General features: G+C 46.4%; 2 protein-coding genes across 2 annotated transcripts; one reads left to right on the top strand and one right to left on the bottom strand.

Moving 5' to 3' along the window:
- The first annotated feature begins 2618 nt into the window (after positions 1-2618).
- KLHL35 (kelch like family member 35) lies at positions 2619-10213 on the top strand. The gene is made up of 6 exons (XM_065657235.1): positions 2619-3508; positions 5885-6069; positions 6621-6739; positions 7228-7416; positions 8615-8803; positions 10025-10213. Exons 1-6 carry the CDS (start codon positions 2619-2621, stop codon positions 10211-10213), a joined length of 1761 nt encoding a protein of 586 aa, XP_065513307.1.
- A 46282-nt stretch (positions 10214-56495) lies between these two features.
- MAP6 (microtubule associated protein 6) lies at positions 56496-101034 on the bottom strand. The gene is made up of 4 exons (XM_065658483.1): positions 100310-101034; positions 72180-72393; positions 69638-69834; positions 56496-56565 (listed from the first exon to the last, which is right to left on the bottom strand). The coding sequence occupies exons 1-4, from the start codon at positions 101032-101034 to the stop codon at positions 56496-56498; spliced, it is 1206 nt and encodes a 401-aa protein (XP_065514555.1).
- Positions 101035-104647: the final 3613 nt, after the last annotated feature.

Here is a 104647-nt window from a genome sequence, read left to right as displayed (position 1 = left end):
CAGAGATTAGTTATTATTAATATTTCTCTTCTGTGTATAGTGAAATAATACAAGTTGTTCGAAGTGATGCTGGGCAAGGGAGGGAAGGCTGGCTGCAGTGCATGAGAGGGTTTGGCAGTTTTCAGCACAAGGGTTTCTTCGTGGAGCTGCTTTGATCTCTGAGTATTTAAAAATTCAGCCAACAACTGGGATCAAGTTAGAGGGGAGGCTGCAGAAAGCCACACAGGGCAAACCTCCCCTTCTGTCCCTATCATCCTCGAGGACCTAATTACCTAATTATCACACGTTAATGAGGGGGACTGCAGCTCCTCCCTGACCCAATCCGTTCCTGCTCCAGGCATCTTTTTTGCTCACAAAGCCGTATTTTATTTATCGGCTTTAGTGTGGTTTCCAGCGAGACGGAGTCTCTATCAAATGAATCGTTCCACCTGGACCTCAATTTGCTCTCCAGATGGCTCGTCCCCCTTAAGCTGCCCTGGTGTGATATATTTTCCCTGAGCTACAATGGCTTTTTCCCTGGGTCCTGGCTCCTCCCTGGCTGGCTGTTATTGACAGCTGTGTGGCTAATGCCCTGTAGCTTTCTGGCATGTCATTCACGAGAAACAAAAGCAAATTTCTCCCCCCACCTCTCCGGCAGTGAGGATAAAGGGGATGCTTTTGTGCTTCCCCAAGCATTGCAGCAGAAGGGCTGAGCGTGTCTGTGGAGGGGACCTGCCTCCGTGCCGAGTTCAGACGTGGATGGGAGCTTTCCGAGAGGGAAGTTGAGTCTTCGTTAAGTCCCACCCAGAGAAGACAACCTGTGGGCCAGGTAACCTTGGACTTCTTGCAGTAACAGCTGGGGAGGCTTGGGAAAAATAAAATAAAAATAAAAATAAAAATGCAGCATTTGCTGCTGTGTGGTACTTGGATGGAGAGGGTGATCAGGAGGAATGTGCATGGGTGAGGGCAATGGGGAAAACCTCTTTTTTTTTTTGTGGTGGCATCATTTGTCTCATGGGTAGACAGGAGGGATGTGAGCTGGCATTTGGATTAATTGGGGAGAGAGGAAGGGGTGTCTCTTTGTAAGAAGATCAGCCTGAGCCACTTCTTCCCAGCACAGAGCTGTACGTGACCCTGATGGCTAAGAAATATGTGCGGATCAGGGGGATATAGGTGTGTTTTTCTTTCTTGGCATGTCGGTGAAACGTGGAGCCAGCCATGCTCTTTGCAAAGACATCTCTAGAGAGCTGCCTTTGCTCTAACTTCTTTAAATCACTTTGAACTGAGTAACAGCAGTTGCCTTCAGTGGTGTGTGTTGCATTTAGAACCTTCACCCACTCCAACATGATTTTCTAGGTGTTTAGTTAGGGGTTGTCACACTGCTTCACAGCTCTTGAGGTCTCTGCAGCTCCCCTATGGGTGGTCAAAGGTATTTTCCCCATTGCTGGGGTATTCTGGAGGCACAAAAGGTACAGTGACACTTTCTCAGGGTAGTAGGGTGAGGACCCTCAGGACTATATTTAGTTGTCCTACACATGGTTATCCTGGTGCAGGTGCAGCCAGGAGGTGTCCTCTGGAATATGGGAGAATCTGAGTACCTTTGAGGGTCTGTGGTCAGACACAGAATCACAGAATGGTTTGGGCTGGAAGGGACCTCTGGAGATCATCTAGTCCAACACACCTGCTAAAGCAGGTTCACCAGAGCAGATCACACAGGAATGTGTCCAGGCGGGTTTGAATGTCTCCAGAGAAGGAGACTCCACACCCACTCTGGGCAGCCTGGTCCAGGCTCTGGCACCTCAAAGTAAAGAAGTTTCTCCTCATATTCAGATGGAACCTCCTGTGTTTCAGTCTGTGCCCGTTGCCCCTCATCCTATCACTGGGTACCACAGAAAGGGGTCTGGTCCATTCTCTTGATGCCCACCCCTGAGATATTTTTCAGCCTTGATAAGATCCCTCTCAGCTTCTCTTCTCCAGGCTGAACAGACCCAGCTCAGTGCTTCCTCATAAGAAAATTGCTCTAGGCCCCTGAGCACCTTCGTGGCCCGTCGCTGGACTCCCTCCAGTAGTTCCCCTGTCCTTCTTAAACTGGGGAGCCTGGAATGAGATGCAGAACTCCAGATGTGGCCTCACCAGGGCAGAGCAGAGGGGGAGGAACAACCTCCCTTGACCTGCTGGTCACACTCTTCCTCACACACCCCAGGGACCATTGACCTTCTTGGCCACAAGGGCACATTGCTGACTGAGCTGGCTCATGATGGCAGGATGGGGAAAATAGTTAATAAGAGCTATAAGATGTTAGAAAGAAAAGAAAGAGTGTTGAGGTACAGCATAGACTGGGCAAGGCAACTGTCGTAGAAGAAACATCTGAAAGCAGGAGAAGTTGGTCTACTGAGATGGAGTTGGATGGGGAATATTCTAGTGGGCATCACTGCACTGTGGTTTGGAGGAAATGTTGGTTACTGAGTATGAGCCATGTGTGAGGATGAAGGGGCAGAGTCTGACTACATTTTTTTCTAGAATCTATACTTCTCCATGGCACCAAGAAAGATGCAGTAATCATGGTAGTGTTGGACATTGCAGTCAGATATTTTAATAGCATGCTGTTCTCTTGTCTCCTTCACTGCTTCTCAACCAGGATGCATCGAATGATGAAAGAAGAATCAAGTTTCAGGACAAGCAGCCTGGAAAATGTGACGCGGGACCCGGGCAAAGAAAAGCTGCACATGAAGCTCTGCAGTGGGTCCTGCCATGCTGAGCAGATCCTCCAGACACTAAACTCCTACCGGCAGAGCGGCATCTTCACAGACGTGGTGCTGTTAATTGATGGACAAGAATTTCCCTGTCACCGTGCCACTTTGTCAGCCAACAGCACATATTTCAGGGCCATGTTTGGTGGTGATCTCAAGGAAGGCCACCAGGATATCATTAATATCCAGAAGATTTCTGCTTCCAGCATGTCTCTCCTTCTTGACTACATGTATGGGGGGAACATCATCATTCAGGAGGACAATGTAGAAGGCATCTTGGAACTGTCTGACTTGCTGCAGATCTCCAAGCTCAGAGATGCTTGTGTCACCTTCCTTGAAGGCCAGCTTCACCCGTGCAATTGTTTGGGTATTATGAAGTTTGCCGATTCATTTTCCATCACATCCCTGACAGAAAAGAGCAAGAGGTTCATGCTGGAGTGTTTTGTGGAGGTGTCGTGTCACGAAGAGTTCTTGGAGATGGGTGTGAAGGAGCTGGTTGAATATCTGTCTGATGAGCAGCTGGTGGTCCCCAAGGAGGAGGTCGTCTTTGAAGCCGTCATGCGCTGGGTACGGCATGATATACCTGCCAGGAAGGGAGCCTTGAAGGACCTTCTTGAGCATGTGCGTCTGCCCCTGCTGGACCCCACCTACTTCCTGGAGAAGGTGGAAATGGATGAACTCATCCAGGACTCAAAGGAGTGCATTCCTCTACTGCACGAGGCCCGCAAGTATTACATCCTTGGCAACGAGGTCAGCTCTTTGCGATCAAGGCCCAGAAGGTAAAACACAGTGTCTTCTTCCCTAGACCTTCATGGCCTAAGTTGATGGAAGTTTGAGGGACAATCTTGGGTTGTTTTTTCTTTTCTTTTTCTTTTTTTTCCCCCCTCCTATTGCTTCTCTTTTGGCCTTCCTTTTTCCAAAATGGAGAGCTTGGAGAGGTTTGCCTGGCTTAAAGTATTTCTGTGAAATTTATACTAATGCACATGACACTTTTTTTGTTTCAGTTGGCAAGAAGTAGTCTGGATGTGCCATGATGCTATCCAGATATATGTCCGGACTATGGGCAAAAAGGGATGTTTGTAGCTCTTTATTTTTGTTTTTACCAATGAGTAGACCACTGGGTTGAGATCTGTTTTCCATTCCCACCTCTGCCACTGGATTGCTCTCATTTCATCTCTTTTGGTCTCTCTCTCACCTTCTCCAAGCTCTCTGTTAGCAGGAAGGCTTGGACCACTCTCAGTCCTCCTGGCCATCAGCATGGTACCTAGCTCAAAGGCATTGCAGTGGGGTCAGAAGTTAATGTCCAGGGGATAAAAAAAAAAAAAAAAAAAGCAGTTGTGGACAAGGTGGCTACCTGGGCATCCTCCTTTTTTATTTTTGTTTTCTTTCCATTGATTTACTGATGAACAGCAAGAAGATAAAGAGATGCTCTTCCAGTCAACTGGTAGTGTAAAGAGGACACCGAGAAAAAGCAATTTCTGGGAATGGGTGTGGGTGGAATCCTGCACCTTTTTTATGACTGAAGTTTGGATTTGACCTGCCACATTTTAAACCTCTGCTGTTTCTTCATGGTCCCGTATAAGGGTGTGCTGGGTAAGAATGCTGATGGACATGTCTGGTCTGGGGTGGTTGCCATATCAGAGTTGGTTTGCAAGGCTCGCCATCCCTTTCCAGACGAGATCCATGATTGTGGGACTGCAGGGACAGATTCTTCTCTCCTGCCCTTTGTCCCAAGGAGAACAGGTTTTCTGGATGCCTGGTGCAGCATCCTGGGCAGAAAGATGCAGGTTGCCCAGTACATCTCAGACGGATATTAGGAACAATTTCTTCCCAGAAGGGGTTGTGGGGCATTGGAACAGGCTGCTGAGGGCAGTGGTGGGGTCACCATCCCTGGAGGAGTTTAAAAGGCATTTAGACAAGGTTCTTAGGGACATGGTTTAGTGCTAGCGTTAGGTTATGGTTGGTGTCCATGATCCTGAGGGTTTCTTCTAACTGAGATGATTCTATGATTCTATGATAAATACCTAAAATTCACTGGGCATAAACCCCACCCCTCAGCATCCACATTTTACCTCTCTCCTTATATAGCTTTGGTCTTAACCAAGTTGTCTCAGGCTTCTCGAACTTTCACCCAAGTCTTTCAAATTCTTTTTTGCTTGCTCCTTCCTCTCCCCTCTTGCAGACCCGTTCCTCTCTTGCCTACTGGCTGGCAGGACTTTCCTTTCCCTGCTGTCTGTCTCATCTGCTCGCTGCTATTAGGGCTGGAGAGAGAGAGAGATTTCCTGGAAACACTTCTCTCTCCAGGCAGAGAGCTTGTTGCAGGCGGGATGCCAGGAATGGCTTTCCACACTCGTGGCTGTGCCTGAGGATTAGTTTTGATTGTGCTGGAAGCGGGAGGGTGAGTGGCAGGAGGCAATCTCATGAAGGACTTTTAAAGGTCATTCCCACTACAAGGTCCTCATGCCAAGAAAGGCCTTGAGGTGCTGGAGCGAGTTCAGAGAAGGGAACGGAGCTGGTGAGGGGCTGGAGCACAAGTGTGATGGGAGCGGCTGAGGGAGCTGGGGGTTCAGCTGGAGAACAGGAGCTGAGGGGAGACCTTCTGATCTCTGACCTGCCTGAAAGGAGCTTGGAGCCAGGGGGGGTCGGGCTCTGCTCCCCAGGAACAAGCGCCAGGACCAGAGGAAACGGCCTCAAGTTGCGCCAGGGGAGGTTGAGGTTGGATGTGGGGAACAATTTCTTCCCCAAAGGGCTGTGGGGCATTGGAACAGGCTGCCCAGGGCAGTGCTGGAGTCACCATCCCTGGAGGGGTTGGACAAACATGGAGATGAGGTTCTTAGCGACAAGCATTAGTACCAGTGTTGAGTTAACATTTGGGCTCGATCTTGAAGGTCTTTTCCAACCAAAATGATTCTACGATTTTCTTTCCCTATGCAGTTTGGACCCCTTCCCACCCAAGCTGCGAGGTGCCTTTGATTTGATAGTGCAGACAAAAGGGAAGATACAGGGGTGAAATCATTTGCCCAGAAAATGATACAGAGAGGACCTTGATCTATCTACTGGACTGTGCCGGCAATGGCCTCTTATAGATACAATGGGAGGGGTAATGGAAAGTAGAAGCCTGGTCTGGGGACTTAACCATGCCTTTTGTGGTCTAGGTTCATGGAGCTGGCAGAAGTTATCATCATCATTGGGGGCTGTGATAAGAAAGGCCTTCTGAAACTGCCCTTCACAGACCTCTACCACCCAAAGAGCAGGCAGTGGACAGCCCTTTCCAGTGTGCCTGGATACACCAAGTCAGAGTTTGCTGCCTGCACACTGAAGAACGATGTATACATATCAGGTGAGATACCCTAGACCAGATGGTCCCTTCCTGGTTGCAAAGAACAACAGAACCTCTGCTTGGGCAGCTGCTCCTTAGGTCTATCACTAGGACTCATGCATCACAGCTTTGGAGCAAGGTCACTTCTTGGTGAAGTTTATCCTTAAGTGATTTGGATTTTGCTGTGCTGAGGAAAAATTTCACCTTTGGGGGAGGATGGTAGTAGTATAAAACCTTTCCCTCCTGCTTATCTGAGTGTCTGTCAAAAGGGTTCTGCTGTGGAATGAGCTGATTTTGGTGTGTGCTGTCAGATAGGGTTTCCTAAAACCTGTCCCTTACTTAAAATACAAGGCCCATCAGATGAGTTCTATATAAGGGATGGAGCAGTGTAATAAGTGCCTTGAAGTCCAGAGGATAACTCCCTTGGGAAGCTGAGTTTATGTGGCCATAAGCCAACAACCATATTCTGGCCTAAGTTGTTTCATTGCATGGAGGAACTATGCGAGATTGTGTAACGAGGTGATGGTTCTGTCATTGGGACCATACCAGCTCTCCATGCCTCTGCTTTTCAGGAGGACACATCAGCAGCAATGATGTTTGGATGCTGAGCTCCCAGCTGAATGTCTGGATCAAGGTTGCTTGTCTACAGAAGGGCCGATGGAGGCACAAAATGGCAACACTTCAGGGCAAGGTAGGCAATGGCTTGAGTTTTGGAAGAAGCCATGTAGAGCACTGTCTCCCACTTCTGCTGCCCAGTACAATAAGAAACTGTCAGTGTGTGTTTGTCCTCTGGGTAATTTAGAGATGGTTTTGACGAGAGAACAACTAGGACATAATCGAGATGGCATTGCTTTAATTTGGGTGTGGGTTGTCACCTGAAGGAGCCACAAATGAAGTTGTAGCAGTAAGGTCTACCATTGGGTGGTGCAAGACTTCTGCAGATGGCTGCATTAAGTCCTTGGATGAAACATCTACAGGGCGGGGTGTTTCATAGAATCATGGAACAGTTTGGGTTGGAAGGGACATTTAAAGGTCATCTAGTCCAACGCCAAGGATCTACCGTGGCTTGATGTCTGTCCTGGCCAAGCCCTGTCCACCCCTCCTGTTTGTGGTAGTAACATAACCCATTAGGTGAGTCTAGGAGTTTCTAATCATCTTACTTTGCTCCTTTTGTGGCAGATCTATGCTGTGGGAGGCTTTGATGGTTTTTACCGCCTCTCCAGTGTGGAGTGCTATGACACCTTCTCCAACAGCTGGTCAACCTTGGCCCCCCTGCCTCAAGCTGTGAGCTCGGCGGCTGTGGTCTCCTGCCTCAACAAGCTCTATGTGCTTGGCGGTGCCGTGGATGACACCGCTAATACTGACAAGGTATTGCTGAGACATCAAATATGGTTGGAGACCTAAAAAACAATTTTTGCTAGGGAACATGGAGGGAAATCATAGAATCATAGAACAGTTTAGGTTGGAAGGGACCTTCAAAGTTCATCCAGTCCAACCTCTGCCATGAGCAGGGACATCTGCACCAGCTCAGGTTGCTCAGAGCCCCGTCCAGCCTGGCCTGGGATGTCTCCAGGGATGGTTCATCCACCACCTCTCTGGCCAACCTGGGCCAAGGTCTCACCACCCTCAGGGCCAACAATTTCTTCCTCATGTCCGGCCTGAATCTCTCTCCTTTAGTTTCAAACCATCATCCCTTGTCCTATCACAAAGGGCCCTGCTCAAAAGTCTGTCCCCGTCTTTCTTCTCGGCCCTTTTTAAGTACTGAAAGCCCTGAAATGGAGTTGTCCTTAAGCTACAAGGGAGCCTTTTATTTTTTTGTTTTTTAAGACTAATGAAGGCTCCCTTATAATTAGATGAGAATTCATACATTTAATTGGAAGTCTTGGGGACCAGACAGGGAAGGTGTCACGATTTGACAGCACATTAGGCGTGATTAGAGTAGAGCTGGTTCTGCTCTGAAGCACCTGTGATGTGCTGAGCCTGACAGATCCCTGTTCTTAGTCAGCCCTGAGGCACCACAAGAACAAACCTCAAATCATGTGGACCTTCATTTCAGCTAAGTAGTAAGTAATAGCAGTAGCTGCCTGAAGGAGACCCCTGCAAGCCAGACATGATACTTATGGTCTCTTGAGCTGCAGGAAGAGCCATCAGTGCTTCTCAGCTCAATCTCTGAACACTTAACCGTGTTCTGTCTGTGTTCAGCCATCCTGGGGGCTTGTCGTTTGTCTGGGAGACTTGAATGCAAGAGGGAATCATAGAATCATAGAAGAGTTTGGATTGGAAGGGACCATCAAAGCTCATCTAGTCCAATCGCCTGCCATAAGCAGGTTCATCTTCACCCAGATCAGGTTGTCCAGCCTGGCCTTGAATGTTTCCAGGAGTGGGTCATCTACAACCTAGAATGCTAGAACCCCTCATCCCTTTGCTCACTGCACTGGTCTCTGGGTGTTGAAGATCCCATCCATGTTTCTGTCCCCATGCTCTTTTATTTTTAGTCAGTGGTAGCTTCATACGAGCAAGGAGGTGAGGTAAATCCATGTTCCCATAGCTGCATTCCTCCTCACAGGTGCAGTGCTATGATCCAGAGGACAACAAGTGGACGCTGTTGTCTCCCACCCCTTTTTACCAGAGGTGCATCAGTGCCGTCTGCTTGGACAACATCATTTATGTTGTCGGTGGACTCCTCAGTAAAATCTTCAGCTATGATCCAAGGAAAGACAGCTGGCGAGAAGTGGCCACCCTGCCTGGGCCTCTGGTAAGGAAGAGCTTTGAGAAAGAAGCTTTGAGCTTGCTTTCTCTAGAATAGATGCAGCCATTTGTGTTTTGCTGAGATTGAAGGCACAGAAAATACACTGTGGGTTTGGCTCTGAGCATGTGAACATGACCTCTGCAGAGCAACTCAAACATATACATACTCACCGTCAGTGTTCGTCCTGTTTGGAGGACATATCACCCACAGCAAACCTGAGATTTCTTGCTGAGACTGGGTCTGCACTAGCTATGGATGCCAGAGGAGTGAATTCGTAGGGTGAGAATATCAGGGTTGAGGACCTGTTCTCCACATTATGTGTTTCATAGTGAGTGTTATTCTGTCTCTAGTTGGGTTGGAACTGGTGATGGTTTTGTATCTTCATTTAGTGTAACCACAGTTTTTCACTCCAAAGCCATGCTGCAATATGAACTGTGGCATAGTGAAGAGGAATGATGGGACACAGAGAATAGCTTGAGTTGCAAAGGACCTTCAAAACTTCAAAACCTTCAAAAATCTGATCCAACCCCCTGCCATGAGCAGGGACATCTGCACCAGCTCAGGTTGCTCAGAGCCCCGTCCAGCCTGGCCTGGGATGTCTCCAGGGATGGTTCAGCCACCACCTCTCTGGCCAACCTGGGCCAGGCTCTCACCAACCTCAGGGGCAAAAATTCCTTCCTCATTTCTGGCCTGAATCTCTGCTATTTAAGTTTAAAACCATCACCCCTTGTCCTATCAGAACAGGCCCTGCTAGAAGTCTGTCTCCATCTTTCTTATCCACCCATTTTAATTATGGAAAGGCCGCAATAAGGTCTCCCTGGAGTCTTCTCTTCTCCAGGCTGAACAACCACAACTCTCTCAGCCTGTACCTCAGCTAGATCCAAATGAAAATACCCATGTCAGTGCACACGTATATGTGGCTTTCACAGGCAGGCGCTGGCTGGGTTCCCGGGCAGTTGGGGTGCTTGTGAGTCCATGCTGTGCCTGGGGGTCTGCCAGAAACAGCAATGGTCCCGTCACCACTCACTTGAGCCATTTCAAAAGCCTAAACTCCTACTGAAATAGTAAGATTTCAGCACACTAGGAGCCAAACATCACTTATCTACTTTAACTCCCTTCTGCTGGGCAGGTGAGAATTGATCCCATTGCATGACCCCACTGCTCAACCCCAATGACTAAAGCTGGAGGCTTGCTCCTCAGCTCTAGGGCTTTCCTTCTGCTTTCCAGGAGAGCTGTGGCCTGACGGTGTGCGGAGGGAAGATCTACATCCTGGGTGGCCGAGATGAAAATGGGGAAGGCACGGACAAAGCGTTCACTTTCGACCCGGTGACGGGGAACGTGGAGCAGCAGCCGCCGCTGCAACGCTGCACCAGTTATCACGGCTGCGTGACCATCCTGCAGCGCATGAACAGATGACCACGGGGCTCCAACTGCATCCACCTCCCACCCAGAGCCCTCCCTTGGGACAGTGGCCACCCAATGCATGGACAGACATCTCACCTTTGTGTGGGGAAGGGCGATACAAGCCACTGAAGAAGATCTTCTCCAGCCAGCCCCTGAGCAACTTCTATTTTGTTTTTCCTGGCCTCCTGATGCAAATGGATTTGATTTTGATCTAGGACAGAGGATGGAAAGGTGCTGAGCTGTGTGAAGCTGCATCACAGACCTTGCCATAGTAGGATACAAGCGTCCTTGCAGCCCCTGGAACTACTAAATTTGACTTTTACTTAGGTTTATCTGGCTGCATATTACAGTTTCCTTTTATGTTGGCAACAGAGGCTTGCTGTCCTGCAAGGACATGTACTTGGTGCTTTCTGATGCCCAAGACTGCTGCAGTAACACTTACAATTACAGGATCCAATTCTTTAGCTAAAGCTATCAGAAATTTGGCTATTTAGCTGTGTAGAACTCTGCCAAACCATGGTGGTGACCTAAACGTCCATTAATGTCCATAAACAGTCCCACTGCAGTGGAGAGCTGAGATTGAGACTTCAAAGCTGATATCCCGAGAAAATTTCTCTACTAAATCCCCAAAATCCTGGTTAAATAGTCCATTCTACACATGCTGTATGAGGGTCTATTCCCCTAAAGTGCTGCCTCTTTTCATACAGGTTTTGTGGTTGGACTGCTGTCTCACTCTGTGAACACCACGATAAGTGATTTATGTAGCCAAGAGTTCTTTCTTCAGAGAAGCAGAGGTAGGGGAATATTAACATGTAGGAATTAAGCATGAAGATCTGAGGCATGGTAGCCATAAAATCGCATCTGGCTCATTTTGGCTCTGGAGTATGCTAGCAAGTATTAGAATAAATTCAATATTTAACAGATTTGATACAGGGTCCCTAAGAATGTGAATGTACAGCTCATTTGGAGGACGTTTGGTTACACAGACCATGTTGCTCCAAGTCAGTTGGTCTCAGGTAAAGAAATGATCCTGAGCACTTTGGATTTGGGCAGAATAGCCATAGCTTTTGGTGTGGGGGTCTTCAGTCCATGATTGGAACTGGTGATTTCTGGTGGGTCCTTGTAACTGTTTGTGTTGTTCAATTAGGGACTTAGTTGTTGCCAAATGTAGAGTGGGGTCTCTTAAAAACTCCCATTACATGTACATTTTAGGGTGCACTCCTCTACTGCAGGCTGCTGGCTGGCTGCTGTTTTCTCTGCACCTTCCTTTCCTCACCCCAATGATGACTTCTTCTTGAAGTAGAGGAAATGACTATGTCCACTGTCCCAGATACTCCCATTTTCAGGGCATTTTAATTGTCTTAAACCTCCTGGTTTTGCTTGCTTTCCCCATACAGCTGTTTTTTATCTGGTCCTCTTTAGTACCTCTGTTTTCTGTCATCTCTGAGAAATTCACCTCTTCTTTGTGATATCAAGCTACCCGTAAAACGTGGCAAAAAGAAGTCCCTGCTGAAGAACCAAAACTGGCTGTAACCAGAGTATGCTGATATCCTTTCTCCTTAGGAAATGTATGCTCTTTCTTTGCCCAAGTGATGAGCAAAGGTGTTTCATAACATGAATCGTACCCTATGCTCCTTATAGTCACATGTGGAAAGTCTCAGGACTATGGTGGCTATTTTGGACATCAAGGTGCACTACTTGGACATTCTTAGCCTCATTCTCCTTCAGGTCTCTGAATGTGAGTTAGACCTTTTATCAGATCATGAGCAGCACAATGTGTCATTTAAGCAATAAAAAGGAGATTCAATGCAGATATAGGTTATTCCCATGAGGAGAGAGAAGGAAATTCATGCTGGTAAAAGGCAATTTTATTTGCAATTGAATTGCATGCACAGTTGGGTCTTTAATGGGAATGGTGATTACAGGAGAAACTGGCACCTCTCCTTCAGTTAGTTCATAGAATCGTAGAATAGTTTGGGTTGGAAGGGACCTTCAAAGCTCCCCCAGTGCCCCCCCTGCCATGAGCAGGGACATCTGCACCAGCTCAGGTTGCTCAGAGCCCCGTCCAGCCTGGCCTGGGATGTCTCCAGGGATGGTTCATCCACCACCTCTCTGGCCAACCTGGGACAGGCTCTCACCACCCTCTGTGTAAAATATTTCTTCTTTATATCTAGTCTGAATCTCTGCTGCTTTAGTTTAAAACCATCACCCCTTGTCCTGTTGCAACTGGCCCTGCTCAAAAGTCTGTCCCCATCTTTCTTCTCAGCCCCTTTTAAGTCTGGAAAGGCCGCACTAAGGTCTCCCTGGAGCTTCTCTTCTCCAGCTGAACACCCCAGCTCTCTCAGCCTGTCCTCCCAGCAGAGCTGTTCCAGCCTCGCATCATTTCTGGGGCTCCTCTGGCCCCTCTCCAGCAGCTCCATGTGTGTCCTGTGCTGAGGACCCAGAGCTGGCCCAGCACTGCAGGGGGGTCTCCCCAGAGCGGAGCAGAGGGGCAGAATCCCCTCCCTCCACCTGCTGCTCACGCTGCTGGGGATGCAGCCCAGGGCACGGGTGCATTTCTGGGCTGCAAGCGCACGTTGCCGGCTCATGGCCAATCTTCCACCCCCAGCACCCCCAAGTCCTTCTCCTGGGGGCTGCTCCCCATCCCTCCATCCCCAGCCTGGACTGATACTGGGATTAAATTGGTTCAAATGAAAGCATCTGTCACAAGCACAAGCGCATCAATCTATGCTGTGATAACCTTCAGGGCCATAGAGACCTTTCTCCTCCTGTGGCATGATTTCCTGAGGACCACAAGTCCTATTCCATCTCTCCTCCCCAATTTTGCCTCTCTCATTGCTCTCCTGTGCCGCAAGCAATTCACCATTTTTGTACGGGCACCCCTTCGAAGTGCATGGCTCGGGACCCAGTGTCTCCACCTCACCTCGTAATTTATTTGGCCAAGGAGGTTCTTAATTCTCCATAGACTTTCCCATTAGTATGTCCCTCCTCTTGGTCTGTGCTTCAGAAAATTGTGCTAGTTTTTCAAGAGAATGAGCACAGTCAGAGCTTGCATTGAGTAAAGTCTGCTCTGCCAAAGATGGTGAGCATCACGAGGAATGAGGCCTTATGAAAGGGGTGGTCCTCATGCCAAATTTCTGACTTGAATAGGGCCCTAAACACAGACATAGCTTCCTTGGCTGCTGGCAGATCTTTGTGCTCTTGTTCTTGAGAAGAGCATAGTAATATATTTGGACATAGATTAAAAAAAAAGGAAGTTTTCCACTTGCACCGACAACTTCTCTTCCCACAGTCTTTCCTGATTTTCCTAAGGCCTCCTGGGAATCTCTTACTGTACTTCATGCTTTATTCCTGTAGAAATAAGCACACTCAAAAGGGTAGAAGGTGTTCTCATCAGCTTTCCCACCTGTTTTTGGTGTGTGTGGTTTGTTGAAATAGGTGTAACGTGGTGGAAGTTGTGGCATAGATACTGAAAGGTTCGCCCCGTTCTCGGTCCTGATATTCATGTGTTTGTGTTTTGTAAGGGCTGTGGCCATGCAGGGAAGGGTTAGGGAAGGAATTTAACCTGGGCTTTTTTTTTTTAGAAATAAATATTCACCTTGACTCTGAAGTATCTTTGCTGCAGGAATTTCATTTGAGCATATTGCTTCATGACAGTCCAAAAATACATTGTTCATGGAGCATCAGGGGAACTTTGAGAGCACCATCCTTGAGGTGTCCCAGCCTCTGTCTAGGATACCTGAATCCTCATTCTAAGCAAGTAGGAAGTTTGAGGTATGACTTTCTGTCTGCCTGGAATGATATTTTTAACTATTACACGGGGTCATGGCCAAGCCAGTGTAGAGAAGGTGCCTGGGTTATTCAAACTCAGCTGAAGGAGGGGGAAACTTGTACTCGTATTTTGGAATGAGGGAAAGAGTATTTCCAGAGAAAATGAAAAAATTATTTGTCTTGGCTGATTCTTGCTCTTCTTTAATGTGGTAGAAGAACACAAAACACGAAACTGGCTGCCACTGCGGCCCTCTTCAGTTTCTCAGAAGGCTTTTCTCAGTCCACACGTACAGTACCTCCTTGCTATGTTTACAGTAATACACAGGCTTGTTGTGGGAGCTTCGTATGGCAAAAGATGTAGAATAAAGTAGAGACCATCTGAAAAGCATGTGCGGTAGTTTCAGCTTTATGTATTTAATCTTTTAAAAACAAAATAAATTACTTTTTTTTTTTTTTTTACATTCCAAACCAGCAACTGTCAATCACTTCTGAGTAGTACTTAAACCATCCCTTCCTCCCCCACATACCTTTGGTTTTCCTGCTGCCTGACTCAGCTGTTGGGTTATTTTGGGTATATTTTTATTTTGGATGGAAGCCGAGGGAAGAAAAAGCTTTTCGTGAACAGATCACATGGATGGTGTAGACAGCAAGACCTTCAGGGACTGATAACATTTGTCCATGACACACAAAATAGAAGAATTATAAATAACCAGGAAGACAGGACTACTGTGGAGAGCATCTTGGACTGTTTGGTAGCTTTAGTGAAAAAAGAAAAAAGCCTTTTTCATGAAGGCAAATCAGATGTGCTGCAACTGGGCACAAGACAAATGCCACCCAGAGCTAGAAAAGGATCCTGTGGAGCAACGTCCAGAGAGGGATTTGGTGGCTGGAGTGGCCAAGCATCTGAAGTAGGTTCCAGTGTGACGCTGTTAGCAGAGAGGTGATACTGGGATGTGGGAGCAGAGGGATGACATGGAGGGCTGCACTGGGTCATTGCAATGATGCAATGGAGAAGAGGCCATGGGAGCAGATCCAGAGTTCACACGTAGGGTAGTATGTGAAAATCCTGAGGAACAGAAGAGCCATCAAAATTATTTAGGAGTGGGATAAGGATTACAGGGTGCTCAGTTTGTGATATTTAGCAGAAAGACGGTACAAACACGTTTGGTACCAAGTCTTAGAATAGTAGAATCATTTAGGTTGGAAAAGACCCTCAAGATCATTGAGTCCGATGGTTAACCCAGCCCTGGCACTGCCCCATGTCCCTGAGAACCTCATGTCCGTCTGTCCAACCCCTCCAGGGATGGTGACTCCAGCACTGCCCTGGGCAGCCTGTTCCAATGCCCCACAGCCCTTTGGGGAAGAAATTGTTCCCAACATCCAACCTCAACCTCCCCTGGTGCAACTTGAGGCCGTTTCCTCTGCTCCTGGCGCTTGTTCCTGGGGAGCAGAGCCCGACCCCCCCTGGCTCCAAGCTCCTTTCAGGCAGGTCAGAGATCAGAAGGTCTCCCCTCAGCTCCTGTTCTCCAGCTGAACCCCCAGCTCCCTCAGCTGCTCCCATCACACTTGTGCTCCAGAATGCATCCACTGACTTGCCATTTACCTGTGACACTACCAGTGGTTTCAGAGCCATTTCATCCTCTCACTCATGCTGCTCTTTCACCTCTTTCAAGCCCAAACCTTCCTTCCCAAGTTTAGACTTGTCACATAAAGGCTTGGCCTGCAGAGATATTTCACCTGCCCCGTGACATCCCCCTGGGCTGGGCTGTTTTAGTCTGCTCCTGTTCCTTCTTGCTTGACCGTTTCACGTGTGATGCATGTGCCATCTCTAATGAATACAGCTTATTTACTCACATGGTAATTGTTATTTTTTTAATGCACAGATCTGAAAAAAACACCTCCCAATAATGAATGTGGCAGGTCATCGCTCCGCTCCAGCCTCTGGAGATGCTGAAGCTGCTTTTTCATTTATCTGCCCAGCTGGCAGGAGATTATAGCGTTGCGAGGCACAACAGCAGTGCGCAGGGGTGCAAGTCCCAGCTGAAATGATGAGCTAGTGCTGATTGACTCAGATTAAGGGTCACGATAGCCAGCTGGGAACTGGTGGGCAGAGATAATAGCATTTTCAGTGGCTGTCTTTCTAGCTTTAAATATTCACAGAAGAATAAAAAGGAGGAGGGAACTGTGTCAGATTTATTGCAAGGTTGATGTGGCCAAATTTATTTCCTATTAAATGCAAATAATGGCAGGACGAGCAGGATCATTCAGACCTAGAACCTGGCTTGAAATTCCCAGTTCATGTGAAATAAGATGTTTACCAGTTTGTAGTGATAAGGATTGAATCCTGCTTCTAGGGCTCATACACACACTGCAACCCTTTGTGGGTGCAAGAGTTGGGTTGTGTGTAGAAACACAACAGGGGTTGTCCAGCTGTTGGGCTTCATATGTTTCTTCTCAACTGCTTCATCTCACATGTGGTGCAATGGCACCTGAGAGAACTTGTGCCTGAATGCAAGGAGAGGATTCCCTACTCCTGGGATTCAGAATCGAGCTCATTTATGGTCTATGTACTGTTTTTTCACCTGTGGCCATACAACATCACAATCATAGAATTACAGAATTATTTTGGTTGGAAAGAACCTTTAGGATCATCAAGTCCAACTGTTAATCTAACACTATCACTAAACCAGGTCCCTAAGAACCTCATCTACATTTACTGAGAAGCGTTGCAAAGTAGAAAAGAAAATATTCCTAGGCATGCAAACAGCAGACAAAACTGGGTGACCTAAAAGTCCTAAACATTTCAAGTTGAACTAAACACTTATTTACTCGAAAGGCAGAGTTACACTGAGAGGTACACAGAGAGGTGGTAGAAGCCCCATCCCTGGAGACATCCCAGGCCAGGCTGGACGGGGCTCTGAGCAACCTGAGCTGGTGAAGATGTCCCTGCTCATGGCAGGAGTTGGACCAGATGAGCTTGGAAGGTCCCTTCCAACGCGAACTATTCTATGATTCTATGACCTCACTGCACAGGTGGGCATGGGTTACCATATGTAGCATCTCTGAGGAAGGTACTCCTTGTCCCACAGAGCCCACCAAGGGTACCCTTGTGCTCTGCACGGGAGGGTTGGCTGTGTCCCCATCCAGCCTGGGCTTGGCAAAACACTGGTCGTTGACAGTCTGTGCAGGGTCTCCCTTTTTGGTTCCCATTAATGTCTGCAGAAAGGGGACTCAGAGACATGCCTGGGATGTGGCCAGCAGCCTTTGTGCTCACCGCTTTGGTGACAGAGCCTGTTTTCAACCAGCTGCCGAGACACTAAAAGGAGACTGAAAGCCTCTGTGTGCAAGAAGCCCCACGGAAGCCGAAAACGGGGGCTGTACTGCATGGAGGAGACGCAGCCACTCAAGGAGGCTATTCCATCCACGTAAGATGCTTGGGCAGCTCTGTCCTTCATGTGGGGCAGGGATGCTCAAAGGAGCGACAAAAGCTGGATGCAAAGTCTGAAGAGGAGGGGAATCTGAAGAGGTCTGGGATGTCCAAAAAAATATCTTTATTAAAAATGAAATAGCTGGGGTTTTGTCCACTTAGCACAGCTCGTTTCCCCCTCCTTGCTTTGAGGAAGGCTGGGAAGGTCCCACTGGAACCTCTTAGAATAAATTGTACCTTGGTCATGCTTGGGCCACTCGCCACAGATGTATGTACTCTTGGCAGCTTTAATAGGATATTGCATGTATCACCCATCTTCACATGCAGAATTATTAAGCCTTGGAGAAAGATATTGGCTTATTTTATTCCATATCTGTCTTCCTTTTGGAGAGCAGAGCGACTCTGCTTGAAGTCTCTAGTTTGACCCAGTATTTGTCTTTGCCAGCTCCTCCCCATCTGACCTTCAGCCAAGTCATTTAACCTACCAAATATCTCTGTTCCCTCATCAGTGGGTCCAACATATCTTCTTTATTTACTCTATAGCACTGGTCCCTGAAGAAAAATCTGCAGTTGGATCAAACTGAGTTATTCACTGTGCTGTAAGAAATCCGAAGAAGCACAGCGCAACAGCTTTCATTTTGGGAATGGGTGAAGTGCAAAAAAGTAAAGTAAAATAAGACTTTAAATGAAACAGTCATCTCTCTGATGCCTACAAAAATCTTTGAACAGTCCAGTGAACAAGTAACTGAAAGGAAAACTTGACAATCAATTTGGATTGCTTTATCTAAATTATACACATTTTAAGTAAGTATCTATATAACAAATGTATGACACAGAACTAAGCTGAACTCTTAAACTACGAATGAAAGTCCCCAAACAGGGGACTACAGCAAATCTAACTTGGCAAGGGCTATTACCTTTTAAGATAAAGAATCAGACACTGAGATAGGAGCTTGACAACAATGTAGATGTCGTGGTCACTAAGTAAGAGCAAAAAAATGCCAGCAGTGAAATAATTCTTGACAAAATGGTGCACAACACACAAGTGCAACACATGCTATGATTAAAATCTTCCTGAGGTCCTTGAGCCAGTGCAGTTTTCTCATCACAGCTGGCTCTGGGGAGTTTTCATCATCTTGATCCCATGTTCATCCTACCGCAATGAGCCCATGGATATCCGGCACTCATAGTCACATCTCTGGAGAGCTGCTTGTTTCTCAGATGCTTCCAGCTCTCCTTTCAGCCACATTACATTGTTCCTCTGACCTGTGTGTATCTGGGCGACCTCTCTCAATAACTCCCATAACTGGGAGGTCTGTTGCTTTTCTTTCCCATATTGCTGCTGGTCACCTTCAAATTTGTCCTTTAAGGTGCTGAGCAAAATTTTGGATTTTTTGAGCTTCACTTCTCTTTCTTAGCATGTCTGTTATAGTTTGATAGGATTCACATGCAGCCAACTGGTCAGCCATACCACTGATTTACAATGATGAGCTGTTTATTGTCACTCTTTGGGGTTTTCGTTTTGTATTCTGTTAGTCAGAACTCTTTGTTGCACCATCTTTGATGTTCTTCCTTTCCTTCTGCAACTCTTCCACCAAAGTCTTGTAAGAGCCCATCTTGGCTCGCAAGCCATGGTTCAGAATTTGCACGTCTTTGATTTCTTCTTTCAGCTCATAGTTTCTCATGCCGAGGTTGGTGAACGGATCTCTGAGGTCCCATATTTGATTTCAGAATCTTTCTTTGAAAGAGGTCAGATCCTGAAATGACATTTGCTGGGGATGTTCATGCCAGCAGTGGAAGAAAGAAGTGAGGTCTGGAGAAGTGAAGCTTTGGAAAACTGGAGGAAGAGGAGAAGGGAAAAAGAAAAGAAAAAAGAAAATTTTGGTCATTTTGATTATTCTGAATCTGATGTTTAGTGCTATTGCATTTGATCACCATCCTGCTCCTGGTGACCATTTCTCTTTATCAGCAGGACCATTGTTAGCACAGCATTACTCACGTGGATTAAGGTTGCTATGAAAACTACATGCTGTGCACCTTAGGTCCATTCCTTTGGCCCTGGAAGAACAGAAATCTTCAATATATGAGCTGCATATATTGTAAAACGTGTGGCTTGAGTCCAAGCAAGCCAGGCTGCAATCATCTTCAGATCTAGTTAAAAAAAATAAATCTAGAGAAACTTCTGCTATCAAATCCACATCTTCTCTAGACTATTTCACCCCCTTTTTTGCTATTTAGAAAGACTAGGACTTTTTAACTAAGCAGCCTGTATTGAACCAAGAACCTGTTAAGAAAACATGAAAATAAGCACAACAAAGCTTATTTTCTCAGAATCCAGAAGATTTTTTCCCTCTTCACTCCTAGCAGTGCACTCCCAGAGCCCCAGTCTCAAGAAGAGATTACAAATAATAGAGGAGATTTATGGTTTTGGGAGACATCATGCTCTCTCCTTCTCTTTTCCTGTAATTAAGGCACTCCAGGAGTTATTACAGGAGGTGGTATCAAAGCTCTCCATGGTATCAAAGATCTCCGTGGTGACTAACTCAACCCTCTCCACTTTTTAACTCTTAAGACCTGATGAAGAACATAGGAGGGTTAATAAGAAGCCTTTTACTGACTACAGCAGCCTCAAGGCCAAGCCCTCTTTTAGCCCCTCATGTGAAAGGCGTGCACAAGGTGCCATCAAAAACCTGCATCTAAAACTGCAGAATGGCTCTGAATCAACTCCTATTTTCATCATGGCACAAGGAAAAAATAAAAAAGAAAAAAAGGTTGTCTTTATGCACATGAATCGATGAAACCATGTGAAAGAAGATGATGGGGATGGTGTGGTGAACCCTTGGCATTGCCTTCACCCCTCTGCACCAGACCCATCAATCATTTAACATGCTAAAATAGGCACCCACTGCCCTGCATGTGTAGAGCCTTTAACTTCTCAATGCCCCTCTTTTAGAGGTGTTTGCTCAGCTTCCATGCAGCAAGGGCTTTATGATACCTCCAAAGTAGAAAATATTTCTCTCTCACTGAACCTGATAGGCTATGGAAGCCAGATGCCTCATGAGGCTGTTGTTCTGCTTTGTTTTCCCAGGGTTGCCCAGCAAGTCAGTGGCAGAACATGGATTTCAATGTACATCTCCCACAGCCTGTGCCAAGCCTTTTGCAGTCTCAATTCTTTCAGCTTTTGTCATCTGCTGCTTGCATGCAAACGCGAGCTTGCCGGGTTACAATCCCTTGCATTGTCTGCAAGGTCTTGGCCAAAGAGAATTGAAACGGGCTTTGCATGACTCTAATGCAAAAGCACAGGCTGGATGGGGGAGAAGGGAAAAACGTCACTAGACATGCAAAAATATTTTAGCCTTAAAAAGAGAAAGATGCCAGAAGTGGTTTAAAGAGAATAAATAAGGAATATTGTTCATTCTCATAGTGCACAAACCAGAGAGCCTTTAATTATATTAGCAGGTGGGAAGCTATGAACATGCTGAAGTAGATATTTCCCTTCATGTCATTAATCTGTGAAACTGTTGCCACAAGACATTGTGGATGTCAAAAGTTATACATGGGCTTAGGAAAGTAAATGGATAAAGTTCAGGGAATAAAAATCCTGCGGGGTGTACTTACATTTCTGGCTCAAGAAAACCAAGCAGTACAAGCTGCTGGGGAGGTATACAGTGAAAGCTCTTCTGAGAACCCACTTGGGGTATTGTGTCCAGCTCTGGGTCCTCAGCACAGGACACACATGGAGCTGCTGGAGAGGGGCCAGAGGAGCCCCAGAAATGATGCGAGGCTGGAACAGCTCTGCTGGGAGGACAGGCTGAGAGAGTTGGGCTGTTCAGCTGGAGAAGAGAAGCTCCAGGGAGACCTTAGTGCGGCCTTTCCGGACTTAAAAGGGGACTATGAGAAAGATAGGGACAGACTTTAGAGTAGGGCCTGTTGCGACAGGACAAGGGGTGATGGTTTTAAACTAAAGGAGGGAGATTCAGGCCAGACATGAGGAAGAAATTGTTGGCCCTGAGGGTGGTGAGAGCCTGTCCCAGGTTGGCCAGAGAGGTGGTGGATGAACCATCCCTGGAGACATCCCAGGCCAGGCTGGACGGGGCTCTGAGCAACCTGAGCTGGTGCAGATGTCCCTGCTCATGGCAGGGGGGGCACTGGATGAGCTTGGAAGGTCCCTTCCAACCCAAACTATTCTGTGATTCTTTAACTATTTGCACCTTCTTTTGGTCTTGAAATACTAGATTAAAAAGATGTCTAACCTGAGTCCATGTAGTTGCTCCTGGAGTCTAAAAGGCTGAGTTTACCAAGGCCCACGTAACGCCGTCTCCAAACTGAAAGACCCGAGAGCAGACTCTGTTTCAGCCACTGAGCAGCATCAGTTGTCACACTACATGCAATAAGAATTACCGTAACGTTCTGTTGGGCTGAGCTGAATTTTCCTCAGAGAGATGATTTGGTCTTAAACAGCTTTTCTGCCAGAGATGGAAGTTTATGGGGGCTACAAAAAGACATAAACCAGCCGTCTCCACTGTGCCCCCAAAAAGATTAAGTGAGGAGAGTGATCCGGATTATGGACCTTTTATTTGAAGGCAGAGGAAACAACACAGATTTATTCAGGTCAGGGGAATACTGAGCAGCTGATCACATGCTAAATATTTATGTCCAGCTGGGGGAATTCCTCGGAATGATATTTTTCCACCCATCTGTAACAAAGCTGGCAGCAGACGCTCTCCAGAGCTCATTAATGTAGTGGTAACGATGTCTATAAATCAGACGTCAGGACTCGCCTGGGCAGAGGATGGGACTGGATTTGCTTTGGCTGCAGATGAGATTTTTGACAGGAGGTCAGAAGCTTTTCCAGCTCTGAACCAGTGAGACTTTGTCACTTTTTCTCTTACTATGCGTCTCTGGCTGGTGATAATTTGCTTTCTAACCGGGGTCCAGAGAGGGGAGACACTGGTTTTGATTGCAAAGTCAATGGTAGATAAAACAGATAATAAAGGCTTAGGGCATCCCTGTTCTCTTTCCCAGTCCCCTGCTCAGTCTCTGGTGGTGATGTTGTGTTTCTGTTTCCACCAAGAATGTCCCCTCCACCAACCCAGGGTGGTGGTTACCTCCTAGAGAAGCACTGATAGTGCCTTGGTCAGCATCTTGCCACCCTTCTCCAACACAGGTGGGAGTGCAATCAGCACACAGAATATTGTATGAAACACCTTTCTATAGGGTTTTCTCACAGTCTCAGTCGTTTTCTGGTTGCTGTACAGTTTTGATTACATGGGTTCGCTTAAACCTGGCTATGTTATAATCACTTGTAATAACAAGACATTACTTTAGGAACTGGTCTGTCCAGAGATGACCAGCTCTTTCAAGAGGCTTCAGACCATCTGCTGAGACACTGGCAGAGACCAGAAGATGCTTTTGTCTCAGAGCAGGTGGATTAAAATGGGTCTATAAGAAAGATGGGGACAAACACTTAGCAGGGCCTATTGTGATAGGACAAGGGGTGATGGTTTTAAACTAAAGGAGGGAGATTCAGGCCAGACATGAGGAAGAAATTGTTTCCACTGAAGATGGTGAGAGCCTGTCCCAGGTTGGCCAGAGAGGTGGTGGCTGAACCATCCCTGGAGACATCCCAGGCCAGGCTGGACGGGGCTCTGAGCAACCTGAGCTGGTGAAGATGGCAGGGGAGGCACTGGATGAGCTTTGGATGTCCCTTCCAACCCAAACTCTTCTGTGATTCTGTGGGGAAGAGAATGGATGGAAAGAGTTGCCCAGAGATGTTGTGCAAGCTCCATCCTTGAAGTTTTTCAAGACACACCTGGACAAATCCCTGAGTCCAAACACTGCTGTCAGCGGGAGGTTGCACTAGAGACCTCCTGAGGTCCTTTCCAGCCTGCATTGACTGTGACTCTCCAGGAGCAAATTTGTCAAGAGAGGTTGCTGAACATCAGAGAGACCATCTCTCCTGCCCTGGGTGGGGTAAATTTCCCAGCAGGGACCATCCACCCACTGAGGACCAGGGGGTGTCCTATAGGCACAACTTGGGGTTGAAAAACCCCCAAATACACATGGATCCACATGCTATAGTTCTCCTTTTTCAGCCTTTGTTCTAGTCTTATTAGTCACACTGGCTCAGAATGTTCCCCACTGATGCAGATGAGTTTTTAGTCCTTTGAAAGGGCTTTTTTCTATAGGAGGTTTAATCCTCTCGCCCCTCCGTGCTTGGTACCTGTATTTACCCCCATAATTGCATAGATATTAGTGAGAAATGATGCTTCTATGAAGGCCAGTGGAGTCAAAATGGAAATGCAGGAATCTCAGCATGAAATTTATTTGTCCTCCAGCTGATACACATGGAAAGTGTCAGAATAGGTGATTGATGGGCTGAGCATTGCCCAGCCATGTACAGCCTAGGGACAACTCTTTGTGTGCAGACTGCTCCCCAAGCCCACTGCTAAATAAATGCACTTATAAGTCAACAATGGTATTTCCTATGTGTGCAGATGAGAAGGAATAAGAAATATTTACTCCCTCCACTGTCAGCCTTTAACCAATTTATTCCAGGAAAAAATGGAGCGAGTGAGGAAAATGAAGTGAGTAATAAGACGGGAATGGAGCTACCCCACTGGGAATTCATCCGAACAGATGGATCTCCCACTGTATAAATATTTAATCGTGTTTCTGATCAAAGGAATATAGAGTAATTCAGTAACTTGTGTTCAAGCAGGAAAAGAGAAAAGACTTGCTTTTCATATAAATCTTGTCCCTCTGAAGCCCACACCCCTTAAAGAACAGCAATTAGGAGAGAGAAAAATCACCATTATAAAATAGAAGTGTTCAAAGAAGAACAAAGAAGTGTCAGAAAATTGTGAAATTTTTTTTGTCGGTTACCTGGTGGGGGCAGGAACAGTTTATTTGCCCAGGCTTGTCCTTTCATATCTAGCCTGATTTGCCATCAGAGCTTAGCTTTAGCTCAGATTCAGCCTCTGTTGTGCAAAAAGATACTTATGTGATTAATGACTAACTCTATGTTATGACTGTTCTTGCCCTCTTCTCCTTCCATAAGAAAAAAAAAATCACTATTTTGCACAAATCATTCTGTGGGAAACCCTGGAAGTCCTCACATCCAGCCATCAGAGAGCACTGATCTCTTTTTTCCCCTTTCTCTAAGCAATTATTATCAGTCAGATAAGTCAAGTAATGAGCTTGCTGTCCGATAAGTTCTTAGTACATTATTTCGCAGTACACTTGGGAATAAATGGAGGATGTATGTGTGCATGCATATTAATATGCATAGGTTTTGGTGTTGCTTCACATTTTTGACCTACGTGTTTTATTGGACAAGACTAATAGAAAGAACTTCAAAAGTGTAAACTCTCCATGAAAGAACATTCAGTTTTTCAGGCTGATGGAAATATTTTGCTGTATTGTTAATGTACTAGCTAAAAAAAAAAAAAAAAGGCAGTCCAAAGGTATTTTAGTTAAAATTCTGAAAACACTACTTCTAGCTGTAGATAGCTAAATGTAACATTTTTATTTCATTGGAAGTTTTCATTCTCTGTTATCTCTCCTCTCCTCTCCTCTCCTCTCCTCTTTCTCTTCTCTTCTTCCCTTCCTGCACCTTCCCTTCTTCTTCTTCTTCTCCTTCTTCTTCTTGTTCTTCTTCTCCTTCTTCTTCTTTTCTTCTTCTCCTTCTTCTTCTTTTCTTCTTCTTCTTCTTCTTCTTTTCTTCTTCTTTTCTTCTTCTTCTTCTTCTTCTTCTTTTCTTCTTCTTTTCTTCTTTTCTTCTTCTTCTTTCCTCCTCTCCTCTTTAACAAAGCTTCAACATGAGAAAAATATCTGAAGATGTGTCATTCCCTCAATGGTGTGGTGGTTTTTTGATGGTTTGTTTGTTTGGTTGCTTTTTCTCAAGCAAACAGCTGCCATAAATATGTGTAAAGACCAACCCAAACCAGGGGTTTGGTTTGCTTGTGGTGGTAGCTGCAAATATTGTGTTTTGGGAGTGAATGATGTATTTATCAACGGGAGATGAAAAAGGACGAGGAAGATCTGAAAGCAATGAAGTGAGGCCAGCAAGCCTGAATTTGAGGTATTTGTTGGGGTATTTGCCAGGTACACTTGCCCTCTCTCATGGTCAGTGCTCGGGAGCCACCACCTTGCTCCAGTCCCTGCTCATCGCACCAAGAACCACCTTCTTATCCTCATTTCCTAGGCAGAAGCGCCATCTGCTGCAAGATCAACACTTCTCCACCCAAATAACTCCAAGATTTTCCCCAAAACCATCCAGTTTGGAAAAAAAGTGGGAAAGGAGAAGGTGTTTTCCATTTCCTGGATGAAAGAGAGACTCAGTAACACACAAGGCTCCTGACCAAGACTGGTGCCTTGACCAATACACTCTGGGTAGGAGGCACCTCCGCAAAATAAGTTTTGCTTCTAGGGAACATTGTGTTCTACATCTCGGGGCGTCCTCTTGGGACAGGGGTGCTCAGACCCCCTTTTCCAGTGCACACAGAGCTGCCAGATCAACTTGTATGTCTGGCATTTAGATTCATCCTTGTTTGTCTTAAACTGAGGGAAGAAAAGGAGAGGATGGTTGAAATGAGCTCTGGAAAGGGGGAGGTGGTTCCCATTACACTCCTACAACTGCTTCAGTGGTACTGGGGAGGTCCTGGACAAGGCTCACAGGATTGTAGATTAATCTAGGTTCAATGACCCCTCTTAGCATCAACAAAGCTTGATGCACACCTGTCTGACACACACTGACCCAGCCTGTTCTCATCTTCTTGGGGTCGAGGTCCTGCAGCTTGAACCTGGCCAGGCAAATAATACCTGGCGCCACCTTGGAGAGGGCGATGTGATATGTGCTTTCTTTAGGACGCAAAACGCAATAAGTTTGTCCAAGTAGCAATGAAAAACTTTCACTTTTGTAAAATAAAATTGTATTTCTATTTTTTTTAAGTAAAACACTGTGTCATTGGCAATTGCCTGCCTGACTTGGATGGGAGCATGCAAATGGCTTCCCAGGGATGCAGGTGACATCTAAATGCATGACTCAAAGTTTTGTCCCATCTTTGACTTGGAGGAGGTCAGGAGCTTCTCTGAGAGAAAGAAAAAATAGGGAAAAAAAATTGCGATTCAACCCAAGAGGCCTGCTGCTCAGGTCATGCCATGGCTCAGAAAGGAAACTGAGGCATGAAGCAACACATGAGAAAATGTTACCTAATTCTCCAAATCCACCAAGAGCACCAACACCCACTTTTCTCAGCATCTTATCTGCCACATAGACATGTGTGCACAGGACAGGATGGCTGTAGGATCAAGCTTACCATTATGAACACCCCATGCAAAGTCCAGAGAGGCTCCAAGGTGTAACCTTACGGGTTTAACCTCTGCTTGGGTCCCTCTGAGCCTCGTTCCAGCTTGTTTCCTGATATGGAAAACCACCTTTGAATGTTGAGGTTGCCATGCATGTAAAATCTTCCCTGGGCTCACCTCTTACAGCTGTTCCTGCTGGAAATAATGTCCCTGATGGTGTTTGCGTTTTTTTTTAATGGAACATCCTTTTCCCCCCACTTTCTTTCTAAATCATGTGCAATCAGTTAGATTTTTCTCCTTGATTATGAATTTTCTGGGGCAGGAACCATCGCTTTACACAGTCTGTGGGAGGGGGTGTTACAGGACCACCTATCACAACTGGACAGTAGCAGGACCCTTGTCCATATTCAGGTCTTTAAAATGCTCTGCTGATACATAAAATAATCACCACAAAACCGCCATGGACATTTCTGAAGCTGGGAGGGACAGGCAGTCCCAGACCAGTCACAGCCTGCAGGTACAGATCCATCTACTTTTTGGGGTATTTCTTTTGGTGTGTTAGTTAAATCTGTTCTCTCTTAAGGACAGTTTGCTAAACTGAAGACCCACCCCGAGGTTGTTTCCTCAGCCTGCTTGCAGTCTTGCTCCTCACCAGTGGGTGTCATCTCAAAACCACCAGTCCCTGGAACTGGTCTCTAGCCAGGCTGTATTTCAGCTGTGGTTTCCAGTAGGATTTTCCCCAAACTGGAAAGGGCATTGTCCTCTTCTTCCTGCTGCTATGTCCATCCTTACCATTGCATCTACAGGTAAAGCTACTGCAGTCTGGCTTGCACAGCACAGGGGATGGAGACAAGTCCTGGTTGAACTGTCACTGTCTGGGGCTGTGGCTGGATCAGTAGCAGTCACTAACACCACAATATAACCCATGAACACACCAGTTTGTGACAGGAAAAGGGTTAATGGTTTTAAACTAAAGGAGAGGAGATTCAGGCTGGATACGAGGAATTGTTGGCCCTGAGGGTGGTGAGAGCCTGTCCCAGGTTGGCCAGAGAGGTGGTGGCTGAACCATCCCTGGAGACATCCCAGGCCAGGCTGGACGGGGCTCTGAGCAACCTGAGCTGGTGCAGATGTCCCTGCTCATGGCAGGGGTGGGACTAGATGAGCTTTAAATGTCCCTTCCAACCCAAACTATTCTGTGATTCTATGAAACTTGGAATAATGGCAGCAAAAACATGGGAGGGGCTGCTGTGGAAAAGAGAGTGTTTGAGGCATTTGCATCCCAGACAAAGTTTGTTTTAAATAAACCTAGGTCAGAAGTACCTTTCCTAGAGTAGGTCCTGTGGAAGGGCCAAGACACTGGAGGCTGGTTTAAGCCAGATTACTAGTGCTTCAAAGTGGTTTTTGTGTCGATATTTCCTTTGCTTACAGATCAAACATCGAACATGGGTCCAGATTCTTTCCCCAAACCAGCTCAAGTTCACTCGTGGTCACAACTATCTAAAGGTACCTGGGGAAGCAGGGTCGCTTATGTGCTTCTAGGAGAAGCATTGAGGCTCAGCATCCAGCTCCACTACAAACCATCCACCTCACCTTGGTCAAAACCCTCAGCCTCGCTATGGATGGGATCTCACCTGCAAAACGGAGCAGGTAGGCACCTCGCAAAGGAGAGGCCATCTGTTGCTCATCAATCTCAAGTTTGTTTGTGAGAGAGGTTTTGTGATGATAAATCCCCTAAGGGTTGAGGTGGGACAAGTCTCTTGTCAGGGAGAGACAGGAGGGCATCTCAGAACAGTGCATCTCCATCTCAGTTTGTTTTCATCAGCATCTCTGTTTCCATCAACATCCCACTGATTCAGGAAGCAAAAGCCTCTAATAACATCCCACCATCACTTGCCACGGAAATGGCTGAGCCAGGACTGTCAGCAGGAGGGTTAATCAGTACATGATGCTGTGATGCTCATGCACAGCTCTGGGTGACCAGGTTTGAAAATGAAAAGGAAGCCAAGCTCACTGGGCAGAAGGGCATTTGCATCTGTTGGGCAGCTGTTTCTGATAAGGACCAGGTGGTTGGAAATCTCTAAACTCATATGTAATTCCTCCCTTTCTCCTTTTCCTGGAAAAAAAAGGGCTGAGATCAGGACACAATAGAGCATCATTGCTCCTAATCACAAGGCCAGCCCTGAATCATTCTTGAAAATGGTCTCAGTGCTTTCCCATTCCTCAAGCAATCAAGCATCACATCTGTGAAAAGAGTTTTGTTTTGAACACTTCTTTGAATACCTCGCTTTCAAGGACATCTCAGAAGTGCCCGTGGAGCACTGGAAAAGGTACCCCAGAAAGGTAGTCGCAGCCCCAAGCCTGTCAGTATTCAAGAAGTGTTTGGATAATGCTCCCAGACACATGGTATGAATTTTAGGGTTGGCCTATGCAGGGACAGAAAGTTGTACTCAGTGATCCTTGTAGGTAACTTCCAACTCAGGACATTCTGTGATTCTGTGATTCTAACTCTGACAGATCTCTGGCTCGCAAAGACCCAGAGGTGCAAATCTTTTGTGCTAATTGACCTCCCCAGCCATACAAAAGCTCAGCGGCAACCAAACCCACAGGTACTGCAAGGGTAATACCCAAGTCCCCCCTCCAGTAACTAAGATGCCCTGTCAGGGTGTGGTGGAGCTGGGAAGGAAAGAAAGCAAACATTAGTCCCTTGCAGCCAAGAGGTGATTTCAGGAGCAAATAAAGGACTCAAATTTGCAGCAGGGTTTTTGACCAGTGGGGTTTTTTTTTTTGTCATAGAATCATAGATTTATAGAATCATAGAATCATTTTGGTTGGAAGAGACCCTCAAGATCTTTGAGTCCAACCATTAACCCAACGCTGGCACTAACCTATGATCCTGAGAACCTCATCTCCGCATCTGTTCAACCCCTGCAGGGATGGTGACTCCACCACTGCCCTGGGCAGCCTGTTCCAATGCCCGACAACCCTTTGGGGAAGAAATTGTTCCCAAGATCCAACCTCAACCTCCCCTGGCACAACTTGAGGCCATGAGGATGCCAAGAGGGTCACGTTATGCTGTCTCAGCCGATTCTGCTCAGTGCTGTGCCAGCCTGGCTCTTTCCAGCCCCTAGAGCTGTCACCCTCACTAGAGACAGAGAGGAGGGTTTTAGTGTCCTCAGCAGCCTCCCCAAGCCACCAGGAAGGGAGGGAGTTGCTTCAGCCACATATAATTTTACCACGATGCAGCAAAGGCACCTGCATTAGGCCTCTCCATTAGTCATTCTCTCAATTACACCTCGACTGATTGACTCCTCTCTTCTTCTTTTCAAAAGCACATCATTAATGGGCAAGAGGCCGATGGCACTTCACGTTAATTCAGTCGGCTGGGCCAGAGAGTAAAATGAACATTTTCCTGAGGTGGATTTACTACCCCAAGGGACCTGTCTCCCCCCTCCTCTCCTCCCCTTGCCATCTGCTCATGATAAAATGCTCTCGGCTCCCCTCCTATCCACCAACACCCATCCATCTCCATCAACACAGCTAGCCGTGCTGAGCGTGCTACATAATAAAATATCTACTCTCTAATTAGCCATGCACATGCTGATTTCCTAGGCACAGAAAAAGGCGGTTGCAAAAAATAGCGATTAAGGGCCGGAGGGTAGGGAGTGGAAAGATACCTTCACCTCAAATACCTATTTGTACCAAGTGAGGATGCTGCAGGGCAGGATGGAAATCAGAGGAAAAGTATTTGGGGTTTTTTTTGTTTCACGTCTCTGAGTTTGGAATTTTGCGGGGACATGTGTTTGCATTGGACCTTTGGGCTCAAAAAGTGATTCCTGGTGCAAATAGAGGACCCAAATTAGTGTTTGAACCTGCACTGGTGGAAGTGGGGGGGTAACGTGGGATTGCAGCATGAGCTGCATCCTCTGGGATGAGCAGTAAGAGAGGACTGAGTGCGTATGGGGATTTTGCATATAGGGCACGAAATGGTTGCATATCTTCTTCCCCATTTTCAAGGGATTTCTTTGGATCTGAAGAAGAAACTATCTGCGACCCTCAACCTAGCCTTTCTTCTGGGACTCAGTTACTCCAAAGAGAAGAAACTTACACACCAATAATTTTTTTCTTCCCTTCCCTTTCCTCCCATTTTTTTCTTTTTTCTTTTGAGAAAAACCATGAAGGAAATTCAATTTCTTAAGCAACAAAACCTTTCCCCCCTTTCTGAATTAGGTGGGATTTTTTTTTTTCCTTGCAGAAAATGCTTGCTATCTTCTAAACAGTCACAGTTAATTGTGTGCCCAGTACTGAGGTATCGCAGCACAATCTCACCTTTGAGCTAAAGACATAATTTCATGGATAATTCATGCCATAGTCCCCATCTGGCCAAAAATGGTGATACAGGACATCCAGCTTTTGGACTTTGGGTACAAGATCAAAACCAGGCATGCTCCTGTGATGCAAAAAGCTTTTTTTTTCTTGTTTCACTTTTGAAGACCACTAGTTGCCACTGGGTTAATGTGGTCCAGGCAGGGTTTGGGTTGGATGATGCAGCCCAACATGCCACCATCCTGCCCTGCACGTCTCAGGAGAAGGTCACTTTGAGTCTGTGCGGTGACTTCATCTCACACGTAGGCTGGTTTAGATGTCCTTACCACATTCCTTCTCTAACATGAGCCAGATTTTCTTTGTTTTCTCCTTTAATCAGCCTCTTCCTAGGGCATTGCCTCTTCAACTGTCCAGATTATCACCTGCTTCATGGTGCATATGATTTTTATGCCTTCATTTATACGGTTGTTCTCTATTTCCTTCAAGCTCCCTACCTTCACCTGTGTATGTATTTTTGTGGAGTGTTAAATATTAGATGAGGGAGAAGATTATGGTGAGGGGTGGTAGTTACGAGGTGAGCTACATGTGAAGGATCATACACCTCCTGGTTATGGCTGAACATCAACATGGCCTAGGGAAACTGGAGGCACGTTTTGGGAATGGGCAGGGCGAGACAGAGAGATTAAAAGGCTCCTTCCCTGTGGTTACCAAACCATGAGGGTCATGAGGGTCATGAAAGGAGAGGGAAGAGCCCAAAGGGGAGGCTGGGGTAGGTGGCTCCCCATGCTGAGGCAGCAGGGAATCATAGAATAGAATCATAGAATGTCCTGAGTTGGAAGGGACCCACAAGGATCATCAAGTCCAACTCCTGTCCCTGCACAGGACAACCCCACAGTTCACACCATGTGTCTGAGGACGTTGTCCAGTCTCTTCTTGAACACTGTCGGATTGGGGCTGTGACACCTCCCTGGGGAGCCTGTTCCAGTGTCCAGCACCCTCTGAGTGAAGAACCTTTTCCGAATGTCCAACCTAAACCTCCCCTGGCACTTCTTCCTGCCATTCCCTGGGGTTCTGTCATTGATCACCAGATACAAGATGTCAAGACACCCCCATCCCTCAAAGCTGTAGGCTTTCCAGTTCAGCTCCCAGACCTTCCCTGTGGCAGTGCCTTCAGAAATCAAGAGCATTGGGCAGAAACCAAGCCACCTCTCTGCTGCTTTTTTCTACCGAGGAGGGAAAAGCAGAGGCATCCAGTTGCCAGGATGTCCAAGGATGTATAGGAGAACATGTTGCCTCTTCCTTGCATGATGGGCATGCATGCAATTTTGGGACCATCTCTATACAGAGGCCAACAGAGGTTTTTTTTCAGCCACTAAATCCCTGCACTACATTTTTTAAACATAACTTGAAGTTTGCACAGGCTCCTTGGATTCTACCAGGGCACAAGCACAGGTATCTCTGCTGTGAAAATTAGTTTAGAGAGCAAGTAGGGAATGGGACATAACCTCCAACACTGATTTAGCCCCCAAGTTCATAAATGTTTAAGCCACATCCCAGGTACAAATTGCTCTCAGTCTCTGAGATGGGGCAGATAAACAGCTGGACCAGTGTAGTGGTCTCAAATAAATCCAGGAATCCTGAAGCATCTATGGGGGGAATCCCGCTGAGGAAGAGATGGTTGTGAGCAGCTGTTTGGTACCAGGGGTATGTTGAGGAATGACAGATGGGAAAGCAGATTGCTGACAGTATGTTTTCAAAGCTGCTTGCTTTTACTTTGCCTATTACACTTTTTGTTGCTATTGTATTTATTCTGGAAAAGGCGAGGACCTCTCCTTGGATATGGGTTCATCCTCTGCTAGCAAATCAGTGGCTCTGGCTTCTTATTCCATTGGTTGGTCTTGCTGCAGTAGAGGTGAAAATGCTGCTAAAAGCAACCTGGAGACTGGTTTTCTGGGAACGTTGGGCTTGGAGAGAGGTGAAGATGATGAGAGGAGACTAACTGCACAAGAGCGAGTCTGCTGCTGCCTGTCTGGTTCCTCCTGGGCAGGGAGTTACTGCGATCACCAGACCAACACCCTCATGGGATCACAGGGTAGCCCAGATTGGAAGGGACCTCAGGAGAACATCTAGTTCAACCACCTCCTCCTGGGAAGGTGAATGCTGTGGGCAGCTGTATGGTTTTGCAGTATCATTACAGTGTCTGAAACTCTTTTGTGGAGGAGATAACAGCAGCGAGTGGCTGGAGGTGAAGTTCATCTGGGCTTGCTGGCCTTTAGAAATGAATAAGATATCCCATCCTCCAAAGCACTCATGTGGACATAAGGCACGGAGGGTGTTGGTCTCTTCTCCCAAGAAACAAGTGACAAGATGAGAGGAAATGGCCTCAAGTTGCACCAGGGAAAGTTTAGATTGGATATTCAGAACAATTTCTTCCCAGAAAGCGCTGTCGGGCATTGGAACAGGCTGCCCAGGGCAGTGGTGGAGTCACCGTCCCCAGAGGTGTTTAAAAGACACGGAGATGAGGTTCTCAGGGACACAGTTTAGTGCCAGCATTGGGTTAATGGTTGGACTGAAAGATCTTGAGGGTCCCTTCCAAGCAAAATGATTCTATGATTCTATGTGCTTGGCAAGATAACGCGTGTTCCAACCTTGACTTCTATAAATTCTGCTTTTTTTCCCCATGGTACAACGGCCCTAATATGCATTAAAACGTATTGTACCAAAAGTTATGCCTTACTAACGGATATCTTTGTAGTATAAAGCAAAGGAACAACAGGGATTCATGACCCTAGGAAAGCAAACAATCATACCTGCAAGGCTGGGCAGGAAGTTTAATATAGAAGACAAGGATGTGATGTTGTGGGATGTTTTTTAAAGCAAAACTGCATTACATGAGAGTGAAGAGCTGTCACCTGGCAATGATATCCACTGGAAGAGAGCTTATAAACACTGAGGTCCAAGTGATTTCTTAAATCCTCTCAGTCCTGTGTGTGAAAGAAGAGAAAAAAAGGAATAAGTGAGGGGTGCAAATCAGCAGTTGTGTGAAACTCAGAGAAAGACATGCCCATGCAAACTCACAGAGCTCGTAAGGAACCATCAGTAGAGTTTATGAAAGCAGAGTTAGTATTCTTTCCCTTTTGTGCTCTCGGTCGCAGGAACAGACGGTGAAGATGAATTACTGATTGGAAGCTGATGACTGCCTAGGGATGAGGGATGTTAACTCAGTTACATTTAATCTGGGTAAATAGAGGGCAGTCACAGTCGGTATCAGACTCTGTCGGGGGTTCACCCCCACATGCCTATACCTGCAGTCAGTGATTCTGCAGGGCTGATTTCCAGGGGAATAATTATGATTCAAATTAACTGTATGGAAAGCTGTAGGAAAGAAGTGGCTCGTTGAGAGAAGTTGTGCAGAGAATGAAAGGATACTATTGTGCAGCCAGGAAATAGGATCATTCTTTGTTAAAAAATATATAAAATGGGAAAAAAAAATGGGATGGATAAGTGCCGACATAAATTTAACTAAGGTACTATTGAAAAGTGGTGAAGGAAGATAAAGGCTTTTGTATGAAAATTAGGAAATGGAAAGGTCAGGGAAAAGATGATGAAAGTGTTTCATTTATGAAAAAAAAGGCAACTTCTACTAGAGCTTGAGATCCTTTGTACTATGACACTAATGATCAGCTGCAGGAGAGCTGTGAAAATCAGCCCTTGCGCCAGCAGAACTGCATTGGTACCTGCTTGACTCTTAAGGCATCATTCCAAGACAATGGAAAAAAAGGTCAGAGGGCTGAAATCTCACGAAAAAAAAGAATAAAATTACTGCATCACTGTTACAGACATCATCTTAAGAATGAACCTAGTGCTACACCCGGCGTATGTACCAGCGTTAGTGTGGCCATCAGGTCCAGGGCACTGACCGTCACCTGGACTGGGCACTGGGGAGGCCAAACCTTGAATCCTGGGGTCAGTTTTGGGCCCCTCACCACAAGAAAGGCCTTGAGGTGCTGGAGCGAGTTGAGAGAAGGGAACGGAGCTGGGGAAGGGGCTGGAGCACAAGTGTGATGGGAGCGGCTGAGGGAGCTGGGGGTTCAGCTGGAGAACAGGAGCTGAGGGGAGACCTTCTGATCTCTGACCTGCCTGAAAGGAGCTTGGAGCCAGGGGGGGTCGGGCTCTGCTCCCCAGGAACAAGCGCCAGGACCAGAGGAAACGGCCTCAAGTTGCGCCAGGGGAGGTTGAGGTTGGATCTTGGGAACAATTTCTTCCCCAAAGGGCTGTGGGGCATTGGAACAGGCTGCCCAGGGCAGTGCTGGAGTCACCGTCCCTGGAGGGTTTGAACAGACGTGGAGATGAGGTTCTCAGGGACATGGGGCAGTGCCAGGGTTGGGTTAACGGTCGGACTCAATGATCTTGAGGGTCTCTTCCAACCAAAATGATTCTATAATTCCATGATTCTATATGTGACCTGGACTCAACCACTGGCCCCTTCCACTGTTTCTGGAAGGGCAATGGAGAGTTGCAGAGCTCATGTTGGAGAATGTCTGAGTTTTTCATTGGGGTGGCTAAGTCGGTTTCGTTCCCCAGAAACAAATGCACACATGTCCACCCTTGGGGAGGTGAACGTTATATGGAAGAGATGCACATGCTGATGAATTATGGAGGACACGTGCCCATTCCCTTGCACATGTACATGCTTACACACACATGCACGGTTTTCTCCCAACCTTGCAGTGCCTGGGAAGGGTATCTAGCCACACTTCAGAGCGGGGCAGCCAGTTTTACAGCTCTGCCAAGGCTATTTGTTTAAACACCAGCTCCAATTATCACAAAGCAAGTTTAGAGGTGGCTAGACTAGATACCTCACCCAAGACATCCTCTATGGCCAGCTTCACTTTTAGCAGTGTGAAGATGCTGAGCGCTATAGACATTTAGGGACCATATAATACAACAAGGCTTGAATATGAGCTACTGACTCCTGGGCCAAATTGAGCCCATTTTGCCAGCTGAGACATCCTGGCTGCCCAGCTGCAATAGCTGCAGCTTAAATTGCTAAAGCTAAATTGTCTGACGAGGGATGGCAGGATTTATTAGAGGCCAGGGCTTTCTATTTACCTCCCTATACTCCCATGCCTGATGGAGCTGGGATGTTGCTGCAATGGGAATGAATTGTGACTTAGTTTTGCAGCCAATCACGGGTTTAGGGATGAGAAAACATCTGTCCGTTCCCCATCTGACATGCATCTCCCTCCAGCCTCTGACAGATGCTCTGATTTATAAATTCACTCACTGCTGCTGACAAGACTCAATCCCATCCAGAAAAGCCATGACAAAGAAAGACAATTAGGCAGTTATGCCAGCACAAATGACCAAATACTTGAGCAGCTGAGACAATCTGAACAGATTTGTATTAGGGAATGGAGATGGAAAGGCCATATGGTCTACGATCAAAACAGAGGAGTCGTTATATGAATTTCCACTCTGAATGTGCAGGTTCACTCATGGCTGTGTCTGTAAAGAGAAAAATCTTGTAAATACAGGCTCTTTGGGGAAGTGCTCAGACAGCATAATACTATTTTTCTCTGTTTTTCTAGCTGCTGGGCATGTGTTGGCATTGCCTTTTCATTTGCTCCACAATCTGATGCTTGCAAGATGCTGGATGCACAAGCTGATCACCGTCAGCTGCCACCAACCTGGGGTTGCCCAGAGGGTCAAGCTCAATTTTGAGTATTCCTGCTCCACTGCCATGAGCAAATCCTGCAGTGTTTTGTCTTATAATAAATATGTTTCCTCCGGAAAGATCCGGCTATTAGATTCTTGGTTTTCACTAAGCCTCACTCTGCTTCTGTTGCGGTGTCAGGAATTTCTGACACTGAATTTCTTTCTTCTCCAAAGGGGAGGGGAAATCCTGGCTATAAAACCAATGACCATTTCAGTCATTAAAGCCGCAAGTGATCAGCTAGCAAAAGGCCTCGTGAAGATGTCAGCTGTGTTTAATAGCACTCGGACATGATTTATGGCTCTATTCTGAGACATCAGCAAAGCAATTACCTCCAGAAATCAGCAGTTCTGACCAGAAGTGGCTCAGGTGGTAAAGCACGGGCTCTGCTGTGCTGATCCACTGTTGACCTGCGGTTCATGGACCACTAATGAACTACAAACCCATTAGAGGTGTTCCACAGAGCAGAAACCAAGTGTATTGCGTACCAACACTGCCCCATTGCTAAAGGTCTAGAGACATCATCAAGGGCTGGTCCTGACTGCCGTCAGTACCTGGAAGCTGATGTGGAATTGTACCAATTATCTTAGTGACTGATTTTTTTTTTTTTTTTTTTAATAGTCAGCACTGTTAAGCTGTGCTTTTCTAAAGCAATAAACTTATTTCTGCAAGGAAAAATATTCTGATTATCCCTCCCTTATATAGATATGCACTCCTTCACTGATTGCCAAACAGCAGAGACAAAGTGTGGTGTATTTTGCAAATTGCTTGGATGCTCTTTAGGTTGAAAAGTGTCTGGGAAATCTCTAACGTTCTGCTCCTACATGACTTTCTGAATGAAGCACCTTCTTCCACCCCACCTGAGTGTTATGGGCAGGAGTTGAGAGAAGGATTAACAGGGGAGAGATCATAGAATCACAGAATCATTTTGGTTGGAAAAGACCCTCAAGATCATTGAGTCTAACCAGTAACCCACCCCTGGCACTGACCCATGTCCCTGAGAACCTCATCTTGGTGTCTGTTCAACCCCTCCAGGGATGGTGACTCCAGCACTGCCCTGGGCAGCCTGTTCCAATGCCCGACAGCCCTTTCTGGGAAGAATTATTTCCCAAGATCCAACTTCAACCTCCCCTGGCACAACTTGAGGCCATTTCCTCTCATCCTGTCATGAAGTGCCCAAGGACTTTGGTTGTCATGTCCGGAGGGGAAAGAGCCATACATGTGGGATCACCAGGAGAGTGGGACATGTCCTTCAAAGATGACATCTTGGATGAATTTAGCAGCCAGATTTTCCCACTGAGGAAAATGTCTAAAGCAAAACCTTGTGGTTTTGCCCCAAACTTAGCCAATCTCATGCAAATTCCAGCAGCTATTCCCTGTGAAGACCAAAGATTTTAGTTGCAAGATTTTAGCACCAAGATTTTAGCTGCACGTTGAAATCTTGACTTGCAAGGAAGGGGCTCAAAAGCCCCTCATAAGCAGCTCAAGAGACGATGGTTGAGGTTGTGAGGCAGTAAGACTCCATCTTTCTCCTTGTCTTTTCCTCAGAAATGAGTGAAACGCACAGGCTGAAACTCTCATGGCAAAAATAAAGGTAACAAAAGGCCCTGGAAATCTCAGCTAAGGATTTAAAGGCAATAAAGAAATAGTGTCTTTGGAGGGGAGCAACAAGACAGTTCTAGCAGCACTAAATCCAGGTAGGTGCATAAAACCATTGTGGGGTAAGGGAGGGCCAAATTTTGCAAGTGTCAAGGTCTGAACATCCCAGTGTTTTCATTCAAGCTTCTCTTCAAGCAAAGCAGGAAAAGAAAAATATCTCTTGTCTGCAGAGAGCCTTGCTAATGGAAATATGCAATAACCATAACAATAACTTGGTTTTCTCATAGGCTCAGGGTAGTTTCCCTATAATATCAGGAAAATATATAGCCTTTCTTGAAGTAGCAGAAGCACCCCATAAATCAAAGTCTTAATTGAGCTGAAGATATTTGCCAGCATTTGAGATTTGATTTTTCTGCTGAACTGGAGTCAGATTGAAAACAGTGATGCAGGGAAGCAAAAAGAAAACCCGAACACAAAACCAGGCATATATTAGACCACAAATATTCATTAGTGAATCATAGCAATAAAAAGGAAATGAGTCACAACCCTAATGCCCTAAGAAGCAGCTTACCCAGAACACAGCTTAATCAGAATCTTCAAGGACCAAATCTTAGACTTATGGGTGTGGGGGTTTTTTTATGTTTTGATTTGTTTGGTTTGGTTTGTTGGGGTTTTTTTGTTTTGTTTTGTTTTTTCCCAAAAGTGTCCATTTTATCAAATGGGTCAAATATGACTAACTCTGAGCTTGTTGTCATAAATGGGTTAAGAAATGCACAGAGCCAGGCATGTGGTCACACAACATCAACTCCGTCCCTTAGGGCTGCCTTTAAACACCTGGGAAAGGGTTTTTCCAAACTCTTCCAGATGTTATGCTTGCAGCTGGCTCATAGAGTCCCTGGACGTACGTGGAGGTTCTCCAGGATGGCCTCAAACTCCTCACACTGAGCACCTACTGTGAATAAAAAGACATTTCCTAGAACAAAGGACCTGCCTGCACCTCTCTGAGCATACAGGTGATCTTGTCCTAAGAGCAGAGCTTGGCTGTGGATCTTCTCACCCAGCCTCTGAAAAAGCAGAGATCTCCCCTGAGCTGGTCGTCTCAGAGCTTAGAAACCATAACTGTTAGGAATCTTACCACTCTCTCAGCTTTATAATATTGTAACTTCATTTCAATATGGTCTTCATCCCACAGGCATAATGCCTGATATCTACACCGAGTACTGGATAATATTCCTGAGAGTGAGAGCTCTGCAAATTCCTATTTCGTACACAGGGAAACTGAGGCAGACAGTAAGGTGATTTTCCCAAAATTACAAAGTGAGTCAACCCTTTCAGAGACTTAAAAAATTCCAGTTGAACCATGGTAGTTGCCTCTGCATTTGCTGAGCATCCTCACTAATAGCACCCAGAGTCGAAAATGCCCCTTTTTGCTCAATGAAAGTCATAAACTGAGTCAAAGCCAGCAAATCTGTGACAGCTTGTGCTGAGCACCCTAGATGTATTTGTATGAAAGGTCTTTCACCTTCCACCAAAGGGAAAGGAGCCTTCGTCTTCAGCGGGAGGCTCTGCCTTGGCATGGACATGCAACAGAAGGGAGGAGAGTTCAGCCCATTCCCTGCTGAACTTGAACTTGGAGCAGACTGTGAGACAAACCCCGATGCTACAACCGCGCTTCCTTGCTTGGTGATCACATCTCCCTGTGGCAGATGTAAAGAAAAGAAGCCTCATCAATTGCTTAGTCTTTAAAAAATTTCTTAGTCTTTAAAAAATTTCTTAGTCTTTAAAAAATTTCTTAGTCTTTAAATATAGGACGTTTAGACTGCTGGAGGGAATTTTGACGCAGGATGCAGGACACCTGCTGTGTAGAAAGGCTGGGGCTGGAGGTCTGCAGAGGGGTTTTCACAGAATCACAGACTGATTGGGGTTGGAAGGGACCTCTGGAGATCATCCAGTCCAACCCACCTGCTAAAGCAGGGTCACCAGAGCAGATCACACAGGAAGGTGTCCAGGCGGGTTTGAATGTCTCCAGAGAAGGAGACTCCACAACCTCCCTGGGCAGCCTGGTCCAGGCTCTGGCACCCTCAAGGTAAAGAAGTTTCTCCTCATATTCAGATGGAACCTCCTGTGTTTCAGTCTGTGCCTGTTGCCCCTCATCCTGTCGCTGGGCACCACTGAACACAGTCTGGTCCATCCTCTGACACCCACTCTGGAGATTTTTATCAGCTTTAATCAGATCCCTCTCAGCTTCTCTTCTCCAGGCTCAACAGCCCCAGGTCTCTCAGTGTCTCCTCATCAGAAAGATGCTCCAGACCCCTCAGCATCCTTGTAGCTCTCCACTGGACTCCCTCCAGCAATTCCTTGTCCTTATTGAACTGGGGAGCCCAGAACTGGACACAGCTCTGCAAATGTGGCCTCACCAGGGCAGTGCAAAGGGTGAGGAACAACCTCCCTCAACCCCCTGGCCACACTCTTCCTCATGCACCCCAGAAACCATTGGCCTCTTGGCCACAGGGCACATTGGTGGCTCATGTTCAACCTGTTGTCCACCACGTCCTTCTCCACAATGCTGTTTTCCAGTGGGTCAGCCCCTCACCTGTTCTGGTGCCTGGGTTTAAATACAAGGTGTGCTGGGCAACTCCATGGAGCTGAGACACTGTTGTAGCTGGGGTTTGGCCTCAGCACCTTCCTTCCCCAACCCATTCGCATCCCAGGGGAGGCTGCATCGATTCCCAGAGGCACCGGCTGCAGATCGAGCAACTCAGCCCAGTAAGGTCAAGATTCATGATTTCTGAATGGATGATTCTTCCCCGAGACTGATTTGATTTGATTTTTTATCTTATTTTATTTTGTCTTCCTGGACAACTCACCGTTGCCGCATTTCAATTTAAAAGGTGGGGTTTTTTTTTTTAAATCACTCTGAAGGGGCTAAATTGGCTTGCTTTGTTTTATTTTAAACAGAAGATATTAGAACTACTTTGAACTTACTCAGCTTTTTGCAATGATTACCTGCTTTCTAGAACATGACTGTGTTGCTAATGTGTGTCAGGACCATCGTTTTACCCATGGGGAAACTGAGGCATGGGCAGTGACTGTGACATTCCCCAAGGCACAGGGGAAGGTTTATTGCTGGAATCTTCACTCCCTTCAGCTGGTTCCTGTGCTGCAGCCTCAAGCCACTCGCAGGGAAATCACAATTCACAGATGCAGTTTTACTGACTGCCTTTGCACACTGTTCTGGAAATGGCTTTTATGAAGGCTAATTAGTTTAGAAAAACAACTGCAGAAACGAGGAAGAAATGTAATGATCCTTGCGGCAAACCAGCATGCACAGTGAACCTCCAGGCAGACTGATTGAGCAGAAACACGGCACATTTTGGACCTTTTTATTAAGGAACCAGGCTAAAGGCATCAACTGAAATGTATGGATGGGGAAATCAGGAAGCTCATCAGGAAAAGTCATGGAGAAATATTATACATATCCACAGGCTCAGATGTTTGAACAAGGGTGGCCAGTTTTGCCTGAAGAAGTAAGTGGGGAAAGCAGATAATCAGGTGGCCAGATGTTACTCAGAAATTAACTGCTACAGAGCCCTTTCACATCATCATGAGGCATTTTTTTAGGGATGTGAGGTAGGGCCAGTGATTCTTTTAGCATTATTAGATACAGAAGCAGCCTGAGGCAAGCCCTGCTTAAATGGAGCAGCTTAGGCATAGAAAGTTTTGGTGACCTCTGTTAGGGAACAGACTGCCTGAGCTTACTGATAGAACTTGTTTAGAAACTGCTTGTATAGAACTCGCTTATCATAAGTAAGGTCGCTTAGCATAACTTCTGCGAGCTATGAACATCTAAACTTTCTGTTTTGTAAAGTAAAAAAGACCTCTGAGTCTTCAAGCTGGAAGATAAGGGGAGTTGTGTCCCTGGAGATCATGGAATCGTAGAATAATTTTGGTTGGAAAAGACCCTCAAGATCATCGAGTCCAACCATTAACGCACCCCTGGCACTACCCCACATCCCTGAGAACCTCATCTTGGTGTCTGTTCAACCCCTCCAGGGATGGTGACTCCACCAGTGCCCTGGGCAGCCTGTTTCAACGCCCGACAACCCTTTCTGGGAAGAAATTTTTCCCAATATCCAATCTAAACCTTCCCAGAGCAACTTGAGGCCATTTCCTCTCACCCTAAATACTCTCGATAGCATCCAGCCACAGCAGGAAGATATTGTCTGGTATATTATACAATGGAGCAGGAATAAGAGCGTTGTCCTATTTCTGAGTGAGATGTAACGAGGATTTGCCTCATCAGTTTGGAGTCAAGGTGCTTATCTGTGATATAGTATCTCTGTGCTTGCCCTCTCAAAGAGCTGACCCCCATGGTTGTGAGCTCCTCATGCTTCCCACCCATCTTGCTGCCCATGGCATGGATGAAAACACCTACACTGTGCCCTGGAGGAGCTCAACCAAAAAGCCTGCACAGGTGTTGCATTTGTGAGGTGATGCTTTTGGAGAAGAAGAAGTTATTATGTTGGAAATCTCCTTTACAGAGTACTAAATTCACTAGACAAGCCCTGTTCAGAGAGCTCAGTGAGAATATGAGAGGGATGGGATGGGATGGGATGGGTGATTGGTTGTAATAAACCCAGAGCAAACCACAACACGCACGTCTGTAGCTCCTGTAGTCCTTAAGTCTCTTCCCTCCTATCCTACCTAAATCTTCCATCTTTCCCCAGTACTGAGCTCTGAAAGATGAGAGCAGCTCTGCCATAATTAAAACTGCATGGTCCAGTGAACTGGAAGGAGAAAGGCACCAGAGATGGCAGATGGCAACACTGGGGTCTGTGCACGTGAAGCATCTTCTTTAGGGAGTTCAGCTGTTCTCCAGGGTCACCTGAGTGACTGGGAATGGATTTTCAGATTTAGACATCCTTCAGCTTTTGCATGGACATGTCTACTCCAACCCTTCCCCACAAGAGCCCCCAGCTTTCAAAAGCAACTATGTACAATCAGTTGTGACCAGCCCTATGTGCAAATACCCATGTTTTGAGCACACAGGAGGTTTGCGAATGTGTCTGTACCAAAGACTTATGCAAATTAGGTCCAGAGAGATGAATGCATTCATTTAGGAAGTGAAGCTCAAGATTTGGCCTAAAGGGATGAGTGGTAGGTGGTTCTACCAGAGGTTAATAAATCTCGCAAATGAATAGACTGGGTGATCTAATAGCTCCTTTTTCATTTCATAAGTACTATGATTTTAGAGGATATTTAATGACTTTGAATAATAAACAACAGCTCTCCAAATGGAAAAAAAAAATCTTATGTGATACAAAAATGAAATCCACTGAAATTATCCATTGAGGTTAAAAGAGAGGAGAAAGAGAAGATCAATTCTTCCTATATTTTTCCTCCCTATGAATAGCCACTTTGTACCAGACAGAGAGCATAGCCAAAATGCTGGGTTCAAATCTCTACTGGATTCAGTAACTTGAACCAGGAACTGATTGCACCCATCAGTGCAGGTCTGAGAGACTACAAGACTCTGTGGCCCTGGGCACATGCTTCTGGATTCTGTAAAGGTGCTTTGGCTTTGGAGATGATTTTGGGTGCCTTTCTCTGAACCCTGTTTTGGGTAGAAAAGCTGAGAATTTAGGTGCTGGGGTGGCTTCCTTTCCTGAATTGTTGGAGTTGCTGTGATCCAACAGCCTGTCCTTTACTGAGGGTGGTAAAACACTGGCCCGGGTTGGCCAGAGAGGTGGTGGATATCCCATCCCTGGAGACATCCCAGGCCAGGCTGGACGGGGCTCTGAGCAACCTGAGCTGGTGAAGATGTCCCTGCTCATGGCAGGGGGGGCACTGGATAAGCTCTGAAGGTCCCTTCCAACCCAAACTATTCCGTGATTCTACGATTGCCACAGAAGGTGTGATGGTGTCATTATCAACCTACACAGTCCTGTCTCATCTCCCACACAACATGGAATCCGCCCTGTTGCACGTCAAGCTGCCTTTTCTCAGTGTGACATCATCATGACCTCACGGACAAAAGGAAAGTTCTCACCTTTGTGTCAGTTGCCCAACTGTGTCTGTAGCTCATGGGCACGGTACAAAAGGGACAAAGCAGACTGTAGATGGGCTAAGTTGCCCCTCAGCATCACCTCTTGGAGGACATGTCCACCCGCCACAGTCCAGCCCTGCAGCCCCTTCCCCACAATGGGAAGAGCCACCAGCTGCCTCTTGCTTCCAGATGGAAGTGGAGGGGAGGGAAGAGTTAACAACATTTTCCACAGTAAATCATCTGCCTGCTGTGAATCAGTGAAACCTTCATCTCCATTCATCATGGCCAGAAAAGCAATAGCCGAAAGGCTGAGCATCTTGTTCTGCTCCACAGACAGGCTTGGCTGCCTCTTGTGCTTCCTCCATGCTTTAATTTTGATCATTAATTACACAGGTCGTCTCTGTCTCATTCCTGTCTCTTTGCTGAGGGGCCTTTTGGAGACTTCGTTTTCTACAGAGAGACTGGATGGGAGCAGACAAACTCTATAAAGGGCTCATGAGACAAGGGACCTCTGAACATCTTCAGCCCAGCACCTGCTCAGAGTAGGATTAGCCCCAGCACTAGGCCAGAGTGGACATGTCTTTGTTTAGCTGTGTCTTTCACTGGTGGTGCCAAAAGGCAATGGGCACCAACTGAAATACTCAAAATCCTATTTAAATGTAAGAAAAAAATTTCCAGTGCACCAAACACTGGAGCAGGTTTCCCAGAGAGGTTTTGGGGTCTCCATCCTTGGAGATATTTAAAACCCAATTGGACAATGACCAAGCTGACTCCAGTTTGAGCAGGGAGTCTGGACTAGATCATCTCCAGAAGTCCCTGCCCACCTCAGCAACTTGATGATTCTGTGATTTTCCAGAAACTGACCCATTTAATACCTAATGCTAAAGACATTAGCCATATGTGCTGGATTAGGAAGAGGCCTCCTGGTTTTCAGGAATCTCAGACTGTTGCATGCAATGGCCTATACTTTGTAAAATATATGGCTCCTCCAAGGGTAAATTTGAATCTTACATGTCTGTGGTTTTACGTGGCCCAGTTTCCAGTAGCAATATTGATTTAAGGGCTTCCCTTCTTCCCCTCTCTGCTGAGAAGAACACTATGGACACCATTCACTTGTTTAAGCTGGCAGGCACTGGACTGTGAAACTGGCAGAGTCAAGGGACAGGGACAGTATTGCCACCAAAGACTTTGTGTTGTGGGACCAAGTCTTGAAGCAAATTCAAACTTGATTTTTCCTGTGGGAACCTGTGTGTCTTTGGGAGAGAGTATAGGATACATCCACGGAGGGGAAAATAGGGTAAACAGGGCTGTTTGTCAGCAGCCTGGTGGGGGCTGGTGCTGTTGGCTAATTGATGCAGCTGCATGTAATATTTTTTGTCATCATTTTAATTGAAATCTTGTCACAGACTGTACACAGCCTAATGCTGTAGTTTTCTCATGAATAACTCAGAATAATTATCAGTCTCAAACATTGACTAATCTTCATAACAACATCTCACAATAGAGAGAAAAAAATAATTATCTCTGCTGTATATGTGCCACTATTGAAGCAAAAAATCAAATAGCATGTCCAAGATCATGTGCAAAATGAATGGTAGAGCAAGGAACAAAGTTATGTGGTTTCTGGCTTCCAAGTCGTATTTGGCATCATATTTATGGCATTGATGTTTCTTCAGAGTTAGAAAAAAAAAAAAGTACATTAGTATGGGAGAAAGAGAACTGCGAGAATAAATGTTATTCTGGGAAGGAAGTTGGAAATGAAGAGAAACCAAAGGAAGGGACCATCTTCTGCATTTCTGGTTTGACTTGAGGCTGGAAGTGCTGAGAATATCACAGGTGGGCTCAGGCTGTGCCAGCATTTCCAGAAATCTGCTGCCACCTCAGGGACTGGGATCAGAGAACATCTTGGAAAAGAACCCAAACTATTATCAAATAAGACAGCTGATATTTTAGCCAAAAATGTCAAACCCAGTTTCCTGTTTCTCAATGGAGACAAATCTATTTTAGATAGAGCAGAGTGTCTGATCGATCAGGAGGTGGTGAATGGAGGGAGGAATACTCTGTTGCCAGTTATAGGCAAATATTTTTAAAATTCCCAGGTCCTAGAGTAATATGAGACAACCAGTTCCCGTTTCTCATCATCTCACTCTGCACACTTTTTTTTTTGAGACAATCTTAAAAATTTCATGGGTTGCCCCTGAACGGTCGTATCAATAATGAGCAATTATTTGCTCAATTTATAAGCAAAAAAGCCTCTAACCCACTACTTTTTGATGACAGTCTGGTGAATTGGAGGGAAAAGGGTGTGAAGTTTTGATTCCTGACAAGCTGTTGCAGAGGAGAGCAGTGAGCCCAGGGCAGAGAGGACGAAAGGATGGAGACCTGATCCAGCATGGTGTCATGGGGACGTCTGATCTGACCCGGCCGAGCTGGGGGCAGTGGGGATCCACACGCTATCAGGACACAAATGCCAGGAGGCTGTCCCTGTCCCTCATGTCCTGGCAAAAAACTCACTGTGGGCATACTCAGTGCCACTCCTTGACGGCAGTTCTGGTGTCATCTCATTCCTCCCCCCAGCTCAGGACACCTGGATGAAAGCTTGTTTTCATTGAATCACAGATAAAATCGTTTGGGTTGGAAGAGACCTTCAAAGCTCATCTAGTCCAACTCCTGCCATGAGCAGGGACATCTGCACCAGCTCAGGTTGCTCAGAGCCCCGTCCAGCCTGGCCTGGGATGTCTCCAGGGATGGTTCAGCCACCACCTCTCTGGCCAACCTGGGACAGGCTCTCACCACCCTCAGGGCAACAATTTCTTCCTCATGTCTGGCCTGAATCTCCCTCCTTTAGTTTCAAACCATCACCCCCTGTTCTATCACAACAGGCCCTGCTCAAAAGTCTGTCCCCATCTTTCTTCTCGGCCCCTTTTAAGTCCAGAAAGGCTGCACTAAGGTCTCCCCGGAGCTTCTCTTCTCCAGCTGAACAGCCCAACTCTCTCAGCCTGTCCTCCCAGCAGAGCTGTTCCAGCCTCGGGTCATTTCTGGGGCTCCTCTGGCCCCTCTCCAGCAGGTCCATGTGTGTCCTGTGCTGAGGACCCAGAGCTGGCCCAGCACTGCAGGGGGGTCTCACAGAGCGGAGCAGAGGGGCAGAATCCCCTCCCTCCACCTGCTGCTCACGCTGCTGGGGATGCAGCCCAGGACACGGGTGGATTTCTGGGCTGCAAGCGCACGTTGCCAGCTCATGGCCAATCTTTCACCCCCAGCACCCCCAAGTCCTTCTCCTTTTTCACTTTATTTTTTTGCCAGCCTTTCTATCCTCTTTGTTAATAATCCACACCTTTGCAGAAAAGAAACCTTTACTGCAAAATTGCCTTTTCCCCATACAGAAGAAAAAGGCAGGGAGACCATACAAGGCAACATTTCTTGTGATTTAGAGCATTATTATAACAGTTTCATGTTTCCAAATGGAAACATCATTTGTGTCATGAATAGGGTTGTCTCCTATTTAAAACACTGCCTGAGGCAAAGGTGCATTTCTACGTGTGCTTTTCATGGAGATCCTTGAAAGCGCTGGAGACAGTACGAGCTGGTACCTCCTTGTCCTGTGTTTGCTTGTCATGATTAAATGTGGCAGGATGGTTTTTCCAAAGAGATCGGCCTCCATTCACTGTCTGATGTTTCAGAAGTGCCCGTGTCCCCATGTGCTGCCGAGATCTCTCTGCTGAAAACGTCTCAGGAGCCAACCAGCTCTTCCAAAATCGAAGTCCCATCTGCACAGATGCACTCTTGGCTTGCTTCACAGTAGCACTAAAATGAAATCCAAACCAGATCCTGCCAGTGAGTGAAGAACTCAGAGTTGCAAATTGCAACCCATGTGTTTTTAAGCACAGTAAAAACACTACGTTCATCCTTCCGATTCGGTGGGTTCATAGAATCATTTTGGTTGGAAAAGACCTTGAAGATCATCAAGTCCAACCATTAACCTAACACTGGCACTAAACCATGTCCCTAAGAACCTTGAACAATTTGTCCTTTGTCCTCCTTAGCTTAGCAATGAACTGATTGAGATGTCTCCTTCCTCTGTGCTGTCGAACAAGGTAGATGAGATGAACCAAGAGGGAAAATTCAGCCTGAGAAAACCTGGAGGATATCTAGGAGTTTTTCAGTGAAAGCCAATAAGATACCTAAAATATTTTGGTTTTTAACACAGAAAAGGACTGCCCACAGTCAAAATCTTTTCTGCTCAGGGTCCATAACTAGAAATGGTGAAGAACAATGGAAAAAAAGGAAGTGTATATCTTCTGTTATGCATAGTGGCAAAGAAGGAAAGAAAATGAATAAGAGAAGCTGGCAGCAGGCCCAGGGCAGTGACCGTCCTGTGCTGGGCACTGGGGAGGCCAAACCGCGAATCCTGGGGGCAGTTTTGGGCCCCTCACAACAAGAAAGTCCTTGAGGTGCTGGAGCGAGTTGAGAGAAGGGAACGGAGCTGGGGAAGGGGCTGGAGCACAAGAGATGTTCAGAGAAGGACAACGACGCTGAAGATTGTTACAGTTAAGCCGGATTTCTGGAGAACATCCTTCTCCTCCTAAAATGCACCCAGCCTAAACACCTTGCCATGAGTTTAGTTAGCATTTTATTAGATTGCATTGTTTTGAGAAGCGTTGTCTTTTGTTACTGCTTTGGGTTTTGTTTCCTGGTTTGAACAGATGATTTATGATATTTCTGCAAGACATAAATGAAGAACTGAGTCCTTCTTCTGTCATGATGGTAAGTCCTAGTGGATGGATGATCATGTCTATTATCAGTGCCCTGTGCAATACATTTATGCTTAACACGAAAATAGCTCATGCTTTGAAAACCTGCTGTTCTGGGAGTTGTGATTGTGCAGTTTCATGAATATATATTCATTGTTCTTCCCGAGGAAATATAAACAAGGGATAGTTAATCAAAAATGGGCTACACGGAGGACAGAGGAAAATCAATTATGTTTTCTTGAGCTGCCTTATTTAATCACTTCTATGAAGATTTATATATTTACATGATAAATACTGAGGACCCAGGCAAAAAAGAGTGATTCCTTTCATATTTACTCCCATGCGAAAATATTCCTTTATGTTTTTCTCCTAGAGCAATTTAGGAAATTATTTTTAAAGAAACATTTTTTTTTTGTAGCTGCTAGACTCAGATTGGTAAATATCTGTTCTTCCATTGGTTTAAGAAAATGTGATTACAGCAAAAAGCTTAAAGAGATGACTGGAGAATAAAACACACAAAAAATATAATCCAACATCAGCTTTAATTTAATTACTTTTAATAACTTGTGAACTCTGCGTGCATGAGATAAAATGTTTAAATACTTGGGGATTTGGTACATCTTTGAATGAGAACATCCTGATGGATGGGCTCCAGCTGCCGAGCCGGGATCCAAGGCTGCGTTATTCCATTATTTGGGAATCACAGAATAGTTTGGGTTGAAGGGACCTTCCAAGCTCATCCAGTCCAACCTGTGCCCTGAGCAGGGACATCTGCACCAGCTCAGGTTGCTCAGAGCCCCGTCCAGCCTGGCCTGGGATGTCTCCAGGGATGGTTCATCCACCACCTCTCTGGCCAACCTGGGACAGGCTCTCACCACCCTCAGGGGCAAAAAATTTCTTCCTCATGTCTGGCCTGAATCTCCCCTCCTTTAGCTTAAAACCATCACCCCTTGTTCTATTGCAACAGGCCCTGCTAAAAAGTCTGTCTCCATCTTTCTTACAGGCCCCTTTTAAGTACTGAAAGGCCACTAGTTTGATTTTGCTGAATGTCAGGAAGGAAGAAGCTGCATTTTTGGATCCTAGGCTTGACATCCGTCTGCTGTGTTAAATCATCCACATTCCACAAAAGCCAAGGTTCAAAACAATGTAATGGTGTTGTTTTACACCAGGATTTGGCCCACGCACTTTCCTATCACATCATCTGAAAGTTAAGAGTATTTTCATTGTAGCTTATAATTGACTGTGCCAGTTAAAATACTGCCTGTGTGCATTTGACTCCTTAAACCATCCCAGGGCACTTCAAGGATCTGGACTAACTCAATTCGACACAGTAGTTATGTTCCTGAGGAAATATCCTCTCAAACCCTTGTTCCTCTTCCAATAAAAGATAGCACAACTACCAGCCTTGCCTCACAGGTATCCGTACATCACCAGGACTAGAGCAGATCTCCTACCACCATGAATTCATGATATGGTGAGGATCATAAGCCTCAGTTACATCTAGTGATCCACTTTGGACCACAGTGGGGAAATCTGCAGCTCAGGGGGGGTAAGTAATGTAGTGGTTTTGGCACCCTGAGAAGTGTGAATACAACTTTATGGGAAGGATATTTTAGGTCTTGCTATTTTTGGTGGTTCATCTCTATGGAGAAAGGAGGCTGAGGGGAGACATTCTCGCTCTCTACAACTGCCCAAAAGGAGGTTGCAGCATGGAGGGTGTTGGTCTCTTCTCGCAAATAGCAAGTGATAGGACAAGAGGAAACGGTCTTCAGTTGTGACAGGGGAGGTTCAGATTGAATATCAGGAAAAATTTATTCCCAGAAAGGGCTGTGGGGCATTGGAACAGGCTGCCCAGGGCAGTGCTGGAGTCACCATCCCTGGAGGGGTTGAACAGACAGAGATGAGGTTCTCAAGGACATGGGGTAGTGCCAGGGTTGGGTTATGGTTGGACTTGATGATCTTGAGGATCTCTTCCAACCAAAATGATTCTATGATTCTGTGCTGGTTATCTCTGACCCAAAGGACATCGTGAGAGTATCATGATATTTTATGTGATTTGTGATGTTTTGCACTATAGGCAAAGTAAAAGCAGGTCCATTTCTTTCTCTTCTGATCCAGACCCCAAACACTAGCATCTTCTCAGCTGTTTCAGCTTTCTCCTTCCCCTGAAACTTGTGGCTTATCTTGCATCAAAATACCATTGGGGGATAATACCTTCCAGCCTATCTCTGTTCCATTACCCCAACATGGAAAAGCCATTTCAGGATGGTGATTTCATTATACATCATTGATGGGGCATAAATTATTAAAGCAGATTCATAAAAAATGGAAGACATTTTACACAGAGAAGGAGTCTTGACAGTAACCTAGATATGTCACAAAAACTGATTGCCACCAAATAGGAAAACCTGCCCCTCGCCAGAGCAAAGAAGGGTAAACCATGAAAGATGCATGAAGGTAGAAGGAGACATGAAGTGACTCGGATGACAGAGTGGGAGATAAACACATCAAGGTAAAGGAAACAAAAGAGAAAAGACAACGGAGGAAAAGGGGAGTGAACAAAGGTTAAATAATTCAGGTCAGAATTTTTCAAAGCCTTGAAGAAACGAGAAAGCATAAGTCATCTAGGAATCATTGGAGGAGGAAAACCAACCCAAATCCAACATACTATTCACAGCGTCAGAAGGAGCTGTTGGATTTTCTGTGTTGTTTGGACAGACCTTGGCTGGTGTAAATCAGCAAGGAGTCAATCTAATTGAGGGTATTTACACTTTCCTGAGGAAGTGGCCCATAAATCAGAAGGGCAAATCCAGGGGATGCCATTCCAGCTGTTTTGGCCACTTTACACCGTGGATGCTGTTGGCCGCAAATCCTAATTGAGTCCCCCTCAGTTCTGCCCTGATGTTTGATGAATTTATCTGGGAGCTCTCCCCAGCCACCGAGCTCCTTCACTCACTGACTCATTAAATGGAAATAACCCACCAGATAAGGAGTTTTGCAGCATTAATCCATGTTAATGCTGCCAGTGCCGCTGGTGAGCAAAGCATCTCCTATGAACTTTACACGTCTCCTCAGCCTGGGTTGTTCTTTTCCCTGAAAATCAGAATAAGTCTTCAAATCTGTGAAGCCGAGGAGCTACAAAGGTGAAATCCAATCTGAAACACCCTCCTAAACACTTTCCTCTTCTTTTCCAGTACTGCTGCTCCTCTTCTTTAGAGAATTCATCCTTCCTGGACCAGTTTTATTGCCCAGCTCCTGGAGGGGGGAACAGAAAACTTTGCCTCTTGCCTCTATCTCCCTCTATTTCATTTAACTTATGATCTGGAAATATTCCTTTTCTCTCCTGGCTCTAATTCCTGGTCTCTTGTGTTGCTCTCATTTTAGCCTTGCTTGGGGAATTCCCTCCTCTCCCTCAGCCTTACAGATTTGCACCATTGCTGATACAAAGCACAGCCAAAGCTGTGAGGATGTACCAAGTACACTGCAGATAAAAGCAATCATGCAAAATTCAGTTGTATTGAACTAGGCTTGCTGGTGGGAGAATAATTACTATTAATCATGTCTACTACAGTAATACCTCAGGATAAGAACAAGATGGGCAGGGCACAAAATGGGGAAAACTCACAGCTACAAATACTTTGCAATCTAAAAAGAGAAGCATGGTAGGAAATATATAATATGTTGGGTGGGCAATACAACAGTTAGTGGGAGGAATCCTACAGGGAAATATTATGTAGGGGAAGAAAAGTTAAATAGAAGGAGAAGTGGAAGGAAGCAAGAGTCTGAGGACAGCAGGAGTAAGGGAAATATTGGCAATGGAGAACAGAATCTGCCAAGATACAGAAAATGTTATTAATAAACAGCAAATGTTCCAGCTCATGGGAAAAAGAAGGGGGAGATGTTGAATTTAATCAGAACACTGCATTTCTATATTAAATGAAATCTGAATCTTTTTTTTTTTTCTTCTTTGGTTTGTCTGAAAGATGGTACCCAGTCTGGTGGAAAAATATGTGGTTATTTATGAGTTACACAAATGTTTTCTAAAGTGGGCATCTTCTGCCTTGATTTGGGTCAGCATTTAAATCAACTCTGTGGTTTCAAAACCCAGCTCTGTGAAATTTCACCTTCCTGCTTTGGGCACATTTACCCACAGTTTCCTTTGGTTAAATGAAAATTGGTGGCCACCTGTTCCTTCTCTCACCTTGTGCTGAGCTGCTTCAGGGAGCTGAAAAAGAGTCTGTATTTTGGTGAATGTTAGGGCTGGCTTTTCTGCCCCTCCAAGACAGCTCCCTGAAGATCAGATACTGATGGGAGAACAAGCCTTTTTTTCTTTTGTTTTCATAGAATTATAGAATCATAGAATCATTCTGGCTGCAAAAGACCCTCAAGATCATCAAGTCCAACTATTAACCTAAATCTAGGACTAACCCATGTCCCTGAGAACCTCATCTCCACATCTGTCCAACCCCTCCAGGGATGGTGACTCCACCACTGCCCTGGGCAGCCTGTTCCAATGCCCAACAGCCCTTTCCAAGAAGAAATTGTTCCAAGATCCAACCTCAGCCTCCCCTGGCGCAACTTGAGGCCGTTTCCTCTGGTCCTGGCGCTTGTTCCTGGGGAGCAGAGCCCGACCCCCCCTGGCTCCAAGCTCCTTTCAGGCAGGTCAGAGATCAGAAGGTCTCCCCTCAGCTCCTGTTCTCCAGCTGAACCCCCAGCTCCCTCAGCCGCTCCCATCACACTTGTGCTCCAGCCCCTTCCCCAGCTCCGTTCCCTTCTCTCAACTCGCTCCAGCACCTCAAGGCCTTTCTTGGCGTGAGGGGCCCAAAACTGCCCCCAGGATTCGCGGTTTGGCCTCCCCAGTGCCCAGTCCAGGGGGATGATCCACCAAGGCATCCACCATGCATTGGTTACTACAGATACTTGCATGTAGATAAGATCCTTGACTGACTGGATCTATGGTGCCTTTTTTGTGCATGTTCATCTGATTCAGAGGCAAGTGATGGGCCCTGAGAACCATCAGATGCCTGCAAGGTCCTGCTTCCACAGGACAGCAGCAGCTCCAGGGATCTGGAGCAAAACCACTTGCAGGCCACCAACCTCTGGAGCTGGAACTTTGGATGGGGCTCCTCTCTAATAATTGTGCAATTGTGGTAATTATACACAAAAAAGTTAATTACTTAGTCATGTGTAACAAGGACCCTGCAGCTCCTGAGCAAGACACACATCCAGTGTAATTATTCACGGGCATGTAATCTACTTCCCTTTGTACTGAATATTTCATTAGTTACTATTCACATCTTCTCGGAGGTGCTTTGCAATGGTTCAGTGATCGGATTTACTCTAATTATTCTTCTTGGCTTGTATGAATACTTTTGCTACATATATTCCTCTGTATTTTATCCCTTTGACAAAGGGGATCTTTCCAATCTTTTTGTTGCTGAAGAGAACTCACCACAATGCGAACGTCAGGAGCTCAAGGCAATTTTATGTTCCTGCTTTGCCTTCCAGATCCTTTGGGTGGGTGTCTCTGGTTTTGTCCTGTATCTGTACAGCTTTTGGCACCCTCAGGACTTTTGGCCATCACAGGGTGTCTCTAGCAGTGGTACAATATGAATAACAAATAGCAGTAGTAACCAATGGTCTCTGCAAGTGAAGGAGATTGGATCTCCTAAAACATTCACTCATTTTAATGCTGATCCAGCCATTGCTGGTATCACTCTTAATTTATTCCTGCACAGAACAGGAAACTGTATAGGAGGAGCACTCATGCAGGAGGAGGAGGTGTATCATGGACTTGAATTTTCACTTTGAAATAGAATCTTAGAATTGTGGAATCATTTTTGTTGGAAGACATCCTCAAGATCACCAAGTCCAACCATTAACCCACCCCTGGCACTAACCCATGTCCCTGAGAACCTCATCTCCATGTCTGTTCACCCCCTCCAGGGATGGTGACTCCACCACCACCCTAGGCAGCCTGTTCCAATGCCCCACAGCCCTTTCCAAGAAGAAATTGTCTCCAAGATCCAACCTCAACCTTCCCTGGTGCAACTTGAGGCCGTTTCCTCTGGTCCTGGCGCTTGTTCCTGGGGAGCAGAGCCCGACCCCCCTGGCTCCAAGCTCCTTTCAGGCAGTTCAGAGATCAGAAGGTCTCCCCTCAGCTCCAGTTCTCCAGGCTGAACCCCCCAGGTCCCTCAGCCACTCCCATCACACTTGAGCTCCAGACCCTTCACCAAAGCCAAGGCAGTTTCCTTCTGAACTAGACCCAGCAAACCAGACTCTCTGGTTCTGGAGGGCTTTGGAGCTCCATGGAAGCTGCCCAGCTCTCCCCACCTCTGATGAAGTAGCTGCCTTGTATAATTAATTTGGGAGGCAAGAGCAGCCTCCTGCTTAAATTTAGTGCTTGTGGAAAGTAAAACAAATCTTGGCTCTAAGTGTTATAACACTTCAGTCTAAACCTGGAGTGATTTATTGTGGTGTGCTGGGCCAGTGATTGTTGGACCTGCATCTGGGTATTTCATGCACTTGGCCATCTACAGGGAACGAGCTGTTGGGCCGGACTATGTCTCCCATCACATGCTGAATGTGTCATGTGGACATAGGGAGCCTCACTCAGAAAAGATGGACATGCAGAACAACCAGACATGCTAATCCCATGAACCAGCTACATTTGCCTACAACATTTCCAGTTTGTACTTTACAATTTTGCAATGAAACATTTTTTGAAAAATGCTGAGAAGGAACGCTGTTTCACCAGCAAGTTTTGGGGTCTTATCCAGCATTTGACCTAAATGTAAAATTGAACAATTTGAATGTTAACAGCCTCAGAAAAAGATCTGAGATGTTCTTGGCTACAACCCCATATGAAGGGGATCTGCCAGATGATGCACAAGGTGTGCTTCACCTGGTGACATCCAAATGTGAGTTCCTGATAGCAGTTAAGATTTTATAGTGCATTAAATCTTACAAGAATTTTTGAAAAGAGCTGCTAGGCTTCCAGGGTAATGTCTGCAATCCAATATGATACTTCCATGAGTTATGGATGTAAATCTGATCTCTGTGTTGCCATGCAAACTAGAAAGAATATTGAAACCAGTGCAATTTCACAGCTATGAATAAAGGGAGAACTGGACCCATTTTCTTTCTCTGACTTTACTGAATATAAATCAAGGCACAAACATGCTAACTGCATTACACAGATCCAGGCGACCATAACTTCTCAGTGCTTGAGAGACAAGAGGAATTGTCATTCAGCTCTGATCATCAGCTTTATTATATACCAGCCAGACGATACACATTTCATGCAGACTATATGTTTGCTCCAACCGTCGCTCAGGAGAAAGCGTTCGACTTCATGTGGGTTGGTCCTGCACTAAGGTACGTGGTTCTTGGTCTGTAGCACCAGTGTTTTTTTCAGGCGTCCTGGAAGCAGAGAAAGAGAATCATTGCAAAGCTGTCAGAGCAATCGGCTGGAGCACAACAACAAAATGCCACCCTCGAGTTGGAATTTGCCCCGTGACAAGTGGCTCTGCAGAGCGCTCCCCAAGCAACCCGCACATGTTTGATACGTCCTCAGGCTAGTTGGTGAGCCTGATCCTGGTCCAAAACCCATGGATGTCCACAAAATTGGGAGAGGACTGGAGGTCTTGCCCTTTTGACCAGCCTCTGGTTCAACAGTGACCAGGATCAGGCCCACCCATCGGCTGTGAAAAATGCTTGCCAATTGATTATAACCTGCATTGAACGAGCACCTCACTGTAAAATTGTCTCACAAAGAAGCAGTTTCTTTCCCTCAAGGTGGATGGTGAAAACCCTATAATGTGAGGGAGTCGAGCTCTTTTGGTCCTCAGGAAAGTGAGCCCAGCTAACACATGCTATCCCAAATCTGAGAGGACTTCTACTCAATAACCCCAGGTGACACCAAGAGGTGACAGTAGCACCAACGCGTTGGATGTTTGTTAGCATGAGCTCTGGGGCCATCTTTGTACCTGGGGTAGTCTTGGATGGGAGCATAGGAGAACAAAGCCTGGGAGTTAGGGCAGATGATGCCAGGAGCAGCTCTAGATGGGTGCTGGAGGGAAGGTCAGGTCTTGTTGAAGTGGAGAGGGAGAGATGGGGAAGGAAATACCTGCGGGGAATGGGGAATCAATCTTAATTAGCAGAGAAAGAGAAGGAGGATCTCCAGGGATGAGGAGAGATGTGTGATGGAAGAGGAGGAATCTGTGAGGCTGCAGAAAGCAGACGGAGAGGCAGGAGAAACCCACTCAGCTTTAAAATGGGCAGATTTACACAGTGGTTGTATTAAGGGACTGTGGAGATCCCCTTCGTCCCCCAGACTGACGTTGGCTTTGTGTAGGTTCCAGTCTGCAGGTTAAAGGAGGGCAGGAGATGCTGACACCAGGGCCAGTGATGAGGTGCCCATGAAACCAGCCCAACCTGGACACGTGAGACCAACCATCTCTGTGCGAGGACCATGTGGGATCTCTGTGGGGCAGGACCATGTGGAGAAGCTTGGCAGGACAGCTCTGGCTCAAATACTCACCCTTGTCCTGCCCTCTGTGTTTCCAGTGAAGAGACATTTGCTGCCAGAAGCTGTTGGCAGAGGTCAGCATGGCCTTTCCTCTGTGTCTCCCATGTAGGAAAACTGCTGAGTCCTTACAACCTACTGGTTCCTATGGGAATCTGGTAAACCCAGAACTATAAATCAAGGGATTCGGTAAAAATGCAGAGCAGCTCTTCATTGGAAAAATGCTCAACCGTCAGGACAGACAAGGTCCATACTGCTGATGTACAGACATCTGCTAGGACAGGACCCGTTGCCTGGTCTCTGGAGAAGGCTGGAGATGCCTCCATGTCCTTGTCAGTGGAGAGCACGCCCAAGGCTGCCAGCAGCTACTCCAGATGCCAAGCCACCTCTTCCAAGCACATCTTCACATCTGGTCTAGTAAGGAAGGACCCAGTAACTATGGGGCCTAAGCTCAGGTCTTCCTGTGTCAGTGTCCATGTGATGCTCCAGGTTGTAGGTGGGTCAATGCCAGACTAATCTCACCTCTTCCCTGGGCTTGGTGTGTCACGCTGCTCTTGCTGTTGCCCTGCATTTCAGAATAGATTTGAAAGCCAACATCATCGCTCCCTGGAGCAACAGAAACTGTTTGAAATCACCCTCCATCGACATTTCCCTCAGCCCCTGCTGGAGTCATCAGGGGAATTCACCCTTCTCAGCCTTGGTGTGGTACCTCTCTGTTGAGGCAGCCATGAAAGCTGGTGCCTGTGGTGCATGTTTGCATGGTGTATACTTCTTCCTTTTAATGCATTGGCTCTTTTCTCATGAGTGTGAGCATCCTTCAGCCATGAAGTGTGCACATGGCTAAGACCCAGCCTTCTGGAGGAGAAAGAAGCTGTGTCCCACACCATCCCCAGGTTTCCTCCTTGTTTGCATCAAATACAGATGATTGTGTGACTGTTCTTCCCAGTAAAGCTCATTCAGAACCTGTTTAAACTGGAAGGAGAGTTAGGGGGAGGTAATTATATTATTTTCTCCAGGAATTGGTACTCAGGGACAACACAGCATTGTATTGCATCTCATCAGGAGAAGAACACCCCAGCCTTGGGAAGAGTGAGCTGGGAAGGTGCAATTTGGAGGGTTGAAAGGAAAGCCTGATCCTGAAAAGTAATGAAATCTAACACAGAAACAGCAACATTTACAAATTATCTTTGTCTTAGCCAAGCGAGGAAAGAAGTTTGGGGATCTTTGCCCTCACAAGGGCCACTGGTAGCAAACCATGGTCTGGTGAAGCCCATGTGTATAGGAGAAGTTAATTACATGATGTGACAAGGTGAGAAATGGAGAAGAGATGGATTGGAGGTGACAGATCATTACTCAGGTTATGGCTGAGAGAGAGATGCAGAAAGAGTACAAAATTCAGCAGGGGTTCATTTCCCAGAGGCAGCACCTAACAACAAAAGGATGACTACCACAAGCACATCTAGCACGGTCTCCTCTTTGTTTGTCCTGCTGTAACAGCAGGGACTTAGGCTTTTGTGACTTAGGGTCTAAACTTGCCTCTGATGGTGTTGGGCTCCAGCAATGTTATCCTATTCTTCACAGATGTGGAGGACCCACTCATGGATCAACCCTGCTCCTCTGCGGATTCGGGTCTCAGTGTTTTGGTGGCTTTGTATCAAAACAGAGCTGATGACATTTATCTTCCGCTGCAAAATTATCTTCACTGAAAGCAGTTTAACTATCTGGGAGCTGTTATGAGTCCGTATAGACAAGAGTCAGCTCCAGGCACGTGGAAAATTAAAAGTTGACTTCAAGAGCAACTAGAAGCAGCAGGAATCCTTTCTTGGCGGCTCAGGAACAGCAACGTGACTCCAGGCACATATAGCTGTGAAGTTTGGCACTGGAAGGCTGTTTTTTTCAAAGAACCATGAAATAAGGCCTTTCTGCCCCAGAGAATTCAGGTGAGGAGATGACTTGTCTGTGGAGGACCTGATCTTTTGGTTAGGGCCCTCACCCAGGAGGACAGTGGCAAGTTCATGTTCCTCAGAAGATACAAACTCATCGATTCCTGGGCAAAGGCCATTACCAATTAGGTCACAGCACATGGCGAGTCACTTTTCTCTGCTGAATGCTTTATGGGTGTTTGAGCATCAAAGTTTGCTGTCTGTGATAACAGTGACAAAAACACAAGTCTTCTTTGTCCTGGAAAATGGCCTTAATTTTGTACTCGATATCTGGCCTCAGTCACATTCCTTGGAAAAGGTAACTGCATCAAATAGTGGGGCTAAAGCTGTAAGTTACAGCAGGAAAAATGAAGAATTTCAGCCTGGGTCTGTATCTAAGCAAGCAAAGAGATTGCTATTGCTTGCACAGCTTGGGTGTGCTGTGGAAATGTTCACCAGTTTGGGGACAGCAAGGGCTGAAGGAACAGAAAGTGTCTGGTTGTGAAATTTGTGTGCAGTGAGCAGCAAGGAGCTCAGCACTTCAAACACCTGTCCACCTGCAAAGCAGCAGATAGACAAGCACTTACAAAGCTCTACTAGCAGAAATTTAGATGTTAGAAGATTCCAATGTACCCCCAAGGTCAGCTAGGGACCTCAGTGGCATGCAGGGATATTGTCCAAAATACTGTTCAGTCCCTAAAGCTGTGCAGCTGAGATTTTTGGCTGCTGGTTTAGGTTGTTCTAGTGCTTCTTCACTCTTGGAGTGGGAAAGGATGCAGGATATTACCTACACTATGGGAACTTCTTTCCCACTGCCTCTTTCCTGTATCTACGCTGAAATCCCTAGAGCCTGGAGAAGTCAAGCGCAACCCAGCTGCAGATCTTGCTTGTCCTACACTGAAGCTCCAGGCTCCTCCTTGAGAAGGATTGGAGCTCCTCACACATTTCAACTCTTCTAGATCCTCTTGCGCACCCAATGACAGGAACAGGCACTGAAGAAGCTCACGGGACCGAGCACTGCTTGATGCTTCTCCCATCCATGTCCATCAAGCAGCTTCAGTTTGGCCTTGAGTTAGGTCTGCAGATCTAACTTGTACAGATGGTGTATGAAACCAGACGGATGGCCATGCTGTGAGCTCAGCTGCTCACTCAGCATGATAAGGAGGCTCCTTTGCTTTCCGTCAGGGTGGTGTCACCCCACTAGCAGTGATGGTCACAGTAAGGGTAGTAGAACTGAGATGCTCCTGCATCTTTCCATGTGTGTGGAGCAGCTGGGAGGAAGCACCACTTCCATAGCTCCAGCCAGCACAAAACAAAACTGCACTTTTAGACAATAAATTAGGACAAGGAGGGAGAAAGGAGCCACCTGGGACTTAGTCACAATTGGGTCCCTGCTGTACTCACAGGCTGAAGGGACCACAGGCAGGTCTATTCCTAGCCTGGGATGGAGGACACAGATGTTCAGGGCACCTTCTGAACCACAAGGAGCCTCCTGGGCATTCATCACTGAACCATGTCCTGCTGATAAGCCACCTTCTGCATCTTCCTCTGAGAGGGACATCTGCTTGGATTTCCACTGACACACTTCAACCCACTGTTTTCTGTATAGCGCCGGGAAATGAAGTTCCTTTAACATCGGCTGCTTCTGCTCTGGGCTACAAGATTTCTCCTTCATTCTCCTCAGTTGCTGCATTTGTTGAGCCACCTGCCAGCCCAGGACATCTCTGCATGAAGCTGGAGAAAGGCCAAGCTCTTTATCAGATGCACCAGAATTGCAAAGGACAGAAGGTCATGCAGCTCCGAATATGCCTGGCTCCTACATAGACATCACAGGTTGTCTCTGTGGCTCTAAAAAAATAAAGGTACCAGGAAACAAAAACACAGAAGAGTCAACCCAAAAGACTATGGATAGAGCTGCAGCAGCAAAACCTGCTGCTGAACTGGCCACCAGGACAGACAGACAGTGCACTCGCAGACACATCTACTGAAGCCACACCAAGAAATGAGAGAAAGGGCAGTCAGTAGGTAAGGTATTATTTATTTGAAGCAGTGAGCATTATCACACTGTACAGACAAAGAAAAAAGCTTACAGTCCACGAGAGACAAGACGGGACACGAGACAGTAACCTGGGGAGGATGGGGAGGAGAAGGTCCATGGTAGAGTTGAGTATTTAGGATGACCTGGAAGGGAAAGATGCTGGAGGGGGAGAGGTGGGAGAGAGCAAAGGGCTGGAGTAGCAGCTGTGGGACAGACATGAAAATCTGGCAGGGAAGATGGAGGGAAAATTATTCTGAAGGCAAGAGGGAATAGCAGCATGCTGGGTAGGTGGGGTCTGGTGGGGTGTTGAGGGCAATGAAGACTGCATGGGAAGGAGCCAACAGGGACACAGAAGTCTGATCAGCGATGAGACTTGGGGAGAGAATTTTGAGCAGGGCCTGTTGCAGTAGGACAAGGAGTGATGGTTTTAAACTAAAGGAGGGGAGATTCAGGCCAGACATGAGGAAGAAATTTTTTTCACTGAGGGTGGTGAGAGCCTGGTTCAGGTTGCCCAGAGAGGTGGTGGATGCCCCATCCCTGGAGACATCCCAGGCCAGGCTGGACAGGGCTCTGAGCAACCTGAGCTGGTGCAGATGTCCCTGCTCATGGCAGGGGTTGGACATGATGGGCTCTGAAGGTCCCTTCCAACCCAATCTATTCTGTGATTCTATGAGAGGGGAGGGAGCAGTAGCAGTGTGGGCAAGGACATCCACTGTCCTGCAACTCCAAAGCACTATCTACTTCATTAAATTAAAGATGTCTTACTGCCTCGTGTCCCTGCTGATAAATCTCTTGGCTCCAGACAAGGTGGCCACAGCTGAACTAGTCCTCAGTTGGGTACTAAATCCTGAACCAGGCCAAGGAGCAGGTCAGTCCAACGACCAAGGACTGATCTCAGGATTTCCCTATCTTGACCATTGGGTACTGGTACCATCAAGTGTTCCTGGATGCTATTAAACTGCTGAGTACAGACCCACCGGCTGCAGCCATTGTGTGGTGAGATCCCCTCCACCACATGCCATGGAGGGTGCTCCTCACCCTCTGCTGTGACACAGCTCTCCAGACCTCTCACAGAGTCAGGCAGGACATGCGGGTCTCTGGCTCACCAAGAAGACATGGGAAGCTTTGCTCGGGGGCTTGAGGTTGCTGCACGTCTCGGACTGGGGTGGGAGGTAGGCAGATGACAACAAGGGGGTTTTAGAAATGTTTCCCCATTTCTATTTCTCACACCGTTGAGTGGCCGACATTGAAGGAACGGTTTTCATTTCTCAGCGCTCTCACATATTGCTAAGATCTGTCACTACTCCTCATCCATCACTTTTCTGGCAGCTGGTCCTTGCCATTGGTTTCTGGGGAGCAGACTCCCTGCAGGGAAAGCTGGCACTTTAGAAAGCATAAAGATGCCTTCAATCCATTAGCAGGCTTTTCTTTTATCCTGGGGCTCACATCTCCTCCACATGACAGGCATGATTAGGCAGCTGTTTCCAAGGCGCCCTGCAACAGAAATTCAGACTGTTTACAAGCGATTCATAATTCACAATAAACCACCAGTCCTGAAGTACTCAGAGCTGTGTTACCCCTCATCGTAGACCTCTGAGCTTATGAGTTAACCCAGTGGCACTAGTGCAATTACTCCCAACCCAGAAAGTCCACATAAATAAGGGCAAAGGGCAGTGGGCATTCAAATCCCCAACTGGATCAAACTTACCATGACACTGCTGGAAACAAGGAGAGCTGAAGCCCATGTCTGAACATCATAATATTTTCCAACTGTGCAAAAGATGCTGTTCTTAGTGCTGAACACAGCCATGGTGTCACATTCATTCTAGGGAATTTCTTCTTCCTGCACCGCTCCTCTTTATTTGATGTTGCTGCTGCTGTTGGGAATGGTGGTTATTCCTTGGATATTAGGAGGTACCAGCTATGACAGAGACATCTTCTTAAAAAGCCCATTTCTCTCCTGCAATGGTACATCTTTAAACTCTAAATCCAAAGGATATTGTGACACAAGAGGCTGCATTGGTATAAGGGCTGACATGTCAGCTGATCAAATATGCGTACTCATCCTTTGACCTTGCTCTACCAGTCAGGGATGTAATAATTATAACTGAGGTTTTCAAAGGAAGCTCAGAGATTTGCAAATGGCAAAATCAGTTAAACTTATTCCTGTGCCCAAGGCACTTAAGTTCCTGCCTGACGCAGGGGGGAATGGAGAGATGGAGAGCATCAGGCAGGAGCCTCTTCATCCACCCATGCACAAGTCTTTGGCGGTGTGTGCTGAAGCCCTCAGCACACGATGTATTTCAAAGCAACCGATTAAAATCAGAAATGTGACGGCCGTCCCTGATGGGACTGCTCACACCCTGTGCAATCAAAGCAACATCTCTGCAAAGCTACACTCGGATGCTCTGTTATTAAGAGTGTGAGAAGCAGAGTTGACTCTTTAAATTCAACATGTCAATATTTTCTCTCCCCTCTTTGTCCCCTCACCAGATGCCAACACTGATAACTAGGACTATTTGTACTTCAGCCAGTGTCTCCACGCTACATGCTCTTATAAAACAAGGCATTTCATTTTTAGTAACCCGCCTCTAGCGCTTTGCACAGACGTTGCTCTCACAACCACCCTTGGAAAAATGTGGGAAGTGCCTCTCACTAATGACTTGGCAAAGATTAAGAAGCGAGTCGGTAGCAGCGGGTTCAGACAGTGATGGTTAAAGACCAGGGAGCCCAGGTCCCCATAAATGTCATCAGCCCAGTAGGTTCTACTGTCTCTTGGTAAAGTATGTTGAGCAAGTTCAGAGAGAGACAGGACAGCAAGGACATCTTCCAGCAATGAGTGTGGGCAGCTGGATGGGACCAGATGGATCACCCATCCATGGGTGCATGGAATACCCCATCCTACATCGTGGAACAGAACCCAGACCTTCATGTCATGGGAGAAACATTCTGTTGGCCAACGTGGATTGTCATGGATAAGCCCCATCAATGATGAGTCTTTTAACAATGAACATTTTCCCCAGTACGAGCTGTGGAGCGGTGACATGATAAACCCCCAGACCTATAGCTCAGCTGAAACACTTTAAAGATCATATAGTTATGTGTGATGGATGAATGGATGGATTTGGTAGGGGAGGGAGAGGGAAGGTGGGGTGATACAGCAGGACATCAGAAAGCAGCACTGTTGTTAGCATGTAGTCACAGATAGGATAAATTCAGAAAGCAATTTGTAAACCAGGCAGGGATGAGAAATAGCACCCAGAAACGGTAAGACAGAAAAGAGTTGGAAGTCAGCAGAGCTACGTTGGAGGAGAGATTTCAAAACACAACCCAATGAAGACAAATTTCCCCAGGTTGGTGGGGTTGTTATTGGAATAGCTATTAAAAGAAAAATGTGATTAAAAGTAAAAGTTGCAGGTAGGAGCTTACAAATTAATTAAAAGAAAAAAGAGGTGAAACTAAGATTAGGGTTCACCATTTAAAATAAAATTGTGCCCTCGGCTCTGCTTTCTTCTCAGGCATCATATTTTCCAGATAGCAAATGCTTTAATTAATATAAAATCAGTGCTTTGCACTTCCATAGACACTGCCAAACACCTGTTCAGCAGCAGCTGGGCTTGCAGCATGCTGGAAGTGCTCAACCCAAGAATTCACCACCTCCTTTCATGAGGATTTATAGCCCCTTGACCCACCCCATGGGCCTTTCAGGTGATTTTGGCCAAAGCAAAAGCTGCAGGCATTTGGAAAAGGGTATGTAACTAAGCGACCTCATCCACAGCATCTCCCCTCCCTCCAGCTCTTGATGGGACTTGGCTTCTCCTCCCTGATCCAATGCAATGTGAACACAAGTAAGGTGGAGCAGCAGCATCTTGCATGCAGGGCACTCACTGAACCAACCCTCTGCTTGAGACGCTATATATAGAGAATAAAAGCAAACTACCTGCTCTGTTCACATGACTTCACTGTCCATCTTCACATTTACAAACGCTTAGCTCTCACGTCAGGCTAGTCTGAGGTTAGTGGACATCTAAAGGGGACTGTGACAGCTCAGTTGTCCCTATGGCATCATGGAAGTGGTGGTGGCTTCTAAGCAACACAAATCTGATTACGGTTGGAAGGGTATTTCTTTCACTTAACTGTGCTTCTTATCGAGAAAACAAGATCAAGGAGGTGGTATTCGTCTTTAGCATTTATTTATCATTGGAAAAAAAAGATCCCTTTGAGCAAGCAAAGATCACAAGCACGTCACAATCAATTGGCTATACATTAATTTGTGTGTGTGTTCTGTGTGTCTGTGTGTGTGTGATTCTCTTTAGAACAGCAAGAATGAAAAAGCACCACGAGGAGGTGTGCTTAACACATTACAAGAGACAATTTGTGATATGCAACCAAACCCAGGCCACAAAATATTAATTAGACACTTCCTATCTGCCTCCAAGAGGCAAGAGTTTGTGGAATTCATGGGAGCCACGTTTTTACGCCGGACGCATTGCAAATGAAGAAGCAGGTGATCGGTGTGCAAAGCAGTCAGAAAACAGGAGCTCAGACAGCAATTAGCACCATTTTGCAGAAAGGAGTAATAGTACAATACAGTGAAAATGGAAGAGCAAGCAATAGACAGCAGAGGAACTTTGACAGGGTAAAAAGCAGAAAACATTTTTTTTTTTACAAGGAAAGCAAAACATATTACAAATCAGCGGCGAAACAGAATCAGCATTGCGGTAGCTGGAAACGCAGAACAGCAGAGCACTCTTTCCCAGTGGGATCGACAAGCTCAGAGTCCAAAGTGAACTTGAAACAGCAGAGATTTTTGTCTCCTTTCTGATAAACCTGAGTGAGTCAAATGGGCATAAAGTCTACGGAAGGGAGAGCAGTGCAGGATTTCACCCTGAGACCTGACTCTGCTGCAGTTCCTGGCATTCAATGCAATGAACTGTGTGCTTAGATGTGTGATGAGGACCTGGTGCACGTGGAGCAAAGGCCAGGATTTATATCCCTATTTTAGGATTTATATCCCTATTTTGTTGCTGTCTGAAAGGGAGGTCCCCAGGCCCTACGAGTTTCCTAGACTCTTTCTGAAAGATTGAAACCTTCCAAGTGTCATTCATCCCACACAAAGAGTGGTGTCCAAAATAGGTAGCTCAATGGCTCTTGGAAGGTTCCTTCAGTAGAGAGGGAATTTAGACCACTGACTAGCACTTCATACCTAACTTTGTAGTTAGATGCCACCAAAAACTTCATGTATTAAGGAAACATAAGGCCGTATTCTGACCACTCACTGGGCATGTCTCATTCAAACACTGCGATGGATGCTCTTCATTGAGAAGAAGCAACCCTGAAGCCGTAGACGATGAGCAATTGATCTAGTGTGATGGAGATACTTGGATCAGGTGGTCTGAGCATCTTAATGATGTTCCTTGGGCAAAATTTGGTTACCCTTGAAGTCAAGGGCTAAATTCCTGTTGAATTCAAGGTGAAATGGTGGCAAGCATGCTGTCTGCTTGAATGTGAAGCTTTGGGCCAAAAAATAATTGGGAGAATCATTTGGCATGGTCTTTCCTTATGTACAGTGAGATTGGTGTGTCGCGTTATTGGTAACTGTCTATGTGCCTTCCTGACATGTTCTGCCTGCTGTGACACGTCATCTTCACGGCTGTTGCTATATCCTGCCATAGGAGAGGTTGTTACTGAGGAGTGTGAAGATGGATGAAGCATTTAAACGCCAAGGAATCACACCAAGTCTTGGAAGCTCAGGCTTCTCTGGCCAGTTGTCCCTTGTGCGATGGGGTGGAAAGAGCTGTGAGTGGCACTTCTCTCCACCAGCTCAACGCAAGCCTTTTGCCGAGCTGTGCTGGAGATAGAGCTGAGCTTTGCACTCCAGAGGTGCTGCAGGAGCTTCTGAGCACTCAGAAAAGCAATGGACAGGTCAGCGTCTCCATGAAGCATGCACATCAAAAAATGCACTACATTCGCAAAGATTTCCACAGTTTTACTTCCTGGAGGATTTCCCTGGTTTCCTCCTAAACGTCGGAGGTTTAAATGTATATATTTCTATATATGAATATATATTTTTCCACATACACAACCTGACTAGCTCATAGCACACAGTTCTAACACAGCTAAGCTTGGAAATACACCACTGAATTCAGAACACTACACGTACTTATATTCAAAGCTTTAGGCTGTTAGCGCAAGGCAAACAGGACACACCACACAATACAATGAACTTGGCATTTATTCATTACTAAGGCCAGCAAATGTCACTATCTGCATACCACAGAGCTTTCCTCCTCTTTGGAAACGTTCTCTCAGCCTTGTAGCCCATCACTCATTTATGTTTCCAAAAGACCCAATTCTAATGGGGTGAGATCCCAAAAATGGGACTCCTCACCCTCCAGGCCCATTCCCTTTTCTGTTCAATAGTTTCACATCTCTAAAATATCCTAGCAGCAAGACTTCCCTCATTCAAACACCTCTACAGCAACACAGTCCTGATACTCTCCTCTTATACCATCTCCCTACCCTACTTTCCATCTCTCACTTTGTTCTTCCCAATTGTCTGTTCTCTGAAAGTTTCAAGCTGGACTGCATGTTAGGATAAAAATATTGAGCTGCAAAAATAAAGAAGAACCCTGCACCTCAACTTGCAGCTACTCTGCTATGGGACAATTTCACAGCTCATTTTGGAGGGATCAAGACGAATCCTTATGTATTCAGGACCCAATCCAGGAGTCAGACATGTAAATTTGGATTGGGATCATACCTCTCCCAGCCCCCATTGACTCAACAACCCAGATTCCTGGGTATGGAATGCCAGTCTGTTGGGCCAGTGAAACTCACTGACAAATGGTCCTGCTGTGTTTACAGCTTCCCAACTGGTCTTGCTGGGCATGGGGATCTCCTAGAGTAAGAGCACAGTTAATAGGATTGAAACCCTGAGATCTTGCCTGGAGGGAGTCTAGGGATCCCAGCAACTGGTTTACGGACCTCTTAAGATGCTCACGAGCCAACATGAACTACAACAGCTGGTACAGTCAAAACAACGGTGGCAGACGGCTCTAGACAACCTTGCTGACCCATTTCTTTTTACCCCTTGGAAGGTCACGTCTGCAAACTAAACCTATTTCTGGAATCTAGCTCTGTTTACTGGCACCCCAGAAGTGAAGAAAGCAGGCCAAGATTCAAAACAAACCACATATAACTAAAATGATCCATAACCTACGGGAAACAATAGGGAAGAACAGCCTGCTGATAACCTAGTCTGACCTGCCACATGCTTAGGAAGTCTTCACTGCTCTCTGCGCCTTCCCTCATTCCTTTTTTAAAAAAAATCAAGGCCTTTAGGTAGTGTTGATGGATAAAGCTGCCTTGATGCAGCTAGACCTACCCCCCAGCTACCCTGCGGGAGGATTTGGCCCTTTATTTGCAAGGGATCTCCTTTCCCATCACTTCTTGGAGCAAAAGTCCCACTGGTATCACCAGGGGAAATCGGTCTTGGCCACGTCACTGATTCTAATGGATTTACAGCAGATCCACAGCACCACGAATGAACCTTTGATCCTCTCTGCCTTTAAAACCTTTCCACCTGTTGACACCAGTGGGAGATGACCAAAGAACGGTCAACCCCAAAAGGGGTTGGGGGTCTCACGATGAGAGCACAACCCCTCTATGGCTCAACAGGCAAAGGGAAAAAGGGACAAGCTGTTGGACACAACAACGGTTGATCCATCACCTTCATCTCCTACAACCCTGCTTGTGCATTCCCATGTCCCTCACCCTGTGCAGAGCCATGTTGTGCAGGCAAAGCAGAACAATCTGACCTCACAAACAAGGATTCCCTAATCCTCCTTGGAAATAAAACAGAAAAGCTTCTAATACAATCAGAACAAAAAGCAGATTAGAAGCCTCTAATTAATTTTGTGGCCTTTATTTAATCAAAGAAAAAAAAGGAAGAAAGAAAATGAAAAAAAAAAAAAGAGGAAGAAAGGAAAGTGCAGTGACATTTACTCTTTTGCCTCAGCCAGTTTATTGTTCATCTCTTTACTTTTCTCCTTGTCCTCTGGCTTTGCTGTGTTGGAGGTCTCGGCGCTCTTTTTCTTGGCAGCCCGGCCAGATGCGATCTGCTTGTCTTTGGCCTTTTTCAGGGGTTTATGGCTTGTTGTGGTCTTTTTTGGTTTGGAAGGCTTTACGCTAGGCTTTTCCACCTGCATGGAGGGCGACATGCAAAACGACAACACAGAGATGGAGAGAGAGACAGAAAGAGAGACAGAGGGACAGGTGGAAAATAGGATTTAGATCAGAAAGGGCATGAATATTGCTTATCTACTCAGCTATGCCCTGACACGAAGAGAGGGGAGCAGCTGGGTGCATGTTGAGTTGGCCAACTCCTTTCATGGTGTTGATGCCCTGAAGTCACAGTGGCCCTGAAGCAACAGATCCCATTGTATTTAGATCAATGCATGGTCAGGTAAATAGAAGAGGGAATATTATTAAAATTTTATCAATTCCTCCATCTTTCTCTGACTTCAGGAGGGGCTTTGCAAGCTCAAAGGTGATTGTCTCCCTCTGGATTAAAAGCAGAGAAATGATGCTTAGGGAGAAGAGGCTCCTACAAACCACCACCTTTCACAGAATCACAGAATGGCTGGGGTTGGAAGGGACCTCTGGAGATCATCCAGTCCAACTCATCTGCTTAAGAAGGTTCACCAGAGCAGATCACACAGGAATGTGTCCAGGCGGGTTTGAATGTCTCCAGAGAAGGAGACTCCACAACCTCTCTGGGCAGCCTGGTCCAGGGCTCTGGCACCCTCAAAGTAAAGCAGTTTCTCCTCATATTCAGATGGAACCTCCTGTGTTTCAGTCTGTGTCTGTTATCCCTCACCCTATCGTTGGGCACCACTAAAAAGAGTTTTCACTGAAAAGAGCTTTCTTGCAGGACATGATTCCTCAGTCTGTTTGTCCCTTAATAGATTGCCACAATGGAGGAAAATTACTTGGGGACAGCTGGGCTGCAAGACATGGATTGGCACCTGAGCGAAGTCCACAAGAGTGTCTTGCATCCATCTGTTTCTACAGCCCCCAAAATAGGGAGGACGGCTTCAAAATTAAGGATGAACAGAAGTCTTCAGCTCGTCCATGCTGGCCTTGCCATCCTCCTGCGACCTCATAAATCTAACCACTGGGAAAATGCTCCTAGGTTTAAAAATGCACAGACTGACTCCATTTATTTGCAGACCCCCCGCTGCTCCTAGAAAACAAGGCTGGAAGACATTTTAGCCCCAGCTCTTCTCGACACATGTCCTCAATATGATTAAAGCCAAAAGTGCTTGCTGTCAAAATCTGTGGAGCATTCTGAATCCATCGTAGATGAAGATCTGGCTCTTACCATGTTCTTCCTGGGATAAAGGGTAATGTGGGGTGTCTATGGCTTTGGAAGGAGAAAGAGAAATCTGTCTAGATCAGGGGTGTCAAACTCATTTTCACTGTGGGCCATATCAGCCTTGAGGTAGCCTTCAAAGGGCTGAATGCAATTTTAGGACTGTATAAATGTAACTAGTCCTATATTTAGACAGTCCTAAAACTACATTCAGCCCCTTGAAGGCAACCACAAGGCTGATGTGGCCTTTGGTGAAAATGAGTTTGACACCTCTGGTCTAGATAATAATCTGGGGAATGACAACACAAAAAACTCCTCATCTGGGCCCTGTCCTCATGTCTCTACAGTTTGACACAGGGCACTATTGTCTCCAAAGTGCATCAAGCCATACTAGAGCCCATAGAATCACAGAACGGTTTGGGTTGGAAGGGACCTTAAAGATCATCTAATCCAACCCCTGCTATGAGCAAGGTTACCTTCCACTAGTCCAGGTTACTCAGAGCCCTGTCCAGCCTCACCTTGAACACTTTCAGGGATGGGGCGTCCATGACTTCTCTGTGCAACCTATTCTGGTGCCTCACTAGCCTCACAGTAAAGAATTTCTTCCTAATATCTAATCTAAATCTACATTTTTTTTCAGTTTAAAACCATCACGCCTTGTCCTATCACAACAGGCCCTGCTCAAAAATCTGTCCCCATCTTTCTTCTTCACCCCTTTTAAGTACAGAAAGGCTGCAATAAGGTCTCCCTGGAGCTTCTCTTCTCCAGGCTGAAACAGCCTTGGATCATTTCTGGGGCTCCTCTGGCCCCTCTCCAGCAGGTCCATGTGTGTCCTGTGCTGAGGACCCAGAGCTGGCCCAGCACTGCAGGGGGGTCTCCCCAGAGCGGAGCAGAGGGGCAGAATCCCCTCCCTCCACCTGCTGCTCACGCTGCTGGGGATGCAGTCCCAGGATACCACTGGTTTTCTGGGCCTTGAGTGCACCCTGCTGACTCATATTCCAGTTTTCATCCACCACCATCTACAGGTGGATCCCCAGATGCAGCCACTGGTCAGAAATTAAGATGCCACATAAGGGGAATGCGAGCGGGCAGCGTTCAGCCCAGCCTTACTGTGCTGGACATGTCCCACCAGGAGCAGTGGTGGCCCTGGCTCCCTTCCGACGCATTTCTTACCTTTGGCGGTTCTTTGTAGGGTTCGCTGTAGAGAGTTCGTATCCTTCTGCGCTCCAGGTATTTGTTATCAGCTGGAGAAGGCTTACTGGTTTCCCCCTTGAACTGAGCGCTGTAACTGGTTTCATGGGTCATTTTCTCCTCTGGCGGCTTGTACTGGGACTTCACTTTTATAGCTTTCACAGGCTTGACGTCTATCCAGGGTCTGAATTCATTTCTGAAGATCAAAAAAAAGAAAGTGGTTCAGGAATTAAGTCAACAGGAGAGTAGTGGGAATGTGGGGATGGAATCCCTCATTGCTCAGCAAGGTCTCTTTGGAAGGGCTTTTACGTACATCCAGTCAAGTTTACAAAGAAATCGGCTCCCAACAGCTCATTTTTTATCTCATCTAAAACCTGTTGACACATCAGGAGAAGCTCAAAAGAAAGTTGCTCTATTAAAATCAGCCAGTCCTGGGCATCAGACGACCTACTACTTGAGTGACAATGGTCACGTGCCCTACGAAAAGCTGGCTGTGAAGTGTTTTTTTTGAAAACAGAGATAATTTTTTTGTCTCTACAGCTTCACCTCTGCACTGGAGCTACCTGCAAGCAGTTCCTGACTCTCGCAGTTAGGGTGGAAATGGATATTTGGAAAGGAACACCAAAATTCATATTCTGCAACTCAACACAGGACACACACTTCTCAGCAATGTAAGGAAACAAGATTTTCCAGAGACACTCCTTACCTGTGGCTGTAAGTAGTGAATTGTATAATTCTTCCCATATTGCACCAAATTATGCACAACAGCTTTTGTTAATTCCATAAAATAATAGTTTAAGTTAAAGCAGTCTTAGATGTAAGGTCAAGCAGAGTTGGAAATGCAGTTTATCAGGTATTGTGAGCTATGGCTTCTCTTTACTAGCTGATGGTGAATTCCTGAGTTACTGGAAAAAAATAACACCATCTTTCTTTTTTTTTTTTTGACAGACTGTGAATTTTTTTGAGAAAAAACAAATAAACACATTTCAAAAGATTTTTAGCATCTGCTGGACACACGCCAGTTCCCATCCGCAGACTCTTTCTCTTGCATTTTTTAGTTCTTCACAATGGAGCACCACCATATCTAGTTTTGAATAAAGCATTTCATTTTCTCTCTAAAAATTGCCATTAATCTGAGAATGGGGATGGAGAAACCCCAATTGTGTTGCTACCTTAGATGGGTCCCGCTCAGACGTAGTCCCAGGCAGTGTTTAGATCCTTAAGACTGCAATGCAAGCCAGGAGCTACCCTAATGGTGGTGATACAAGCCCCCCACTTGTGAATTTTCCATGGAAAACAAAGCCCTTGTCTTAATTTCAGGACCTCTGAGGCAATGGGACCTCTACGTTGAAGACCCTGTTCCCTCTTGCTCTGTTCCACTCAACCACCTTTGGGTTGTGTTACTGGTTTATTAGGGAAATGAGTGGAGGGTACTATGTATCTGCCAGTCAATCCCTTCCCGTAATAGCTTTGAACATCACCCAAATTTGACAAACGGTCATGGAAATAATCAGGTTTTATTTTTATGAAGATAAGCAGTTGGACTGAGTCCAGAGGTGCAGGAAAGCTCCAGTATGGACATGCACACACACTTCTTCGGTCATCAGAGGACCCACTTAGGCAGGGAGCCTAGGCTGCAGAAGGTCATCTGTTGTCCCAGGGACCCGTAGCAAATGATCCCTTCACATGCAGGACCAGTGCAGCTCCCTGCCCACCCAGTCCTACATTTCCCACTCATACAGAGTGGTCGACGTGATCATTGGAGCTTGGAGAACCCTTAGAATCATAGAACAGTTTGGGTTGGAAGGGAACTTCCAAGCTCATCCAGTGCCCCCCCTGCCATGAGCAGGGACATCTGCACCAGCTCAGGTTGCTCAGAGCCCCGTCCAGCCTGGCCTGGGATGTCTCCAGGGATGGTTCACCCACCACCTCTCTGGCCAACCTGGGACAGGCTCTCACCACCCTCAGGGGAAACAATTCCTTCACTATGCCAAAGATGGGTGACTGTTTTAGGATGAGCTGAACTCCTTGTTGGGCTGTTGACTGTCTAGATCTCCACTAATAGGAACACAGATATCTAGCACGTGTGAGACCTTCATTCATACACCCCTAACTGCAGGTATCTTAACCTATGAGCTAAATCCCATCGCCAATTCTCCATCCTTTCTTATTGTTGATTCCAGGTACACCTGCTTTTTTTTTATCATGTATTTCTTCATTTCTCTCCTGTTCTTTTATTATTCAGCCCTTCTTGGGCTTGGATAATACTGCCAAACTGCTTGTTTGAAAGACACTATTCTGCACAAAACCGTTCCACTGCACGAACAATATATGAATGGGCTCATTTGTGTCCCTTGGTTCCTGTTCAGTGAATGTCACCCATTTGTCCACAGATATTTCTCTGCAGTCCGTAGTTAAAATATTCCTTCTACATGAAGAGTTGAGAGGAAGGAAGAGGAAACATCTTTAAAGAACAAGATTAAAGATGTTAATACATTACTGACAAACTCAAAGTTCCTCAGAAGATAAAAGGTTTCTTCTTAGGATCCCCTTTTGTTCCATAAGAAGACTCTATGTTTATTATTACTTTCCAAAGGAAATAAAATCATGCACTAATTCTCTCTATCCATGTCTATCTGTCACTCAGATCTGTCCCTAGCAACTTCTGAACCCTTTAGCTGTTTTCTATCATATTTTGGCAGAGGTAGAAATCTCAGAGGTGACAATTACAACATGTTTGCTCAAAAGCAGTGGATGGGCACAGGAGGAACATCCAAACAGTGCTCTGCAACTGAGGGACAGGCAAGTAAACTTCATTTTCTTACTTATTGCAAGGCCAGCTGGCCAACGAACCCACATGGAACATCAGGTCAACCAGCAAACCTAAGCACAGCTTGCATCTACAGAACCAGAGGCAAAGGATAGAGGCTATAGTACCGTGCACAGAGGGGCTGGACTTTAAAGCAAATTTAACAATTCTGTGAGTACTCAGCTCTGCTGTGCTTGGTGACAGGACCCTTGACTATCCTGTACCTCCCAAGATGAGCCTGGTTTTGCAGGCAAAGGACAGACCAACACCTGCTCTTAGGTGGATCCATGTCCACCAGCTCTGAAACTGCTCAGCCATGATCTTCTCTGGAAGTGGAGGATAGAAGACCATTGATCTTGAAATATTTCACACTGTTGACAAAGAAGTTGTAAATACCAGGTATGTCACATGGATTCAATGCACATCTAGAAGTAACAGGTTGGCCAGAGAGGTGGTAGAGGCCTCATCCCTGAAGACATCCCAGGCCAGGCTGGATGGGGCTCTGAGCAACCTGATCTGGGTGAAGATGTCCCTGCTCATGGCAGGGGCTTGGACTGGATGACCTTTAAGTTCTCTTCTAACATCTATGATTTTATTCTAAATAGGACATGGTTTAGTACTAGAGTTAGGTTAGGTTATGGTTGGATTTGATGATCCTGAGGGTCTCTTCCAACTGAAATCATTCTATGATTCTAAATCCTTTTTCAGGCAAATATGCAGGATTTCACATCACCAGCTATTACACTAGAGTCGGTTCCCTCAAGCATGCGAGAAAACACAGGCCATGTTTGTATGGAGTCCTACCACACCTGGGATGGACCAGCCACTCCATGCTGTGACCATGCTCAAGCACCCAGTGTGCCTAATTCTACATCTCTGCTATCCAGAGCTTGCAGAAGCAGTGGAAGGAGAAGAGAAACTCAGACCATTTCCTAAAGCTACATCTGGCCTAGCAAGCTGATTTCAGTGCCTGTTTTTGATATTCGGGCAACACATAAACTGTAAAAAAGAGTTATCAGAACAGACACACACTATTCTGTGATGGTTGTGTCCGTGCCCAAAAACACAGCTTACCATGGTTCATTAGCATGAAAGTGCTAATTCCTAAATACCTCCGTCTCCACCACAGCTAAGTGAGGAAAACAGCCCGTTGGGATCTGCCCTTGGAATACATCCACTCCTGAACCCAGCCCAACAATTACTTGGGAAAGTAGTAGTTATCCTGGGCCAAAAAATGTAGGCAGGAGTGTGCTAGCAACTTCACAGCATGGATCATCACACTTGAGCGCCAGGCACATTGAACTTACAATTAGAAAAAAGTATAAACAAAAAGGGAGGTGTCCTGCTTGGAGTCTGCATGTCTGTTGATTGTAGGGATGGGGGAATGTCTCAGGAAGGTGACCTAAATCCTAATGAGATGTAAACATGGGGAGAAACTTCTTTGCTTTGAAGGTGCCAGAGTCCTGGAACAGGCTGCCCAGAGCGGGTGTGGAGTCTCCTTCTCTGGAGACATTCAAACCCACCTGGATATGACCCTGTGCGATCTGCTCTGGTGACCCTGCGTTAGCAGGTGGGTTGGATTGGATGTTCTCCAGAGGTCCCTTCCAACCTAAACCATTCTTTGACTCTGTGAATCCCTCTTCCAGGTCTGGTGACTCTTCATCAAATGTCTGTCTGATATGGTCCTGTGTCATCTTGAGCTCATGTTGTCCCAACAGTGAGCAAATAAGTGAGAAGAAAAGCAGCAGCTTTAAGAGTTGATTCTTTTTGGTATTCTGGGTCTAGTGAAAACATCTGTTCTCCAGAGTATCAGAATCATAGAATCATTTTGGTTGGAAGAGACCCTCAAGATCATTGAGTCCAACCATTAACCCAATGCTGGCACTAAATCATGTCCCTAAGAACCTCATCTCCATGTCTGTTCAACCCCTCCAGGGATGGTGACTCCACCACTGCCCTGGGCAGCCTGTTCCAATACCCAACAGCCCTTTCCATGAAAAAAAAATTCCTAATATCCAATCTGTCTTATCAGTTGCTCCTGTGATGCTAAAATTAACCCTGGCTTTTAGAAAGCCTCTGCAGTGCTGAGACCTCCTTCGTTACTACTTAACATCGCTACGCCAATTTGTGAGGAAGTTACAAATTCCAGCTGCAATCTGAAATGTATCCTGTAAATGTTTCTCCCTGTTTTGAGAACAGCCAGTCATAGTGTCATCTGGACCATCATAGACGGCTCCACACAAAATTAGCTCTGGAACCATTTCAGGAGCATCTTAGACCCCATGCTAAAAGAGCTCAGCCTTAAAGCTCACCTAAAACTTGAGCAAAAGCCTTTGCTCACACCACGCAGGTGAGTCACGGGCATGGACTAGCATCACTGTGGACATACCCAATAGGTATAGCTTAGTCCAGCTCTGTAATCCTTTATCTAAGGGAACTGCATTAATTTTGCTGAATAATTTAAGGATTGCAATCTTGGCATGAAATGGAGGGGATGAACTGAAATAGCAGTGACTTACACGCCTCCTAGCCTTACAAAGAGTAATTAGAAACAGTCAGGAACCCGGTGCTGACCTGAAATGGAAACTGAAATGAAACTCAACAAAAAGGAATATATGACCGATCAGATAACCTTTTGTAAGCCAAGTGCAACAGGAAAAATTCCCAGTGAAGACAGAATCATAGAATCATAGAATAGTTTGGGTTGGGTTCAAAGCTCATCCAGTCCAACCCCTGCCATGAGCAGGGACATCTTCACCCAGACCAGGTTGCTCAGAGCCCGGATAGCCATCTATAGACCTAATAAGAACACAGGGCTGCACAGGATGGGACAGATGTCTTGCAGATTAACAGGCAGCAGATCATCTTATAAGATGACAGTAGCCTGGGGATGTGGTGGCCTGATAAATATCCATTAAAGCCAAGAGTTGCCCCCCACATCTATCAGCGTCCACCACACTGCCCTTCCACAGGGCTTCATCCACCCCGCTTATTTTATTTTAATTGCTTTTTCCCCTTGGCTGAGGATTGCTAAAGGAGGTTGCAGGCGAAGGTGACTTGAAAAACTCTCTCCATCCCAGCCAGGGGACATGGGGTCAATGTGAGCTCCAAGCTATGGTATGCAGCCATCTCTGGAGATGCTCACCAACACTCACGTAGGCTTTAATTAACTTCATCTATTGATGCCAGAGCAAAGCCAAGAGGGGGAAATGGGGCCAGGTTTAACCACTTCAAAGCTTCCACCTACTTTGAAAGACTTTAAAGAGAAGTTACATTTGTTCAGAATCAGCACAGGATGCTAAATTTACTCTGCTGACAGTTTCACTGGCACTGAGTCAGTCCAATTCTCTCATACCAATGTGTACGTATGAAATAATGAATGGTGCAGAAAAGGGAGACAAGCAACTACATGGTGGAGTCCTGCACAGAAGGGATATTTCTAACTTAAACTAGAAAGCTATGGCTCAACCAAAAATGAAAAATATTCAGATCTTTCACTAGGAAAAAAACCCAATTTTGAAATGTTTGGCCTGAAATGTTTAATTAATTGTAAAAGTTTTTTTTTTTTTCATTTTTCTCAATTATTTTCCATTCCATTTTTTCCCTTATTCTGCTCAAGGCAATATGAAAGAACTATGAATCCCTTTATGAAGCAAAACATCAAGCTGCTTCACAAGGAATGTTTCAGAATACCATGTTTCTCTTTAATATTCCTCTAAGCAAAACAATAATGAAAAAAATACACATTTTTGTGAAACTAAACAGCAAATTTGTCTGATATTTTCCAGTTATTTTGCCTTTCTGGAATAGAGTATCATTTGCTCCCAGATATTGTCCAGCTCCCTTTTCCTTCTTAATGCAGGAAAAGAGATGTTCTGTGAAACGAAACACTGGGAAACCAAAAATTGACAGTAATGGCTGGTCAAACTCTGGAACTCAATGCCAAAGGAGGTCACTGAAGTCCAGTATATAATGAGATTTAATTAAGTCATGGCTGTTTGGATGGAAATTGAGAATACTCAGGGTTATCAAAAGAAATTTCAGCAACACATCCTTATAATAATCATTAACACCACTCTTCAGCATTTAGCTGTTCTCTACAAACTGTGGGCCAAACCTTGAGCTATTCCACATTGTAGGAATCTCCTCTAATCTCCTTCCAGTTGTCTGGTCCTGGCCACGATTAGCCAGAAGATACTGGACTAAGCTGGGCTGTGAGCAAATCCTGCTCACGAAGAATTGCTCACATGAGAAGTGTGCATGTTTTGATCCTAAAGCTGTATTCTTTTCTAATGAGAACAGAAAAACTCCATTTGGACTCAATATAAACAGACTGTGTATCCTTCTGCAAACACAATTAATTTTAAAGATAAGCCTGATCATTTCTGTTCTGCAAAAGCCAAAACATGACTCCTAAAACACATTTTCAGCAATAAAGGAACAATGGCCCATGCTGAGGTCCCTCATGCAACAGTAAACACCATGACATGTTCTTGCCTTCTGGATAAATAAGTCTAAAGTCCTGGAACTGGATGATTCCTGACTGCTTCTGTCAGCCAGACATGTTACTGCACCCCAAGACACCGACTTCAGCCCTTTCATCCCATCTCCCACCTCAGCTCCCTTTGCTTAAAAGGTCAATTCCAACCAACTCCTATTGCAATGGTCTTGTCAACGTTCAAAATTCGCCACCACAAGTGCAAGAACTAACCCCTCATTGTCTGCTGCATCGAGTGCCCTGTCTCCTACTCCTACGTGATGCTTAATGACAGCTTTATCCTCTAATGCCCACGCTATTATCTTGTACACAATAATTTACTGTAAAGCTGCACGGAGACTGTGAATGGTATAATGAAGCTCCTGGTGCCCGAGATTATTTTTCCCCCAACATTAATAATCAGCCTCTAAGATGTATGCGCACATATATATGTACACAAGAGCAAATCAGTTTGGACGAGCCAATATCTAATTGTGTGTGACTAAAACAATGTGATACATTAATGCACAAATTTGAAACTTGGACAATGCACAATGCAGTAAGTGTGAGCAGGCTGGGGAGGGACCAGTGTCTGTGGAAATCCCTGGTTAGGGCTCATCAAGTACAACACTGGCACAGAAGAGGAGGAAAGTGCTGAGCCTACAACAGGGTGACTTTAGCACGGACTGAAAGCAGGCTATGAATAAGATATAACTAATGTACTGAAAAGGATGAAGTCAAGTCATTTGGCAGAGCAGAGCCATGCTGCAACCCATTTATAAAAGTTGCTTGAGTCAGCAGCTCACAAATCATGGATATTTTCATTGTCTGAGGGCCATGGAGCATGGACTTCCAAGAAGGAAAAATTGTTGCCCATGCTGTCATGTCCAAAACATCACAGATATATGAATAATGGTGATGGTGAACACTGCAGAGAGCCCAGGAGCTCAGAGAGCAAAGTAGTTGTGGGAAAGCAACCCCAAGATCAACAGCCCTGCCAATGGTCATGTCTCAGCAGAAGGAACTAGGAGGTTTGAAGACCATCTGAGCCAGCCACTGGGATACTGAGCAGCACAGAGAGGTCCATGTATGATAGGAAAGGGTGAGATAAATCCCCACACTCAGACTAGGTGGCACATCTGGCCACCCTTGACACCCAAAGTCCACTTGTTTGTGGACCTCAGGGTAAACACCAACTGCCCTGCGATCACCTCCTTCCTTCCAGTGCTACCTCCACCTTAGGTCCACTCTTAATTCTGTGTTATTTCCCCAAGTCCCTGTGCTCAGCCAGGCACGGGGGAAGCAGATTCTGGGCCAGATAAAAGATATCTATCAGCATCTGCTACAGCCCAGCAGCCCGAGGTCCTCCCTACATCCTGGTGGCTGAATACCCACCAAGGGGAAAAGCATGGTCTCTGGGCTAGGTAACACTGGGAGATCCCACAGCAGAAATGCCAGAAACCAAGGAAAGGTCCATCTGGAGAACTGAAGAGGTTAAACCCAACAGCAGTTGAGACCTCGACCTCAGGAACCCTCCTGGTATGAATCATCACCTCATGGAGATTTGCCATCTTATACCTCTCTGAATTTCCTTTGATGGGAAGCTCATGGGTCCTGTTGAAGAAGGGACACACGTTGGTCGTTCCATACAGAAGTTGCTGTGCTGTCTTCAGACATGCTCAAGCCTGTAAAGTCAGTGAATTCAATGTTGGTGCCAGCAATGACGCCAGTTGATGCAGTCTGAGAGCACCCAGGGTGATCACAGCCTGACATTTCTAAGCTTGCTTACAGGAACAACCCATCTGTAAATGTCATGTTCACCCCCGAAAAACATGTCGGGGCCAGGCTGAAGCTCCACTAACATCCCATTTAATGACCTATAAGTCTATTCTCCAGTTGGTTGGAGCGAAAGCAGTGTCTGAACCCCTTTGTCCTCAAAATGGGCAGATGACTGTGAAATCCGCCACAAGGTTAAACAAACAAACCAGCTCATGGCATGGATGCTTTGACACAAAGCTCCTTTATTGACAGGGTGATGTAGCAAGATGGGCATTGAGAAAAGTGTCTCCCCAGGCAGGTCTGGATGGGCTGCAGAAACCTGAACAGGGCGAGGAGACCCAAAGTGCTCCTGTGAGAGTTTGCTTGGCCAAAGAGCATCATGTATTTGAAACCTTCTCAAGAAAATGTGCACAATGGCATGGCTACCATCAAGGTATGGACACATGAACTAACAAGGCTCACCCAGTAACATATGGTAAAGTCCCAGGGGAAAAACCAAAACCAAAACCAAAACCAAACCGTTAGAAGAAACCTTTGTACTAGGAAAAGTGGAAGAACTTGTAAAGAAAACACAATCTTTTAAATTCTGCTCTTCAAGCACAAAGACTTTTCAGTGCAATTCATGATGAGTGCAATGAACTTGTTCAAATATCTGATGGGACACAGCAGCTGTGTTTGGGTGGTGGCCTCCTAAACCTTTGTCTCCAGTGGGATTCTTGGTGGAAAGATGTTTTCAGCACCTCGTTTCAAGTGTCTGAAGACATAAACCAGAGATGCATTAAAAATGCATTATTTCAGCTCAGCAAAACACTTCAGCACATGCACAGTAGCTCTTGGCTGCTCCTTACATGTAAATATGGACATAAATGACTTCCTGAAGCAGAGCTTGGTGGACCACACTGCAAAAGCTATACGTGAATCTACAATGTGATTTTTCAGAGGGGGAATCTAGTGCAGCAAGATGTGCTAACTAAGGCTGGGGAAAATTAAGCTTTGTAGGTCAAATGAAGCAATTACATTTCACAAACTCATGGTATGATCAGCCCTCCCAGAGATCCAGCAGCACAACTCCAAAGGGAACCCAAAGACATCATCTTTCAGCAACAACGAGCCAGACTGCGACAGGACCGAGGAGTTGCCGCCCAAGGAGATGAAGGACGGAGCATCTCACTGACCAGCACTGCTAACAACAGCTCTGGTCCAAATCGCTCCATTCACACTGCTGGGGGTTCTTGTGAATCACAGAATGATTGGGATTGGAAGGGACCTCTAGAGATCACCTAGTCCAACCCACCTGCTAAACCAGGGTCACTCAGAGTAGATAATTTACCCTCGTAGATCTGCACAGGGGCTGCTGTGTAAAGCCCCCCTGTCCTGACTTTCCTGAAAGCTCTGGTGTGAAGCTGCTTGAGCTCATAGTCAGCTCCTGTTCCCGAGATCCTGGCCCTTCTCCAACCTGGAGATGCTCTAGTGATACTGCAGTTTACCTGCATCGACATCGTAAGGTTTGCCCTTGAGGCAAAAGACAGAGGTGCTTTTAAACTAAAGGAGAGAAGATTCAGGCCAGACATGAAGGAGAAATTGTTGCCCCTGAGGGTGGTGAGAGCCTGGCCCAGGTTGGCCAGAGAGGTGGTGGCTGAACCATCCCTGGAGACATCCCAGGCCAGGCTGGACGGGGCTCTGAGCAACCTGAGCTGGTGCAGATGTCCCTGCTCATGGCAGGGGGGGCACTGGGGGAGCTTTGATGGTCTCTTCTAACCCAAACTGTTCTGTGATTCTATGATCCTAAGATTCTAAAGATGGGTCTCTCTGAAGGAAGGTCAGGAAATGGCCGTTTAACGTGAAATAGAAGCTCCTCCACTGCAGCAATGTTATTTGACTACCTGCAGATTTCTCCTCCCTTCAGGGAATCATTATTTCTCTTCTTCCTGTGTTTCTAATGCAGCTCAAAATTAGTATTGCTCTTTGATTTCATTTCTAGTCTGCATGACAGTGTAATTGCTCATCCTGGCATGGGACTAGAAATAGATTCAGCAGTAAAGCAGGTAAAGGAGCAACACAGTGAAACTTAAATAGCAGCTATTATTTTGCCACTGTATTGATGACTTGGAGCATTATTTGCTCCTCGTTGTAGTAGCTACTATATGACTGTATCTGAAATATGCTGATTGGGAACCAGCGGTGCTAAAACTTAATGACAAACATGAAATATGAAGAAACTAGTTAGTCACAGTCTGAGTTTCAATTCATATGTGATAGCAATTCTGGTGTGAGCTTTAATAGAAGACCTTGTCACCTGATTTCAAAAGGTTTACATCTCCAAGATGGCAACAAGGCAAATGCTAGGAAAAGGGAGATCACAGAATAATAGAATCATTTTGGTTGGAAAAGACCCTCAAGATCATTGAGTTCAACCATTAACACAACATTATCACTAAACCATGTCCCTGAGAACCTCATCTATGTGTCTTTTGAATACCTCCAAGGATGGCGATTCCACCACTGCCCTGGGCAGCCTATTCCAATGCCCGACAACTCTTTCGGTGAAGACATTTTTCCTAAATGTCCTCCACTGTCAATGACCCTACAGAGCTGATGGAGATACTGGCGCAAGGTCACGGCCTCACTTGCTGCTCACACCAATGGAGATGTCTCCTAGATGCCAACAGGACAGAGAAGCTTGCAGCTCAGCTGAGAGGCCAAACAACCAGGATGGCCTCTCGTTTTCTGTTAGACCACTGAAACCTGGGTGTTGTAACAACCAGGTATCTCCTGAGCAATCTTACACTTCCATGGCTCAGAGCCTTCAAGCTAAAATATTGCCTGTGAAAGCAAAGCACACACATCTGCTTAGGCTCCAAAGATACACAATTTTATCCTGTTTTAGACTACAAAGTAAAATATAGCAAATAACAGAATCACAGAATGGTTGGGGTTGGAAAGGACCTCTGGAGATCATCCAGTCCAACCCACCTGCTAACACAGGGTCACCAGAGCAGATCACATAGGGTCATGTCCAGGTGGGTTTGAATGTCTCAGAGAAGGAGACTCCACAACCTCTCTGGGCAGCCTGGTCCAGGGCTCTGGCACCTCCCAGCAAAGAAGTTTCTCCTCATATTCAGATGGAACCTCCTGTGCTTCGGTCTGCTCCTGTTGCTCCTCATCCTGTCATTGGGCACCACTGAACAGAGTCTGGTCCATCCTCTTGACACCCACCCTGGAGATATTGATCAGCATCAATAAGGTTCCCTCTCAGCTTCTCTTCTCCAGCTCAACAGCCCCAGGTCTCTCAGTGTCTCCTCATCACAAAGATGCTCCAGACCCCTCAGCATCTTTGTAGCCCTCCTCTGGACTTTCCCCAGTAATTCCTTGTCCTTCTTAAACTGGGAAGCCCAGAACATATAATCCAAACATCTTAAATATACATGCTTTGGATGCATAATGCCTTCTTCTCAGAAAAGGAAACAATTAAAAGCTGTGACACTATGCATCATCCATTCACGATGCACATCTGCGAGTGGCATCTCCAGCACACACAGGTTTGTGGTTTCCCACTGATTGGTGGGAATATTTTTTGTAAAACTACACAGGCAGAAATCCCTTGAATCCATCAGCTGGGGTACCAGATCCAACACAACGAATATTTCACAACAAATGGTTCTGCAGCTTGATGAGCTGCATTTCCACTGTGTCCCAAGCGTGGAACACAAGTCAGGTATGGAGAGATGTGCTGCACATGACATATGCAGTGTGATAACCACACAGCCTCGAATAATGCAATACAGAAAGTGGATGAATGCAAAATTAACCTACATTTAGTCCCATCACTTGTTTCTGCCGCACCCATGTGTGTATATCTATTTGAGCTCATGCTATTTCTTTACAAGATTTTATATATATAAGGAATCTGAAGTATTTTTTAGCATGTAAAAGTGACAAGTTAGTTGCTGGCTGTGACAGACAGGGCTAAATTCTGCTTTCCATTTTACACCTTCCTCTGCAATGTACCCATTCAATATTACTTTAGTTGAAATTAAGAGGTTGTAATTCTTTTTCAGCTGGAAGAACCATAATAGAAGTGGGTGTGAACTACACAGATGAAAGAAGAAAGCTGAGGCTTATCTTAAGATAAAGGATTACTGAGCTAAGGGAAAGCAATGAAAGGCTGAATCAGATTCCACCCCCCCCCCCCCCCCCATCTTTATCCTTAATACTGTCTTATTTCAAGGGCTGCAAAGTCTAGATGTGAATTTAATTTGTGCTGTGGACAGTAAGGCAAAGCTCCTGCTCCGGACTTTGCATGACATATGTAGAATTACTGGGGAGGAAACGTGGGGAAATGACACTGAAATTGCCCTGGGTGCTGTGGAGGAAGGTTGCTTTAAAAGACGAAACTGGGCTCAACAGATGGGCAGACAATTTAGGGGGACAGCGTGGGAGAACTGGGAGGCTTCTTTGGGAAGACAACACGGTTTAATGTGCCCATGTATTTTTTTTTAAAACCCTGAAATGCACCATCACAATTCACGGCTGTAACAGGGAGCAGAATTAGGTCCATCAAAGCACTTTTAACAGTGTAGTAACACAAGTCCACACTGTCTCAAGTTGACCCATCTTTCTTTAGAAGCCATGCAGGAAGCACAAAAGTAGATCGATTGTAGGAAATAAGAAAATGAATGTAAAAAATGCTCTCCGTTTCCTCCCTCCCAACTCCGCAAGCTCAGGAAACCATCAACATCACTTGTGCATCAATAACGATGTAATGGGAGGGATGTGCTTATGCTGGCTCCCCAACAACTGGATTAGTCCCATGATACCGGATTGGTAAATACTGGGACCATCAAAGCTGTCTCAGGAGAGTCTGGGAAAGAGGCAGCACGAGGCACTGGAGCAGATGGCTGTATTGTGAAATCTCCTCCTAATTAGGTAAAACAAGGACCGATGTAAGCGAACGAACCAATTACTGGTTGCTGCTGGTACCGCGCCGTCCCCATGAAAGCTGTCATGAAAACTAAAAGGAGGACTGTTGGAAAGCTTTACGTGGGAAATGGTGAGAAAGTATGTTCTGGAAGAAGGTTATTTTATAATGAACTGGCTGTTTTCAAGGGTTCCTCCAGTGCTTGCAAGGCGCGGAAAGCCCTGAAAGTGAAGCACAGACAAAACCGGTTGTGTCTTTACATCAAAGGTGCTCAGGTCCAGAAGCTTCTCTCTGTCCTTGACCAAAAGCATCGCTCTAGCGCACACTGAAACAATCGGGGAACTACATCGTGATAGCCCTGTGCTATGGAGGCTGGTGCTCTGCTCCAGGGGAGAGGTGTAAAGCCAAAAGGAGCCCCAAAATCAGAGTGTCTGCAACCTAAAGGCATGGCACACAGCAATAAGCAGCATGCAAAGCATAGGATCTAGTCCTTTTGGAGATAAAAATGGAGTAGAGACATGGTTTTCTGTTTCCAGATGCAAGGAGCCCATGTGTAGCGTGCGCCGGGGAGCTAAAACCACAAAGAGATGAAAGAAAATCCTAAGGGATACGCACGGCTGCCTGTGCCAGCAAAGGGGATTTAGAAATGCTCTGTGCAGAAAACAAAGCCCCAAGAGCTACAGAGGCTGCGATAAACACCCAGAAACACCTAAAGACTCAGACGCCATTCCCATTTTTGGGAGCATCTTGCATTGACATTATTTTGGAAGCTGATGGGATGTTACCACCCAGGGGGCTGATGTCCTGGGGTCTTTTGGCACCTCCAGACCCAGCCCAGAGCATCTGGAAGAGGTTGCAGATGGACCACTTGCTTGGCCACAGTGCTGCATGGATGCTCATGTGTCCACAGACACCCAGTCCAGAGGACAGTGCCATCGTAATGTGGCCATAAATAGCCCTAAAAAGATGCCTGGATCATGGAAACCCACTTCCCAAGAAGGATAAGACTGAATAAATATATCCCTCCACTGCACGCACTCTGCAAGCATCTGCAATCACAGACCTACCTGCCAAAACGCCAACCCAGCTGCCAGCACACAAAACTGTGCATTGCAATCCCTTTGCTAAAGAAAAAAAAAAAATTAAAAAAGCTCCCAGGAAGTAAATTTGGGGACTAAAAATTAAAAGCACCAGCTTTACAACTCTTCTGCAAAGAACTAGAAGGAGGATTTGTTATTACTAAGCACTTTTGCGCACCCAGCAAATGTTTACAGGCTCTCTGGGCCATTTGTATCCACTGGGTAAATTGTATGTATTTGGAAATGAGATGGTCTGCAAATACTTCATCTTTTGGAGCTGTTCCAAGCTTAATTGAGAACTAAAACATGCTAGGGACAAATGTATTAAGCAAGTACTTAATTGAGAGAAGAGACGAGAGAAGACGGCACTGTTCTTGTCTCCCAGGCAGCATATGCATGTTTTAAACACGCTCCTAGATTGATATTTATTGCAACCGACAGAGCAGAAAGGCTCAGAAAAAAGCACTCCTTCCCCTCCCATAAATAATTCACCCCTTGTAACAGTTCATAAAATGTTTATATTAAGTAATAATTAAATATTACATTACAAAAAATAACTAACATTCCAGCCAAGAGGAAAAAAAATCAACCCGAAGGAGGGCAGGGAAAATGATTGCCTTGAAGATGTCATGTTGGGTTTTCTTTACTAAAAGCAAAGCTAAAGCAGTTAAAAGGGGTGATTCTTGGCTGCACTTGATGCTCCCTCTGCTCTGTTGGATCAAATCCTGATCTTGTCCCAAATTACGAGCTTTTTCCAATCAATCTTTGTGATATCCACATGGAACCTGCTCTTTTGTCTGTGCAAGATCTCCCTATGCAGCAGTTTTCATAGAATCACAGAATCATTTTGGTTGTAAAAGTCCCCCAAGATCATTGAGTCCAACGAATGATCAGCCAGGCAGGGTTGAAATTTGTCTCGTACTAATCTCTGCTGTTGAGCAATGATGGGTTTTTACTTCAAATCATCTGCTATGCATTCATATTAGCAGGTTTGGAGCCTGCTAATGGGTTATTTGGTCTTGGTCACAAAGACACCCAAGGTCCAAGATGGGACGAGACTCCAACAGTCGGATCCCAACGTGGGATAAAGGACCGGGAGCATGGCAGGGAGCAGAGGGGGTGGTGGGTAATGATTGAGGATCAGCAGAAGCCATCAAGATAATATGAATCAAAAGACATCACGTGTACACCCAGGCACTTTTTATTAAAACTATAATTGCTTGATCCGACCCATGCCCTGGGGAGCATAAAGAAGAGTAAGCAGCACCAAGGTCACTGCAGACAGAAAATCAATGCAGGGAATGAATGGTAATGACTTTTTCTTTTTTTTTTCCTAGGTTCTAACAGAAGGACTGTGGAGACTTCCTGCTGGCATCTCCAGGGATGCACAATATCCCTCGGACTTGCTCCAGCAAAGCACTTTAGTACATTTTTAACTTTCAACATCCAAGTCTTGCTCCTCTTGACTGTGACTACAGTGGGTTCGAGCATCCCAGTGGACCATTTTATTTCATATACGCAAAGACAATTATCCACTTCTCTGTGGGGCTCTGTTCTCTATCCAAAACCATCTAATACTTTCCAGCTTTCTGCAATGACCACTGTCTTCTGCACTTCTCATGGGTGTCCTCAGGACCTTCTCTGGTATGCAGCTATGCTGAGATACAAAGCCAAAACCTGAATAAAAGAGCCTACCTAAGGCTTTACTAATGTGGAAGGTGTCACATTTTACCCGTCAAATTCCTCTACGCACATCTCAGTATTTTTGAGTGGATTTGTTGGTTGATTTTCTTTTTTTTTTTTTCAATGCAATAACGCTCCTGACATGTGATTTGTGATTTACTGCAGAATCGTTCCTGAACCAGCCATTCCTGTCTGCATCGGTACCACTGATGAATCCCACCTCGACATCATACCCTGCCCATGCCTTTCCTGAACTGCTTCTTACTTATTTCAGACTGTTCCTCCAATATGTCAAGATGTCCTTGAATTGCAATTCCAGCATGCAAAATGCTTTAGCCGAACACAAGTGAAGGACTCAGCATGAGATTACATGGATGAAATACTGTACAGGCACTCAGATGGGATGGTCCTAATGCCTCTTTCTGCTCTTAAAAAAACCTCTTAACTGCAATAAAGTACCAGCTACAACTATGGCAGGAAAGCAGTGCTGTAAATTTAAAATGTGGGATATCTAAGGCAGGTTGTGTCCTATACAGAAGCGATGGAACAGCTTCTTCTCTCCACTGTCCTCTGAGCTTGAACCTCAGCCCTTCTCTGACCTGGTAATTCTGGGTCTGTGTGATGCAGGAGCCAAGTGAGTGGTATTGCTCACTGGAAATGTGATCTTCATGCAGAAATAGACTGATGCTGCAAGCTGAGTATAGGGGTTTTTTTCATTGATTCCACCAAAATTTGGATCAAGCTCTTGGGAGATGTCTCTAGAGATCCAAAGAGTCCTATCAAGGCTGATGCTGAATACGGTAACACCTAAGTGATGTGAAAGTTCTGTCCAGAAAGGAGTTTGTAGTCATCAGCCAAGAAAAAACTAAGAGGTTAAATGAGGATTCAACAGCTGGTGTCTCTTTGCCTCTCAGTGAACCTGGCCAGATCACCTGAACATGGACATCTCGGTACCTGTGGGTATGGGGTGAGTCTAAATGAATGAAATTTATGGAGAAAGAGGAAAAAACTTATTTATATGATCTGTAAATAAAGACCATGGAATCACCGAACTGTTTGGGTTGGAAGGGACCTTCAAAGCTCATCCAGTCCCATCCCTGCCATGAGCAGGGACATCTGCACCAGCTCAGGTTGCTCAGAGCCCCGTCCAGCCTGGCCTGGGATGTCTCCAGGGATGGTTCATCCACCACCTCTCTGGCCAACCTGGGACAGGCTCTCACCACCCTCAGAGGCAACAATTTCTTCCTTATATCTAATCTGAATCTCCCCTCTTTCAATCTAAAGCCATCACCCCTTGTCCTAGCACTACACGCCCTTGTAAAAAGTCACTCAGACTTTATTTTAGGCCCCTTTTAGGTACTGAAGGCTGCTATAAGGTCTTCCTGAAGCCTTCTCTTCTCCAGGCTGAACACCCCAACTCTCTCAGCCTGTCCTCCCAGCAGAGCTGTTCCAGCTCTCTGATCATCTATTGATTTCTACGAGCAGAATAACCTTGCCCTTTGCCATGAATATCTCACACCGTTCCACTCCAGAAGCCCACCGTTTTCTTTAAAAACATCTTCATTTTTTTTTTCTCTCTCTGAGCTAGATAAGCAGCAAAGCACCTGCACAGCCTCACATACCTTCAGCCCTTTTAAAGAACAAGGAAAGTAAAGCAGCAGCCAAGTAACATCAGCGACCTTGCAAAATATTTCGGTGAGAAATCTCTGGACGCTTTCGGAGACAGCACCTGCAAGGTTGGGTGGATAAACACCGTGCAAGAGCTAATTGACATGAGAAGGATGTTGCTATGCAGGAGAAAGAGGACTGCAGTCCTATGGATGGATGCAGGGATGCCGAGAGCCAGCCCGTGGCTCACATCATCCTGAATTTCCTTGCCTGTACAGTCGATATGGAGTAACCGATGCCAAAATGGTTCATTTACAGCTCTGTGACGGTATTTTTAGGGTTAAAACCAGATGAATGTAAAGCCTAGTGTTAAGCAGCCACGCAGCAGTTAAACGGCACGGTTTTACAAATCTGCTGGCAGCAAAGACAAGCTGGGCAGCGCTTTCATGATAATCAAATTATTAATAAAAATCCCTGCTGAGGATATTATTTTGTGCTCCTGAATTGCAGCCTGTAGACCCTTGTGAGTCTCTGCAGATGGATGGGGATACTGGGGTCCCTGGGCTGTACCCCAATACCAGCTCATCCCTGCCTTGGGTACACTGCTCATCACCCCCTTGTTTTGCACCACGCAGCATCGTCCCCAGCTGCAAATCACAGGTGGGTCGTGATGCAGGAATATTTGTTTCCCTGTTCCAATGCACAGTGGTGTAAAGTGCTTTCTGAAACAAGCTGCTGCCCTAGGACCACTGCTTAAATTTCCCCTTTTCACGGTCTCTTTTTGTGCAGCTGCCCGAGGGTCATATCCTCTCCCCCAGGTAATTCTGCTGGTGTTACAGGAGCTGCAGTGATTTTTACAGATGGGGCCAGTCCCATTCTTTCCAGGCATGAGCAGCATATTGTTTCAGACAACCCACCTGTCAATCTGAGAACATCCCTCAAACGCACCCTCCTTCTCAAAACTGAATTAGAGCTCCACCAAAAATAAAAATTAAAAAAAAAATCAGAAAAAAAAAGGCAGCCTCTCCACCTTCCCAGCACCAAAACACCCCGTTTTGTAGCCTCAGCAGCACAACTTGCAGCTGAGTCCTCAAAGCAGCAAGAGTTTCTCTGTATTCACACCGTGTTTGCAAAGTGCTGCGAGGTTCCTTCAGGTGAAGGCACCGTTTGAGCAAAAGGAGCTATTAATAGAAAGCAAAATGTGTTTGCGATATGGCACTTGCAACGTTGGACTTGGGGAGGAGAGATGAGTTGGAGGTTAAAGCAGTAACTTGGTGAACAGCTTGGCTTGTCTGTGTGCATATGTATGTGTGTGTATATATATATATATATAAATCTAAAGGACATCAGAAGGATAGCCAGAATGCTGAGTTATAAATCAAGAGAAATAAAATTTCCATCCTATAAAACTTTCCTAAAACTGCCTTTTTTTCCCTCCTGGCTGGTGCTGATGGTCACGCTTGCAGGACAGCATCCATGCTCTTGCTCTGGTGCAGCAAAGTTTATTTGGAGATCTCAGCATTAGTGCTATGAACATGTTCAGCTAAGAGCAAAGAAAAGTGAGATTGATGTAGGGTAAAGTGCAAAAGTGCTTAGAAAGTGAAGGCTTGTTCAGCCGGTAGGAGACGGGAAAAGCAAAGATCAGGCTCTAAATGTGAGAGAAGACAAATTTACAATGGCTGTTCGTGATTTATTTGGCAAAGGACGGACGGGGAAAGTCCTGCTGTCTAAATTAGCTGATCCCTCTCCTCATCTCTTTATTTATTGTTTGTGTTACAGTGGTAGCTTGAAGCTGTCAAGTGAAATTGGAGTCTGTTCCACAGCATCTGCTCCTGCATCCAGGAGAAGCTGGTGGTCTAAACAGACATGGCAGTGACTGGGAGGGGAGAAGGAAAAGTGTTTGACATGTCCTTTGATAGAATAACTGATTTAGCAGGCAAAAGAAATGTGAAAATCTACCTGGTGTCAGTAAAGCATTTGCTACAGGGCCACGTAGGATATTATTAATTACACCAGTGAACATGAACATCAGCAGAATGGGAAAACTGGGCAAGGGAAATGACAGTGATGAGTGTTGGAAGGCTGAGCTGCAGCCTGGAAAGAGGTTAGCAGTGTTTAATGTTTTTAAGGTTGGCTTTGGCACAAAAAAAGTAGGACAACAGTGATGAGACCTCCTAATGGCACAACGTTGTAGGCAGCACCGATATGAAGGAGGATCGGGATATTACAGAGGAAGAAAGGGATTGACCTTGACTGCCATGTTCAAAATGGGATGAAAATTATTAGTACTAAATTCTAGGCTCAGTATTAATCACCAGGATTTTTTGCTATAGGAGGGGAGCTTCACGGCTGGAATTGCCTAAGCAGGAGAACAGTGTGCAGGTCCTGGTTATCAAAGGGGAGCGAGGGATTCATGATGTACCTGTAATGCCCACAAACATGACATGGGAATCTCAGCAGAAATGGAGATCTCATCTCCAAAGAGTGACAGTTTGCATCTGTTTTTAAAAAAGTGTGATTTCATCTAGGAAGAGCTGGAGACAAATGGTCAATACAAGGAGTAAAAAGGAGACCAAGAAACTTTGACTTGCTAGTGGACATGGTACATGGAGACACTGGGCAGTGACCTCCAGATAGGAGAAAAGCACTAAGCAATGCAGTGCCAACAAAACAGCAGAATATATAACCTGTCCATTCACTCAGACTGGAAATGAGATGATGGTTGCAAACCATCGGAGACTGAGGTCTTGGCACACCCTTCCAGCTGGCATCGTGCAACTGAAAATTCGCTTTTTCTGAGGCGGAGTTTCCGAGGTTAGTTGTAAAGACTAAATAAGGAGGTACTTATGATTGGACTTACTGGTTCAGATGGTCCCATCCAGTCTTGAGTGCTTAAAGGTCCCTGCTGAGGTGACACATCTGAGCAGGAGCAGAGCAAAAATTGCTCAGGTACATTGAGTCCCTCGTCTGAATGCCACCTCCCCCTCCTCCACCTCCTCCTGCTCAAGCCTGTCCTATGGCATGCACAGCCCAGCTCCACGTTGCACACAGTCAAAGCAGCAAAATTCAGTATTGCCCACACTGTTGAGCAGCTCCCAGTTGGCTTTTGGGGCTGGATAGTGTCCACCTTAATGTGATTGCAGGGAATATGTTGGGAAATACTTCAACTTGGAGATACTACCAAGTATCTGCAGTACTGTGTTCAGTTCTGGGCTCCCTAGTTTAAGAAGGACAAGGAAGCACTGGAGAGAGTCCGGTGGAGAGCTGCAAAGATGATGAGAGGTCTGGAGCATCTTATGGTTAAAGACTCAGAGAGCTGGGGCTGTTCAGCCTGGAGAAAAGAAGCTGAGAGGGACCTTATTTATGATTATAAATATCTGAAGGGTGGGTCTCAAGAGGGTGGACCAGACTCTTTTCAGTGGTGCCCAACGACAGGGTGAGGGGCAATGGGCACAGACCGAAACATGGGAGGTTCCATGTTCTCCATGAGGAGAAACTTCTTCTGCCAGAGCCCCGGACCAGGCTGCCCAGAGAGGTGGTGGAGTCTCCTTCTCTGGAAACATTCAAACCCACCTGGACACATTCCTGTGTGATCTGCTCTGGTGACCCTGCTTTAGCAGGTGGGTTGGACTGGATGATCTCCAGAGGTCCCTTCCAACCACAACCATCCTGGGATTCCGTGATCTCCAGCTTGGAGTTACCACCAAGAGCCTTTCTCAGCTGGTGGACTATACTCAGAGGAGATCAAGACACAGAGCATGGCAGGATTGCTGCCTGTCTGCAACACCCATCTCCATCTTCTTCGTTTCTTAGGAAATACAAGAGCTTCCTCCACACATGGCTATTACATACTCATACGACCAGTCTTTGTGGTATCAGCAGACACCGTGTCTCCTCCTGCTGCTAAAGGTACGTATCAAGTAACTGCTGAGCCAGAGCTCAGCCTTAGCCAAAGCTGCCAAAAATCTACCTAAGCAGTCTTTTCCGGATGGAAGAAAACATCTTGTTCCTTCCCTTCCAGATGAGGGCAAAATTGGATGCATTTGCTTGTGGCACTTTCATCCAACTTGGGAATTCGTAGCTGAAATGACACTGGGAAATGAAATTTGCCTAGGAACATTCTCTACACCCACACTATTAGACCCCTTTAGCCCCCAAAATAAGGTGGTTGCACCCAAGCTGCTCAGTGGGATCAGTTCTTGGCCTGTCCCCACTCTCAAATGAGCCTGGGAAGAGGGCTAGGGCGTGTTTCAACAACGGAAGAATGTAGATGACCATGTCCTCATGCCCAGGAACATGTTCTGGAACTGTTTAATTTACCAGGACAGATGCAGCCTGTAGATCTGATCAGAATTTTCAGAAGGCAATGGAAAATTTCCCACCGAGTTGGGTAAACCTGACAGCACGAGCCAGTGTTACCAAGTGTCTCACTGAGATGGGACATGTCCTCCACTGGAGATTTTCAAGATTACATTAGATAAAATTATAGAATCATTGTTTGGGTTGGAAGAGACCTTCAAAGCTCATTCAGTCCAACCCCTGCCATGAGCAGGGACATCTGCACCAGCTCAGGTTGCTCAGAGCCCCGTCCAGCCTGGCCTGGGATGTCTCCAGGGATGGTTCATCCACCACCTCTCTGGCCAACCTGGGACAGGCTCTCACCACCCTCAGGGCCAACAATTTCTTCCTCATGTCTGGCCTGAATCTCCTTTAGTGAATCTGCAGCCTGCTCCAGCCCTCCTGCATGGACATCCCTCCCTAATTTAGCTCCTCTCTATCTCATAAAAATACACAGCAAGTCTCCAGTACTGACTCATTCATCTCTATAGCTACTACAAATTCTCATTTTCTCCGTATCTTTAGTAGCTCCAGGGCTTGAGATGAATGACAGTAACATTAGCAACAGGCAATTCATTAATACTAGAGGCAGTCCAAAATTTTCCATTTCTTTCTTGTTTTGTTTCCTCTGATAGGAAAGGAAATTGGTGGGGAAAAGAAATAATTGCCTTGGTTAAAAAAAATATATATCTTTTTGGTGAAGAACTTGAAATCTAGGTTTTGCAATATTCTCTGGGGAAAATTAATTGCCTTGCTACTCATTTTGACAGTCTGCAAAGGGGGTGAAATTTCCCCTTTCCCTTTTCTATCTTTTTCTCTTCAGGGAAAAAAAAGTAACAAAAGGAGAAGAATGCAAGACAAAGAAAGGGAAAAAATACCCAGGAAACACCAAATTCTAACATTTCCCCATCATTTTCAAACAAAAATGGAAAACGTACATTACTTCTTGCATTTTTGCCAAATGTGCTTCTAATTGTTCAACTTCCACCAGCAAATGCCACTGTCTGCACATTTTATCACCTCCTCTCTCTGGTCCCAGATCCCCAGGGTCAACCCCCATCCCCTCCATCCTTCAGTGCAGCAAAGAGGAAAGCTCTGCTCATCCCTTCCAGGAGTTCAAGTGCAAAATTACCCCCCAAAAACTCAAGTACCGGAGTCACCAGGGCCACCTCTGTGCCCAATACAGACCAAACCCTCAATGATGCCACCAGATCCTCCAATGGGACACCACATGGTTGAAGAAGAAAGGGTTCCATTCAGCAGCAACAGCTTTCCAAGGAGCTGAAAAGCCACCAGGCTGGGTCCTGACTCGTATGTACAAGTCAAAGTAGCCACATCAGCCTGGTGTTCCTACTCGCTGGAGGATGCCCTGGTCCTTACTTGGCCCCTCGGGCCACCACCAGAAGCAGGAAGGAAGAGGCAGTGAAGGGAGATGCAACCTGCTCCTGTAGTGTTGCTTGAGCAGCTTTGGGGAGGGAAACTGAAGCAAGAAGCACCTCGGTGCTGGAACCTGTGCCACACCAGAGCACGCCTGGTCACAGTGGTGGCTTCCAGCACCTTGACCTCAGAAGAACAACAGCAAACAGGAGAACGATGCCCTGGAGCTGTACTCTGACCCCAGCTCTTGTCTTGATGCACAGTGGTAGGTCACTCAGCCCCCCTGCCTCAGTTTCCCCACAGCCAAAGAGGAATAGTCACAGGGCACTAATCGGCAAGCAGATGCCATCATGAACGACTTGATCACCTTCAAACCTACTGGTTACCAGTGGCTTCAAACCAGACATTGTCCTGGGAGCCACTTAACTTTTGGAGACCATTAGGAATGAGCTTGTCCTGCCATTGTTTCCCTTGGTTTGCCAAAGGGATTTATTTGGGCATAAGTACATAAATAAATCCTATATAGAAATAGATATTTAATAAATAGATAAAATGTAAATATATAAAACATATAAATGCAGGGATATATAAATACAAATAATACAAATGTAGAAAATATAAAAATAGAAATAATATAAATACTATGAATACTGTAAATAAATAATGTAAATAAATCCTGTTTATTCTGTAGGATCTCTGGGAACAGGCAGTTTCTTACAGATGTGCACAGCCCTGACATTGCTGCTCTGACCTCGCTGAAGGTTTCTGGGCTCAAACACTCATGCAAACAAATTGTCCATCCCTCGGGCTGGGAGAAGCCTCCATGCCCTGTGGACATCACCACTGGGCATCACCCCTGCTCTGTAGGTCCGGGCAGACCTGGGAGAAGGTCACAGGCCCATGATCTCCACAATCATAGAATCACAGAATCATTTTGGTTGGAAGAGACCCTCAACATCATCGAGTCCAACCGTTCCCCCACCCCTGGCACTGCCCCATGTCCTGAGAACCTCATCTCCGTCTGCCCAACTCTTCCAGGGATGGTGACTCCAGCACTGCCCTGGGCAGCCTGTTCCAATGCCCCACAGCCCTTTGGGGAAGAAATTGTTCCCCACATCCAACCTCAACCTCCCCTGGCGCAACTTGAGGCCGTTTCCTCTGGTCCTGGCGCTTGTTCCTGGGGAGCAGAGCCCGACCCCCCTGGCTCCAAGCTCCTTTCAGGCAGCTCAGAGATCAGAAGGTCTCCCCTCAGCTCCTGTTCTCCAGCTGAACCCCCAGCTCCCTCAGCCGCTCCCATCACCCTTGTGCTCCAGCCCCTTCCCCAGCTCCGTTCCCTTCTCTCAACTCGCTCCAGCACCTCAAGGACTTTCTTGTGGTGAGGGGCCCAAAACTGCCCCCAGGATTCGCGGTTTGGCCTCCCCAGTGCCCAGCACAGGACGGTCACTGCCCTGGGCCTGCTGGCCACACCAGTGCTGGTCCCAGCCAGGATGCTGGTGGCCTCTTGGCCACCTGGGCACACGCTGGCTCATGTTCAGCCGCTGGCACCAACACCACCAGGTAACATTCAATATTCATTTGTTTTAGTATGAAGAGGTTAGAAAGGGGAATTTCCCCCTTTAGCATGGACTTCCCTGATGACCTTGGGCTAGTTGCTTACATTATCCCGTGGTCTGTTCCCTTACCTGGAAATAATATTAAAGGGGACAGAGTGAGTTTAAAAATCACTCCTGCTGTGCTCCTTGGTTTCTCCAAGGAATTGTTTCCCAGCCCTGGAGTATCACATTACGCTGATTTGCAGCAGTGGCAGAGGGCTGTAAGGAAATCTCTCCTTGCTCCTGGGAAACTTTCATCCATGCACAAGCCCAGCAGAAGCCACGGAGGACAAGCCCCATGCGAGCCATCCTTGCTCCTCTCTAGTAAAAGGTCAGTAGGAGATAATTTTGGCTGCTGGGTGAGCCCAAAAGGTTGCCCAAATAATCTTCATCCTTGGAGATGTTTCCAGTATGGACTTCTGTGAACAGCGAGGTTCTCAACACTAATAGGGATTTGGAGAATTTGGCTTTTCAAAAGAACCCAAACAATAAACAACACTTACGAGATGCCTAATTTGAACAGAAAATGAGAACAATTAGCCACAACATCACTTATGCATTAATGAAGAGCCGCTTATGCCCCAGGGCTGAGCGTCAGAGCAAACACTCCTCTTGCAATACGCTGCAAGGAAGAAAAAAACATGTAAGTGGGAGAGCAGATGAGGATCTAAGGGCAAAGAGAAGCCCTAAGGGTGTCCTGAAAAATGAGGAGCAACACAAGGAAGGCTGAAGCCTTCGTGTTTCTCTTGGGTTTAACATCTGAGCCAACCCAACCTCTTTGCTTGTGGAGCAAACCCAGCCCAGCCCAGTCTGCTGCAACGGTGGTCGAATGGATTTGCTGTCGAAGACAGGAGGGATGGTACATGGCGGGATGGGAGAGTGAGCAATCTGCATTTAAATATGCAAGGAAATAAGTCTAATTATCCTTTGCACCAGTGGAAGAGAGCAACACGACAGCTTTCCAGCTCCAGGACTTCTTTAGTCCTGCCATCACCAACATGAGACCTTGCAAGATGACCAGACAAAAAAATGGAGTCTAAGATCACAGCTGGTCAAAGCATATTAAAGGACTGTGTCACTTCTGGAAAACCCTTTTCCCACACTCTCCACCCCTGCAAAACAGAGATCCTGATAATCCCTGGCCATTCTCTTGTATCTCAGCCAACCAGCGTCACACCTGGATGTACCTGAGCCCACAGCATCACTCGCATCCCCAGCAAGAGATTACACTGAACTACAGTAAAAATAAAAATCTCACTGCTTGAACCATTTCCCTCCCGGGGACATGGGAAAGAAGATGATTGCCAGGTCTGCCGTGCCACACAGTCACCGGTGGGACACAGGAGTGAAAACCCAGGTGCATTTTAAATCTACATTAATTTACTTCCTGTTTGATGGCAGGGTGTCACCTCTAAACCCCCCTGAGGAGGAAAAATCCATCATTCTTGTAATACCATAAACGCCTTGGCATTCCTATGGGTACGGGGAGAAGCAAAAAGGCTGCAATTACACTTTTGTCACAACAAACACCAGCTTTGCTCTATGCCACCTCCACCCCAGCCTCGGCAGCATTGGGTTCTGCCAAAGAAAGCTCTGGAAAACACAATCACAGCAAATCCCCCTTGCAAACGTATGAGTGGGGCAGCCACCCCATCACTTTTGTTTTGTATTTGTAACACATCCAACCCCCTTCGCCCGGAGAGAAATAACAACAACAGCATCTCGCAGCAAGGAGTTTTGTGCTCTGAATCCCAAATGAGATCTCTTCTGGGGTGAAATAAGGGCACCTCTTTTTTAGCCCGGGGTGGGGGGATGATAGGAGGGGGACAACAGAGGGATATGCCACCCCTCCGTGCTGTGCTGCGTTAAACATGGCAGCATCCGAAGGCTGCCCCACCCAAGCGGCCTAGGATGCACGTCACCCGCATCCCGCCGTGTCCCTGGGACGCTTTGTCTCGGGGATGCTACGGGCCCTGGGCGCTGCATGGGAACCTCCTGGGCGTGGGACGCTCCTGGGCGTGGGACCCCCGGGACGCTGGTCCTTTAGGTTGGATCCCTGTAGCCAGGGATGCGCTTGGAAAGGACCAGTGGAGACTTGCACATCCCTGGGAAGCGACCCAAACCTCTCCGAGGTGGTGGATGCCTTTGAATTTTGGGCTGCGGCGGGGTGGGGAAGACCCCAAGCTGCTCCAAACCCACACGGTAAAAAAGATCCGTGGATTCACTACCTGCACAGCACCTACCCACGCCGCATCGATGCCACCCAGAGAGGTGGGGAATTTTAAATACACCCCCCGCTTGCAAGGCAGGAGACCAGCAAAACCACCCCCCCAAACGCTTCAAAGCCGCATTCCCCCACTTCACAGGGTGGGATGTCCCTCCCAGGAATGGGCAAGAGGCGACAGGAGAAGGGTTGGGGGTCGGGATTTGGGGACTGGGAGGGGGGTCTCACCTGTAGGACGAGCTGACCCCCGCTGCCACCTCCTCCTTGATCTGCCTGTTGAGAGCATCGGCGGCCGCCCTGCCCCTGCCCGCGTCCGGCTGCTGCCCGCCCGGCTCCTCCGCCTTCTTCCGACCCTTCTCTCGCCCATCCCCGGCCCGCACCGCTTTGGGATGATGCTCATCCTCCACCTCGGGGTCTTCCTCCTTTTTCTCGGCACCGGGAAGCACCTTCCGTCGCTTCTCCTGGGCTGGTTTCTCGGGGGACCCGCGGTCCAAAGCGAGGACGGGGGAAGGTCCCGGTTTGGGGATCCAGGGATGGTCACCCCGTTTGGGGATGGGCCAGGCACGGAAATCCTTCTGATACTGCGTCTCCTTCTCGAAGGGTGTATCCGAGGGCTGATACTCGCTTTTGGGTTTGCAGCTCGGCTCCGGTCGTTGAACCTTCCAGGGTTTGTAGTCGTGTCGCATCACCGAATCGGCCGGGGGTGAGGAGTGCGGGGCCGGGCCGGGTCGGGTCGAACCGGGAGCCGGTTCCCCCCCCGCACCACCCGCCGCTTCGCCGCCGGGCTGGGTATCGATGGGGGCGGCGGGGCGCGGGGGAGGAGCGGGGGCGAGGGGATGCTCGGTGGCCTCCGAATATTTGGTAAAAACGAGAGGGACGGCGATATCCGCCTTGTCCAGCTGGTTCCAGAAACGGGCGATGCAGCAAGCGCGGGTGATGCAGGGCCACGCCATGGCGGCCCCCCCCGCCTCTCCACCACCCCGCGCAAAGGAGCGCACCCGCGCAAGGAGCGCAGCCGCTCCGCGCCGCCGCCGCACGGAGCGATGGAGCGGCCGGGGGACCAGCGCCGCCCCGCCCCCCGCTGCACTGGAGGGGGTGGGGATTCGGGGCGGGGGGGGGGGGGGGGCGGGACTTTGCGGAGGCGGGGACACACACGTGTGAGCACACACCTGTGCACACGCACGCAAGACGCGCCCGTGCGTGCACATGCACCCGCATGCAGGTGTGCACACACGCGTGTGCAATCGTGTACGTGCACCGGCGCGCGCGCACGCATGTGTGGGAAAGCAAAGATGTGGGAAAGCAAAGATGTGGGAAAGCAAAGATGTGCAGTTCCAGCCACCTGGATGATAAAGGAAGGTCAATACTAACATGACCATCTGGATGGTCAAAGAAGAAATAGTGCTGACATAATTAGATCATAGCAACTAGTCAAAATATAAAGGGCTTTGGACAGGTTGTGCTGAAGTACGTTTGTCGTAATTGTGAAGAGTGGTAGCCCAGACTCGTGAGAATGGTATCTGGGGCTGGAAAACCGCTCCCAAGTACATGTGATGTGTGAATGTCGTTGGGCCTGGTCTGTGAATGAGTGGGAACGTAACTGAAACCGACATAACTTGGGTGTGGTGTGTTTTTAATAACAATTATTGATAAAACATCTTAGTCCAGGCCCGTATCTGTAAATCCTATAAATTGTCAATGGCTAATAAAGAAGGCCTCAGCCTGGCTCAGCTCTCTGCTCTGCGTGGCTCTGCGCTCCTTCTTGAACAAGATCTCTGCCTGCTTGTGCATCTTTGTCTGCGTCCCGGTGTGCATCGTCTCTCATCGCTGCACGCATGCATGCAGACATAAGTGTGTGCATGCAAATGCAAGCCAGCACATGTGGACACACATCCACATGCGTACACATTCGCACGTATGCACAGTCAATGCGCACACGCACCTGCACGTGTGTGTGCACACATTCCTGCACAAACACACATGTATGTAGTCACACACATACCTGCACCTATTTATGCAATACACATGCAAAGACATATGTGAACAGACATACATGCATCACATATGTGCATGTGCGCTCTCACACCTGCACACACATGTGCACACACATGAATGCAAACACACAAGATACATCTGTGTCCACACACCTGCACACATATATGTGCACATACACACATGTATGCACTCGCAGAGGTACACGCACTGCACATGCATGCACACGCATTTGTGCACATGCACATGCGTGCTGCACATGCACAAATGTTTGTGCACATGCACAAATGTTCACACATATGCACTTATGTACGTGTACATACATATGCACACTCACACACCTGCACACAGGTATGCATACACATGTGTGCACATGCAAACACCTGTACACACATACACAGCTGCATGCACATGCACACGTGCACACAGATATGCACATATGCAAGCACATGTGCACACAGATGCATACATGCAGACATGCACACAGACATACATACAAATGTGCACACACATGAACACATACAAAACTGGACAAGTCCATCCACACGCAGAACTGCACTCACACTTACACACAAATGCATACACAAACACATGCGCATCCATACATCCACGCAGATGCACACATCTGCATGCATACACACCTGTGCACATGCATATGTCCCACCACACGTGCCCACAAATGTGCGTACGCAAGCACAGACATGCGTGCTGCACACGCATATGACCACATGAACATATGCACACATGTGCATCTGCATGCACATGTGTGAACCCATACATGAACATGCGTGCACACACAATACATGCACATCTGTATGCACAAATGTGGGCATACACATGCACGCAAATATGTACACATAAGTACAGAGACATGCACAGGCATGCACACACATGTACATGCACAGATATGCACACAGAGCTGCATACCTGCACACAAACACACACAGACATTTACCTGCACACACAGATTCATGCACACGTATGCACACATACATGTGCACGCACCCACAGACACACATGTACATACACATTTGCACACACATACACTCACACATTCAAACAGGAATGCACACTGGCACAGTGACACATATTTTGTGTACACCAGCACACACACATGCAACATGCACATGCATACGCAGCCATACATCTGCACACACAAACACACCCTTGTGCGTGCACACACACCCACATACAGACGTCCCCTCAGATACACACACACATACACATACTTGCACACAGATGGACACACAGGCACACACACATGCACAGATACTTGCATACACACATGTGGATGCGCATGCACACACGTACATTCTTGCACACGCATTTATGCCTACCTACATACAGACATGCATGCAGATATTAGCACACGCATATATGTGCACATACACATTTGTGAGCACAGATACACCAATACCCATATGCACACACAGACTTACAGATATGCAAGCACATGTGTGCACACAGACCTGGACACCTATACAGCCCCTGCATACACATGTGCACACGCCCGTGTGCACAAACGCACATATAGATCTTTAATGAGCTGCTGGGAACCCATTTCCCCTTGTTGTGAGGCTTTTATGGATAAAAAATAAACCAAACACACATATGCGTGCACAGCCATGCACATACACAAACTTTATGATTTTATTTTGGCTGGGTTTTTTTCATATTTTGTTGTGGACTTGCAGATGCAAAACCAAACCAAAACAGCCCCCCTGCCAAACACCCTTCTGCTGCAAGGCCAGCTGCTGGCTGCCTCTTAACTCTTATTACCAGGGGAAATTCACAACCCCAAATCCAACCCCATCCTCCAGTCGCCACCCTCCTTTCCAGCCTTGCCTCCACCTTCTCTCTGACCTTCTTCACTGCATCCCTCCATCCCTCCTTCCTCCATTCCTCCTTCCTTACTCTTTATTCTCTGAACCCAATAAAGTCCATTTTCAGCCCAACTGCATCCACTGTCTTGTCTAACCACATGAAGAATACCCCAAAACCGAAGCCATCGGGGCTTTATCAACACAGCTGCGCTGCCATTATTTCCACTGGGAACCTAATTCAAATAAAACCAGCGATCCCGGTGCCTCCAAAATTCACACACTCAAAAACTGAATTACAACAACAAAAAACAATTCCCACCAGGCAGCGACTGCAGCTGCTGGGAGTAAAGTGAAAAGCAGGATTATTCCTGCCAGGATTGCTGCTTTAATCCAATGGTTTGCAGCCCTTTATTGAGTCTTGGACCCTGAGGTTTGGGGTTTGTTTTGGTTTGGGGTTTTTTTGCCTATCTTTGCCTTGATTTGCTTAATTTCATTCTTGCCTTTAGGTAAATTGTGCTAACCCATTTTATGGATGGGACTGGAGCCCTCGCTGATAGGGATGGCTGAACGAAAATGCAGCTTTAGGAAAAAAAATAAATAAATTACAATGAAAGGTGTCTATACACAGGCAATTGCTTTGTCAACAAGGATTATATTGTCCCTGCTTTTACATCCAGTGCAATTAAAAGTGGTGATTACAGCTAAGGATTTAGGAAGCTCCTCAGTATCTCCCAGATTGGGAACAAACCAA

This window comes from Caloenas nicobarica, chromosome 1, assembly GCF_036013445.1.
Source record: "Caloenas nicobarica isolate bCalNic1 chromosome 1, bCalNic1.hap1, whole genome shotgun sequence".
Lineage (NCBI taxonomy): Eukaryota > Metazoa > Chordata > Aves > Columbiformes > Columbidae > Caloenas > Caloenas nicobarica.
The sequence above is the reverse complement of the archived record's forward strand: the minus strand, read 5'-3'. Positions and strand labels throughout refer to the sequence as shown.

Bases quoted from the DNA above. Each gene is read 5' to 3' on its own strand.
- KLHL35 (XM_065657235.1), top strand. From the start codon at position 2,619: ATGCATCGAATGATGAAAGAAGAATCAAGTTTCAGGACAAGCAGCCTG. The intron at 6,070-6,620 runs GTGAGATACCCT...TCTGCTTTTCAG, and splicing joins GAACGATGTATACATATCAG to GAGGACACATCAGCAGCAAT. The intron at 7,417-8,614 runs GTATTGCTGAGA...TCCTCCTCACAG, and splicing joins ACACCGCTAATACTGACAAG to GTGCAGTGCTATGATCCAGA.
- MAP6 (XM_065658483.1), bottom strand. From the start codon at position 101,034: ATGGCGTGGCCCTGCATCACCCGCGCTTGCTGCATCGCCCGTTTCTGG. The intron at 69,835-72,179 runs GTAAGAAATGCG...CCCTCCATGCAG, and splicing joins CCTACAAAGAACCGCCAAAG to GTGGAAAAGCCTAGCGTAAA. The intron at 56,566-69,637 runs GTAAATGTCACT...CTCTGCTTCCAG, and splicing joins AAACTGGCTGAGGCAAAAGA to GACGCCTGAAAAAAACACTG.